The 121,896-nt window shown below is 42.2% G+C and overlaps 7 protein-coding genes across 16 annotated transcripts; 5 read left to right on the forward strand and 2 right to left on the reverse strand.

Annotated features, from left to right (window-relative positions):
• The first annotated feature begins 34 nt into the window (after positions 1-34).
• Positions 35-20,585, forward strand: LOC113014355 (Y+L amino acid transporter 2). The gene is made up of 12 exons (XM_026155813.2): positions 35-174; positions 10,355-10,716; positions 11,054-11,229; positions 11,418-11,560; positions 12,498-12,623; positions 12,979-13,123; positions 15,722-15,845; positions 16,898-17,001; positions 17,147-17,243; positions 17,365-17,514; positions 18,001-18,184; positions 18,892-20,585. Exons 2-12 carry the CDS (start codon positions 10,588-10,590, stop codon positions 18,984-18,986), a joined length of 1,473 nt encoding a protein of 490 aa, XP_026011598.1. The 5' UTR covers positions 35-174; positions 10,355-10,587; the 3' UTR covers positions 18,987-20,585.
• A 13,888-nt stretch (positions 20,586-34,473) lies between these two features.
• Positions 34,474-100,174, forward strand: ripor2 (RHO family interacting cell polarization regulator 2). 6 transcript variants are annotated; one of them, XM_026155601.2, is made up of 23 exons: positions 34,474-34,549; positions 78,470-78,590; positions 82,827-82,982; positions 83,715-83,793; positions 84,427-84,450; positions 84,666-84,719; positions 91,775-91,924; positions 92,365-92,428; positions 92,775-92,818; positions 93,113-93,238; positions 93,325-93,473; positions 94,072-94,201; positions 94,482-94,628; positions 95,040-95,798; positions 95,940-96,124; positions 96,370-96,532; positions 96,655-96,787; positions 97,010-97,171; positions 97,513-97,686; positions 98,354-98,556; positions 98,641-98,724; positions 98,825-98,915; positions 99,801-100,174. In XM_026155601.2, exons 1-23 carry the CDS (start codon positions 34,489-34,491, stop codon positions 99,899-99,901), a joined length of 3,360 nt encoding a protein of 1,119 aa, XP_026011386.2. In that variant the 5' UTR covers positions 34,474-34,488; the 3' UTR covers positions 99,902-100,174. The 6 variants fall into 6 exon arrangements, with proteins under 6 accessions (XP_026011386.2, XP_026011385.2, XP_026011390.2 ...); XM_026155600.2 differs by lacking the exon at positions 34,474-34,549 and adding an exon at positions 42,700-42,962; XM_026155599.2 differs by lacking the exon at positions 34,474-34,549 and adding an exon at positions 52,455-52,631.
• Positions 100,175-103,015: 2,841 nt separating this feature from the next.
• Positions 103,016-106,792, reverse strand: gmnn (geminin DNA replication inhibitor). Of its 3 annotated transcripts, XM_080296594.1 has the most exons (8): positions 106,571-106,615; positions 106,169-106,240; positions 105,822-105,885; positions 105,110-105,202; positions 104,842-104,995; positions 104,673-104,755; positions 104,251-104,361; positions 103,016-103,727 (listed from the first exon to the last, which is right to left on the reverse strand). In XM_080296594.1, exons 4-8 carry the CDS (start codon positions 105,173-105,175, stop codon positions 103,542-103,544), a joined length of 600 nt encoding a protein of 199 aa, XP_080152720.1. In that variant the 5' UTR covers positions 105,176-105,202; positions 105,822-105,885; positions 106,169-106,240; positions 106,571-106,615; the 3' UTR covers positions 103,016-103,541. The 3 variants fall into 3 exon arrangements, with proteins under 3 accessions (XP_080152720.1, XP_026011226.2, XP_026011227.2); XM_026155441.2 differs by lacking the exon at positions 105,822-105,885 and having other exon boundaries at positions 106,571-106,792; XM_026155442.2 differs by lacking the exon at positions 105,822-105,885 and having other exon boundaries at positions 106,561-106,612.
• A 236-nt stretch (positions 106,793-107,028) lies between these two features.
• On the forward strand, positions 107,029-110,757 carry c22h6orf62 (chromosome 22 C6orf62 homolog). Its single transcript, XM_026155440.2, has 5 exons — positions 107,029-108,387; positions 108,483-108,659; positions 108,742-108,867; positions 109,170-109,304; positions 109,416-110,757. The coding sequence occupies exons 1-5, from the start codon at positions 108,259-108,261 to the stop codon at positions 109,539-109,541; spliced, it is 693 nt and encodes a 230-aa protein (XP_026011225.1). The 5' UTR covers positions 107,029-108,258; the 3' UTR covers positions 109,542-110,757.
• Position 110,758: 1 nt separating this feature from the next.
• On the reverse strand, positions 110,759-113,050 carry acot13 (acyl-CoA thioesterase 13). The gene is made up of 3 exons (XM_026155444.2): positions 112,795-113,050; positions 112,500-112,684; positions 110,759-111,196 (listed from the first exon to the last, which is right to left on the reverse strand). Exons 1-3 carry the CDS (start codon positions 112,876-112,878, stop codon positions 111,037-111,039), a joined length of 429 nt encoding a protein of 142 aa, XP_026011229.1. The 5' UTR covers positions 112,879-113,050; the 3' UTR covers positions 110,759-111,036.
• Positions 112,894-116,063, forward strand: tdp2b (tyrosyl-DNA phosphodiesterase 2b). Of its 3 annotated transcripts, none has more exons than XM_080296592.1 (8): positions 112,894-113,016; positions 113,291-113,469; positions 113,703-113,827; positions 113,914-114,063; positions 114,209-114,300; positions 115,106-115,224; positions 115,315-115,485; positions 115,572-116,063. In XM_080296592.1, exons 2-8 carry the CDS (start codon positions 113,323-113,325, stop codon positions 115,851-115,853), a joined length of 1,086 nt encoding a protein of 361 aa, XP_080152718.1. In that variant the 5' UTR covers positions 112,894-113,016; positions 113,291-113,322; the 3' UTR covers positions 115,854-116,063. The 3 variants fall into 3 exon arrangements, with proteins under 3 accessions (XP_080152718.1, XP_080152719.1, XP_026011221.1); XM_080296593.1 differs by having other exon boundaries at positions 113,012-113,030; XM_026155436.2 differs by lacking the exon at positions 112,894-113,016 and having other exon boundaries at positions 113,205-113,469.
• Positions 116,064-118,292: 2,229 nt separating this feature from the next.
• On the forward strand, positions 118,293-121,159 carry LOC113014126 (tyrosyl-DNA phosphodiesterase 2-like). The gene is made up of 7 exons (XM_026155439.2): positions 118,293-118,340; positions 119,021-119,100; positions 119,189-119,362; positions 119,482-119,573; positions 120,232-120,350; positions 120,429-120,599; positions 120,686-121,159. Exons 2-7 carry the CDS (start codon positions 119,048-119,050, stop codon positions 120,965-120,967), a joined length of 891 nt encoding a protein of 296 aa, XP_026011224.2. The 5' UTR covers positions 118,293-118,340; positions 119,021-119,047; the 3' UTR covers positions 120,968-121,159.
• Positions 121,160-121,896: the final 737 nt, after the last annotated feature.

A 121,896-nucleotide genomic window follows, 5' to 3' on the forward strand; every position in this document is an offset into this window, starting at 1 on the left:
CTCTGCTGTTCACAGAAAGGCTTCTGCTTTTGAACGTATAGGGTCACGTATGGTGGGAGGTTGGCTAGGAGGAGCCAGCTACAGATGTTGCTTGCCTAAAATGTGGAGCGGCACAAGTTGGTGACTGGAAATCCCAAGGACGGTCCTTGAGTCACCGCTCGCTTCAGCTAAAAGGTAAATTGCCTGACTTCACAGTAGAGGTTTCACTACCTTTGTAGATGTAGAGACTAGGTGGGCACGCGGACAGGAGTCGTTTCAGTCGAAGTTAACCGTCGCTACGTGTCTTTCACGCGCACACTAATGCTAGCATGTACATCTGCAGCATCATACGTGTTCGTCGTCATTAGCTCTGTTGGCACACGTGGAGCCGCCCGGCAACTAGTTTAATGCGGACTCTTCTTACATGGTGACTGAGTGTTTCGTTTACATAACAGTGTGAGCTGGAGATTTAAAGTAGGCGAGACAAGACGCGCTTTTCACCCCTCTCCTCTTTCACTGAGTGTGTGTCGGGCCGGGGCTAACAGAGCTATCATTCCTAATCATTGGTAACAAAAACCGTTGCCTTTGCGTGTTAACAGGGCGCGAGCGCGTTTTGCGGTTGATGTGGTATAATTTGGTGGCTGAAACTAAACAATTGCGTGTTGAACATTCCCGCCTATGGCTAATATCGGAGATGAACCACTAATTAGTGACTACATTGCTTTTTGTGTGCCTTACAGAATGGTGGATGCCCCGTGCGGAAGCGCGCAGAGCTACACTGCTCAGAGTCGTAATGACACAAAAGGCAAAGAAGTCGGTCTAATCTTCTCTGCCGGCCTTTTTTAATAGCGGGAAGTTATCTGGATCATAGGCTAGAAGGGTTTACAATCACCACTACTTTTAAACTGAGTTGGGAGTACTAGTGGAAGTTGTACTTCCTTTAAAAGCTAGGTCTGAAATTTGCATTCGCCCTTTCTCACTTAACATGCGGAAAATGACGGAGTCGAGAGTGAAAGGAAATGTAAGTCGCTAGCAAGTTTGCGTCAGGATTCAATAAATGAATGCAGCGTAAAATCAGCGACAAAAACTCCTCCAACAGTTTAAACATGCGTTTAACGAGCCCGACGTGCCTCAAGTGCTATTATTAAAATCCGACGTGGTGTTCACTATGCACAGAGCAGATGCTGAGTATAAAACCTTTAACAATCAGCAAACTAAAAAAAAAATACATGCTGCACGGTCCACACAGCGTAAGCATTATTGCATAATAGCCAGTTCTGCGATACCGACAATAACTTGGGCAGCATCGTTATTTCCCAAACCTCTGTTAGAGTCCAACTCCACACTCACATTGCTACCTAACGTCAGACCTGCCTGACCACAAAACAGACTCTTGCAACATCCTGAGCATCATTTAGTAGATGTCTCAGAAAACGGACAACAGCTTTGGCCCTTATTTAGGCGGGTCTTCTGTGTCCACCCAGTTTCCTCTCAATGTGAACACATTCACTCACCTCCATTCCAATAGTTTCAGCAATCTGCTCCCAGGATTTGTGAATAAGAATGAATAATATTTGTGAGTCCTTATATTGATACTATGATTATTAACCCCTATATAGAGCCAGTTATTGTTATCATGTAGTTACATTTTCGGAGAGGCGCATGTTAAGTTATGCTGCATGTTATGTTGGTCGGTTTTTGTAGGGGCTTTGCTATAGCTACAACATAGATTCCCCCCTGAAGTATAAAGACTTAATAACAGAAAGAGGATCAGATTCTTGTTTTGAGTTCAGAGATGAGTGTGCAGTGGAGTGTTTTCTATGTTATCAGAATTATCTTAAAGTGTAAGTGGGGTAAATGTATTCACTTTGTACAGTTAAAAAACTAAAGTTGAGTAAGTGCAGCTTCACTTGAGTATGAAGGGAAAGAGATGGGAACACATAAAGAATGAACACTTTGCTATGTTAAACTTATTGGCGATATTTATGAGTTGCAGAAAGGTCTAGAATAGTGTTCAAAATGGATTTTAAACATGGCACAAGGCATTCATGCTGATGGTTTTATATTTCCTACTAGATGTCTAAGGAATGAACATTTCAGTAAAGCGATATCCAGACTTTAATAGCAGTAAGGTGTCAGTGTCAGGCATTGTGTGTCTTTGCTGTTATGAGGCCTACGTAATCATTTTGTGCATTTTGATTCATACATTACACTCACAGTAACTCCATATGGAGGTTGACTTGTACATCAGGTTTCTTCTACACGGTCTTGTTCTTGACACTGATAGTTTAATCGAGTTACTATTCTGTTGTTCTTATGAACATGGGATAAATTCACAGAAAATGTTATTTTGGTGAGCATAACCATTTCCCCTAGAGATGGGTTTTGAGGCTGTGGTATGGGGGGGGGAGCATCTGCATTACCTTAACGAACAGATGCTAGCATAATTTCATTGGACCAATAACGGGACACATGGCGCCAGACCTCCTCAGACCAGAAGGTCCAGTTGTGACATCCAAAAAAATTATTTTCTGAAAAGATGATTGCTCCTTACTTTCAGATGATTTCAGACTTATCATTTTAGGCAGTAATCAACTTTACTAATGAGCAATGCTCAACGTTGCTTGTTGGTTTCACCAAAAACACTGCATCCAATAGAGAAAAGCAATGAAATGTTTGTTATTAAATTGAGTAAATTTAAGATTAGGGCTGGGCCATATTATACCGTTCACGGTAATACCGGTATAATGTTAGGCAACGATAGGAAAATGAAATATCGCGATAGAATGGGAGTAAAACGCGCATGCGCAGTGCCTTTGTTTTCATACGCACATGGCCGATTGTTGAGTGAAACAGATGAACCAGAATTGGTTTGTAAAAATGGTGCAACTTCCGTGATGTGGAACTGGTTTGGTGTTTGTCCATCAGATACACAACAAAGCACATTTTTTTGCAGAACATGCAAGCGGCCGTCGTTATTGTCGTATTTGTCGGACTAAGATGCTCTTAAATCTGGGAGTAATCTGGGTCCTAAACTCCGTATTCTTCAGGTCAAACAACACTGCAGCATCACTTAGAGTTAAAAACTGTCTAAATTCTTTCATCTTTAATAAAACGATCAGCATTGCTGCTTTACCAGGTGTAACTATAAAGTTTAACTTCCAGGCATCCATGAAAACAAAAGTTATTACATTTAACGGAGTTAGAAGTTAGCAGGAAGCTAGCGGAAGTTAGCTCGCTAGTTTCGCTAGTTACCTAAGCATGATATTGCATGTTCTGACTGAGAGATTTCTGAAAAAAATCAAACGTACAGCTCTGCTATCACTTCCAACATAAATGAAGACAGGAAACTAAACAGCAGCGACGTTTGCAGGGTTACTGAAGTTGGGCTAGCTGGTATATAATGATGTGCTACGTGATCGCTAGCGACACAGCTACAGTGGGGAAAAAAAGTATTTAGTCAGCCACTGATTGTGCAAGTTCCCCCACTTAAAATGATGACAGAGGTCAGTAATTTGCACCAGAGGTACACTTCAACTGTGAGAGACAGAATGTGGAAAAAAAATCCATGAATCCACATGGTAGGATTTGTAAAGAATTTATCCGTAAATCAGGGTGGCAAATAAGTATTTGGTCACCTCAAACATGGAAAATCTCTGGCTCTCACAGACCTGTAACGTCTTCTGTAAGACGCTTTTCTGTCCCCCACTCGTTACCTGTATGAATGGCACCTGTTTGAACTCATCATCTGTATAAAAGACACCTGTCCACAGCCTCAAACAGTCAGACTCCAAACTCCGCCATGGCCAAGACCAAAGAGCTCTCGAAGGACACCAGGAAAAGTATTGTAGACCTGCACCAGACTGGGAAGAGTGAATCTACAATAGGCAAGCAGCTTGGTGTGAAAAAAATCAACTGTGGGAGCAATCATCAGAAAATGGAAGACATACAAGACCACTGATAATCTCCCTCGATCTGGGGCTCCACGCAAGATCTCATCCCGTGGGGTCAAAATGATCATGAGAACGGTGAGCAAAGATCCCAGAACCACACGGGGGGACCTGGTGAATGACCTGCAGAGAGCTGGGACCAAAGTAACAAAGGTCACCATCAGTAACACACTACAACGGCAGGGAATCAAATCCCGCAGTGCCAGATGTGTTCTGCTGCTGAAGCCAGTGCATGTCCAGGCCCGTCTGAAGTTTGCCAGAGAGCACATGGATGATACAGCAGAGGATTGGGAGAATGTCATGTGGTCAGATGAAACCAAAGTAGAACTTTTTGGTATAAACTCAACTCGTCGTGTTTGGAGGAAGAAGAATACTGAGTTGCATCCCAAGAACACCATACCTACTGTGAAGCATGGGGGTGGAAACATCATGCTATGGGGCTGTTTTTCTGCCAAGGGGACAGGACGACTGATCCGTGTTAAGGACAGAATGAATGGGGCCATGTATCGTGAGATTTTGAGCCAAAACCTCCTTCCATCAGTGAGAACTTTGAAGATGAAACGAGGCTGGGTCTTCCAACATGACAATGATCCAAAACACACCGCCCGGGCAACAAAGGAGTGGCTCCGTAAGAAGCATTTGAAAGTCCTGGAGTGGCCTAGCCAGTCTCCAGACCTCAACCCCATAGAAAATCTGTGGCGGGAGTTGAAAGTCCGTGTTGCTCGGCGACAGCCCCAAAACATCACTGCTCTCGAGAAGATCTGCATGGAGGAATGGGCCAAAATACCAGCTACTGTGTGTGCAAACCTGGTAAAGACCTATAGTAAACGTTTGACCTCTGTTATTGCCAACAAAGATTATGTTACAAAGTATTGAGTTGTATTTTTGTTATTGACCAAATACTTATTTGCCACCCTGATTTACGAATAAATTCTTTACAAATCCTACCATGTGGATTCATGGATTTTTTTTTCACATTCTGTCTCTCACAGTTGAAGTGTACCTCTGGTGCAAATTACTGACCTCTGTCATCATTTTAGGTGGGGGAACATGCACAATCGGTGGCTGACTAAATACTTTTTTGCCCCACTGTATGTTAGCATAACATAAACAGTGAAGCTGGAGGACGAACACTAACACTTTTCCACTTATAAAAGTTAACGTGAAGGTTCTTCATGGTTAGAGACAAATGCAATCGCATGGCAGGATGCTGTAAACGGACCAAACTTCAGTCAGGAGAACAACTGAGATAATCCATCCACAATACGAGGTTAGTCATTAATATACTGCAGCAACATGGGAATAGAGCAGCTGCCAGAGAATTCAACATTAATGAATCAATGGTACAGAAGTGGAGGAAGCAAGAAGAATGAGTTTAATAAAGTTTGATTTATCGGACTGCTTTGTTTCGCTTAATGTGCCTTATAATCCCGTGCACCTTATGGTCCGAAAAATACGTACTGCACACTGCAGTTTAATGTTGCAAAGCACCTCTTTTTAACTTCAGTGGATATTATACATGGTTATGCTCAGGATATGTCAGCCCATTTCTACTGGAAATGCCTTTTGGTTAAACTTTCAGCAAGGAATTTGCATTTGCACTGTTACATTTTTATAAAGCTTTAATGTACATAAAAACCAGCTTCTTGTTTAAGTGAAAATAAATGGAAGGTTGTCTTTTTGCGCTAGTAATGTTGTGGAGTTGTATTTTGTCTCGCATCAATTATATCGTCGGTTATATCGTTACCGCAAATTTTCAAATATATATCGTGATAAATATTTTTGGCCATATCGCCCTGCTCTATTTAAGATGAACAAAAAAAGGGATATTCAGGAGATTTAGCTTTGTCAAATTATGTAAGGTTGCTGCTGTTATTATAGTTGACCCAAAGTGGTTTCAAGTTATGGTAGTATTAACATTTGAGGTTTCAAAAGATGGAAAATCTGCACATAGGAACACCCATCCATCCATAAAGTCCATCCAAAATCCCAGAACTCCCTCTCCCCAGTCATCTCCTTAAGCTTCACTGGGTGAACACAGAGGCGTTCCCAGGCCAAGCAAGAGATATAATCTATTCAGTGTGTCCTGTTTCTGCCCCAGGGCCTCCTTCTGATGGATCATGCCCAGAACACCTCACCCAGGAGGCATCCTTGTTAGATGTCCAAACCACCTCATCTGGCTCCTTTTGATGCGGAGGAGCAGTGGCTCTACTCTGAGCCTATCCCAGATGGCCGAATTCCTCACTCTATCTCTAAGGGAGAGGCCAGCTACCCATCAGAGAAACCTCATTTCCGCTGCTTATGTCTAGGATCCCTTTCTTTCAGTCACTACCCAAAGCCCATGAGTATAAGTAGAGACATAGCTCAACTGGTAAATCAAGAGCTTTGCTTTTACACTCAGCTCGCTCCTTACCTTGACAGATCGGTACAGTTTCCGCATCACTGCAGCCGCAGCACTATTCCGTCTGTTGATCTCCCTCTCCTCTCACTCGCGAACAAGACCACTAGATACTTAACCTCTTCAACTTTGTGGAGTAACTCGCCCCTGACGCGGAGTGGGCATTCCACACTTTTCCAGCTGAGGACCATGGCCTCAGACTTGGGGGTGCATATCTCATTCTAACCACTTCACACTCTCACTGGAACAGCAATAGCTGGCAATATAAACAAACAACAAGATTAAAATGGAAAAAAAAAAGTTCACAGTGGACTTGACAAAAACCATGAAATACCTCAGACATGATTTAAAAGGGGAATATAGACCTACAGAGCTGATTCAAAATCCAAGGAGTTGTCAACAATTACACACATTTAATAAACACATTGCTTAAATTAATCTTTTTATCTACTTTTTTTTGACTGAAAGATTAAGGTAAAGTTGCACCAAAAGCTGATGGCTGAGAGTACAGCACGCTTCCAATCAGAATGTCATTTTAATTGGAAGGGCATCAAACATCTGTCTTCTATATTAGACACATAAAAACATTGGGATGGTGATGATGTTGGGAGCCACAAAGATTTAATGTGCATTGTTTCTGTGGTTCAGTTTCGAAACACATCGAAACCTATTTTTTTTCAGTTGTTACACCATTGGATACCCTCAGTGAACATATTTAAAGTTTTCTTCCATGTTATATATCTTCAGTGTAATATGAGTGTTGTTTCTTCCTGGGGATCCAACTCATGGAGCTCTTCATAGTGCTTTAATGTATTTGTGCATGTGCTTCCAAGAAAGATGTGTTTAGTTAGTAAAGGTGAAATTTGATTTGGCTCAGTGTTTCAGTCCAACGCTTGCTTTGAGTGCCTCTTCCCATGAACTGATCCAGGCTGAAGGAGGCGGGATGAGTAGTTTGCTTCACTTTTTAGTAACATAGCACCTGCTTATGAAGCACACGGTGTGCTACAGACAAAGCGGCAGGATTATGTAAGGTTAGATCTCTTTTTCTCTGTGAATACACACTGATGAGAGGAGAGAGTGAGCGAGGCACTGCTTTCCTGTATGGGAAGTTAGAATCTAAAATATGCAAATTAAGTTAAACTTTGCTCACATTCAGTGATGAATTATGAAGCCAGCGCTATCAGATGATATAAGAAAACAGATAATGGGTAAATGAGGTGCAATAAAAGTGGAACTTGCTCCATTTTGATTGCACCGTGTCGTCCGACCCTGCAGTTTAAAAACCAAAGTCGCGTGGGAATGAAAGGACCCGTGGCTGACAGCTGGTTATTCAAGATTTACTAGTTCGGGGAGCTGGATGCCTGTGAAATAAGCTGCTGTTGTTGTTTCCTTATTCATGGTTGATTTGAGGGTTGTTCCACTGGCAACAGCCCCAAAGGGATTTGTCTCCTCCTGGGATCAAACCAGGACTCTTTCACTTGTTAGACAAAGGTTTAAAACGATACACCATGGAGCCATTTGTTAAACAGTACTGACCAGAATGTGACTGACTGCTGAAGGCGAGCAAGCTAGATGTAATATTGCAACAGGGAAATATAAATCTTTAAGCCAGCGCATACAAGATGTAGTTATCACAGCCTGGCTGTTGGTTGGTTGTTTGTCCCTGATTTGGAAATGTTCTTGGATGCACTGACGAGCAGAGAGATAGGAATTATAAATGCAGCTAATCAAATATATGACATTCTTATTATCATTCTTATTATACAGAGTATTTCAAAAAGAATCATCCGATTTCAAAAGGCTAGAAGTTACATAGTTCTAGATGCGAGATTTTAAAATACATGGCTAAATATGAAGTTTTATAGCAACAGTTACAAAGTGCTCAGTAGGGCTGAACGATTAATCGTTAGAAAATCGCGATCTCGATTCATACTTATGTGCGATCTCATTTCCAAATGACAACGATTTAAAAAAAAAAAAAAAGGCAACGACGATTGTACCGCATTTTGATCCGGGACGTAATCTGCATGAAAACAAGCGCTCACTCTTCCTGCTCAACAAATGACAAGGGCGGAGCCTTATACCACGTGATACAGAAGCTGTGCCGTGTGATGCTAAAATTAGCAGGGAAAAAACAACGGAGAGCACGTCAGGGATGATGAGAAAGTGACAAGAGAACATCCGTCCCGGTCAACCACCCAAACATCAATAACGGGAACCTTATACAGCGCTTCCCTATACCCGTCGAACTCCCACAGGCACAAAGAAATTACGGAGGCTATCACTTATCACCTGACCAAAGATATGGCTCCCATCAACACTGTGCAAAAAGAGGGATTTAGGAAAATGATCAACACCCTAGACAAACGCTACACAGTGCCGTCCCGCAACTATTTTTCTATTGTTGCACTACCTGCTCTATACACGCAGCGTCGAGCAATGGTGGAGACGGAATTTCAAGCAGTACAACATTTTGCGGCAACCACAAAACGTGAGACATTTGTTTTTATGTTTATTTATTGTTTTTATGTTCAGTTTCAACTGTTACGAAGTTGATGTGCAGTTAATAAGTGCAATAAATATTTATATTGGAAAAGAAAATCGTGAGAGAATCGTGATCTCAATTCTAAGCCAAAAAACCGTGATTCTCATTTTATGCAACATCGTGCAGCCCTAGTGCTCAGTGTCCATATGTCAATTTGATAGTCATACTTGTCCTATACTTCTGCAAGCATGTCTGGACTCACTGCAGTCGTTGCTCTTGTCATGCTACCTTCCAGCAAGCACAGAAAAGTCATAAATTCCCTCTTTCTACAGTACACGTTTGAATTGAGTTAAAGCACTTTGAAATCTACTAAAAGTTGCTTGTTTCCTGGTGATTGTGTTGAATTTATTTTCACATTCTGCAATGGTGACTAAACGGTCGCCCACGCCCACAGGTTGGTTGGCAGTGTTTCAGACTCACCAAGTCTTTTGATCACAAGGTGATTGCACAGGTCACTTGATTGCATGTAATTGCCAACTTGACCCCATTCATTTGCATACTGATATCAGGCTAGTAGTAGACTGACTCCCTCTGATGGAAACATTTCTAGCAGGTTTTCTTGACAGTGTTGGTCTTCTTGACCATCTCATTTCATTATGATAATATTGTATTGTTGGGTGTCAGGTGACTCCCAACGATATGACCAAAAATATTTATCACGATATACATTTGAAAATTTGCGATAACAATATAACTGACGATATAATTGACACTAGACAAAATACTTTATAACTCCACAACTTTATTAGTGCAAAAAACAAACAAACATCAATGTATTTTCACTTAAACAAGCAGCTGTTTTTTATGTGCATTAAAGTTATATAAAAAATTAACAGTGCAAATGCAAATCCTTGCTGACAGTTTAACCAAAAGGCATCTCCAGTGGAAATTGGCCGACATATCTTCAGCATAACCATGTATAATATCCACAAAACTTAAAAAGAGGTTATACACACACAATACGGTAATATTATGATGAAGCACTGTACGTATCACTTCGTGAGGCTCCTGCCTACGATAACCGTAAAGCTCCGACAATCCATCAAGCAGTGCGGGTTCGTAGCTAAGCAAAGTCGTACTGACACATTTGACAGATACGCCGCCATGTGCGTATGTAAACAAAGGCACTGCGCATGCGCGTTTTACCCACATTCTATCGCAATATTTCATTTTCTTATCGTTGCCCAACATTACACCGGTATTACTGTGAACGGTATGATATAGCCCAGCCCTACTCCCACCTCTAGTTAATGTGTAATATCTATGGGAAAGAGCAGTGTGGGAAACATTTCACTCACAGTGCTATTTGAACCCAAAGCACTTCATATATAAAGAAAGGCATTCATTTATGGAAGATAACAGAGATGTGTGTATGATGACATACTGAACTGGGATCACTTAACTCATATCTGCTCAGCAAAACTGTTTACTATTATAATAACTTCCCTTCTGTGAGACAGTGTGTGCTTGTTTCTTTTACAGATTGTCCGAGAGAAGCACCTCTTGGATTTCAATGAGTGTTAGAGACATGCAATAGCTCGAGCCATTCAGTGACACTCAACACCTCAATCCCTCCTTTCTCGTGTGATAGGCCCGCACCTCTTTGTTCAGTTTTTCTACCTCTTATTTGTTCTAGTCTTTGACTACTTTGTCATTCCCATCATTTCCTTGTCAATCTCATCTGAGCTGAGGCCAAAGGCTGTAAATTCCTCAAAATGGTTGCTGATGTAGACACGGCGTCTCAGGGTAGTGGCATGCGGCTGAAGCAGGAGATTTCCCTCCTTCATGGTGTCTGTCTCATTGTGGGAAACATGATCGGCTCGGGCATCTTTGTCTCGCCTAAGGTAGGTCTCTCCCTTTTTTGGGGGGTGGGTGGTTGAGTTTTTATTGTGGTTTAAACGTTGCAGAGCAGTAAAATCTAAATGCTTTCTTTGTAAAATGCACCTTAATTACTAAAGAAATCTGAAATTGAAGGACTTCAGTTTTTGTTGATGACGTGTATTACAGCTGTCCAGTTTAGGGTTGAGCAGTCTTCTATATTTACATTAGATCTTAGATCACTAGGCACATTTGTTCAAATGACAGCTGGTTCACTGCCGTGTGTGTGTGTGTGTGTGTGTGTGTGTGTGTGTGTGTGTGTGTGTGTGTATTTAATATCTCCTCTCCTGTGTTACCCTGCAGGGAGTCCTTATGTACACTGGCTCATTTGGGATGTCCCTGGTCGTGTGGGCCATCGGAGGGGTATTCTCTGTGTTTGGAGCGTTATGCTATGCTGAGCTTGGTACCACCATCCGTAAATCTGGTGCCTCCTATGCCTATATCCTTGAAGCCTTTGGTGGTTTCTTGGCTTTTATTCGGTATGTTGTTTCAGCAGTGCACTGCTGAGCCCTTCTACTAACACAATAAACTACTCAGGCATGTGCTGTACTGGGATTAAATGGTAGACGGAAACAAAGGTTGACATTACTCAGTGTAAATAAACTAAACCTGCCTACTGTAAGCGTTACGTGAAGCGATAATTAAGATGAAAAAAATGTCTCTGTAGACTGTGGACATCCTTGATGATTGTAGAGCCGGCTTGTCAAGCTGTGATAGCCCTGACCTTCTCCAATTACCTGGTCCAGCCTTTCTACCCCACCTGTTTAGCCCCCTACGATGCCGTCCGTCTTATTGCTGCTGTCATCATATGTAAGCCTCTTTCACTATTAATCACTCACATCATTTATTTTACCTGCTATTTATGTTTGCATGGATGTTGTAAAGGTGTAAGTGTGTTATGTAGTTTTAAGCTTGTATCCATGCAGTGTTGGTTTAAATCTTTTTGGACATAATTAGGGAGAGATTTCTTCAACCCCAGCAAAAATAGTGTGCTGATAAAGCAGGTGAAAAATTGCACATCACCACATCCCATCTGTTTCTGTACCTCTGTGCTAATTTCTGTAGACAGCTCAGTTAAAGAGCTGGCAATAGAGCATTGTAACACACAAAAATTAGTTTTGTTTGTTTGTTTGGTTTTTTTTATAAACCAAAGCAATGGAAAGTTCATATACAGTTGTTTACTGTATTAGATTGTACTGTTTTACATCACGCCCCTGTAAATTGCAGTGCATACAGTGAGAGTCTTAATTAGGAGGAAGTCTTAAATGCATCTTTGTCTCCTGTGCAAGCAGGAGGATCAGTTGCAGACAGTTGAATCTTTCACGCAAAACAGCTAAAATGGATTTCCACGTGTAAATTCAGGAGAAAGGTGTTTAAAATGGTCTATTGGCTGCAGCACTACTGGAACACGCATGCTGCATTTGGAATAACTTGCATGGCGCCCATATGAAATGTGTCATTTGAAATGGGCTTCTTATGCATGTGGTTTGACTTGAACATCGAGTGATAGAGCAGATGATGGGACAGGTGATGGAATTAATAGAAGCACGCTGTGAGATTCATTTTTTACAGGGGTGTTCCTCACAGGGTCTGAATGAACCCGGTGGTATTTGGGTGGTGCCGTGTCAGTTCTATATGAGGAGGAGTGACTTGTACCCTTTAGCTACATTCTCTAGCTGCAAGCTTTTCTAGAGCTGTAGTTTTCTACTACTTTTGTAGTTTTATACTGCTTCTTTCTTTCCATCAGGTGTGCTCACATTTGTAAACTGCATGAAAGTGAAGTGGGGTGCCATTCTTCAGGTCATCTCTACTTTTGCAAAGGTCATTGCTCTAATTGTCATCATCATTGCCGGACTGGTTAGGCTGGGACAAGGTAGGATCCCTGAATAGTCTCTATTTAGAAAACAACTATTAAGGCTACCAATTGGTCCTTAGACAACATATGTTCTAAAGCTCAAAACATGGTGCTTATATAATATTGATGATAACAATAATAGTAATTACAAATACAGCTGGATGAAATCTGTTAAAATACATTTATCAAAGTCATTTAAAAGTTAAACTGTGGGCATGGTTAGGGTGTTGTGTGGCTAAATGAACTGTTCCTCTCTCCCTTAAGTGAGAAAAGTAAAAAAAAAAAAACACCATACAATTTGAATAATATATTTCTTTATTATGAAAATAAAAAAATGGGATATATTTATAATGTATACCTTGTGTTGTTGTAGGTTTTAACCAGAACTTTGAGGATTCTTTCAAAGACTCCAACCTGAATCCTGGTGATATGGCCCTGGCCCTTTATTCAGCACTCTACTCTTACTCTGGCTGGGATACGCTCAACTTCATTACAGAGGAGATCAAGGACCCAGAGAGGTACGCAATCTTGTATTTATAATGCTCGTTTTACAGTAATCATTAAAATCCTTTATTCCTGGTTGTGCTTTCGATTTGTATACATAAAGTGGTGTGAAAAAAGTGTTTGTGAAGTAAGTAAAGTTACATTTTATTTATATAGCACCTTTTAAGACCAAGATCGCAAAGTGCTTCACACAGAAATACAAGGCATTTGAATTTCTGTGCACTCTTTTTTTGTATGTTTTTCACACATTTTAGATCATCAAATAAATTTAAATATTAGACAAAGATAACACAAGTAAACACAAAATGCAGTTTCTAAATGAAGGTGTTTATTATTAAGTGGGGAAAAAATCCAAACCTACATGGGCCTGTGTGAAGAAGTGATTGTCCCCTGAACCTAATAACAGCTTGGACCACCTTTAGCAGCAACAACTGCAAGCTAGGGCTGCGATGATTCGAGTAATTCGATTATAAAAAAATTCTCGACACAAATTCTTTGCTTCAATGCTGTCGTCGTGGAAGTGGGAGCACTTCATCCACATTTGTGACTAAAATCACACCTGCAATGCAAACAAATTTAGGAGCAGCATGTGAATAAAAAAGCTGACAACATTGAGTCCACACAGCCCGCAAACATTGGTAACACAACAGCAGCAGTCATGTTGATGCTGGCACAGTTTAACGAGGAGCTGGAGTCTGTTTGCACACTGTGAAGAGCAAACGAAGCCATTAGCAAGACGTGAGCTCTGGTTAAGTGAAAGAAGATGTGTTTCTAGCAACCAAAACAGCAGCGCTGTTCCTGCAATCGCCAATAAAACCATTACTGGGAAAAAGTAATGACAAACTCTGACATGGAAAAAAAATCACATTTTATAGCTGCTCCATCCATCGCTGTTTGCTTTACACAGTGGAGAATCTGCAGTAAGCCTCAAGAAGTTGTATTAAGATATACAGGTGAATTGTTAATTGTTAATCTGATACCATGTTTAAATTATACAGCAAGCTGTATAATTTAACTAAGAGCAGCCATCCTATTGATGCTTGAAGCAGGGGTGAATCTAAAGGGGGGCATGGGGTGTACTAGACCTATCATGTTTCGGCTGTGTGCAGGCAGGAATTGGACCCAAACGCAAACTCACTAGTGTTGAGGTTTAAATTTATCATCTTAAATGTTTATATGCTGATTATATTGCTTTATATAAGAAACTAAACAGAATACAAGAAAGCCAAACTAAGATGCTAGACTATAGAATAAACTGGGGCAACAAAGAACTAAGAGCATAATACAAAAACTCAGAGACACAAGAAACTCAAAACACTGGGACACCAACCCAGGACCGTGACAAGACCAGATTGATTTCGAGGCTTTCATAACATTTTTCAGATTGAAAAGTTGCAATCAACAGTTCATTTTGAAAAAAACCTGTGTATATTTGTTATTGCTCAATAATAAGAGAAAAAATATTTCTTATCTAATTTCTTGATTGATTGATGGAATAACTGAGCGATTACTTGATTACTAAAATAATCGATAGCTGCAGTCCTAAATTAAGCGTTTGCGATAACTGGCAGTGAGTCTTTCACAGCGCTGTGGAGGAATTTTGGCCCACTCATCATTCTTTTGTGAAATCCCGGATGAGTCGTCAGCAGGAATATCTAAATGTCACAAAATTTGTTTTGGCTGTATCACGATACACATCGCGATATGTTTAAATAGCCTCCAAAAACAAAAAACACAGAAAGTCTCATTCCTTCACTCATCTGAAACTCCCACTGTCCTCATATCTTTCCCTATCTGGTAGTTTATAAACACACATGCTAAGGGCAGTGCGCCAGGTAGAAAATCTGGGAGGGGGTTATTAATGATGCATTCACAGTGTGTGGGAGAAAAACAAACTCACAGTGAATTGCATGCAGACAGCTTAATATTTCCATTGCAGTTCTTACTCGATGGTTGTGATAAAACCATTTTATCCGTCGTACGTGGAAACATCGAGCATATTTGCCCACCCCTACCGATTACTCCCAGTGGTGAAAGTTCTCCACTGTTCCAGGTTTTCTACATTTGTGTATAATGACTCTCAATGTGGTTCATTGGAGTCCCAAAGCGTTAGAAATGGCTTTGTAACCTTTCCAGACTGACGGATGTCAATGTTTGTTTGTCAGGCGTTTCTTTAGACCTAGCGTGCTGTGGCATAATTAGCCCTTGCCAGATAGGTTCTATTTAAGTGATTTCCTGATTCAACAGGTCTGCCAATAATCAGGCCTGAGTGTGTTTAGTGAAACTGAACTCAGCTTTCCAAAAAATGCAGTTAATCACAGTTAATTCATAATTTAACAAGATGGGCAATTACTTTTTCACACGAGACCAGAGAGGTTTGGATTGGATTGAACATTTGTCCCTTAATCAATGAAATCGTCATTTAAAAGCTGCATTTTGTATTTCATCAGGTTATCTTTGTCTAATATTAAACATCAAACATGTAAGTGTGACAAATATGCAAAACACTAGGAAATCTGGAAGGGGGCAAACACGTTTTCACACTGCTGTATTGCTAAGTAGTTTAAATCTAACAGTCTTAATGGATGCCACCTCCTATTTTTCCATTGCAGGAATCTCCCCTTGTCCATTGCCATTTCAATGCCCATCGTCACAGTGATCTATATCTTGACCAACATAGCTTACTATGTCGTCATGGACGCAGATACAGTGCTCAACAGTGAAGCTGTTGCTGTGGTGAGTCCAAAGCTCTGTACTAGAGTCACTTTGTGTACATATCTGCATACAAGCCCTATCACATACCAGTATTTACAGCCTCTGCTCACCCTCTTAGAGGTAGGAGGATGTGATCTGTCCCTCCTGTGTTTGACTGTCGTCTCTCTGAGTCCATCTAACAGCCACTGCCTCTCGCATCTAGCTTTGGTACTCCCTCTTGGTCATGCAAGACTGTAGGAGTCGAGATGACAGGAACCTCATTTAGCTAAAGAGGTTAGCGCGCCACACAGGAACAGGAGGAGAGCTCATGATGTGATTAGTGCAGGGAGAAGGAAGATTTGTACTTGTCAGTGGTATTTGCTAATCTCTTTTTTTTTATTTTAATGGTTTACTAATGTTCTGTCATTAAGCCAGGGGTTTTCTGCCCTGTTGTAATGAAACTGTGAGATGCAGCAAAATTTTTAGTCAGGTTTTGGAGATTAATGATGTCGAATCTCATTGTGCGCTGGTTGTACTTTGCAACTCAGCGCCACACTAAAACATGATGATGTTTGAACCTAAACTTGATTATATCACTAATATAATGCACCTCAGGCATGTTTGGGTTTTGAGTGGGTTAAAATGAGTGATGCCACATCGTTGTCGAGTCAAGCTTTTGGCAACAGCTCAGGTCACAATATGAACAAAGAAAATCCACTCAGAGGTTTTAAAGTGGCATCACAGTATAACATCTTTCTCAGTTCCTGCTGTTCTTCTCTTTCTAGCTGGTAACTTTTTCTTTCTCTCCTTTCTAACAAAGTGTCCTGTGAAACTGCTGTGATCTGTGTAGTTTTTTTTGTTGACAGTATTTGTACTCATTGATTATTTGTAACAGTGTGAGCTTTACACTTTCTTCCGCCCTTGAAAAGGAAACAAAGGGGAGTAGCAGGAAACATCAGGGGTTCCCGCAAGCAGATTAGCCAGTTTGTTGGATTAGTTCTCGTGTCTTTTAATTAGTGGCACACATCTGCACTGATGAGTCACATTTTTACTAAAGTGAAAAGGAGTTACAAGCACTTTGGCTGCTTCCTCAGACATTTGCAGATGAGGTGCTGGGCTGGGCTCGTTGGCTGATTCCTCTTTCTGTGGCGATTTCCTGTTACGGAGGCCTCAACTCATCAATCATTGCAGCCTCGAGGTAAACTCCTAAATCTAGTGGCCTCCATTTCTGTTTTTCCCAAAATGTATGGGTTTTTTGTTTTGTTTTGTTTGTCCTATTGCCAACTAACCAATCAGCAGCACAGTGACTTTAGTTCTTATTGAAATGTCATTTTCTCTCGCAGGTTGTTTTTCGTTGGTTCCAGAGAAGGCCACCTACCTAATGTGCTTTGTATGATCCATATTAAACGTTTCACCCCGATTCCTGCCCTACTTTTCAATGCAAGTATCCCCAATATGTTTTTTTTATTTTAATGTAAATCTTTGTGGTTCTTCATCTTTGTCATGAATGTATTTCTCTTGAACGTAATATTTGTGTCTGTTTTTGGTCGTCTTCTCACAGGGTGGCATGTCTCTGTTGTACTTGACTGTGCCAGATGTTTTCCGGTTAATCAACTACTTCAGTTTCAACTACTGGTTATTCATCGGCCTGTCGATAGCCAGCCAGATCTACCTTCGCATCAAAGATCCTGATCGACACCGACCCGTTAAGGTACCAAAAATGATGCAATGTTCTTAATAACCAAAGTGAGCTTGAAATACAAACAGGTGTAAAATTTAGCTCAGATGTGTTAGTGCAGTCAGCTCAGAGATAAAAATGAAAATAGAAATAAAGCATTAGGCAGGATGATGAGTGTAGATTGTGTGTATGAACGTCTTGTTTCTGAATGTGAGCCAATGTTTTTTATCTCATAATCTTCGACTGCACCTTGGTGCAGCCACCCAACCACATCATCCAGCTCACAGCCCCCATCAGATTGTGAACAGACAAATAAACCAATGAGCACAAGATGTAAATGGATACATTAAAGATAGTGTGTAAAGTGTTGTTCATGGTCTGTGAAGTTTTTTTCGTTTACCCATCAACAGTGAGTGTATTGTACTGTTTACCCTCTTTTGTTTTGAGTTGCGACAATGTTTAAAGTCATGTCAGTCTGATCCTTTTGTTTTGTCCATTTCTCCTCCTCCCTCTCGGTAGCTGTCTTTGTTCTTCCCAATAGTCTACTGCCTGTGCAGCTTATTCCTGGTGGTGGTGCCGCTCTACAGCGACACTGTCAACTCTCTAGTGGGGATTGGTGTGGCACTTTCAGGGGTACCGATCTACTACATTTGTGTCCATCTGCCTCGCAGCTCCAGACCAGCCTTCCTTGGAAAAATGCTCAGTAAGAGAAACACTGCACTGCCTATCATAGAAGAGGTTTTGTTTGCTTTGAGGGAACTCTGAAACTCACATTTGATAGCCTTCTTATTAAAGCACTTGTCTATTACTGCTTTATCCTTTAACATTTGTGGTCTAGCTCTGAGAAAGATCAGCAAGAGCTCAGTGTCATATTTTCATAGGCTAGAACAAGCTAGCCAAGCTGTCAGTCTAGCTTTTTATTCCCTTTGAGGGGAAATGCATCCTTTATCTTCCTTGCAAATTCCCAATTGGTTTATAAAGGAAGAATTTCCCCAAGAAACTTAAATCTAGGTACAAAGGTAGAGGATTGAAGCTAGCACGTGGTAATATGACAACAGCTATAGTATAAAGCTCTGTGAATGAATGTGGCTGTGTTAGGTTATTACTCACAACTCTTTAAAGTAGCATACCAGTCTCATATTTCCTATAGCTACCATAGAAATGTATGGAATTGCTATGGCTCTCTGTAAAGGGATTGGAATTAGTGTTTCATAGTTCAGTTTAGCATAAAACCCACCTACACTAAAGGCTTCTATAGTACAACATTTATAAAACTCTTACTGTTTAGAAATGCTACTTTTTTATAATATTAACACTGGACTAGTTTAAACAAGTAACACTTAAGGCAAATTTTTCTAATTAGCAACCCTTGAGCAGCCATCTGATTTTTCTTTTTCTCTCTTCACACAGATGCGATATCTCTATACACCCAGAAACTGTGCATGTGTTGCGTGGCATCGCCAGATATTGATCTGGACAACATAGACCCGGGGAAGATCGAATGATCGATGGACAGACAAACTCAGAGTAAAGTACTGTACGGGGAGATGAAGGAGGACGAACGAACACAATATGAAGCAATCTGGGAGCGGCAGACAATCGGGGCTGAGATGAGATGATCTCTGGACCTATTAAAGACGGATGGAGACGGTGCAGAGATGAGCACACCACGCTACTCGATCTCCTCCTCCTCCTCTTCTTCTCTCACACATGTGCCATAAAGAAGGAAGGAGCAGGATTTTACTCAGACTGTTTATTATAGGCAAGAGCACAAATGCAGTGTATTATTACAATTATACTAAGTGTATATCTTAGCAGAAAATTTAGTCCAAAAATCTTGATTTTTGAACTTGAGACCTCAAAGAAGAGCAAACGGTTTTTGCACATACATTTTTCATTTTGAAGGAGACGATATATAAAATGGTTTAAAAAAAAAAGAGTAATTAAGGAGCGGTCCTGCTGTATATTTATGATCACAAATCTGTCATGCTGCTTTCCATCCACCACAGCTGCATGTGGGAACTTTGACATCATCTTCAGGGCTCTTTTTAAGTTCAGGCGCCTCCTAGTGGTAGCTTAAAAAACTTCAGTTGATAAGTCATAAGACTTTCCAAAGTGTCATATAAGAGTCTGTCTCTGCTTCTGTGTGTTGTGTCTCATGTTTGTACTGTTACCTGTCACCTTGTTGCTTCATATACGTGCACACGATCCATTTAAAAGTAAAAAATCTCATGTTTTTTTTAGGTACACACCTCAGTTACACTTTAAAAAAAACCAAACATAAGGATTTCTATTGCAGATGAAATATTTAATATATTTTTTCAGTTTTTAATGTATCGCCAAGATGGGCGGTTGTCACAGAGCAGATCAATTGTTGGACCATCATGCAGTAAAGTGAAAATTCACAGCTGTAGTGTGTTTATATGGTGTTTTGTGGTGTACTTTTTGTGTTCCTAGACTGTACGTGCCTTCAGTGAGGTGGGTCTAATGATGTGATATCGCCACATTTGTTCTTGAGCACAGTCGCCGACATGTCGCTGTAAAGTTTGCCAAATGTGTTTCAAGTCGTCATCTTTCATTAGTTTCTTCAAATTGAAGCTGCCTATCACAAAAACACAGGCAGTAGTTGTTGGTTAGCTAGAAATAATCAGTCTTTAGATTTAAAAAAATAAAAATAAAAAATCTGCTTAGCCTCTGGACATGATTAGGAGCTAACGGGAGCACACGGTTTGTTGCTTCACGTGCTAATTTGCTTTTCGGGGATCAGTAGTCATCGGTTAAAACAAACTAGTGGGCCGTTTAAACACAAAAACAGCTGTATATGTATATTTCAGTATACTGTAATACAATGAACCTATTATTCTCAGAAAATGCAAAATAAGAATGTTATAACATATTTGTTGTTTCATTGGGTACCAAATGTGTGTTTTCTGGGTGTTTGAAAGCTTTTGTGCTGAATGTGTCTTAAGAACCTGCTTTTTTTCCCACTGTTCTGATTTATTTTGCCAGACGAGCTTCTCCAGTGGGCTGGAAATGTGTTTGCTCACTCCGAGGCAGAAAGTGAGCTGTGTGTTTTATCTGAATAAAGTTAGGTACAGACTTCAGTGACTGGCTGTTCTTATCGTTTGCTTTGTTTGACCTGAACACACTAAAGTCTCCTAGCACTCACTGCCACATGAGGTCATCCTCTCATAACCCCCTACATCTGTAGCTTTACCCTTTAGGTAAATGAGCAGCTTTGATAAAATCAAGGTTTTAAAAGTTTCCCAACTGATCAGTATGAAAATCCACATTTTTTTAATGGTATTTTAACTGGTCCTTTGCAGGCATTTCCTTATATCACATTGGACTGAGTATCCTGGGGTTATTCACTAGTGAAATTGTTAATGGTCTGGTCTGGAAAGGGAAGCAAATAACCTTTAAACACAAGATGATTGATTTGGGATTTAAATATTTGCGTCGGTTCACAGCTCTCCAGGTCATGGTCGCCAGAGAGTTTGAAAAAACAAGAGGGAACTGGATTAAGTTTGCAAAGGTATTTCGTCTCTAATCCTTGCTTCTGTTCTATAATCAAATGGTGTAGAGGTCTACATGGCAGGGGACCATTAGCACCCTTGAACGTGGTGCTAATGGTCGTTGACCCACTGTTGGTCACGTGAGTCAACACGTAAACCAGTCTGAAAAAAGGCGTGGGTATTTACCATCATTGAGGGGTTGTCCCACCCCATCTGAAATAAGGAAACCAACTAACCACAAAATTAAAGTCCTGTCATTTCCTTTTGCTAGCTCAGAAGGCTCTTGAGAGTCATGTAGCTTTAAACCAGAAGTTCTTGTGTTAGATTGTGTTTTGCTGATCAGCTTTTGATAAAGTTTAGGCAGTTAATTTTCAGCAGAAAATCTGAGAAAGATTTAATTTGAAAGAAGTAGTATTACATATAGTATATGTTTTATATAGTAGATTCCAACCTAAATACTATATAATCAAATATTTAAAAATAAATATCTGTAAAATAACACCATCATTGATTATCATTATTTTAGTAGCTCAGGCTATTCTCCCTTTTTTAAATTTAACTGTGGGTTTTAGTGCAGCTCATCTGTGGAAGCATCATTGATATAATATAAATGTATAACAAACATCTGATTGGCTTGCTGTTGCAAACAGCAGGCTTGAACCTTTAGGTGGGCGGGACTTAAAGGAATATAAGGATATCCTCTCCCGCTGAAATCGCAGAGAAGCATTGAGAGCAGCCTGAAGCCTGAGTATTTGGCTCACGGTGACACTTTGCCCATGTGTACATCAGCTGTAACACGGTAGACTCCCTACATAATAACTCACCTCCATATCTGCTTTGGGAAACAGGCTTGGATCGAGAGTGCTTTTGTGTGTTTCACAATTGCTGTGAGCGGGTGGGTTTAATTGTTATGTGTCATATGCTGCAGTTTGAAGACAGACTTAGCTTGTTGAGGCTGGGCTGATTGCAGGCCAACTACGTACAGGGTGGAGGGTCTGAGAGGACAACTGCTGTTCCCTGTTGAAGTTGTCAGCATGTGGAGTGTAGCTGATTTGTGGCATAACTGGCCTTGACCTTGGATTTAGTTTGTTTCTGTGTTCACAAATGGGATGCTACTGTTTTATTCCTTAACTGTTTGTAGCTCAAGAAGTTTCCTTCTGATCTCAGTAATTTTATTAAATAAATTATATTTTAAAATTTTATTGGTGTCACCTTTTGCCCACAGCTAAACTGTCATTCAGACCTAGAACCTGTTTTTATTAGAAAAGCACTAACAGCAATGAGGAAAAGCAGAATTGTTGGTCTTTCGCACTTGTTTTTGAATCTTTCTACGGACTGGAAACTGTTTCTTGGCATCTTTTCTGCTCTGTCTACCTTCCAGTCTCCTCAGGTGGCTGCTCAAGCCCCACCTCCTGTCCATCCAAACCACATCGCCTCCCTAGAGGCTCAGTGCAGAGGCATCACATTTCAACGGGGTGTGCGCTCTGTGCTTCAGATGCTGCCCGTCGATAGGTGCTCCTGGCTGGGGGGAAGAGGCCTGAGTGTTCCTCCCCAGAACCACGGGAATTGGGTTCCACTGACTCATGCATAAAAGATAAAGCAGTGGAGGGGAAATGTAGCCGAGCACCATGACGGCTACAGAAACTACTCTCTCTCCCGCTGAGTGGAGATCAGGCAGCAGCTGAAGTGAATTCTTGGTATTAAAAGCTCAAGGCTGCTAAGGTAGTACTCTGAACACCTGATGGTCTGGAGGGAGCATCTCACCTGGGAATGGGCAGAGGAACCAGGGTGCTGCTGTTTGATGGATGAGTGGCTGTTACACACTGGCACCAGTTTGGCATCATGGAACTGCCTCGACGTCTGAACTGGATGCGTAACCGAGCTTGGAGGCCTCATGGCTGCCGCAGGCACTTCAATCGTAAGTGCAACGTGTGTTTGGGCCAATCAGGGAATCAGTTTTAGTCTTGATTTCCATTGTTTATGTTGTCTTTGTATCCATGTCTTTTGTTCCTTTGTTTCTTCTTCTTCTTCTTCTTCTTTTTTACAAACATCTGCTTTCTGGACCTGCTTTGTAATTGTCTAAGTGCTGCTGTGAACCCGAGAAGCTCCCAGTGATGTCATCATGAGTTGTCAAGTGTAAGTTGTTGTGACTGTCACAGAGCTGCTGCTGTTCAGAGCATCATGAGGTGGACTGCAGACACATGTGTCTTGTGCGCCTAGTCATGCTTGATGATTTTAAACATGTCTACATGCTGCAAAGTTTTGTGTTTTTAAATTAGTCATGTGACTCAGTGAGCGGTTCTCAAACCTCTTCTGGCGTGCCCCGCGCTCATTTTCTAATCTGTCATTGAGGTGGGAAAAAAAGGTTAAGAGAAGTTTTAGTCAACTAAAAGTCAGCACCACAGCATCAGCAAATTATGTATATTTTAAATTTTCACACCATGGTTGCAGCAGCTCTCTGCCGCAACAACAACAAGCAGACTGCAGGTGTCAAATAAGATTAATGTTAAGCATCATGTGCTGAAAATGCACCAGGGTGAGAGAACATGCACTGAAGTGTATGAAGATTCATTCATATTAAAAGCATCTTCACTTGGCTGCAGGCTGAGATCGCTCCTGGTTTGTGTTGGTCTTATCTTAAAGGGCCAAACAACATCATTACACTTGTTATTCTTTGCTGATAGTTGATGCATTTGATGACAGATGGCTACGATTCACTTTCCCTCTAAAAATCTCATCAGAAGGAAAGCTTGTCTGACACAGTGAGCGACGGCTGTCTGCCAACGCTCTAGTCTGTTTGATCAGGCCTGATGGTGAATGTTTAATTGAAACAACATCTGTGTCGATTGTGTAAGATCAGATTGTAGGAATGAAAAGGATGCAATGCGACACCCTTGTGGCCAGGCTGAGCAGATTTGATGGCGTTTTATTCGGTTTGCATGTTGTTTGCAAAGCTGAACGTCTGCAGACTTTTCTGTGCCTTTGTAGAAAAAGTTGCTTGTTGTGCAATGGGTGTGTATAGTGTGACATGCATACATACCACTGAAATGGAGTGCATGCCCAGAGATGGCGATTGCACCTAAACTGGCTAATCATGCTCACTTCCAGCTACATTAATTTGATTCTTGGACTGTACTAAATAAGTAATTTATTTGAATTTCATGAGCGGGATCACTCTTTATACCCTCCTCTTCCAATTCTCTTGACTATATATGACCCCACATACTGTCTTTTTGTGCCCTCACTGTCCTTGCCTGTTTCAATGAATTCATCTCTCATTAGTACATGGGGATCTGTTCAGCCTGGAAGCCACCACCAGCACCCTCTGAGGCCCAAACCACAGCCTCAATTGATGCTTACTGCCATTATCTACTAGAAATGAACTCAAACCTCAATGAGGATGTGGTCCTAGCTAGTCAATAAGTATTTATGCAGCCCATCAGTTCCTTCTTTGTGGTGGGGCCAACCCCTGCAGGCAGTTTGAACAGCAGGTGGGTGGGGCCTCTGTGTGCATATTATGCATATCACGTGCTGACATCACATGGCGTATTGGAGTATTAAGAGCAGTCTGAAGCCTTAGCTTGAATCAGTGGTTGTGATGGAAAAGACTTTGAGATGATCATTGAGAGTTCATGTTGTATGGCATTTGTACATTTGTGTTTCAGAAAGCCACCAAAACCAATCATATTTTCACAGTTGACTTCTTATAACAGGTTTTATCAGTCTTCTTAGGATTCGTTTTATCAGGAAAATATTCTATAGCTCCATCTTAACAAGGAGTGCTCAGGCAGGCAGCGGTCTGGGTGAGGTGGGGGAAGCAAAGGGAGACCAAAGAGACAGCAAACAGCATAAGAACAAACACTTGATGGAACCAGCGACCCTAGATCAGCAACATTCAGCTCTGCGTGTCAGAGGGGAAATTGAAAAGTTAAAAAAGGAAAAGCACTGAACTGCTGCAGTGGATTATTATTATTAAAGATTTGCTCAAAATAAGCTGCCGAACTCGACTCTGCCCTTTCAGCCTTTTCCTGAAATGAAAAACCAAAGTCAGACTTATAAATATGAACAAAATCAACAAAGGTTTCCATCAAGGTCTCACCGTGGAGCTTGGAGTTGAGGAAGCATCGCCACATTTGTGGAGTTTGAAACTAAAGCAAACACGTGATTACATTTAGGTGTTACTGTTTGAGATAAACATGTATAGAAGTCAAAGTCAGCCTTAAAAATGATCATTACTACATTCAGGTTAGACAGAGCACCGATTCCTGCAGGTATTCACTCCCGTTTAACTTACTGAGAACACGTTAGTCGAGTTAAATGACATTCGGTATTTTCAGATGTCAAACAGGTAACGTCTCGCCTTTCTAACTGCTGAAGGAGCTGAAACTGAAATGTATCTCAAGTATTGAGCTGTAATTATGGGTCAGAATTTGCTTTGAAACCACACACTAAAAATCTTCTTTTCAAGTGGGACTTAAATTAGTTTTATCTTTTTTTCCTCCCGCATCTAAGGAAGCACTTGATCAGAACAACGACAGTCAGATCACTTTCTAAATATACTGCCTCTGTTTCTTGGAATAATCTACAGATGGAGCTGAAATTCTCAGACACTTTGAGTTTAAGTTAGTTGTAAAGAACAGCGATTGCTCTTAAAGTGGCACCAAACATGGCTTGAAACTGTTTTGTCTCTGATATTTTATTGCTTATAACCCATTGATAGTCGTGTTTGAGATTGTCTCCTGCTCCCAGGATTCAGCGACTCATGAAAGAGATTTTTAATCTGAATTAAACTTTTAGTTATAAGGCGGGGTGGTTTGTGATTATGTATACTGTTAAGATACTTGGAGCTTGCATTCCTTATATTTTGCTCTTAATCAGCTTTGCAGTTGTAACATATACTTTAAAAACAACCTGCATTGCATGAAGCGACCTAATGCAAAGAAACCTCAGCAAAATAATGTATTGAAAACTCATTCATGTCTTTTTTGTTTTTTAAATTTCTCTTTTAATGTGACTGCCTGCCAGCATCCCCTTTAAACCTGCACTTTAAAGATTATTTCTTACGAGAAGGCTGAGTGGATTTTGCACTGATTAGCTCAGAATTTGTTAACGAGAAGATCTAGAGCAGCGGCCTCGAATGCATGATGGCATTTTTACGCCTATGAGCCTTGAAATAGCTCCGTAAAGCAGAACAGAATTACTTCAAAGTATTGATAAAAATATACGACTTTCATCGGCCTTTTGACTGTGGCTCAGAAATTAAAATAGCAACAGAGGGAAAAGGGAAGTTTAAAAAAAAAAAGCTACAGCTAACAGGTCATAATGTTCGTACTGATAGTCGAAACGCAAATGTCGACTTCAACAGGCAGCTGGAAGAAATAATGTTCTCCCTGGTGGTTAAGAACTGCTGTCTCACAACAAGAGGTTATTGTTCATGAAGCCTTTTTGTTATTTTTGTTCGTGCAGCTGAACCACAGTTATAATGAATATGCAGATCATGATAATGCAGCTTTTCACTCTGTCACATTAGAAGTTGTTGTTTTTTTAGTCTCCCACACCTCGGAATTGATGGTAGTTGATTGCATGTAATTGTAGATGGCGATTGTTTACACATTTCTTTTACACAAAATGTTCTGGTACCACTTCCTTTGTTTTTGAGGGGTAGTTGTTCACTGGAGACGGAGTAGTGGGTACTAATGTCGCTGTTCACTGGTGGCTTTAAGTACTTATGAACACTTGTGGGATGACAGTGAATCAGACCTAGTCAGGAGTAAGAAATCTATGGACTGGTGATTTATACATGCACAGGTTACTTCTTCAATTTCAATTCAATTCAGTTCAATTCAATTTTATTTATATAGCGCCAAATCACAACAAAAGTCGCCTCAAGGCGCTTCATATAAATCTATCTTTAAAGCTCGATTCCATATAATGCACAATAATCCCATCTGGACTTCTCCGTCTTTCTAACACAAAAAGATAACTTATCACTTGTCAGTGTGATTAAATAAATAAACCTCTTGCTCATAAAGGAAGCAGAACATTGGGGGTGGCTGTAGCTCAGGAGGTAGAGCAGGTCATTTACTGATTGGAAGGTTGGTGGTTTGATCCCTGCCTGCTTCTGTCTGTCAAAGTGTCCTTGGGCAAGACACCGAACCGATGCAGCCATCAGTGTCAGACAGAGCGCAGTCAGAAACCCTTGTGTAAACGCTGTATGAAGCGCCTTTTGTCCTCAGATATAGTAGAAAAGTGTTATACAAGAACCAGTTTATTTTTTTGTTTTGTTTTTTTCCCTTTCACTGAACTGTTTCTAGTACTGAGCAGTAGGGGGCCTCCACAGTTAGAAAATACGCATGCTTCCCTTTAGCTCACCACAAACATACAGTAGGCCCATGCTGTATGTTCCTATCTTGAGCTTAGAAGGAAGTGAAGCAACAAAAAGGCTGCACCTCTTCTCCATTCAGCAGTGTGTTTCTATTGTCAAGGTTAAAATGCATTGTTCCCCTTTTCTGCCACTGCGCTGAGGTCAACAACGCATCAGCTGTTTGATTTTATGAGTATTGCAGAAGCTGGAAAAATTACTTTCCTCTGATGATGACACACACGCACATGCACACACACTGTGGCCAGTTTATCTGTCAGGCTGTAATTTGTTTTCCTCTAAATGGGCCTGAAGTCATGATGAAGATGATTAAAATAAACCACTTAAGCAGATTGTGTTATTCCGTGACCTGACTCATTCGTGCACTTTCCTCCTTCATTCTGTTGTTGCCACCTCCCCATTTTGCCCCTCTCTGCCCCTCACCTGTGCCCTGCTTGCATTTACTTTATTGCTTCCTTTCCTCCCATCCTCCCTCCTTTCACCGTCCTCATGCCCTGCGACCTCCTTCCCTCTCTTCCAGTTTTCCCCCTTCCTCCCTCCAGATATTCAACCCCCACTCCTCACCACTCCCCGCTCTCTTCTCTCCAATCAGATACATAATGGTGCTCACTCTCTAAAAATCTTCCCACTCCATAGCAACGCGCCTCCTCACCACTGTAACTCTGCTGCTACTGATGCGGGAAGGCGGTGTGATGCAAACTACATCAGAGGGGATTACATATTGCCTCGGCTCATTTTTCCAGCTGTAGCTAGACGTGATTCTCTCTCTTTCACTGCTTGCTCATATTTTATCCCAGTTTTCCTCTTTTTCTCCTCCTGTCACGCTTGTTTTTTCCCCTCTTTCTTCTTTCTTTCCCTCTCATCCATACATTTCTCTGCACTCTGCGCTATCTTTGCAGGAAAATAATTATTTCTACAGGTTACCAGGGAGCGTGTAAATGGAGTCATGTTGGCCCTCTCTCTGTAATTTCACACAATAAAGTCAACAAGCTGGGCTGCTGCGTGGGCTGCTCGTGAACACAGAGAGAAAGAGTTTTAGAAAGAAAGAGAGAGTGAGGGACAGAGAACAAAGTAAAATGTGTTTCCTAAAGAAGAAAATGTACAGGCAACACAGGCGCTCACATGAAGATTGTGTCCTATGCAATATAGTTCAGTATTTTGAGTTCTTGATAATGACGCCTGTAAGCTTAGACATGCAATGAGGCTACTGTTAACATGCAAGTTTTTGTCATCTATAAATCTTTAAAAAAAAAAACAGTAAAATGCATAAACTGTACTTAAAGGATGGACATAGATTCCGGGTAGAAAAAGTGAGACTTGTATTCTTTCTATTAGCCAGCAGGGGGCACCTTAACTGACTGTCTACAGGAAAACAACCCTGAGCTTGTTTGCTGTGTTATCTCACAAAATTGTTGCTTATGAGTTCATAGGCTGAACTGCTACTTTCAGGCAGTACTGGACACCAGTTTTTGTTTGGCTAATGGTGATTGCTAGGCAAAATGATGACATCATAACCTCCATGGGCCTAAGATGTACCTTTGTGCCAAACTTGTTCCTTCTATTCATGATTGTCTGGGAAGAGTTTGCAGACAAAGAAACAAACACACAGATAGAGATTAGAGACACATTGTAGTAAGAATAATTCATCCACCTGGAGGCTGGAGATGAGAGCAAGCCCACATTGACTGAAAGGTGTCCTGACAAAGGCTGCTGGAGCTCATCTATGCTTGCTAGGCCTTATCTCTAACTACGTAGTGTCACTGAGCTGACATCTGTTCACTGTTTGTGCTGTTGGATATTCTCTGACTATTATCGTGGCTTGTTGTTTCATTCAGACCATCCAAGAAGGTTGTGCTTCAGTTCTACTGAGTGAAATTCTAGTATTTCTTTAATCAGTTACTTAGTAACTGATTAAACCACTGAATTGTCAAAATGCTGCATTGAATGTATGACAGTCATGGCGACAATGTATCATCAAGAAGAATAAGCCCCCAGTTGCAAAGGCCTAGAGACCAGTTTCATCGATTTTATCCAGCAACAGCCAAAAAACCTCCTTGACTGCCAACCAGTCAGGGAATACATGAATATATATTTTATATCAGGTACAAAATAGGCAAACAACTATTGCAAACAACATGCGCGACATGAAGTCACACGAGACACGAGAAGCCTTGATTCTGGATCAACTCATCCCCAAGTGGCCATTCAAAGAACTGCAGATGGCTTTAACTTTGCGTCCTCCAGAAGTTGCCCCTTGGTATAAATACACCAACCTGTAAAAGTATTGAGTACAGCCACAGCTCAGGGTGAAGCTCAGCAAACACTCACTGCTGAGTGAGTAATATCAGCCAGTTCTCCAGGGCGTTGCACTCTGACCTCACTCTATAATGGAAAGAGCAAATCGATCAAATATCCTGTTGTTGCTGCTGCTGCTGTTATTATTTATTGTTCTTGTTGTCATTCAGAAGAAGTGAGAGAAAAGTTCACACTGACCTCGCCCTCTGCTTGTTGGACTCTTTTTGTTTCTGATGACTCACAAGGCATCATGTTTGGAAAAAATAGACAATGAAGCGACTTTATGGTTCAAAAATGTAATATCATGAATGTTCCGTTACAATAAAGAGATGTTGTCGTATTTTTCCACACATGCTTCGATTTTGATATTCAGGTGCGGCAAATAACCTTGTAGGAGTCACTTGCTGCATTAAAGAACTTCTTCTTTTCAGAGTTGATCAATGAGTAAACACACCACACACAGCAAACCGCCTCCTACCATATTATTATTTCTGCCTTTTCACTGAGACATGAATGAGAGGTTCTCACAGAAAAGCATCGGTCTGAGTAGTCAAACTTTGAGCCAGCTGAAGCATCTCAAGGCCAAAAACAGGAAGAGCTGGCATCCTCGTGAGCTCACGGTTCCCACGTCACCGGGCTTGGACGGCGCTGACAGTTTCTTCTTTGTGCTTCTCGGTGGAACTGCCGGGTTTCATGGTGGTCAGGATGTGGTGCTATTGAGTGTCCATTCCCCTCAGAAGGATGCCAGACTAACATCATTGTGTGTGTGTTCTTGCTTGCAAGAGACCGAGATGCCAGCGTTACTTAAACGCATGCTGGCTTCAATAATGAGAAGCAACATTCAAATGCTGATGAACCGGAAAGGAGGCATCGGTGTGACTCTGTATTGCTGTGAGAGAGTCTCCTTCTTTCTTTTCCTTAAAAAAAAAACAAATACAAAAAATGTGAAAAACCTAAAGTTATTGCAAATTAAAACTCATATGTGCAAACGGATATTTAATTTCCTTTTCTTTTTTTTATATGTCAGAAGGTCAAACAACCACTTCAGTTTGAAATAGTTCAGGCTTTGCAGGGTTAAATGTACTTACTGTGAATAACAAGGCTGGGTTATACTTTTGGAGTCCCAGCCTAGCTGTGATCTCAGTGCTTCAGTGCCAAGAACTCAGTTTGTTCAGATTAGTTTTGTTTACTTATATTTTGATCAAGCTGTGCTCAGATTAGCTTTGGGAGTGTTGTTGCCGCATTCAGCGTTTTTTGTAGCCAGTGTGTGAAGAATTGTGTATTAATAATGATACCATATATATTTACAACCCTAACCTATGGACTAGCCCATGTGTGATGACTTTAGATCATCTGGAATCTGAATAATGTGACTTTTAAGCTAACTCCTAAATTCAAGCGCCTCTCTTCCGCTCCTTTACAGTGCCTACGGTGAACACCTGAAGATTACAATCACATGATACCATTGTATATCTGCTATATATAGGGCTTTGATCAGAGTACATCAGTCATAACATTACAACCACCCTCATAATCCTGTGTAAGTCTCATTTACTTCTAAGGCTGCTCTCATGTACTGATGCATCAGCGTCACAAGACCTTTGAAGCTGATCCATGGCATCAGACAGCAAGATGTTAACATGAGATCCTGAGCTTTCTTGGGTGATGTCATATGCACATTGCCTGCCATTCTGCAATATTGGATGTGATGCAATCATTTGTCTCAAGGGATAAATGTGTATTTGGTGGACATGTTAGCATGATGGCAATACCTCAATAAGGGTGCTTTTAGTTTAGAAATGGAGTCCACTAAACACTAATGTCAACAAACACACCAACACATAAAATAGAAGCTGATCTGGATGCACAAGGTATTAATACATGTGTATTCTTACTGGACTTCCAGCTGCTATCTCCAGGAGCTAGCCACTCATCAGCTTTATTAGATAAGCCAATCTTACCCAGTAAAAAGTCAGGTTTATCCACTGAAGTCCATCTGGCCTAACTGCAGTCAGACTGCTGGGCGCGGCATCCCCGAGTGCTTGCTCATAGGGGGTCATATTGCTGGGTTTTTCTCTGTACGTATTATTGTAGGGTCTAACTTACAATGTAAAGCACCTTGAGGCGACTGCTGTTGTGATTTGGCGCTGTATAAATAAAGTTGGTATACTGGAGCTGATGTGTTTGAAAATGGCTTTCCAGTGCAGTGCAGGCAAGTTACAGCTTCCTCGTTCTGTGACTGCAGTACTATTTTCCAAATTTATGGGGAAAAAATGGTTTTGTAGAATTTTTTCTTAAAAGTGTTCAGTGGCAGGTATCATTCTGGTGTCTGGATCAATGTCAAATGACAACCAGCATTATTAACAAATCATTCTACCTTCACTGTGTAATTCGTTTCCTTGGCTAAGTTTGATCCATTAATAACACATGAGAAGAATTGCAGGAAATATGTGAAATGTCTTTATATTTAACAGGTAAAAAAACAGTGCCAGGATCATATTGTTTTGTAAGTAGGCCATGCGCGGTTGCTGTTATTAGTCCACGATCATACTTCAGGGAGAAGGACAGATGTGAAGTCAAGGCAGATGTCATCATTCTGGAGTGACCTGATGCAAAGCTAGACTCTGGGAAAGCATGCTTTCATACACATATGCTCACACACACATGCAGAGATTTTTAGTCTGTTTTTAAAAGGCTTTCACGCGTGATGATGTGCTGTCATCACAGTTTCCAGCTCTGCCCCCGTTCCCCTGACCATCAGGGCAGAAAGGCTACAAGTGTAAAACTGTGACCGCTTCTGTCATCCTCTGATTTGGTATACACCCTGAGCCCACTTCCTAATTGTGACACTTTTTATTAGTGCTGTGGTTTGTGTTCATTCTGTACTCTGAGAAATGCAGCTGCAACAGGGAGCTAATGTTATTTTACACACTATTGCCCAACCTTCCTTCCACGTCCCCACCCTAGTTCTCAGAAATTGTGTTACCATATTTTCAACTTGTTTAATCTATAAATCTGTTTGGGGGGTTTTCACCACTGACTTTTAAAATGTTTTATATTTACTGCATTTGTACCTTTTAACCACAGGACTAACACAACCAAAGGCCTCAAAAAGTGGATCTTATTACCGTGGGTAGCACGACCCATTTCGTTTGTCAGTGTCTTCTGTTTTCTCCACTTTTCGATTTTGAAAGTTGACTTCTCCTTTTTGTAGTCAGCAGGTGATGGCTGAAATGTAAACTAGAGGACACAGTGATGTACTGGGAGGCGTGGGAGAGGAAATTGTGGTTTTCAGAACTGTTGCCACCCTGTTACCCCGCCCTGTGGTAACTTTTTTCATTTAGCTTCTGAATCTCCCCAACAGGAAAATGTTTAATGATCTGTTTGAAGCTCGGGCATATCGAGTGTCAGAAATGTGCTAACACACTGAGTGGACTGATGACTGTAACACGTAAAATAAAAAGGCGGGGCTATGTATACATGTGCTGCCTACATGATATCATGCTGCACTGTTTCACTGATCACTTTAAAAGGGATTGGGTTAGACTCCCTTTTACCACTGAATTGATCTGTCTGACTGTAATACAGTCACAGAGGTGTTGCCTGACGGTCTGTTAGACAATCCCAGAAGATTTGTGACATACTGGCAGGCTACACCAAATGGTCACTTTATTAGGTACACCTTGTTAGTAGTATGTTGGCCACCTTTTCCCCCCCAGAATTACCTTAATTCTTCATGGCACAGATTCAACATGAGGTTGGAAACATTCCTCAGAGATTTTGGTCCTTGTTGACATGATGACATCACGCAGTTGCTGCAGATTTCTTGGCTGCACATCCATGATGCGAATCTCCTGTTCCACCTCATCCCAATTGTGCTGTGTTGGATTGAGATCTGGAGACTGTGGAAGCCATTTCAGCACAGTGAACTCATTGTGATGTTCAGGAAACCAGTTTGAGATGATCTGAGCTTGTGACAGACATTGTCCAGCTAGAAGATGGGAACATTGTGGTAATAAAGGGATGGACCTGGTCAGCAACAATACTAGGATACACTATAGTGTTTAAGCAGTGGTCAGTTGGTGCTGAGGGGCCCAAAATGTGCCAAGAAAATATCCCCCACTCCATTACACCACCAGCAGCCTGAGCTGTTGAAGCAAGGCAGGATGGATCCGTGCTTTCATGTTGTTTACACCCAAATTTTGACCCTATGTCACAGGAAAAACTGAGACTCATCAGACAAGGTCTTCTGTTATCCAATTTTGGTGAGTCTGTGTGAGCATTTGCACCTAGAGAACTGCCGCTTCCTGAATATGTTCTCTTTTTCAGACCACTCTCTGTACACCCTAGAAAACCCCACATAGATCAGCAGCATGAACGTGCACCGAGGACATCCGCGTAAATTAAGCACTCAGGGTCACAGACCAAATGCACAGACAGGGTCGAGGTCTGCTGATTCTTTTGCCTGAGCGCTTCAGCCGCCTGTTATCTCTTCCCTCCAGGTGTACCCGGGAGCAGCAGGCCACAGCATGAGTACCGCCATCTCTGCGGTGCCAGCCGGCACAGCCGGCGTGCAGCGGCTGTATTGCGGCCATTGTCTGATGCCCTCTTTGCACTCTGACAGGCACAGAAAGGCAAAGAGTGAATGAGAAAGAGAAGAGGATCCAATTGTGAAGCGGAAAGAATGACAAAATACAATAGCGGCAGGGAGAGACAGGGAGAGAGAGCACAAAAATAGAAAGTGGTGACAGCACAAAAGGAGTAGCAGGCTTCACACTGTTAAGAAGGCATCGCTTTGGATTATCCTCTGGCACAATGCATCGCAGAGTCAAGACATACAACTACATTACGATGAAAAGATATCGATATGCTTACAGTAGGTATCTACTAGTTGTTCTCTTGCAAAGTTACTTCTGTGTGTTTTCATTACCAGCCTCGGATGTTTTCTGCCATCTCACCGAGCTTTCCTGCACACTAAACCACGCAGCGCACTGACGCAATCACAGGCTGCAGGTTTGTCCCAGTGGAAGTCGCTTTATGTGGTTTCTCTTGAATAATGTGAGAGCGGATGATACTTGCAGGATTTCAAAACTCATTTGTTGTTTTAGAAGTTCATTCACTCACATGTTCTCCTGTTTGCAGGCTGATTCATGAAGGATGTAACTCAGCAGTCTGCACTGTTTACATTGTGTTTTATGCACGAGTCATTATATCCACTCTTAGATCCAAAATACGAGTTCTCCTTCTTGGATCTCTCAGATGATTACAACACTATGCCACTACCCTATGCTATAACATATAGATTTTCTCTATAGTTTGCATTCTTGTGGGTTTTAAAGATGTTTCAGGAAGCTGGAGCAGATGTTTTGGCCTGTGTACGTCTGCATGCATGAATATGTGCAGGCTTGGCGGCGGTTTGGTACATCATGGCCGTCTTCCCTTAGCCACATGAAGCCATAATGTGCAGGACACACACTAACTCACACACGTGCACCTCCAATGAGTCAGAAAGTGCCATGGCAAATTGGATTTGCCACGCAGTGCCCTCGTTATTGTTACCCGGGTAACCAGCCACCCATTCACAGTCATCCCATTTTTTCATCTTTCTTATAGAGAGAGAGAAAAGGCCGAGGCCTGGCTAAAGAGAAAAGGAGAAGGAATGAGAGAGGTCTCCTTCCCCCCCCCCCCCGTGTCTTCTTTTTCTCCTCCGCTCCTCATCCTGTCTGGCTCATGCTCACATTAGTCTGTGGGAATGATCAAACGTGAGTTGGCCTGAGGACACTTTTCCACCGTCCTCCAAAAATGATGTGATATTTTTTGCCTTCACCTCATTCCCACCACCTCAGATGAATACCCATCTGTCAGGGTGCAGCAGAGGAAGTCAGGCTGACATCAAGAACTTTTTGGAGGAAAGTTTTCCCATAAGTCTCCTCGTTAAAATGATCAGTCCTGGAGCAGCACAAACTTTACTGCAAAATGCACTTTGTGTATGGCAGTTTGTGTAGTGTCAGCTTATTGTGGGTTGGGCGTATCTTCCTCTTTATTCACATTCTTAGTATTACTGCTTGTTTGTTTATTGCTTTAAGTCGTTATTGCATTATTGAAGAGCTTCTCAGTTAGTGTTATATCAGCAGTTGTTATGCACTGACACCAGATCACAGTTTGGAAATCTTTCACGAGAAAAGCCTGCAAGATGTTTTATTAGCAGCATGTTTGTTCCCTTTAAAATATAGTCTAAAAGAAGAGCTTTCTATAATTTATTTATCCCAATTAGAGCTGCTTAACATTTCTTTTAGAAAGTAATTTTTACACTAATAATAGCAATAATTTGCTAAATTACAGCAATTACAGCACAACTCACGGCCACATCAAGTGTGTTGGGAAAAAATCGTCAGAAGGGAACTTGTTGTGTAACAAGCATTGCTATTTTGCAAAATATCTGTCCTCAAAAATGCCCAACGGAATAGATTGAGTCGACGTCAAGTAACGATGAGCTGGTCCTGATGTCCCTGAAACAGGAAAAAGAAGAAACTGAGATTCTGGGTTCATCTAATTCTCACTAGCAGAAAGCAGCAGGGAGAATTTCATGGTTTGATCCAGGAGTTGAAGCTGGATCACGACTGCTATCGTACATATTTCAGGACGTCAGTGAGGCAGTTTGAGCTCTCGTTGGCAGAGTTGGGACCACATCTGAGGAGGAGGAAAATAAATCATTTCAGGGAGGCGATTGACCTGAGTCAGCATCTAACTGTGTGTCTGAGGTAAAATAGTATCATTTTACTATTTGTATGTCACTGTATATTCAATACCTGTGCACATTTTGAGCAACAAGCTGTCACATTGCCAAATACAGTGATCTGATTGGTCAGATCTGTTTATGGTCGTACGTGAGAGTGAAAACTATTTTTGACTCATTAAATTTTCACTCAGATTTAACACATCTGGTGTGCAAAGGCCTTTTCTCTAGTGAGAAAAGTAACTCACAGAAGTAACTTTTTATTTAGCTGGCATGTTGGTTACATGTCCAGGCTTTAACTCATTGCATTTCCTTCATTACATAACCAGCAACAGGCTCGTCAGTTTCCCTCAGAGCAACAGCTAGAAGCTAGCCAAAACTGCTTCAGAGACACAGTCATTCTTGTATTTAACTATTACTGGATTCATTCGACTTGTATGCAGCCGTGTGGAATGTGAGTAACAGTAACAGACCAGTAACAGCTTTCTTGAACAGCAAAACAAACACGTTAAGCTTCTCGCTACAGAAAAAGTTGTTTGCGTATGTGGTGTGCAGTGTTGGTCAAGTTACTTGAAAAAAGTAATCAGTAACTAATTACTGATTACTTCCCCAAAAAAGTAAAATGGCCTGCATTTGTATAGCGCTTTACTCAGTCCCTAAGGACCCCAAAGCGCTTTACACTACATTCAGTCATTCACCCATTCACACGCACATTCACACACTGGCAATGGCAAGCTACATTGTAGCCACAGCTGCCCATTACTTTACTGATTACTTATTTTCAAAAGTAATTAATTACTTAGTTACTTAGTTACTTTTTCTAAACACAATTTACAACCTGAATAGGTGATAAATTGATAGATCTTTCAGCCCAATTCTACTTTTTCTGCATAATCCATCATACAAAATGTAATCAAATGGAAAAGTCTCTTTTTAAAACTTGTTTTATTAGTTTTAATCTTTTAACTTTATCCATCAAGCAAAAATTTAATTATATGCAACATTCGCTGACTGGAAGAAATTTGTTTAATATTTAAACCTATTTTCTGCACATTCCAGCACATAAAAAAATTTTTTTGTGTGTATGTTTACACTCTTTCAAATAGATGCAAGTAAAACACAGCAGAAAATAAATAAAGTCAAAGACTAGCGGTCCTTTTGCTCTATTTTTAGGGTAGGCGGAGGTTTACCTTGGTGCAGGTGTGCTGCGGCGGTCAGTGGAAGAATCCGCGAGTTTCTCTGTGAGTTTCCCATTACATGGTAGCGCACTCGGTGCTTGCTTGGAAGTTTAGGGGTTTTTTTCGCTGTAAAAAGAAGTTTTCTTCCCACGCACAACGGACGCTAATGTTTTTGTCACTTTTTATGGAATCAAACTCAAAGTAAGGTCGGTACTTCCACGCTTTAAACGCTGCACGCTCATACTCTCTCCCGCACTCTATATTAGCCATTGTTGATCTGCACACAGCTGTTGTCACAAACATTGCACTCGTTTACTCACTGTCATGAGACATTCTCGCAAAAAAATCATGGTTTTAGTAACGCGGTATCGCAGCGTTCCTACGGGAAAGTAACAGTAATCTTATTACCATTTTTGCAATAGTAATCCCTTACTTTACTCGTTACTTGAAAAAAGTAATCGGATTACCCATCTCTGGTGGTGTATGCATCAATGGTCCTAACCAGGCTGAACAAAATACCAGAATCTCCAGAAGGAAAGTAAAACTGACCTAAATGCTAACTAAAGGTCTGCAATATAAAGGAAAAAATTTCAATAACAACACTGACTATTTTTGTGAGTATATATGTGTAAGGGGTAGGAATTAGTGCAGTGAATGTATAAGTGGACACTTTCTTTTTTTCTTGTTTTTAATTTAAAACATTAATGTTATCATCTTTGCCAGAGAAGCGTTTAAATGACTGAAACTGGTATAAAAAGACAAAAAAATGGGGTGCATCCATTAAATCTGTCAGTGCAAGCCTCTCAGTGGCCTTTTAAACTTGTGGCCACAGAGACCAGTCACAGCTTTTAATGCTAGCTCAGGGACAATAACAATATAGAAACACACACTCAGTGATGTGCTCTGTTGGAGTCTCCCCACCAGTCCATAAACGTTATTGGTGCAGTTTGTCTTTAATGCAAGAGCTCAGTTGTCAAGCGCCACAGAATTAGCATGGATGCTAAAGAGCTGCTGCTTTCATGCTAATAACTGATATTTTAAGCCGTGGTAACAGGCAACATACTGATGCATATTTTCAGGGCCAGCAGAGCGGCTGTGTAGGAGGCTGAAGCCGCCTATTCAGCCTCCTGGGATACTCATCATCTGGCTCGATTCAGATGCCAAAGAGCTCCATTGTTTGACCCCATTCAAACGGCACCATTGTACAGAGCCGGTCTGATTGTGCGACAGTTACAACTGTGTATGCGTGTTTTTGTGTTCACTTGTCTGTTTGTGTTTTGTTTTGGTGGTATTGTGTGTGTGTGTTCAGTTGTATCATATGTGTGTAAGAGTAATTTGTGCGTATGCGTGGTGTTGTGTATTTGCATTTCCTGAAGCAGGGGCTTTTTCTCTGGTGGTCAGAACAAATAGCCGGCCATTGAAATGCAGCAGGGCAAACGCTGACCCCATTTTCTGGCGCTGCAGGCCGGCAACAGTTCACGGTTACAGAAAGAGAGAGAAGAGAAGCTCCTATATTTTCCGACATCTGCATGTACCATTTTTGCATTGAATAAAGTGAGCCTCGGTTTAAGGGAAAAACAACAACAACAATGTTTTGCACATAATGATGACACAGTCAACAGCAGAACCAGCTCGTTATAGGAGTGCACAGATGGGAGTGGGATGAGTCTGCATAAGACAGTGGGCTTTGCTTTGCATGTGTCACTGTGTTTTCTGTTTACTTGCCTGCCTGACCAGTGACTCTAGCTCCCTGCGACACAGAGCAGCGAGTCAAAATGTCACTGCTGTTAGCCGTGAAGCAGCAGTCTGGTTGGCGAGCATTAATTATGATCCGTCACTTAGTCCGACACTCGAGTTTAACTTGCAGTGTGGTTCTTGTCGCGTTAATCAAAGAGAAAGATCTTTGCAGGGCTGCGTGATTACAAGACAGCATTCAGAAGAAGCCTTTCAGATTGCTCTCATGCACAGTTTTCATCAACATACAGTTACTTAAAATTCTTACTCTTCATTTTATTTGTTTACCGTTTCTCTGAGCATTGCACACTCTGACCTTGGGTGAATTTGCAGGGAAGACTGTGGCACCTGAATGTTGCAGACCTACAAACTATGAAAACATCCACTTTTAAAGAGGTGCTGATATTTACTGGTGCTCAACCTGGATGCTTCCTTACGTCTTAATTCCTATGGAAGCAGCTGACTGCTCTGCATGGAAACGTGGACCCTCAATAAATATAAAGCAATAATTCTGAGTAAAATACAACTAAAATATATCAAATCAAAGGCTTATTTATTCAAATAATTAATTGTAAAGGAAAACATGTTTGGTATGAACTGAATGTATACTAAGTAAAATTCATTTGACATTTAATTTACATTGTATTTACTTAATACAATTACATGCAAAATTTAATGTAATTGAATTGGTTAAAATCAGAATTTGGGGCCAGATTTCTTTGTTTCTCTTTTTTGAATGACTTCATCTTTGGGTTTTGAGTTGCAGCGGCCAGTTTTAGCCATCTTCACAGATTCTGTGTTGCTTCAGATTGGCAGATAAGATTTGAACACATTTCTAACAAACACGACACACTCTGTTCCTCTTATCGACCTCACACAAACAGGAAATACTCTCATAAAGCGAGCCTTTCTCTCAACCCAAAGACGTTCTTAAAACAACTCTTTGGTCTCACATTCTTTGCGCGTCCTTTTGCGATGTGTCCGGATTGTCTGGACTTGCCCCAGTGAAAATGAGTTTATTCCCTCAAGCTTTGGCCTTGAAGGGAGCCAGCGGCTGGGGAGAGGAAGTCTGAAGGAAAAGTGATAATGAACTGACTTTAGGCCTACTTTCTATTTTGGTTTGAAATTGGTTTGTCTAAATGGGGTGAGTCAGAGAAACTGCTTTCTGGCAGATGTAGGCACAGAGTGAGAAAGAGGAAGAAAGTTCTGTCTGCCTGCTATTAAAAAAACAAACCGTTTCCATCTAAGAATAAATTAAAGGTCAAAAAGACACAAAGCCCTGCATGTTAACAGTAATTTAGGAGTGGACATGAAATGCTTGAAAGAGGCTGTTAAAGGGCCTCCTGGGGATGGACCAAAGCTTTTTAAAAAGCTGGAAAACTACTTCAGACTTATAAAGTGCGCTAGAGAGTTTGTCATTATGCAACACAACATGACAGGACTCCAAAAATATATCCAAGCCGTTCTACATGCTTTTGTTTTTCTCTAAAACAGCACAACACATGAGTTCAGTGCCAGTCTGTGCTGTTTAACCCCCTTTATTTCTATTTAGGTCAAGCTGCTAAACATTAGACTACCTGACAAGATTTCTTACAGTTTTAAACAGTTTTTGGGCTTTACTTTGTTAATCTCTTTAAATGATTTGTTTCTTGCATTCTTAATTACTGGATTTAAAGGTATTACATGCTGATACCTGCAGATAAAGACTGAGGATGTCCAGTTGAGGTCAGATGCTCATTTTGGGGTTTGGGGCTTTTAGTGATTTCTTCTGCTTATACCGGAAGTTTGTTGATGGTCACCATAAGCATTTATCTTATATTTCTACTGTATTTCTCATCTGCTGTTTTTACTATTTGTTTTTAATTGTTTTTTGTATTATAATTTATTTTGTTTCTTTAGTTCATATTTAGATTTTTTTTTGTCCTGCAGGGAAACATGTTTCTAACCAATTAAACTTTGAAACTTGAAACTTTTCCACCCAATTATTTTTTTAAAGTCCATTGAAGACGTATGCTGTTTATTCATCTTATCCTGGAAAAACAACAGCTCAAGGAAAACATTAAAAGCCCAAAATTACCACTACATTCATACCTGTGATGAGTGGAGGTGAACGCACAGCTGTATGGTCAATAAGTACCACAGACTTGGAGAGGTGCTAGTATCACTGTAGACTCTAATTCTTGTTCCACCGGAGACATTTACAATGACCATTACATTTGTTTCTGTTCTCTGCGATTTATAGAAAGACCTTAAAACCTTGGCAGTCAGCAAGATTTATCAGATTGTCGTGTATTCAGGTGAAATGAAAAAAATATTCATTTATAAAGGACAAAGAGCTGGAGGCGACATCTCTTTATTCACACGTGCGAACGCCCTGTCTATAAATGCATGATTATATGGAACAGATGACAGAGACCAGGATTAATATCCAGTCCAAAGATAAATTAGTCACTTTTTAGATGCATCACTCAAGTCAAGCATTGCTTCTAAAGAGAAATCTTGTACTAAACAATTGTGTACTGTACTAAAAGTTGACTGAATACTTTAACACTGAGAATGAAAGAATCCGGAGGCTTTACGCTGTTTTAAAGCATATTTGTAAAGGCCAGAAATCTCTGTTTGCGCTTCCTAAACACAGATTTCAAGTGTGTGACTCAGTGTAGTCTTGAGCAAAAGACTGAAATGTAAAAACTACTATTCTGCGAGAGGTTCTCCCACTCTGTCTGAATCTAAATCTGTCTCTTTCAGAGCAGGTGAGTGTGCTTATTTGCTGCATGAGCAGCTCTGTGGAGGCTTTCAGCAACAGCAGATGACAACAGACTTTACCGGCTCTGCCAAGGCCTCCTCACAGCGGGTCACAAAAAAGAAAAAGAAAAAAATAGAGGGAGAGATCAGTGTGGTCCCATGATTCCTAGTGAGCTGTGAAGGAATGACAAGCAGAGCCAGCTTCATGTCTCACACACCATGTCAAACACACACACGCACACGCACACACACACACACAGGGTGTGTTTTCACACCCTCTTTGCATGTCCTTGCTGGCTTAAAATAAAGAATCTAATTATTCTGGTTAAATCACCAGGCGCTTGAGCTGACTCATTGTGGAGAGCCATAATGTGCATATGGACACACACGCACACACATGAAGAAACACATGTACACACTACTGATCCTCCCCGTGCTGTACGCTCGCACACATGCGCACAGTTACTCATACAAGTGCTCTCCAACCGGCACGCTCTCACTTCAGCCTTGCACAGGATGTTATGAAATCAGCACTGTTGCTGAAACTTGGTGAAGGTCGCTGGGAGTCCTCTCTCTCACCCACACACACACACTTCACCTGGCACTTACGCACTCGTTCTCGTGCGGAGAGCTGAAGCTCAGCTCAGTCCCTGTCCCCTCCTGCTTGTGCGAGGAGCCTGCCGGCGATCGGACTGTCGCCTGTAGCGAAGAGGCCGGGCCGGCGTCGATTCAATTTTTACAGCCCAGTCGCTCTCTCTCTCTGAGGCTGAAGGAAGACAAGAGGGTGAGAAGAAGAGAAAGAAGAGGAGGAATAGTGATGGCCGTGACCGACATTGCAGAGGACGACCTGGATGAGAGGATGCGCGAAGAAGCGGAGGACGTCTTCTACGAGGACGGTAGGATTGCCAAGAGTCAAATGTGAAGTGTTTTAAAGCGGGCGTGGGTTTGACAGGTGGGCTGCAGGGCCGAGACAGCTGCCCCAGCGCTGCGGCAAGGTCAGACTGGTTGGTTTGTGAGTTGTGGTTATGATCAGGGTTAAAGAAAGGGTAAAAATGATGGTTGAAGGGCGCCCCAGAGGGCTCTCCCTAGCTGTGTAGGTGGCGTTGTCAACGGCACGGTTGAGTAGCCTTTCCTAAACACAGAGATGGAAAATGAGTAACCTCAAGATAAATAGATTTGTCTCAGTGAAATGAAAAAATCACGGTCAGTGTAATGAATGCTTCAGCTGTGTCTCGAGTTTCCCTTCATCACAGGCGCTCTGTGCAGTTTTTTTTTTAATCGATTTCAAACTTTTACCCTTTTTAGAAAGCCGAGAGGAGCAGTGCCCTCTGCAGCGTGTGGGGGCGTTCTTGTATAACAAGCAGATGTTTTTAACAAGCATTATTCTCCACAAGAAAATCTCTTGTTTGTTTTTGGGTGGGGGTGTTTGCTATTTTAAAACAAAGTGTAATCATAACCTGAGGTGAGCTGGATGCTGGAAGAGTGATGAGCAACAGCAGAACTTTACTGATGATCATTCATGAGAAGGTGAGAAACGTGTCAGCTCGGGTAGTAACTGTTGGAAAAGTAATCTCCAGTATCAGGACTGAGACGACACAATACCAGATATTGATGCTTTATAGTTTCATGTGCATCTCATGACACTTTTTGTCTTTAATGTGCCCCCGTCTATTTAAAGGAACAGCTCGGTATTTTGCAAAAAGCTATTTTTCTGTTTTTCGCATGAAGAAAAATGTTAGTTTTTTAAAAACATATGCTTCATTCCCACGAATGCTGTGATGGTTCTGGTGCAGAATCCTGAACTAGTTTTCAGGCCCTGTAGCTCAGGAGATGGAGTGGGTGGTCCACTAAATGGGAGGAAACACCAACCTTCACATCCTGTAGTCTGAACACAGACGTAACCACGGGCAAGATTCTACACTCTGCTCCGATTCATCCATCAAAGCTTGACTGTGTGAGTTTTAGGTTGAAAGCACTTAGGCGGGAAAAAAATGGCTTGTGTGAATGTGACGGATTGAGGCGTGCAGGAAGAAAGTGTTTCGAGTGCTCAAATAGAGTTTGAAAAGCACTATAAGAACAAGTCCATTTATCATTTCCATCACAAAAAGGCTGGGTCCAGAGCAGGAACCAGTGATGTCAGCGGTTATGGGAAGCGGCTACTGCAAAAATTTAAATGATGCAGAACCTGCAGATTTTGTTGGCCATGAATGCAACTTCTGCTACGTAACATCAGGTTCTCAAACCTGTTGCAATGCAGGCTGGCCAAGGCAGAAGTGGCTCTGCAACATTATCTGCACCGACAGCGGGAAAAAACAGTGTACTTTTGACAGTCTTTACGCTAAGATAAGCTCATCAGACGATGGTGTTTCTTCAAATCTAGATCCTGGCAAGAAAACAAAACACATACTTCCCAAAAACTGTCCCTTTAATTCCAATGAAACTGTTTCCCTTCCTCGTTTTGATAAGCACATCCCTGCATCAGTGGCAAAATGGTCGATTACTCTCATTCACAGAGGCAAACGCCTCACATCAGAGCTTTACAAGTGCTCTCCCATGTTTTGTGTTTACACTGGCTTTTCTTAGCAGTTAAATTACACACTAACTGATTGGATTACACACACTAACACCAGCCCTTTGATACATTAATACATTTATCTTTAGGGTCCGTGCAGGCTTAAAAAGGCTCTTCTGCAGCTTGTCAGATGGCGAGTGGACGGGGCGGAGGAGGATATTCCGAGTTATTTCGTCATTTGGTGTGCGACGTATGCCTCCACTGACCCACTTCTGACTGATACTCACCGATGGTAATGTGACGTTCCCTTTGAACAGCGCTGCCAGGAGGTACACATGACTCTGTGCAACAAAGCAGCCAATCACAGCACACGGATTCATGTGCCGCTTGGCCAGCAGGCATGAGTGTGTTTATTCATAGACTCAGAGGAAGGTTGCACAATACGGATCACTAATATTTTCTGTTCTAATTAGCTCTTTGGATTAGCGATGGGCTTATTCTGTTGTTTTGTGTGTGTGTGTGTGTGTGTGTGTGTGTGTGTGTGTGTGTGTGTGTGTGTGTGTGTGTGTGTGTGTTTCATTTTTATTGGTGCCAAATGCAAATTTATTACAATTGTCCTATTTCCCTTCTCAGTCAAATCACAGTTAGTGAACCATTTGCATATCTTTCACATCTTTCCTATGCACACATCAGCGTTGTGTTGAATGCGCTCAGCGTAAAGTGTGTGACATTGTTCTGCAGGCTTGTAACGGCCCTCGACACCACAAGGGGTCAAACGGCGAATTCAGGGGGAAAGTAGGAGTTACACTTCTCAAAGCATGAGAAAGACCTTTTTCCTCCTGTAACGTTAAACCTTAATCCTAACCACAACGCAGGAAATAAGATTCGAAGAAGAAATCTGACAAAACACTGGCAAAATTCTTCTTTCTTGGCTCCAGATATGAAGCCTGCTTTCATTCTGCTTCTGTCTAAAAATAAGTGTCCATTCATTTAGAAATAGCTGAGAATTACAAGCATGAAACTCATCACTGTCATCGCTTTGTAGAGTCTAATGAAAAGCATGGTGTGGTGTCTTAAACGCACAGATAAAAGCCAGATGAAGGAAGTAACAGACATCACAGCCCTCGCTACAACAGCTATAACAATACCCCAATGTGGCACTGAACTCAGAATTGCCGTTATAAAAAAGGGAGTGTATGTGAAGTTTTGTTAGCTCTGCGCTTCACAGACGTTTCTGCCTCTGTGCTGAGCTGAATTATGACTAAAGGAGTGCTACTTTTAGCCTGGCAGCAGAAATGTCAGAGTGCCTGAACATAGCAGATACACAGCGACACACACGCACACACTCTCTCTCCTCCTTTTCCTGCCTCTCCTCCCCACTCACACACACTCTGTGACTCCAGTTCACGTCGTATGAATTAACAAAAAGCCTCGGTTAGCTTTGCTCACAGGAACAATGTGTTTCAAAGTACTCTGCCAAAAAGCAGCTGCTTTGTAGGGACGTGATAAGTGTGCTCACAGTGTGCAGATCAGCACATGTTGACCAGATTATACCCACTGTATTCATGAATGTTTGTCTTCTGTAAATCACTTTGTGATAGCTGTCTGTGAAAGATGCTACATAAAGTATGCAAAACTAAATTCTGTGTTTCTGAGTCGGAACACGTGAGAAAGTGTCATGTGGAGGTCTCTTGGCAGATGTTTACAGTGAGATTAAACCTTTGGACTAACTTCACATATATTATCATTGCCACCTATTTTATGTGTTACCCCCCTGTGTTTATTTGTGATACAGTGGCTGAAATGTGCAATCACAAAAATCAACATTAGGAGTTTTAGAGGCGTTTTTTTCACTTCTGTTTAATGTGTCGCAGTATTAGTAGAGAGAAATTTCTCAATCGCCCATTTAAAGAAAGCAGCTACTGCATGAACAGCTATCGCACATGCGTATTTATGTATAATGATTCAAACAGAGTCACGCTCATGAGTCCATGCATAATCACCTCTGCATGAACTCCCACCGGACCTGAGCGTTTCTGCTTAAAGCTCAAAGAAACTACAGTGAAACATCTTAAGTGGTTTTACACAGAGGCTAAGAAACAGTGGGTCCACTTTATACCCTTATCACCTTTTTCTATACATACATTCACACACACATGCGCAATCTACCTTTTTGAAGCCTCTCTGAAAAACAGAAAATTAGATTGCATCAGTAAAAGTGAACAGTAGCTTCTTTGAGACCAGAATAAACTCTTTAACTCCTTCTTTTCCTGTCATGTGAAGTCCAGAGAGTGATTATTGGTCTACTTCTGTGGCTGTGTGCAAAAACAAAGTAGAACAGAGCGGCACGTCTCAAACGGGAGCAGGCATAGCAGGACAGTAAAAATACAGTTGAGCGCTGGATCGATGGCGCCATGGATGGAGTAATGTGTTGGTGTTTGGTATTTAAATAAACCAGTGTTTGACTAACTGGGTCAGCTCAGAAAGCATGAAGAGAGGCTTTCAGTCACAAGTGAGGAGGGTTGTCGGTATCAGGGAGGCCTCAGAGCACCTTGAGTTAAAGTTTAGAGAACCACAAAGGAAGTAAGTCCTTCAAAATATCTAAATCTGTGAAAAAGTTCTTGCTCTCGTGCAGGAATGTTTTTGCATTGTTCCTGCTTCTTGCACAACAGGATTCATCCCTACCCTGACTGCAGACTGCTAATTACATGACAAAACCACTAATTGCTGACCTCACCAGCTATTGTTTGTTTGTTTGTTTTAATGCAGTGCAGTTTTTGAAAGCTGCCCGAAGCACAGTGGATTCTGCAGAATTTCACCGAGGTGAAAGGCAGGTGGAGCTTTGAGCGATAGCGTGAAGTGGCACTACCCCTGAAACCGTTTACGCCTTTGATGTAGTGTTTAAGCCTCCACTCTTTTAAGCCTTTGCCAGGGGGGCTTTTCTTTAAGGTTTGCAGCTAATCAACACCTGAGATTTTAAGGATGAACAAATAAATAGGAGCATGACTCGACACGCAGGCTTCTCTTAAAGGAACAATGTCTCAAGCCCCAGAATTGGGGACTCATTTCCATTGTACAGGAATTTCTCCTGCAACAGGAGGCAGCAGTGGAGGAACTGCATTTCTTTGGTAATAAGGACACAGGGAAAAGACAGCTGGACTGAGGTGAAAACACTTTTATCCACTGTAAAAGTTGAGGGTTGTGTGTTTTATGCAGCATTAGCTGAATGCACCTCATTGTAATGCGGTTAAGCAACAATATGAGAGTCAGAGGTTTATATATTACCACACAGCCACATGCTTAATTTCATTTCACAAAGTCATAATCAAATCACAGCTTCACATATGAGTACTGATGAGCTCTTATTATGTTATCATTCTGATGACATGAAATCTATCTCGCTTCCACGGTACAAGCTTTTATCTCTTTGCCCTGAGGGTGAGATGAGTGATGCACCCCCACAACACGAGCGCGCACACTTAACACGAGCCATTAGCATAACATACAGAGCTCCAGGAGAAGGCTGTAAGACTAGAAGCCTGGTCGGATTTCATAAATCCATTTTTCCCCTCTTAGCCTCTTGTCTGTACTTGCCTTGTGCAGCAGAGGAAACCAAATCCTTCCCTGCTGACATTGTGCCCGATGACAGTGGATCACGACCAATGAGTGGGGAGCAAAGAGGATATCGAGCCATGATAGCGCAGTGCCTAAAGCTGACTTCAGTTTTAGATAGTTAGCAAATTTTACGTCATTTAAACCAGCACTAGTGCATCAAGTGTTTTTATGATCTACCCCACTTTGTAGAAAGAATAAGATGCCGATAAAATACTGGTGGTTCCAGGTGAGACTGAAGTGCTTGTGCGATGAGAGAGAACGAGACTGCAGAGAACAAGACCGAAAACTTCTGCAACATATAGTGCGCTGCACTTAGAGTCTGAGCTCTTTGTTGCATTGGAAATCCTTTAAGCCCATTTTAGATCTGAAAAACAGCTGTGCAGTCAAACCTGACTCAGTTAATGACTAGCTTTGTTTGTCAGAACTTGCTCAACTGCTTGTTAATGCAAATGTCTTATCAGCCGATCACATGGTGGCAGCTGAGTGCATTTAGGCATATAGGCATGTTCAAGAGGAGCTGCTAAAATTCAAACTGAGTATCAGACTGGGGCAGAAATTTAAATGCAAAACAGATGGCTGCATCTCCCTGAGCATCCTTTTCAAAGGGAGTTTTTCCTTCCCACTGTCACCAAGTGCGTGCTCCTATGAGACTCATGTCATTCCTGGAGTTTTACCAATCATTTTTCTAGCGATTAGCATCAACCCTTAGCAACCACAAACCAACTGGTCAGGAAACACTCATGTTCCATCATGAAAGGCGGTTTTGGAGCTAACATTAGCTGCTCTCTTTAAATGCCCTCCTTTGCCCTGCTTGTGGCAGGTCTGAGTGAATCACTGCACCTTAGTGCTCTGGTTTAGCTGTACAAACTGAACACTTGATATGTAAGTAACATTTGTTCAGGCCTGTTTAGATAGATTTTTATCATTTGCCTCATGTAAGACAATAATACATATTTTTTAGGTCCAGTCTTTTCGGATGTTCTGATTTCCTCTATGGTTGTTGTTGTTGGCGCTCTTACGTTATGGCTTTGGCATTTACTATTTTGTTATGCTAGTTAAAGTCACCACTACCGTGGAAGTTGAGAATGATTTTGACTTAAAGCACTTTTTTCAAAATGTTTACACACAATATTATCATTTTATCACGGCACCATAATCGCGTAGTGCAAAATCTGATATCTGGGCTAAAGCTTGTCTTGCCAGAGCTTGTTTAAGGCAGTATTTCTGGAGAAATTACACAAGGAATCTCAGTATTTGGTATGATTGTTGCTTATATCGTCTGGCACTAAAATTATATTTGTTTTTGCTTCCCTTTTACTCTTCTTTATAGCATCAGAATCTGTGGCACTGGGGTCTAGCAGACAATACTGTCTTAATAATGAAAACCCTCATACCTGTGACTCACTTCACTGTTAAAGTGTGTAAGCTGCAATTGAAATTCACACCATGATTATATCAGACTTAGATGAAGAGCTTTCCCCGCAGCAAAAACAGAGAGTTCAGTCGGGCAGCACGGTGGTCAGACCAGGCAGTAATTTGGCCGATGTTTGTTGCTGTCTGTCAGCTTGAGCTGAACTTTTATGGGACATAAAGAGACACTCGACCCTCCCATGACTGCCAATCACAAACTGGTTTGTCAGGGATGCTATCAATGGAAATGCATATCTGTTATCAGAGCGAGTACGACAGGGGGAGCGGGCTGAGCTCGAGACTGATGTGAACTAACTCGCCCCGCCGTCAGACACACACATGCACTGAGCCATTCCTGTTTGAAAACTGCCTTGAAAATTCACACACTGGCAGTCCACCCACACACAAAACCTCCAGTGTGTGGCCACAGATGTCGTCTCTGTCCACGGGGATGCAACACGCTAACAGACTAACGTGACAGTCCTGCAGTTCATGCGTCAGCGGCCGCTCTGTGTTGGGGAAAGCTCTGACCTGAGGGGACCTAGTGTAGCTGGCATATTACTGCTCCGCTCTACATCTCCCCTCTTCCTGCTTCTGACAGTTGGCTTCACTGACCTACTTTAGCCAGAAGCCTACAACTATTATTACTACTATTATTTTCTGCAGCTCTCACTGAATGAGAGGCGAGAGAAAAATTAAAAGAGCAACAAAAACAAAGGGGACGTTTGATGGTGCAACATTCAGTAAGCCAGATGATGGAAGAGCAGAAATCTTTCTCTCTCTGCAGACATATCTCAGCCCTTTTGTTGCTCACTGATATTTGCACGTGGTTTATATGAAAGGCGGCAGTTTCACCTTTCGGTTTACAGTTCTCATGCGGTTACCATGGCAGTGTGTGCTGTGGTCAGCACTGGGCGTGCGAGATTTACACTTAGTGGTTTGGAACTACTCTCACAGTGAGGTAACTCTGTTTAGAGCATGGAGCGTAGCAGGCCACCCATGGCTCTTCACAGAGCAGATTAGCGCCTGTTATTTGGCACTGAGTCAGAGTGCATGTAATTTAAATGGACAAGGCACCAGTGAGGGTTAAGCACAAGCATAAATCCTGAGAAAGTTACCTGGATCTTGCAGAGTTCTCTTTCCAGGTATGCCACCCATCAGGAAGAAGTAGTACAAGCTCACATCCACACCTAAGGCCCATTTAGACTCACTAGCTGACCTAACATGAACATCGGCTGGACTGTGGAGGTGGGGGGATCAGGAGCACCTGCAGAAAATCCATGCAGCTGCAGGAAGCACCTGCAATCATCCAAAAAGGCTCCAGAGGACAAGGAGGTTTGAAACTAGAAACTTCTTGCTGTTAGGCGACAATGTTAACCGAAGTGGTATCATTCCACAGCAACATTTCACTATAAATAACAAATTCCAAACTAAAACAGTTCAAAATGTATTTTAATGAAATGAATTCACCACTTACAGACGTGTTTTAAAACCAGTCAGTCACATTTCTTAACCATTTCTAAAGATGGTTATGTGGTAGTGTCTGCTAAAACCAGTAAGAAGCCTCGCTGCTGAATTCCTTTTCATTTGTGGAGCTTTTTAAATCTATACAGAGTCAGAAACATGCTCTATAACACACATCCACGCCTTGTCGGTTACTCTGACTGTGAGTTGGATGATATTGTTGACACACACATGCATGGGATGCCTCCAAGCCCCAGGGGGGCCAGGAGTCTACCTGCAACAGCCAAGCTGTCATTACAGACCAAAGCAGACAGGAGCCATGCCTGTACACGGCCTGTAATTGATTCACCTCTGTACAGTACGTCTGACTCAGAGAGACGTACTGAATAATAGGCAGCTTTGTACAAACTTATAGCAGCTTTAAATAAACTTTATTCACAGTAGTGATAATACTTGTCAAAAATAAAGAACAAGATTGTGTTTTAAATAGATTTTATGATATATTTATGTGTGTGTAGAAGACATTGAAAATGAGGTATGGGTCCCTCTGATGGGATGCAACCAGTTGCCAAGCCACCCTTGGCCGAGCATATCCCCAGCATGTCGTACAGTGGAACAGATCCAGAAAGACGTGCACTACTGTGGCAGCGCAGAGCTGTGCACAAGAACTGCACAGGAACAGGTTGCAGCACCTCGTTTTGGTGCCTTTGTCCACTTGGATTTCCACCGAGATTCAGACCAGAGATAATTCTCTCATTCACATGCATGCCAGCATCCAGTGTGTCAATACCCTAATGATAGTCTATACACAGAGGGGTTTTTTTGTGCAGTAAACTGAACCAATTCTGAGGTTTATGAGTGTTGCTGATTGTTCCAATCAACCGGAACTGAAAACTAGCCACAGAACATGTTTGATGTACTGAGAAATGGATTTGAAACAAAGACTGAAACATATTTCACAACACAAAGCTTGAGTTTCCCTTTTATATAACTTGCAAAGAGCAGAAGCTTCAGTAATGTTGTGAGTTACACTCGTGGTTACCTATTAAATCTGTGCATTGTTTGGGCAGCAGTAAAAGCAGCTGCATATTTAGAGCACATAAATAAATAGCAAATAATAAAGCGTGGTTTTAATGAAAGTAGAGCTGCTGATGTCGTAATGGGTGTTGGATTCAGAGGAGAAAAATTCAACAATGATTCGACCTAAACGAGGCAAGTAATCTGAGCATAGGCGGCACTCAGCCTTTCAGTCACACACATATCATCATCAGCTGTGCCTGTACATCCTTTAGCCTTGACCTCCTGGCTCTTCAGTCATGTGGTCTTTTGAAATCATCGTGGCTTTAGCAGTCAAATGCCGTTAAGCAGAGATGAGGGAATATGGGAAAAGGATCAAGAAAAGAGTAAAATGTAAAATAAAAAAGTTTGAATGAAGTAGAATCTGAGCTACAGAGAGAGACAAGAGTTTCAATGCTGCGCTACAGGCCGAGCAGGAGACTGAAGGTGGTGAACAGCAGCAGCGGCGGAGGTTGGTATGGAAGGAAAGGAGCTGTGCTGCTGGGAGGTCAGTGGAAGTTCTTCCATTCATAGTTTGTGTATATGAAAGGGTGTGTAGGTTTATGTGAACAGGGTATGCACCCACGTACGCTTGGCAGCTATACCCACACAGAAACAAGGTTTTAAAGTCAAAGAAGTCAGGAGACGCTGGCAGCCACCATAACAAGTGTGGAACAAGTATGTTTTAAGTGCAGTTTAAATCAGGGAGGGACTGACAGAGCTGGAGCACACCAGAGAAGGAAGGAGAAAGGAAAAAGCACTTCTTTTTTTAAACCTTGATTGAGGGCGTTATGTAACTGTTCCAGCTCATTTGTTTGCTTGTCTGCCTGTTTGTTAGCAAGATGACTCATTAAGTTCTGGACAGGTGCGCACGAGCATTTTACCTGAGGTGTTTTGCTTGGCAGAACTTCGAAGGGACAAACTTTTTAGAGCAAGTTGATTCATTAGCAATATAGGATAATATATTGGACAAAAACTGATTCAGATCCAGATTTTCCTTGATTGTGTAACTCAATTCGCACATGTGGAGGAAATCTTTAGCCTTAGTTTAGGTATGCAGGCTTTTTTTAAAAACATATTGCTAGATGTGTGGTTTTGTTTGTATGTAACTGGTCTGCCTGGTCTATATGTTGTTCTCTTTGTGGTGTGCATGTACACGGAGGTAAATATAGCTGCTGGTCAGGGGCTGTTGATGACAGCCATAATTACAGGCTGGGCTGTCCAACAGCTGAGAGGAAGAGAGAGAGTGTGTGTGTGTTAGTGCTAATCGAGGAGCTCATGGAAACCAACTCTCTGGCTCTACTGGACCTGAGATTTAACAGCAAAATGCACAACACAAAGTACGAGCAAATAAAAATGTACTTGCTGAAAAGATGATTAAAAAATAGGGATGAACCGCTCGGCCACAGTTAGTGTGAAAGACGAAGGCTGAGTAATGATCGTGTTTGAGGTGAGTGGCTGCATTTATCTGGCAGGCTCAGGTGGGGAAAGTTCGCTGACAGCAGAACATATGGAGCTGCTAATGAGGAAGAGATGCCTTAGGGTGATAAAAACAATTCAGAAAGTTAGCATTATGTCGTTAAGCCAAATGGTGGCTTTATGGCTTCCCTTCAGACATAAACACTTTAAATCATCATCTGACTTTTAGCAAGAAATACAATAAGGACATTTCCTCCAAGTCGTTCCTCTAAACCTTTATCCGTCTTTCATTCATCCCTCCTCTCTGTCTGTATCTGTCATCATCGTTATGCAGCCTAATGGCCGGCGTATGCATTTCCCATCAAGTAGAAATTAAATCAAGAATGACTTTGACGATTTGAGTCACTTTGTCAGCTCACTTTACAGATTCACAGTCATCTCATTTCTTCTGTTTACCTAAAGCTAAGTTACATTCGTGTCATGTCGAAATCACGCTCCACAAAAGCTGTCCGTAAGGTCGATGGCTCAACAGGCTTTGATTTATGACTAAGCTAGCCTACTTTTGTCAGATTATGAGTTCTGTGGATTTCTCTGCCTTTTTATCGATGTTTTAACAAGGAACTAATACACTCGGTGAATCACAGCTGAGCAGTCTGTGGTCACAAGTGAAAGGGTTCCCCTTCCTGCTGTAACTACTGCAGGACGCTGGTGAAATCAGCGATCCGTTCAGTTTAAAATTCTGCTCATAAAGATTGATTTGGGCATGTGTTACACTTTATTGCACACTTATCCAGGAAAGGATTAAAGGACAGCAAACCCAGCTTTCCCTCCAATGCACTGTACAGCTGGCCGATCAGCAGTCCTGAAGACGGAAAGATGTGTTTTAAAGGTGTTTCTAACAATGTTTAACCACCTTATGCATCTCTGTAGCCTCTTCTTGATTCTTTTAGACCTTGTGCCACTTATATCTGATCACAGCTTCTCACCCTAAAGAGCACCTTTGGCCTTTTTTTAAGAAAAGACAATTAATTTAACACAAAATTAAAGAAACTGACCAATTTCCAACCTGCATGAAAACCTCATGAACCCACCCTCTAAGATTAATCATATCGGTGAGTCTTTTTAAAAGTCCCTCTCTCTACTAAAAACCAAGCTGATGGATTAAAAGGGACAAGCCATTTTCTGCTCCCTTTGCTTCTTGGAAGGGTGAGCTGAATTGGATTTGTATGGACTCAGCGGAACAATGTATCCACTTATGGAGGGCAATTATGTTGGCAGGAGCACTTCACGACGAGTCGCTCTTCATAAGTCGTGCCACAGAAATGTATTTTCCCTCGGCCTCAAATAGCAGCACCTGCGCTTCATGCTGTTTGTAGCTTCTAAAGATGGAAGCGTTTGTCTTCTTCATGGTTCCCTCGCATGTAATTCGGTTAGTTTGCAGCTTGCTTTCCAAGGAAAAGACCTCCCAGCAAACCCCTATTGAGGCAAACAGGCTGATGAGGTGATTTGGAATAATCTGTTGGTGCTAAGATGTACATTCACGGGTAATTATATAATCAGTCGTACAACCTGACAATAAGAGAAATGAAACAGCGAGGCACTGGTGAAATGTTGCAGAATGAGGCATGAAATTATTTTAATTCCTTAAAGCTATGAAAGCTTCCTAAACATGATCCCACTGCTGTCCAGAGCGCACATGGAGATAATTCATAATCTAACTCAATACATTGTTCTATATTTTCTCTAATGTGAGTGTGCATGAACGCATCCCTATTAGTGAATGGTTTATGAAGTGCAGATCATATCCTGTAGCTGATAAACCTTTACAAACAGCATGTTTATGAAGGTCTTTCCTTTTAATTGCACATCACTAGCTTGGCACATGTTTATTACACATATTTATATATAGAAATAATAAAAATGGTCATTTGGACTATTTATAGATCAAAATAAAAGAGAGACACTCCAAATAATTCCTCAGAGAGGGAAAAATGTTTCCTATTGGCTCCCAGTCTCCCCTTATTATCTGTGCCAAGTTTTTATTATCTACACTGTACACAGCAGATAAAACAGGGCAGCTTCACAGCATGCTGAGACATCAACCAATGCGCGTACAGTGCAGTAACCCTGTCTGATGTCTGTATGAGTGTTAGCTTGTAGATTATAGCCAATAAAAAGCACCAAAAGAAGTCTGCAAAATTGTGCAATAATATGATCTCAGCTGATATTGGCCACCTTTTGCAGGGTTATCAAGGTGAGATATTAAATAACAGAAGTATTCAGTCTTTGAAACTCACGATAATACAGCTCGTTCATTTTCGGAGATGGAGACAAAGGGAGAGACGCGTAAATGAATGCACGTACGGGCACCCCCACCGCCACACGATGGAGTTGGGGGTCATTCTTCAGCCGTGGTTAGGGTACAGAAAAGATCGACCCCGCCCTCCCCGTGACATCCTCCGCCTCTGATTGGCCGTCGCTGTTCAGGAGGAGCGCTGCAAACACAAACTGGAATGTGTGAGTGGGCTCAGTGTTTGCTCTGGTCGGAGCCGCGACGACTGTTCGTCGAGGTGGGGGGGGGTGAAAAATAAAGCGACGATCATCCATCACTCAACCGGGCAGCTGGTCCGTCTCTCTGGGAATGAGATTTTCTGAACTGTCACTGAATCGGTGCTAAAACCCTCCGCGCAGAAAGCGAGAAATCACTTTTGTGTTTTTTATATATATATTTTTCTTACGCATGGATGGAGAGGCGCAGGTAGACGGTCGGAGACGCCGCTGAGGAGCCGCTGTCGTGAAGTTTTTCCAGAGGTGGGTTGAAGCATTGTTCGGTGCTACTTCACAGAGGGTTAAACCGGGAACAAAATAGGCTCGTGGTTTGGTGTGGTGCGCTCATTCAGGGGAACTCCTCTTTCCCCACTGTGGAGGAAGGCTGATTCCCCCGGGCACTGGGTTAGTGGATCAAGGCAACGCGTGAATTGATTTCACTGAGGATGGAGCTTAGTGGAGGATAAACGTACGGAAGCCTATAATAATTTCATTTTCAACCCCTTACATAAATCTCTTAGATCACATAATTAAACTTATAGAATAATAATTTGTTTTGGGGGCTTCACGCTTTTCTGAAAATAAACAACTTCAGGAAATTGAACTCCGACACTGTAAAACGGAGAGTATATTTAGCCTCGAACATGTGCGTGCGCGGCTCTTTGTGTCATGTGTCACTCTGTTCTTCTGACAGATGATCCGCTGTGATCAGTGTTGATTGGAAGCATGCAAACTAGGTTTAAAATTGTATTATCGCAGCATCCACACGTGTTGGGACTCAGTGCAAGTGAAATGCCAGAATCAGGCCAGTGATTTTTACAAATGCATCTCCGGGTTTGTTGGGGATGAGGCAGGGTCATAGGGCATCCATTGTCCACTGAAACCACCCACGGTGGATCTTCCAGCTGAACCAGAGCAGATAAATGGAACAGCAGCAGCGCTGAGGAGGAACTGTCTGTGAAGTGAGCCCTGACTGTTCTGTCAGAAGACATTGCCAGTAGTTAGCAGGTTTCTACCTGCCAGATTGCTGCTTCCTGGGCCCTCTAACCCAGAGGGATGCATGAATTTCCTCGAATTTTAAAAATCTAGCCCTGTTTAAAGGCTTTCCAACTGAGCTGACGTTATCTCTTCAGCTGCGTGTCCTCCAAGTTGATCAAAAGGTTCTTCAGGCAATCAGAAGTCTTCAGTTCAAAGCCATCTCCAGCACACATATAAATAACAACAAAACAACATGAAAATCGGCTGCCTATAAAACCACGCAGACGTCCATCCTGGCTGCTCATGCCGTTTCTGAGGAATAGGGCTTTCTTTTTTTTTCCAGGGCTAAATGCTCTTTCAGTGCAGCACCAGGCTGACTTTGATATGGTTAAGTGGAAGTGCTTTGCTTCGCTGCCAGGCTGTTTGGGCCGTGGTTAAGCTGTTTGAAGGGGGCTGGAGACGAGGGGTAGGGTGTTTGTGCCAAGCTGAGATGGGCTGCGGGGATGCAGGACCAGCGTCTGTTCCCAGACTCTCACACATGCTCCCCCCCTCACCTTCTCTCCACTTTACCACAACCAGCTTTTCATTCCCCGCATCTGCTGCCTCAACCGTCCCTCCTTTTTCTCCCCCCTCTCTCTCTCCAGCTTTCACTTTCTGAGTCTCACACATGCAGGGGCAAGCACACCCACACGCACTCATTTCCTTCTCTTTCTCTCCAAAAGCCTCATTAAAGGAATTATGACTGTGTGGTTTGGAGGAAATTCAGAGGCTCTGTCATTTTGTTGGGTTTTCCCCTCAACTACCAAAACACAACACTGCAGCGTTGGTGTCAACTAAGTGGGACAGCTGCCAGTTTCACAGAGCCCAGAGATTTATTAGATGTCACTCTTCTTTAAATCTGACCAGAAGTTCAAAACCCAAAGATATTCAGTTCACTATCAGATAAAACAAGGAAGTATGTTTATGGTTTTGAAGCCGTTTCCAAAGAAAGTTTGGCATTGTTGCTTGGAAAAAAATCTAACCATCTCAAGTTAGTGTCGATCATCAACATTATTTTTTTATTGAGCAGCAGCCCTCTAACACCATTTCAAAAATCGAAACCAAGCCCAAACTCTTGGCAAAGTTTTTAATTTAATTGCTGTTAATTTTAGTAAACTGTAATTATCTTGTCAACTTATCAAACCATTCAAATAAGGTTTTGAAGTTTTGTTTGTAGTGCTGCAGAGAATATTTCTTTGTGATGATTTTTTTGTATCGTTATGAAGATACTAAAGAAATATTAGTCATAAAAACCAATAAATCTGATAATAGGTTGTATTTCAAAACCAAAAGAGAGAGCTAGTTTACTACATAGACTGTATATAGATGATGTAACTAACATGACATCACCCATTTGTTTAGAAATACTGTTTTGAAGCTTCAAATTTGAAAATCTGGACGACTCAAACTTGTATTGGTTTGTTTGTTTGTTTTTATGAGTGTCTGTAAGTGAATGAGAGGCTAAACCTGGCAAGTTATCAGCAACCACTAGCTAGCTGGGCTAACAAAGTCTGCGTGTTACTTACTGTGATCTAAAATAAGAAGTTAGTTTCACTGAGACAACAGCAAACACAGGCTACCCTAAGCATCCACGTTCTGGATAATGCCAAACTTTAAGCTTTATGCAGTAAAAAATAGTCACCCCTGTACAGTTATTAACAAAAGTGATCATTCAAGTGGTCATTTAAGGAACTACATGTTTCGACACTTGTTCATTGGCTTCTTTTTCAGCTCTGGGATCACTTTCATACTTCAGGGCTAAAAGCAAATCTTCTTTAAATCAACGTATTGGTCACTATGCTGATTTTTCTACCATGGTGTGACCTCACTGACCGCCTCATGTAGATACTTCAACAGAAGCGCATTATGAAGGTTATGCAAATGCCAAAACAGGATAAGCATGACCTGGTAGTCCATTGTGAACACAGTATTTTAGTGCTTTTAAGTCTATCAGCGTCTCACACATGGCGCACTTGACCTTTTTCTTCCTAAGTAGACCCACTTGTACTTCTCAGGAATATTGCTTGTGTGTGTGGGTGTGTGTGTGTGTGTGTGTGTGTGTGGGTGGGTGCTTGTATTCACTGCATGCACCTACATATGTTTTTCCATCTGTGCGCATATATGTGGGTTTTTTGGGGGAAACGAAGGCCTTGCATTCTTACAGGAGGAGTGCCTCCTTGAAGTTTTCACAGCTGATAGTTATTTCTTAAGGACCGTAGGCTGCAGAAAGTTAAAGCTCTCCAAGTCCCAGTGGAAGGAAATGAATCCAATTGGAGTCTTTTGACGCTCCGAACGCTCTGAAGAAGTTTGATATTGAGGACGACTTGAAGAATAAAGTCTCAAAACTCCTGCTGAGTTCATCCTGACTTCCATTTTTAACCTGCGTCTGGGAAGCTGCTGTGATACAAACCGTGACTTGCAAGAGGCAGATTTTTTTTTCCGGTCCTTTGATGAAACTTGAATGCTCCCTGTGGAGAAAATGGGTCATTCTGATCACTGGTATACTGTAGATGACAGTTGTTTTCAGAGTACATCCAGTCTAGTGTTATTTTAGTAACAGAGTCTCTTTGTAACTTTCCAAAGTTTAGCAGAAATGTCTGTTTGTGTAAAGAGCTTCATCACATGCTGAGCTAACTGAGATAAACCTCCATTTAGGATGTGGAGTGAGATAAAGCTGCCAGCTGTAAGTCAGAGGTTATCTCAGGATGATAGTCTTATTAGGCTGTTCCAACATGCCTGGCCCTACAATCACTGCCTCCTCAGAGGGGGTGTGTGGGAGGTTTTTCATGTTAGCTGGGAACTCTGGTGTCAAGAAGGTGGGTCATAAGCTGTTACACTGGGGTTAAGTGGTATGTGGAGGGAGTGGAGGGTTGACTGAGGCAGAGGGAAGGGATCAGCTGGAAGGAATGAGGAGTGGTGGAGGGTGATGGTATCCTCGGGGAAGGTGGGGGGGGTGGGGCGGGGTCAGATGAGATAAGAGAGGAACTTTAAGTTGGACAGGAAGAGTCACTACTGGAGGTCACTTTGATGGTGGTTACACCACGATTAGCAGATAGACTTTTTTTTGAAAAGTCGCTCAGTTATTGATGTCGTATCGCTTTACGTTTATATTTACAATTTCATTTTTGACTAATTATTTATTTTGCAGAACTTAAATACTCACCAGCCTCAGCTGGACGTCCTGCCAGATCAAACATCGTGAGGTAATGATGCCTAAAATGTCACTGACGTCTAGGTCACTCCCTGACAGCTTTGATGGGTGTCCATCCTGGGCTTTCTAGGAAGGGAGAGCTTGTTTAGAAGAATTTCATGTACCACAAGGTGGGATTGTATACTTTCACCTTAAAATGGACCTGCTATACTTTTTCTTTCTTCTGTCATATAAAAGGATGGGTGTCCTTAAGGTTTTGATGGTACTAGTGCTCGGTAGTGTTGGGCGGATCGATCCAAATATCGATTGTATTGATACCAAGTCGGTATCGGTATCAGATTGATACTAGCCTGGTGAGATCGATTTTTTACTTTAGGTTCCGCTCCTGTTTGCAATTCTGTGGTTTCGGCAAAGACTAAACAGCCAGGTCACCGGACTCGCCGCTCCTGTGTCAGCGCAGAGCAGCCACACCCCCCCCCCTCCTCACGTGACGTGACTTAGACGCACAAAGCAAACAAACAAGCAAGTTGCTCGCTCAGGTTCATCAGCACAGAGAAAATGCAACAGAAGAAAGAAGAAGAGTAGCGCCCTGTGGCTGTATTTTCAAGTCGAAAATGAGACAGCAGCAAAATGTGGGATTTGTAGAAAGCTTGTCAGGTAAACACTACCAATTTATATAAACATAAAAAAACATATAAAATTATTTATGGAAAAGTATTGGTATCGGCGATACTGGCCCATATTTACTTGGTATCGCACCGATACCAAAATATGCAGTATCGCACACCACTACTTATCAGTAGTAAGAAATTAAGAAATTCGTAATTTCTCCAATACCAAATGCCATAAATGGGGGTTAATACTTATACCCATTTAATTCCGCTTTTCGCAACCATAGATGACTTTAAGAAAATCTGATCACAGAGCCGCATTTGTTTGATTTAAAGCACAAGAAGATGATTGTTGGACACCGTGACGGTCTGGAAGCTCATAAAAATATGGAATATAACATCAATATAGTAAAACCTTAATCTTGTGTAGCTTTTAGTCAACTGTATTAAAAGCAGACATGCTGCATTAACCTTTTTATATAAATAATACGATCAGCGTTCATTGGTTTGTGTCTGAGGGCCTGATGGGAGTTTGAGGTGGACACCACGGCCCCTCTGACAGTCTGCTTCATTACAGCGACTCAGTTTTTGCCTCCTGTGACCATTTTCAGTCACAGTGTCACAGCAGCGTTTGTCTTTTCTTTCACTCTGCTTCACTCGTCCCTCTAAGAGAGACACTGAAACCAGTGCTGGCTTATTAATGAGCGGAGCTACAATAAGATTAGCCTATAGAATCGCTACAGAGGACTGAGCTGCCTAAAGACACATCAGAGCTCTTTAGGCCAGTGTTGAGAACAGTGCAGCTTAAACACAATGACTGTGGATAATAGTGCAGAAGCGCCAACCTGTTATATCCCATTAAAGTCACAACACACACACAAACACACAGGCTTGTGTGTACTTTTCTTTGTATGTTTTTGTTTTTGTTTTTCTCCTGACCACACGAGTAAGAAGTGGTGATGTATGAAAAATGGAAAACCGGAACAATTATGTGCCGCTAATGGACCTAATAAGTGTCCAGCTCTGTGTGTGTGTGTGTGTGTGTGTGTGTGTATGTGGGGGGGCATCAATCAGGCTGAGTGCTTGCTCGGCATCCCTTTGGGTTTTCCATCTATATTATTGTGTTTTTCTATCAGTTTCCCTCCATCCCTCCTTTCTCTGGCACTTTCTCCACCCTCCTCCACCACATCTATTTACCCCCCTGTCCTTTCTGTGCCCTCCTGCGTAGATGCAGATGAGGAATTTATGGTAGGGTGTTTGAACCCATTCTCACCCCCTCCTCCTGTTGTTTCTGAGCAGATCAGCTTGGCGTGTGTCTGTCTGAGGTAATCCTCCCCCACATCTGCGTTACTGTTCTGTGAGGTGTGCACCACATGCTGCATGCTCTGCACGACACGTCATGGGAGATCCATGATATCAGACACACTGGCACACACACACACACGCACACACCTCTGGCCGCAGCAGTTGGTAGTAGCAGCGTTATGATTGTCATAAGCGTTTTAGCGTCCTAAGCTGATAATCTGTCTGTTTTGGTGTTTGATGTGCTTCCTCTGCAGCAGTCCAGCAGCTGGATGACACTCTGTTGGTTCACGTCTGTGTGTGTGTCGTGATCTTTTCATGTCTGGGTCTTTGTTTTGACAGCATGACAACATGAGGCTAACAGATTGGTGGCACATCCGGTGCCAGCAGTCCTGACAGTTTTCTTCATAGTTACTGATAGAAAGTCGTGCATGAGCTGTCAGCGTTTCTGGCCTACCAGGGTGATGAATCTCTCAGCTGCACTTGTCTTCTCTGCCTCCTGCCTCCAGTCTTTGCTCGTTGGTGAGCTATCTCGCACCCTTTTTTTCCCGCATGCGTGTGATTACATCTTGTCACAGACATCTTTGCAACTTAAGGCATCCTGAAGTGGGCGTTTCCATTACTCAGCTGCTTGAGGGCATCTGTGACACACAGCTGTGCGGTGACAGATGACTTAAGAAGGTGAAGAAGGGGTTGGAATGTGTAACTCCTTCGTCCTGAGGGGAATCGTTGTAAGGATGACTGAAACCTGCTACTCAAAATACGTTCAGTGTGGTAATGATGTTTTTTTGACATTACAACAGCTGAGAATGCAGTTATCTTTGAACTGATTGTTAAAAATCTATTCAGCATTTTAGGAGAACTGAACTGCACACATGGGGAGGATAGCTATGGTTTTAGGAAGAAAACCAGGCTGGAAGCTGAGGGAAATCAAGTTGGATTATGGGAATTGTGGGATCTGATAATCCCGTGGATGTAAGAAAATACTGGCATTACATACAATATCTTTCTCTGCAATATATATTAGGAGATTTTTTTAACTCTTGCTGCAATAGGACAGGAAAGACGTGCTGTAAATGGCCTCGGGGTGCATTCAAGCCCAAGGCCTCTGCATTAGCTTTATCCATGGCTTTATCACCCGCTCTACCCAGTGAGCTAAACCAGCGCTCCTGCTTTTAGTTTACTTAAAATCATGACTTGCTTTATAGATTTAAAAAATCAATCAGCCTTCAGAGTGTTTCATCTATGCTCATGATTCTTACAAGTCTTTCAGACTGCGATTGTTGCAACTCTAGCTCAGGAGGTTCAGCAGGTTGTCCTCCAGTCTGGTGACTGATCCTCGGCTCCTCCGCTCTGCATGTCTAAGTAGTGTAAAAGTTCTTTAAGTGGTCAGTGGCACCATTTACCATCAATAAATAATCAGCAGCTGAGAAAGGTCAGAGAGTTTTTCCTTCCCTCGTAAATGTTTTGCCTTCTAACTGCGTTGGCTAAAGTGCTAATGTATCAAAGACATAAAATTCGGCGCTGTTGACCTTTAGCGCACGCGCTCACCTCTCTCCTGCTCATCCTCTGCTTCAGGCTGCAGATAAAAGCTGCCGCACTATAATAAAAAAGAAGAAATCATAAAATAAATGTCAGTTATCCGTACAGGAGATCACAGCTGGACCAGATGTGGGCTTTGTGAAACATCTGTGCGTGGAGAGGCTTGGGTGTGAGCAGGTGAGCGAGTTCATGCGATGCCTGGTGCGATGGATGGTGATGCAGCGTCTCTGCTGCCTGTCTGTAGCATCTGCAGCACCATCCACGCGCTTCTCTGTGAGCGTCTGAGTCATCTTTTCGCTTTTGTTGTCATACAGCGACTCTCTGAGCTACACCCAGTACCAAAACTTTAACACGTCACACATCAGCACATAAACGGACCCATGTATTATAGCGTTCACTGGTTGTAAAAGCTGCCCTGCTCCTTACTGAATCTCCTTTATAAGCAGTGCAGAAATCTCCACGTTAACTTGAAGTATCCAACTGTGAAATAACACTTTAGAGGGAAAGGAAAGTTCTCCTCTTCAGTGTGTTTCTGCACCAGAGAAAGTTGCTTTCAGGGACATGATGTTCTTTTTCTGTCATTTTCCATTAGCCTTTTTTTTTTTTTTTTTTTTTTAAATCCCGCACAGTGTGATTTTTCTCTTTCATTCAGCCGCTGAGTAAGTTTTTGTGTCGTTAACATTATAGTAATGGCTAACTCAAGGCAACAGGAGGAATGAATGGAACAGAAATCCACCATGACTTCTGTTTGTGAAATACACCCACAGATTTGAATGCATTGCTGGTAAGAGAGAGAGAGGGAGAGTATGGGCATATGGTTGTATTATGAAACAAATATAGCCAGAAAGCATGTGCTTTATGGATGTAGGTCATGTTTTGCTTGTTTTCTTAGAGAAAATGTGGTCAGATGTTGCATAAATTTCTTTTTTCTCCTAAGCAATATATCACTGTGTGCAGTTTTTTACCCTATTAAACATTAATAAGCGGTGATAACTCGGGTCAGCAGGCCTGATCTCGGCCCGTTGTTAGTAATAAGTCCAGAGAAATGTTGCACCTCACAGCTGACACAGTGGCAAACCCTGTCGCTGACTGGCTGATTCACACATGGCTGTGCGATACTCTTAGATCGTGTTACCACAGCAGCTGCCAGCGGTGAAAACATTGTTGTCTTTTCCCACTGAAAATAACAAATGGAGCTGAAATAAGCTGAATAATCCTGTTTTGTATGGTAACTGCATTCCAGCGCTGCGGCATAGGTGGCCACTTTCAGTCGGAGCCATCGCATGACGGACAAATCAAAGGACCAGAGGAAGCAGGGAACGGGTTCTCATGCTGACACACATTCAGAGCGCACTGATATGTTAATCAAGCGTACCTTTTTATTTACATGTAGAAGAAGACAACGTGGGGCTTAATCTTCTGCGCTGCTCCCCTTTTTTGATTTCGAGGAAAATGTTTTCGCTCTCTTGCTGTGCCGATAGATCAGTCGGCGTCATGAAGAACAAACACCTGGTTAAAACATATGTAGCCTTTTTTTTCCTTTGTCAGAGCGTAGGGTGATGTTGTTAAGACGCAGCGTTTCCTGTCCGTGCCATCTGTGTCATTTCTGACTAAGCATCACAGATGGGTGGGTTTATTAATACTCTGCAATCAAGTTAGGTGAGCTTGTATGAGCTCAGCAGCAAACGCACTGTGGCTGTGCTGTTGAGGTACTTCATTTTGTTGCAGCATTCAGTGATTTTTGACTGAATCTTCTAGATCATTAATCTGGATGCATTCACTGTTAAGGCTTACAGTGATTGCAGCACGACCCTCCTGCTGAAATGCCTGAATGTAACCTCAGGCCCCACACGCCTCAGTTAATCTGGTCAAATTCCACTTCATATCCTGCTCTTAATTTTTCCCGTGCGCCGTGAGGACCCTGATGACTTATAATTGGAGTGGAGTGACCAAATTCGCATCTTACTGATTTTTTTTGGGCAGATTTTGGCGCACACACTGGTGTCTGAAGCGGCGCAGGTGTCTTTAAATGTTGTGAAAAGGTGGAGAGAAATGATCTTTGACTTTTCTGACAGATATAAATAAATCTATTAATAACTGATTAGTTCACACATCGATAAATCGGGAATAGATCGGGTCGATATGGACTTAAAATACCTGCCAGTGCTGTGTTTCCGTGGTGAGTTTGTGATAGAGCTGACATTGGCCTCCCCCCTCTCTCGCTCTAAAACTCTCTCTCTCTCACACACACACACACACACACACACACACACACACACACACACACACACACACACAGGCCACCACAGTACCGTCACGTCCCGTCTGCACTGCATCCAGTTCCCAGTCTTTCCCACAATAAAGCGTTTGACTGCATCAGATGACTGAGTCGACTCTCAGCTGATTCTTTTTATTATTTATAGGGTCCAGATCAGTTCAGTGATGACCTGGTAAAGCTTTTTTCTTTTTTTCCCTTTTTTTTTTAAGTAAATCTGTCACCAATTACTAATTAGGTCAGGATTTCAGGCAGAGAGACTATTTTTGGCCAGAAGAAGTGATACGAGTAAAGAGAAGTCAGTCTTTCTTATTGAGAAGGGAAGCATCAGTTTATCATCAGCCATGTTAGCACTGGCTGAAATTCTGTGTGTGTGTGTGTGTGTGTGTGTGTGTGTGTGTGTGTGTGTGTGTGTGTGTGTGTGTGTGTGTGTGTGTGTGTGTGTGTGTGTGTGTGTGTGTGTGTGTGTGTGTGTGTGTGACGCTGCAGATAAGATAACATCCACAATTATCAGTGATATCTGTTTTATAACATCAGGTTTACGTTGGCTAAATCTTTAAAAATAGTTTGATGAAGAATCGCTGCACTTTAACATTTTCCTTTAACAAAATAAGGAATAAACAGCAAGAAAAACATGTTGTTATCGTTCCAGCATCCGTAAAAACGGCTTATTTGTTGTTGTCCTGGTATAATTTTGATTTTAAAAGAATCAGTGCGAGCTATCTCCCTAATTGGAGCTCTTGTGGAAGCTTCCTGTTGAATAGTCTCACTGCTCGCTCCAAACAGAAATCGATTCCCTGAACAAACTGAGTTAGTCTGTGTTGTTTTACATGTGTGTTTGGGTGTCATGTTGAACATTTATGTTCTTTCTGGAATTTCCACCATTGTGGCTGTTCAAAGAGATAGCTGAGGGGGGAAAAAGAGCCCTGTGAGCACATGTGGAGACGACTCACCAGGTACCAGCATCACACATGAAGTTTTTGTTTCTTTTCTTTTCTCTGTGTGACGGATTCCTGGACTCACAGGCTGGTGACTCTGAAATGGTGTTTATGATCCTGCACATGATGGTCAGTCATAACAGCGTCAATCTCTCGTTTCAGGTTCAAAGCTTTTTACAAATTCCCATTTGTCCCACAGTCGTGTTATTTACTACACCTTCCTCCTTCTTTCTGGATGTGAGGGTTCGTATAACATGCTGGTAAGATTGGATTACACAAACTAGAGATTTATACCTGTCGTCTACAAGTTTAAATTTCTCTATTATCTCTATATATTTATCATCAGAAAATAAAATAATTGAATATATAAATATTCGTCTTAAGTAAACATTAACATAAAACTTTATAGGGGACCTAATATGTTAATTTCTAGGTAGCAGAATGAGTTCAGATGACTGAATATGAAAACCATATTTATTTTGCTGGCCATATATAAATTACCTCCTCTGCTCTTTTAATCAAAGTTTCTTCTGATTGGCTGCCCCTCTTTTACTTCTTAGTTTTATACATATTGGGCTTTAAATATGTTTTTTTTTGTGTTCATTATGGTAACACCTGGTTTTGGACCCCTTTCACTTTAAGGACATGGACCCTTTAACCAGCTTTCTTGTGATTGGCTGCACTTTGCAAACAAAAGGTCTCAGAAGCGAGTGGTCGGGGCTGCTCTGCTAAAACGGACATATTGGGGACTTGCCTCTATTTGACTGACACCTTGCAGGGCCAAGACAAGAAAAAAAGACTGTCTGAATCAGTGTGAATCCTGAGCTGTGGCTCACACTGATTGCGTGCACAAACACTGGTGGTCTTAACAAAATATATATGGCAGAAAGTAAAGAAAAGCATAAAATATCCTTCTTTTTAAATCTGTAATAACTGTTTTTAGCCACTTAAGGGCACTTGACTGAATGCATTTGCAGCACTTTCCCTTTAACATCACTTTCCCCTCTTCTATGGGAAATTTCTGGCTTTTATGTTGCTGAGTGCTCAACTGTGTTCACCAGTGAGTCTGTATGGAACTCTTTCTCCTGTTTCAGAGCAGACAGCTGTTTTGTGAGATCTTGATTAGCTAAAACATGAGACTGAGAGACTGAGCCGAAACTAAAACTTTAGATTTTGGAATCTAAACAGTGAGCTGGAGGATGTTGAAGTTCAGTGGAGTGGATTCTTACAACCAGACAGTAGTTTAACCCATTGTTTCTTGCTGGTGGGGAAAACTGAAGTGAGAGTCATGCTTAGTAAAAGTGTTTCATCGGCACCTCAAAAGATGACATTTTTCTACTCCACAATGTCATCTTAAAGCACTTTCCTCCCAGCTTTATAGTGAGCTTTGAGAAGCCTTTTCAGTAAAGATGAATAAAACCTTCCTCCTCGGGAGCAACGCACACTCTTTTGCAGCACTGTGGATAATAAGGCTCCCTGTTCCTGAAGTCATTTTTCCTTGTAAAAGTAGCTGTAAATGTGTAAATCCTGAATCGGGTTAAGAAGCAATATCGTGAGATTTGTGCTGTGTAGTAATGTAGATTCACATCTGCATGTGCACCCCGCTCAGGTTCGTAAACATGGCTGTTCTTGTGATTATGCATCGGTGTGTTAAGCACATTTGTCAGTGTCACATATTTTACCTGCAGGGAGTTTTGGATTTAAAACCTGTTCTTTCCGGGACATTCAGTGATAAATGTTCCCTTTCATCATGAAATTAATCTTAACTAACTAATACATGCATGGAATGTACCATATTACTTATAAAGACGTGTCCACGTAGGAAGCGAGCGGCAGCAACGCCGCTGAGATTCAGCGACTGTGAGCAGCGACAGAAGACGAGCATTTGAATTGACTGCCATTGATATGTGGCCTGATTGTAACCGATTGGTCCCTGGCAGATATTCCAGGCTCCGGTTGCCTAGGTAACCCTTGAGCGTAGTTACAAAGTTATTTATTAGATGCAGAAAAGTTTTAGTTTTGTGATAAAGGCTCGATTTAAAAAGATGGGGAGCACTGTTTTTAATCTGCAGTGTGTAGCATTTTGGGAAGTTAATGGCTCATGGTACAAACATGTTAGCTAGCAAGCACGGGTAGCAAGGTGAACTTAAAATCTGTTGTTTTTCATGTCTCATTTAATATAACAGTGATTTACAAATGACCAGTGACAGATGAAGAACTTGGACATCTTGGATCAAATCCTTAATAACTCCACCATTTGCTCAAAGAGTCTTTAAGGTGTAACATCAAGCCTTAATAATTAATCAATAATATCATGATGGGAAGGCGAAGCAAAACTTAAATGTGGTAAACTGTTTATTTGTTCCAGGCTGTAAACACCTCTGCACCTCTGAGATGGCTAAATGTTTCAGCAGCAAAGGTTACTGCTTCATGGATGATTCAGCTGGGCTGAAGGGACACACGTGTACAATTTTGTCACATTTTACTTCCATTTCAGTGATACATCAGGACAGAGACACAGAGAGTCCCAAATTATACAAGGAAAGATGCTGCAACAGCTTGAAATATGGATAAAATATGAACATTTCTTTGTTAAATCATCTCTAAAGATCAAGTTTTTTCTCAGAAGTTTGAGTCATTAAGTTGAAATTTTGAGATTCCTGACCTGAGAGTTTTACTCATTGATGGCAAAAAATGTTGGTGGAATTGATCTTCCGTATTGAAAAAGCTCATTCTTTCTGGAGAAAAATCTGATTGCTTTACTTCCCGTTTTGACTTCTTTCACTCACTGCAATGGAGAACATTGCAGTTTGTCTGGTGCACACTCAGTACTGGAACAAGCACTCAAAATTAGCCAAAACACAGCTAACCCTGAACCTTTTTACCTGTTCTCGATGGGCTGACATGCTCTCGCATATGTGACACACCTGGTTTTTCATTGTGAACAGGAAAAGAAAATCATAGATGGAAACAACATGTTTATTTTTTGGCTCTGGGTTTGCAGCCTGCAGCAAGTTTAGCCCGGCTTGGAGCTAGACCAGCAGTTACCCTCCTCACTGAACCAGTTTATACAAACCTGGACTCATGGATAACTGCGCAGCTTTCAGGCACACGCTTGCAGCCTGCAGGCTGTGTTGGAACATGTTACTTCACTTCCAGTCATCGCCGATCGCTTCAGTTGGTTTTGTTTTATCACAAACTTGACTGTTTCAGCCGGACTGCTGCATCATCTTACATATTTCTGCCTTTCTGCATTGTTATCAGCACCTGCCTTTCTTGTTTTTCTAATATCTTTCTGTTTTTGTACGCACAATGAGATAAAAGAAAAGAAGGAAATAATGACAAGCAGCACAGTCACTTTTAATGATGTATTTATGTGTTGAATGACATTGAAAACAGCATCTTTAAAAGCTCAGGATATACCAAAAAAACAACAGCTTTTTTTCTCCAAATGCAGGTTTGGTGCTTTAAAAGCTTCGGCCCTGTAACACGAGGGTGTGTGTGTGTGTATGTGTGTGTGTCCTACTTCTTGGCAGTTGGCTCATAACTGTTGTTTTACGTAACACACTTCATCCCATTTTGTCTGCTGTTGCCATGGTGAGGCTAATTTATACAGGCATTAAGAATTAGCCCTCTCTCATTAACATGCACTGTGGTTCTGATACTGGTTTTTGCACGTAAATACACACTCGTACACGCTCTCACACTCTGAGGGTTATTCAGAAGTTAAATGTTGATGTTTGTGAGTTTGGGTGAGACTGTTGTATAAGAGAGGACGGGGAACGGAGAACAGCGAGCACAGTGAGGGTGCGTTTTGTGCAGTTTACAGCAAACGAGCACAGCGCGAGCAAGTGCTGTGATTATTATTCAGCAACGTTTTAGATGCACAGCAGAGTTTGTTTACATGTACGATTACACCAAATATTAGTTGGTTTTTTTTCTTGATGAATTGCTGCTTATTTTTGCAGTGCCATATTTTAACACCTTGTCTCCCTTTATTTATGGTTTTACCTCATTCATGCTCTTCATGGGGAGAGAAAAGTGCCCCCTCATGCTTCACCATTGACAGATTTGGCTGCACAGACTGAGGATGAGGGAGTCAGAGCAGAGTGAGATGAATATAAAGGGAGCAAAACAAGAGAAAGAAGAGTCACACTGTCAGTGAAGAAAAGACCATTCTGGGTGAAATCACTTCAGATATCTGAGTCACTCGAGTGAAACCTCACAAACATGAATGAAGGGTGGGGGGGTAAATGATTAAGAGGAACAGCTGCCTCACATGTTCCTGTGGGGGATGTTAGAAAACTGCTGATGCTGAAATGCAGAGGAAGGAAAGGATGACATTGTGAAATGGTTGCATTAAGTGTTCTTTTGTTGACTCTCGGTGGAAGACTACTACATCAAAGGCAAGGATGGATTTAAAGCCAAGTGTTTCGAAGCTAGCGCTCATTTTATTGAAAATTGATAGACTGTATATAAAAGAAGGCCTTAACCATTAGTTTCCAAAGTTCCATTTTGAAGCTTCATTGTTGCTTCCTTTCAGTGCTTTCTAATGAAATTCCGAATTCATTTTTTAAATTAATATGTACTAATTACATGCAAAGCACAACATGAACAGGCTAAAGTTTATACAGCAGAGCTGCTGAGACCTTATATCTTCAGCTGGCCTGTCCGATCATCTGATCAGGTGTTCCACACTCTTATTTTGAAAGCAGAGGTGATCATGCTTTTGAGGTTGTATCATATGCATATATGAATCTTTTTAACCTCCTAAGACTCGAACTCTTTCATGGCATGCATTTTTAATTTCTCTTTGCTATTTGGGCTGATTGGGACCTGGTGAATGTAAAAACAAAGAATAACCTGATTTTTGTTTTTGACAAAAATAAGATTTTGATTTTAAATTTCGATAGAACAGTGGCAGCATAATGTCCTCGTAAGTGGATATCAGGCCCTTGTAGAGCAAAATGCAGTATTTTGGTCTAGACAACTGTGGACGCCAGGTCCTAGGAGGTTAATGTGTTTTTATCCAAACTGTGAAGCACTTTATAACTTTAAAAAGTGCTTGTGGTGGAATTAAGGCACGACGGGACCACAAATCCGTGTTATGAGCCATCTTTATTTAACATTTGCATCACACCACCACAACAAACCCCAACCCCTGAGTCCCTGTGTTTATAACTCGGCAGGCGTGATTAAGGATGCCGTGCAGATGCGTCCACCCTCCCTGCACGGGACCGCAGACCACGCCCCACCACAGTGCTAGACAAAGTTTTGAAAGTAGATAAGCGACATGGAGATCTGACTGAGAAACCAAGAGCTCTGAGTGCTAATGGTGGCATTTCCTCCTAATCATATCCTGCTTGAGCATCTGTTTTGTTCTATTAGTGACCATAAGTCATAAAATCAACATCATGCTGTGTTAAATAAGACTTTAAACGAGCTGTTAAGATCAGAAATTTGTCAGGAAAGTGTTTACTGAGGTTAAAGATAAAGAAAGCAGTAGGTTTGTCCTCGTATCCGTGTCTATGTGGTCTGGTGGTTTATAAACACCTATTAGTGAGCTGGAAAGGCACATGCTGGAAAATGACCATGCTAGCAATCATACTAGCAATCATGCTAGCTCAGCTGATGATGTCAACCACGTGACTCTTGCCAAAACATATCCCACTTTGCTTGAAGAAGCTCTTTTGTATTTGCAGTTGGCTCTCACTATTAGTTTTGAGGCTCTCTCGACCCTCATTAACTCAGTAGGGCTGTCTCTCTCCCTCACACAGAATCACTCAGTGATGGTGCTAATACGCTAATGTACGTGAACATTGCAGAGCTAACAGCAACTGCTCTCTCCAGCCACCTCTCCTTTGCTAATTGCATATTTGTAATTTGTCCAGTCTTGCCAAGGCGCAGCTAAGAGTACTGATTAATGTGATGCTTACAAGACCCTCCAAAAAAAAAACCACAGTCACACAAACACACTCATGAGGGTGTTTAAGGCTGCGATGAAAGACCATTGAATGGCCTGACTGGCAGCTGTATTCAGCATGGGTAACGCCTGGCACCAAACCAGGACGCACTGCAAGTGGGTATTGTTGTTCTCGCTCTGAAAGGCTCTTTAGACGAGATGAGCGGTGACACTAAGAGGTGCGGAGGAAAGGTTTTCATGATTCAGTGGTTGAACTCAGCCCTGTGTGTGTGTGTGTGTGTGTGTGTGTGTGTGTGTGTGTGTGTGTGTGTGTGTGAGAGAGAGAGAAAGAAACATCTATTTAAATGTTGTGGTTTTTTAAGGGGCTTGCTAATACTTTAGAAAAGTTTAGAAAATCCCAAAGCTTGGACTATAGTGTGAACATTTATCACACTACTCACACCAGCTGTCCCCTACAAGAGAGTAAAAGCTTGATAGATTTCCTATTGCTTTGACTAATTAGCCTTTAAACCATTATTAGAGAGGAATTTAAACTGGAATATATTTAATTTGCTTAAGCTTTAACTAAAGAGTTGGATCTCTTTTGTCTTCAGAGGTGCTTTTTTCTTAATGGCATCGATCCAATAACATTCTGGAGACATTCCTCAGAGATTTCCATATTGACATGAGAGCATTACACAGCTGCTGCACATTTGTCGGCTGCACATCCATGATGTGAATCTCCCGTTCCAGCACATCTCAAAGATCTCTGGAGCCCATTCACACTGAGACTTCAATAGAAACCAGTGTGGATGATCTGAGCTTTGAGTACACTCTGGTCATAAAGGGATGGACAAGGTCATCAAGAGTTCTCAGGTAGGCTGTGGTATTTAAATGATACTCGGTTGGTACTAATGTGCCGAAAATGTGCCAAGAAAATATCCACACACATTAACCACCAGCAGCAACCTGAACTTGTCGATACAAGGCTGGGTAGAGCCACGTTCTCAAGTTGTTTACTCCAAATTTTGACCCTATCCTGCTAATGTTACCGTAGAAATCGAGACAAATCAGACCAGGGAACGTTTTACAAATCTTCTATTCTCCAGTTCTGGTGAGTTGTAGCCTCGGTTTCGTGTTCATAGCTGACATGGGTGGCATCAAGTGTGGCCTTCTGCTGCTGTAGCCCATGAGCTTTGAGGTTCAACACACTGTACATTCAGAGATGCTCTTCTGGATACCTTGATTGTTATTTGAGTTATTGTTGCCTTCCTGTCAGCTCAAACCTGTCTGGGTATTCTCCTCTGAACTCTGACATCACGAAGGTATTTTCAACCAGATAATTCTCTATAAACCCCAGAGATGGTTTTGTGGGACAATCACAGCATATCAGGAGTTTGTGAAGTATTCAGACCAACCATGCAATGTTCCACATCACTTAAATCACCTTTTTTTCCCCCATTCTGATGCTCAGTTTGAACTTCAGCGGGTGATTTTGACCGTGTCTCCATGACTGGACTGAATTGATGCCAATTTCTTTGCCAATTAGATACTTGTATTAATGAGCAATTGAACCACTGTACCTAATGAGTGTATATACAGTTTCCAATCATAACATATTAAAAAGAGTTAGTTTCTCAAATTCAAGAAACTGTAAATGGCTGATCAAATAATGGTGTTGATCAGCAAATCGATTATTTGGCTCATCATCTCATCATGTAACAAACCGCTGATCTTCATTCAGCCTGTTTGTAGCAGCTGGAGAAACTCACAGTCTAGATATAGGTGCAGATAATTTGCTTGATAATTAAAAGTGAGGTATTTACTTTGTTTCTGAGTTCTGAGAGCACGCAGAGACAAGGTGATTACCTTTTATAAAGCACCACATTTATCCAGCAATGTGTGGGCGAGTCCCTGAAAATGAATGTAGGACAAACACTCTTTGAGTTTCATACAGCCTCTGCCTGACAGGCAGTGCCAGAGTTTTAGTGTGCACGCCGTTGTGAAGCTGTTCTGTGTTTGAATCGTGTGAGTACTCTTATTTTACAGCAGTTTTCTCTGATGGCAGGGAGAAGTACTCCGTGTTATTCCCTTGCGTCCTCACCGTAGGCTGTGTGTACATCAGGATACTCGGGGGATAATCTGGTACCATTGTGTATGGAGTTTAGTGAGCACATCTTCTCGTTCTCCATCTTTGTTTGTCTAAATACAGTAGATTTTTCTGAAAGTGCTGTAAACAGTGTCCGGCCTGTTCTGTTATTATCCAGAGAGCATTAGGTAACTGGATGTACCATCATTTCCCTCCCACTGCTCCTCTTTTAGGAGAGTGAGTCAGAAAGTCCGCGAGACATGTACAGAAAGGCAGAAAAGTGTGTTTGTTGAACATCCAGACACCAAAATGGACCAAAAAGCTTCAGAGAATTACAGCAAATTGCAGCTCTCGTGTAACGTCTCTTCCTTTGCTGTGTTTTGGCTAGTAATGGTGATTACCGCCTCTCAGGAGAATCATATCCCGATAATGTGACCACATCACATTATCTAACAAATCTGCTTTCCAATTGTATATTTTAGACCAGAAGCATTACTCTGGGTTTTGTTTTGCACATATCAGTGCGAGTAACAGTAATGAAGTGCAGGTAAGTGGTTCTAATATCACAGATTTTTAGTACTCTTAGCTACATCAAAGTTGAGGTGTGGAGTGTCCTTGTGTCGTGACCATAGACTGTATATATAAGATGGATGTGCTGCCAGCTTCCAAGTCTGAAAAGCGATGCTGCATTCTTTTAACGGCCAGCAGGGGGCAAGTCATCTGGTTTGAAAAAAAAAAAAAGACTTCAAGTTGTAAAGAAGTCTATGGGGAAAAATGTCTTTTCTCGGCTCAGTCACTGAATAAAACATTTTATAAATTATGGTCGACGGTATCGTTACAGTCAGAAAGGAGGACTATCCAGGTTTTGTTTACTGGCTAATGAGTTGTAATTGACAAGTCATTATTTAAGCGCTCGCTTGTCACTTCAGGGTTCAAAACACCAAAATGACATCGAGTCTTCACACTGAGACTTCGCTGACCATCTTTAACACCATTTGTGCTCTTGAGAGAAATAAAACTCTTTTGGATCTGTTTTTTTTTTTTTCATTGATACAGATGAAAGTGTATGTGGATTCATTCTTGTTCATTTATATATGTAGCAGCAAATAGAGAGGTGAAGATCCAGTGTCGCTTAAGGCAGAGAGAGCAACACTCGTTTTTAGTAAATGTCTTCAGTGAGGCAATGCTGTTGTTCTATGTTGCAAGAAAAGTGCCACAAATAGTTGGGTAACAAATGAAAACAGAGAACCGAAGACTGCAACGCCCTCTTTGTTCTCCGCGCAGCTATACAGTGGTGGTGCAATACGAGCGAAGGGGGTATCTGATGTTCAGACATAGTTTCGACACCAAGACCTGAGTCATGCTCGAAATGATAGTGCAGGGCGGAAGTATAGAGTCAGTTTATCACTGCTGTACTTATTCTTTAAAAGTTTCTGGAGGGTTCTCAGGCTCAAACTTCAAAGCAGTGAGCAAAAAAAGTCTGCAGATCATTGGTTGGAGGAGAACTGCAAAGGCGTGCAATAGGAGTAGCAAGTTTTACATTACGCAGTAATTTGATCGGCTGGTAATGTAAAAATATTGATTTATACACCTTTTAGTACAATTGTGAAAATGGCTTTAGCCACTTTTAAAATATAAAAATAAACATAAAATATTGGGTCTTCTGTCTGTAAAGATATATATTTTAAATATATTTTATATTTTCTAACTAATCCTGACAAAACTAGGATTGTAACGCCTGTCTATGCAATGGTCCGAATCGCCTATTTACTCGGTCACAGCCACCAGGGTCTTCTGTGTTCTAGGCAGCTAGCTGCTATTAATAGTCGCAGCCGTATCAGTCTCGCTACATTATTGTTGCTTCTCTGCAAAACAAGGATCTAGTCTTTCCTCAGACCGCGTGCTGGTTCTTTGTGTGGTCCTCAGTCCAAAGGAGCTGATATCAGGTTGCTAGTTTGGCCGCCTGTAGTACCACAGACAGAGGCTTAATGTGTGTGCTGCCCTGCTCCACCACCCCACACAGACGTCCTCTGGAGAAATAAAGATGGATCCTGTAGGACAAAAGTGGGGTATGATTACAAGCAGCAGCACAAATCCAGAGTTTTCTTTCATTTGGCAAAGTTGTTTTAACTCGTACGCCTGGGGGATGGTTTGTGTCGCTTGTGAGAGGAGGGGAAGCAGACGCAGAGGAGAGCTGAATACTGAGACAAGCTCCTCTGCTTGTTAGTAAAGTTTAATTTGATGTGACAAATGTGTCTCTCTGTTCTTCTCCTTCAGGCATTTCTGTATTAGGCGAGAAGCAATACAGATTAACAAGACAGATCGAGCCTCCTCTGACTCACACAAAGTTTACAGTTATCATGTTATTGTCACCAACGTTGAGATGTTGTTTGTTACTCGGGCATGTTCCAGGTTGCCGTTTGTCTTGTGATGTTGCAGAGGGAGTTGACATTAAAGCAAGGAATAGCAGCGTGTGCAGGAAAGTTCAGGAAAGCGTTGTAGTATGTGAAGATATGTTTGCACACCTGTGGAGATGGCGGGGTATTGCTCGAGTAACACGGTGCTTTCATCTCAGTATATGAATAGAATTTAACAAGCATGTCCTGGTATTTAAAGGACCTGATTTCAGTCTCTTCTCTCATCCTATCACGGTGTCTTTCTGCAACATCTATAACCTTTTCCAGCTGTTCTGACCCATGCTGACCTCTGACGCACCAAAACAAAAGATTTCACTCTATAAAGACTTTCCTCTATTTTCCTTTCTTTTGCTTTTTCGTGAGGTATGAGGAAGCTTTCCTTGGTTAATTCTTTGAACTTTTTCTAAACTGCGCTTTGAGGTTAAATGTCAGCCTGCTGCCACCGAAGCACAGCGATCTGGACAAATTCTCACACTGCTGTTTGAAACTGTGATCCAGTTATCTCAGTGGATTCCTCCTTTGGGCGCTTGATCTCTGCTACATCATTATCTGACCGCTAAATTTGGCTGTTTCACCATCTATTTTCAGCTTGCTCCCCAAGTGCCCACGTGAATCATGTTGCACTCCACATCTCCGGCTTAAGGAGAGGCTAAAAGCTGACAGACTGCTGCTGGTAAATATAGGCACAGTGATTTTAAAAAAGGAAGAAAAAGCCTTAACTACAGAAGTGGAAGACAAGACACGCCAAACACTGGGCTGTCTGTGGAATTAATCAGTCAAATGTGGTGATTAGAAGGCAAAAATGGCCCATTGAAGCAGATGTGTGGCGTATGTAGTGACTTCTGCGTGACGTTAAACAGCTGTCAGTCTGATGAATTGCTTATTGTCACATAGTTGATTTGAAGTGACAGACGTCATGATTTGTGACACACACCTGAGGAATAACAGTAACAGTTGAGGTATGTGACAAATAAGTCAGAGGAGTTGAGGCATGTTAGCACAGGCTCCGAGTGCTAAGCATCACCAAGTGTGCCTTCTTTGTGCTCGCGGCACTCCAGGTAACCTCACTGTTGACGATGTTTCATGCATTACTGACCCCGATCCTAAATCCTGCACATGTTGTGCCTTTTCTGCAGGAGTGTCGTCACGAGTCCCGGAGATCATGGCGACCGGAACCCACTCCCCCGGCGGGCCAAATGGCATAATCCGGAGCCAGTCGTTTGCGGGTTTCAGCACACTACAGGAACGGCGCTCACGGTAAGCGGAACTCTGCTAAGCTGTTCAGCAATGATCAGCTGGAGTTACTTATTTCTAAAACTGTAATCTGGGTCACACGGTGAATAAAAGACTGGTTTGAAAATGACACATCATGGTGCTACTTCTTTACTTCTATGTCAGCATTTAATAAATAGGTTATAAACAGTACAAAAGTAAGTACCTCAATACTTCTAAAGCAGGGGTCCCCAACTCCAGGCCTCGAGGGCCAGTGTCCTGCAGTTTTTAGATGTGTCCTCGATCCAACACAGCTGATTCAAATGGCTAAATTACCTCAACATGTCTTGAAGTTCTGCAGAGGCCTGGTAATGAACTAATCATTTGATTCTGGTGTGTAGACCCAGGGTGAGATCAAAAACCTGCAGGACACCGGCCCTCGAGGCCTGGAGTTGGAGACCCCTGTTCTAAAGCATCACCTGGATGTTGTTGTTAGATGTTCTAGTAAAGGAAAGTTTGAGTTTTACTGTTTATAAATTACAATAAAACAAAATAAATGAATGAAAAGATTAAGACAAACTTTACTGAGCTAAAGGATTACACATGCAGATGGCACCATTCAAGAGTCTGTGATGCCAGCATCATCGACGGAGAGGGGATAACAAGGGGAATTTGACAAGTGGAAACAGAAATGGTGAAAGGGAGATTAGACCCACAAAAACAAAACTCTCTATACAGTCTCCATACTAGTGTCTATACACGGAGAAGACGTGTACATCTGTTCGCATCCATGTACGAATCATATTAGTTATCTCTTCTAAAAGACAAAACAAAAGAGCTCATTCAACAAAAGGAATTCAATGACTCAGGGATATGGAGCCAGTCTTCATGGTGATCCACGAGCCAAAGCAAGTCTTGAGACCTGTGAAAGAAGCGAATTCTTAAGCAGTGATCGTCACTCTGTCACATGATGTATTCTCGTTCATAGCCCGGGGTTGGTTTCGAAAAGTTAGAGATGGATAAAGTTCTCGAGAGATAAGAGTTTCTTCTGTGTGCTTTCCTGTTTGACTCATCTATGACGGCGCTCTCCATCATCATCACAAGACAAAGCCTGCTCACAGTCTCAGATATACCATATCTCTTATAATCTCACACTTCTGATTGTCGGTGTCTGGGCTTCTTCAGCAGTCCTGGTCCTGCAGAGAGAAGTGGCTCCTTTCTCTCTGCTCAGACAGTGAATGGAGTAATTGGTTCTAATGAGTCGCTGTGTGGGCGACTGACAGCAACAGACAAGTTATCATCCTGATAATGAGCGAGGTGGAAAGCTGCACAGATATAGCTCCTGAAGCCGCTGGAGTGTGCCAGCATCTGTGCACGCTCCTCTGTTACTGTAATTGAGAAGGGACTTTCCATGTGTGTGTCCATGCGTGAGTTTTGTGTGCACTTCTGCGCGTTTGCATGATGGAGAATTTGCACTTTGTGCGCGCACAAGGATAAATTCATCATTATGCATGATTTCCTGTATGGAAGTGTTGACATGTATGCTTCTGTATATGTCCCTGCCAAGAAACCCTACTGCACCAGAGCTCGCATGACCCCACGGCTATGCAGCGCTCTCGTTCGGTGTTGCCCTACATTTGTGGCAGCTATAAGCTTCACTTGTGCCGCTGCTGGCACACAGCAAAACGCGGCACGTTCCAGCTCGTCTAGTGCTGGAATTGGTTGTCGCTGCGTCCCTGGAATGACTCTCAGATCATTTCATTAAGACTGGGAAAATGTCATTTGTCAGCTAAATCTGTAATGGTTTTAAAAGCTGAGATGTGCATGCGTGGGAGAGATGAGTGTGACCTAAAATGGATTAATGTGAGGAGAAAGAGACTCGTGAGGTGGTTCTGCCACTTAGAAAACTCTGCCCCCTTTTTTTCAGCCGCAGATTTGAGACTTAGAAATGGTAAAGTCTTACCCATGAAGACTAACTGAAAACACATTCAGCTTATCAGTTTGTTCCCAAAAGCTTGTTTCAAATCGAACGGAGGCAGTTGAGGTGGTTCGGGCATCTGGGATTCCTCCTGGATGCCACTGTGAGTGAGGTGTTCTGGTCTAATCCAAGACCCAGGAGACCCCTGAGAGATTACATGTCATACAGCTGATTTGGGAACACCTTGGTGTCACCCTTGGAAAATCTGGATGATGTAACCATGGAAAGGGAGATCTGGGCATCTTTGCTTTGACTCCTGACCTCAATACTTGGACTTGGATAAGCGACAGATGGATGTGTGGATGGGAGAAACCTTCCTTGGTTGCTGGAAAAATCTTTCTTAAAGGCTTCAACCTGAATGCATACAGAGGGTTGTACCTACAACCTGTCGTATACGGTTATGTCCCCTATGGCAAAGGTCAGTCAATGAAAAACCATACAGACTTTTCAGCCAATCAGGGCTAAGCTCTCTATCTCTAATATAATAACATCTGCCCCAGCACTCCTTTCACTCTGCTTGGTTGCAGTGAATTATCACGAAACACAAAAGGCTACCATTTGTGGCACAGTCAGTCATTTGTATATTCATCTGTTATCCCTAATATAATAACAACTTGCAGTTAAGCACAATAATTACTGAGAAATAATACTAATGGGCCTCTTCTTCATCATCAGTTTAAATGAGCGAAGAAGCTTCACATGAAGCTTCGTCTGTGTGGTTTCTCTGGCTGATGGAGGGCAGCTGCCTGTGAAGCTTTTACTGGTGATTATTTGTCTAGTTATTTATTGTTATTAGTGGATCTAAAATGCTCACGCTCAAAGCATCGCGCTTTAACATGAAAGTCAGCAAAACATCCACACAACTTGGGTTGCTGATTATTTTTACGTACGGTGGCCCTGAGAGGTCAAATGCAAAGCAACTTAAGAAAAGCAGCAAATACAAAAATGCCGCAGAAGCACACAAAACATGTTGGAAGGGTTTCTGGGGACATGATAAAATGATAGACGGCGTGTGGAAGTGACAGAAACAAAAACATGCGACCGATCTGTGTTTTTAGGGAGAAACAGACGCAGGCAATGTGTGTTTAAGTCACATGATTAAATAAAACTGTAGACACACGTCTGCTGTTAGCCGTTTGCCGTTTGTCACTTCCTGCAGCTGGGCTGTCACGTTATTGTCCGTTTGGCCTCTCGGGGGCCACCGTGGATGGGACATGAAAACCTTTTCGAAATTCGCATTCAAAGACGTCACACGAACACTTCTGACATCTCTGATATATCAGTTAGCTTCAAGTCCACAAAATGCAGACATTTATAGCTTTAAACCAGGCCTTCTCCATTAGATTCGGTGCATCCAAAGTAGGAATGTTTTGAAAATGCCTCCCTTTTCAAAGATGGTCTTTTACTGCTGGATTAATCCTGGAAGGCTGCTAATATCTCAAGTTCCTCCTTATGTCAGTAATGACTGCGATTGTCTGATCAGGGAAAATTAAATTGAATAAGAGCATATCTACATAATAATCCACCAATGGACCCCTACTGGTGGTTTACAGAAAACTGTTCCTCCAAATGATTACCTTTAAAAAAATGATGTGTGGTGGTAAAAAAATGAAAGAAAGCTGAAGCTCCACACAAAGTGTCTGAGCCCATTTCACTGCCTTTTATACAAATATGACAACTCTCTGTAACTGGATCACATTTGTTCAATTCTCCCACTTGAGTCGGTCACACATTTGGTCATTTGAGGGAAGAGACTGAAGATCACTTGAATGTCGTTAATCGCCGGGAGGATAAATCTGCTTGTTTGTTTGTAAGTTCACTCCAGCAGAGGATAAACGGCAGCTAGGAGTCGGGGAAGCACATGTTTGCATGTGATTGCACGCCCGCGTTAAATGCTCAGAATGTATGATTGTATTTGTGTCTGAATGTCTGAATAATATGTAGGCTAAATGCGTCGGTCACATCTAAATGTGTATGCGTGCGTGTATGTACGAGTTATTTTGGTGTGAGCAGAGTCAACAAGGTCAATGCATCTGACAGATGAGATGAACTCATGCTGTAACTGGCCCAAGGACGTGTTCAGGATGGTGTAAATAATCTAGAAATATAACTCCTTGCTTTTATTGGCAGCTGGTGGCCTGACACTTGAAGTGCTGCAGAGATCCTGTGATAAATATTAGATAAATATAATATGGAAGGTGGCGCCTTTGGGCCTGTGTGATGAGATTTAGGAAATTCTTGTGAGGCACAATCAGCAAATGGTAACTTATCCCGTGTTTGTGTGTTTGTCTGTGTGTGTGCAGATGTAACTCATTCATGGGGAACTCTGCAGTGCAGAAGAAGCCTCAGTCCAAGCCTAAGAAGCCCCACCTGTCAGGCCACAAGGGAGGCAGCAGCTCCAGAGAGCCGCAGCCCAAGAGACTGGAGGAGGTTTACACAGCACTCAAACAAGGCCTGGAGTGAGTAACTCATCCACTTGTTCTATGCACACAATTAAGTAGTTAATATGAAGCAAATTCACTTACAGTACACACTATGAAGTCTTCCAGAGTACCTTGAAACCTTGAAATGCTCCATTCTTTTTCGACTTGGAAATATAAAAAGAAAAAAAAAAGCCTCTAGACTAGATACTTGACACAAATTCTGAAACACAAGAAGCCTTTCTATGTTTAATGCCAGACCTTTTAAAGTTAGTAGATATATAGAAGCCATATAGCAGATAGTCAGTAAGTACAATAAGCACTGTGTTGTTCTTGACTACAGATTGATTAAACAGATAGTATTACAGAAGTGCTGCTTACATTTCCCACACGGTGCATGTGTCACTCTTTCTGGCCTTAAAAAAATGTTGATGGTTGTGTTTTTATAATGGATGGAGTCTGGTCTTGTCATGAACTGTATATAAAGAATGTTTATGCAGTGAGTTTTCCTGGTATAGGGGCTTACTGAGTAATTACCAGAAGCTTTAGTTTGTGCATTTACAGCCTGTTTGAGCTTGTTGACGTTTGCCTCTGAATGCATTAACAGACCTCTGTGGATGTTTATGTTCCACATGTATTCTTTGGTGTCATTAAGTGAATTTGTAGCGGTGAACGTAACGTTAGTGAGCGTCTGAACTTCTGCAGTCGTGTTTTAATTTAATTCATTGTATTATGCAAAGACTGAAGTGTTTCTCTGTTTCCCCTGTGAAGTGAATATCTGGAGGTTCATCAGACAGAGCTGGACAAACTCACAGGTCTGATGAAGGACATGAAGAGAAACTCCCGCCTGGTGAGAAGTTACTCTGCATTAACTTACATCGTTCCTCGTAATGTTTACAGCCTGTGAGACTCACAGCTTAAGCCGAAAATGCTTTATAAAGAAAATGAAAAATTCACATATATTACATCAATTTTTAAACTAATGAATAATAATAATAATAATAATAATAATGGATTGGATTTATATAGCGCTTTTCAAGGCACCCAAAGCGCTTTACAATGCCACTATTCATCTCACATTCACACACTGGTGGAGGCAGCTACGGTTGTAGCCACAGCTGCCCTGGGGCAGACTGACAGAAGCGAGGCTGCCATGTCGCGCCATCGGCCCCTCTGGCCAACACCAGTAGGCGATAGGGTAAAGTGTCTTGCCCAAGGACACAACGACCAGGACAGAGAGCCCGGGGATCGAACCGGCGACCTTCCAGTTACAGATACGCTTCCCAACCCCCTGAGCCACGGTCACCCTGAACGCACACATGGAAATATTTTTCATTGTTTATGCCATCGTGGCTGCCTGATGTGTGCACACAGGAAAAACAGTTTCTTCCTGATGGCAGATAAATGTGATCTTGGATAAGCTGCCCTACCTTTTAGTAACTCTGTAATTTCACGTGTGTGTCTGCGTGTGTTTTCTCTCCAGGGAGTGCTGTATGATCTTGACAAGGTAAGATGATGGGAGCGGAGGGGCTACTGTAACACACGCTCAAGTTTGGAGTTTATCGTGTGAATCGTATAATAACATATTTGTACAGAACATTGTATTTTCTGCACATTTTGCTGTATAATATGTAAGTATTACCTTGTTATAATCTGTGGTGCAAACAAAAAACAGATGAAGCCAAATTCTGACCTGTAAATTTTTGCGCTGTCTTTCTACAGCAAATCAAAACTATCGAGAGGTACATGAGACGTCTGGAGTTTCATATTAGCAAGGTAAGGCTGTTCGGATTTCTTTACAGCCATATTTATTGTTTTGTCAGTCTCTAAACCAAAGAAAGTATTTGAGGCGATCTATATGGGAGTCTTCGGTTGGACTTTTTAATGCAAGTCCGTGGGGCATTTGATTAAGAGCTTATTTTAAGGCCTCATCCCATCCAAGCATTCACCCAGGAAACAGAGTGCTGATGCATATTTTTACCTGTTTCTAAGTAAATGTTTGATAGTTTTAAATGCATCTATTTTATTGGTTTGAAACCGTATCGGTGCGGTATTAACTGTAGCACTCAGCGAGTTGGCTGTTCAAAGGTAACACCTACCTACCATCACATGAAAAGCTCAGAAAAATGACATCTTGCGTTGTTTTGTTTTGTTTTGTTTTTTGAGCTGTGCAAAGACTAAAGTGTGAAAGTAGCTGTTGATCATGACAGAAAGCCAGCTACCTGCACAGCACTAGCATAAACACAGAAATCAGAAACTATTAAGGGCCCATTTTTACTATGGATTTACACACAAGAGAGAGTTTGATACATGTTTAGATGTTGATTCTAGGTGGAAATTGTTATCTATGGACAAAGTTTGGTTGTCATGGTCGCAGACAGTTTGCGTGCACTTGGTAAATCTAGTAAAAAAAAAAAGTGATGCAAACTGGAAACGGAGAATGTTTGCCTTCAGAATGAAAGCTGTGCTTCACCACTACAGCTAAAATGTTTCAAAGTTTTACTTTGAAGGCTATTGTTGTCACATTTTTCCTGTTTTCAGCACCACTCGGAAAGTAGTTTGTTTGCATGCAAGTTCAATGCAAACTATGAGTGACCACAGCAATCTGCTGTCAACCAAAGCAATTGCAAAGAGATTTTTGGTGCAACACTATGTCGAGGTTTCTCATGCACACATTGCTCAAGAGCAGCCTGCCATATTGGGTGCTTTGGTTGCTAGCTACAGTTGCCTGTAGTTTGCCTTATGACCAAGGATTGCATAATGGTCGCAGACCAGTTTCTAGGGCTTGGTAAATGGTGCCTTTTTCAATACTTCCTGTATTGTCACAGTGAGCGTGATGTTAATGACACACAGTTAGTGGTGTTGCATCTACAAAATCTCAGCAGCTCTTTGTGACCAATTTCACCCAGCAACCTCCAGCAACGACTCGCCAACCGATTAGAGAATACACCGCTTTTTATCAACCTTTGGCTCCCAGCATGTGACTGATATTTCTCAGGCCTTTGTGACTGAAGCGTAACTCTTAACAAAAACAGACAGACAGACACATTTCTTAAAATGTTTGTTGTTCTCACAACTTTTCTTTCCACCGGTTTCACGTTGAGTTTATTGAGTGAAGCTGCAGTTTTAGGCGTAACTTCACCTGCTTTTTTGCTGCCAGGCATTAGCTTAGCATTCCTGCTCTTCTAATCTGTTTATATATTAGGGAAGTTTCCAGCTGTTTCCATGGTTGAGGTAAAAACATCCTTTCTGAGGTTGCCAGGTAGGGATTTTTGGCCCCCTGCATCCTCTTTGTAGTCACCTCACAGGTTGCCATTTGGGGACATTAATCCCCTACAAGGTTTTGACTTTTCTTCCACATCGCCTTTTGTAGAGCTTTAATGGTCTTCCTCGCTGTGCGTCAAATCAGATGTGACAGCAGGCAATCAGAGCACACACGCCCAAACAACAGCGCAGCTCCAAAGGTAACCATGGTTACCCGGAGACAGAGCCTTTGAAGTCCCGATGAGCTCGATGGGGCCGTCTGTTGGGTGGCGTTAACCCTTTATGTTCACATGCATCTCGACTACAAAACCCACCTTCAGAACATTTGTCCCAAAAGCATACACAGGTAAACAACAACACAGCAGCATGACTGCGATTCTGCGGGGATGAAGGCGACAGGGAATCTGGGTCAGGGCAGTTTGCAGCGAGGAGCGATTGACACGGCCCTCAAAGATGGGGGGAAAAAATGAGAGGGAACTCAGGAAGTGTATCTGCAGCTTGCTCCACTTTGACTTTGATAAGAGAGATAAAAGAAGTCGGCGCTTGTTCTGTCTTGTGACGGATGATGTTAAGCAAACACGTACTGCTTAGCGTTATTCTTAAGCTCTTCTGTTCTTTCAGGCTTCATGCAAAAATAGATTTGAATGAAAGGGTAAATATTTGAAATAGCAGTGAAGTGTCTGATTTATTGTGCCATGTAAAAAAACTCAAAAGCTGAAGCGTAACTAAAATTAAGCCTAATACTCAATCAGTTTTTATTTATACTCACTATCTGACTTTGTGTAGCTTATCAGAGATAAAATAGTTTAAAGAAAAGACTCAAACTTGTGACTTGACAAATGGTTTGTCTTTATTTTTAAATTAATCAGATGCTAGTTTCTCTTCTAATTAAAAGTAATACAGTTGGTATTAAAGGGCCCAAAGTGTCCAGAGAAAACATCCTCTTGATCCATGTGATTGGCTGATTAGATACTTGCATCAACAAGCAGCTGACCAGGTGTTTCTAATGGAGTGGCCGGTGAGTTTGGAAAAGAAAAGTCATTTTCAGCCCAAACTTTCTTTAATCATCACTCACTTTCACAGAGGTGCATGTGAGAGCACAAATATCTGGTTCACTGGGCGCCATGTGTGCTGCTACCCACTGTAACCAGACTAACAGACATGTCTGCAGGGGACTGTCACCTGCTGTGTGCTACATGTGTTCAAGGGCATCTTTGGCCAATGTCCCGACCTGATTTTTCCTGACACTGGGCAGAATGTGTGAAAATATAATGTAGAAACAACTTCAGCATCACACAGACTGACTTAAACTACGCATCAGTAACCATAAGTAGCTGTAGTGGTAAGGACATAAAGTCTAAGGGACGTGTGACTTGTATGATTGCATTAGAAGGCTTATAACACGCTGGTTATGGTCCAAACAAATCAACAGTATGTAGGACAGGGCAAACAGGAAGTATGCATTTTTTATCAGGCAGCTGATGCTGATTAGTTTTTGTTTTTTTTCTATTTTTTTGCACCAAAAGGGACAGATGAGGACTTCAGAACTAAAAGCAACATATAGGATGGGGAACAATAAACTCATCTGGACTACTCCGCATGTCTTAAACACATGTACGTGATTGGTCAGTGCATGTGTAAACAAAACATTGTTCAGCAAAGACACTGCGAGTGGAAAAAAAGCGAAAGAAATGGCGTTTCAGCAGCTGAGCTACAGTAAGCGTGAACATGTTTGTCAGTGTTTTTGCTCAGGCTCAGGCGTGTCTCTTTGTGTAGGACAGCTGCCGTGAGGGATGACTTAACAATCATCCATCAGCAAGTTGTTAGTTTGTGAGTCACATCAGCTCTGCTCTTTTGTTCCTGCGCTGCCTGCAGATGTCTGAGTAGTAATTGGCACACATGGAGGAAGCAGGTGGCACGATACAACCCGTATGATGTCCTGCATGGGACAGAGACTATATATATCTGTGTGTGGGGGTGGGGGGTGTTTGGGGGAGTGGGTGTTGACCGCTGGTATCAGCAGGGCATCATTAAATAGACTGAAGGTGAGACGATCGTCTGCCAGACGTCTCCTCTTCCCCTGAGAGAGCGCGTGTGTGTTAAACACGTGCCAAATTCAATCCAGAATGAGTGTGCATGCTTTACATGTGATTATTTGTAATATAGGGCATTTTCTGCTTTCCCCACTTCCCTTGAATGCTAATCTTGCCACTGGCACGCGCGCACACACACACCCACAGCTCCCCAGAGAGCTTCATGTGTGTTTGAAGCTGTTTGGTGTGGCCCGCCTGTTTTAATCTGCTTATAATCACTGGTCCCCCGGCACAAAGTGTGTGCACGTGCGCGAGGCGCCATCTATGATCCAGAATAATGGCCATATCTTAAGAGGATTGCTGCCATATCTGAAAGATTCACTGCTAATATCTAAAACCCCACGTTTTTAAATCATACGCACTGATGATAGTGAGATAATCCTTTAAAACGTTCAGCAATTCTTAATCACAGCTGCCTTTCAAACTACCAAGAAAATGTTATTAGGAGTGTTTTAGGAAGGGATGCATTCAAAATGGTTTCAAAATGCAAAATTTTTTTTATTTTACACCAAATACATAAATATGCAATATCGTGCTCACTCTGAGCATAACTGATTCCCCAGTAATTCCAATAATCCCTCGGTCTCTGAGCCGTGCAGGTTATTTGTCATCGCAGCGAGCTGCAATTAGCACAGTCCAATAGAGGACTTAATTTAGAATACATTTCCATTTAATGTCTCTATAGAGAGGTGATTTAAAAAGGTTCAGATGGTCTTTACGGGCGGCCTGTTAAACAGTACTCTTCCTGTGATTAAAGAAGTGCTTTAAATGTTCATATTTTATATTTTTATTTTAATTAATGTTAAAATTACTGTTATTAGCATTGGTGTAACATTTCCAAAAGATTATTTTTATTCCTGAGAAATCTGCAGATTGTTTTTCTTTGTTGATCCACAGTGGGGAAAAAATTGATTTTTACTATTTAGGGAAGCTTCCATTAAAAGAAAATTGATGTAGTGTTTTGTTTTGATTTTTTTTTTTTTTTTTTACAATTTTTTGTATATTTTCTGCCTTTGTCAAAATTACAACCATGTAATGTTTCAGATGTATTCTTTTTTTAATTTATTTTTTATTTTAGTTATTTATTTTACGGTTCTTGAATGATACATAACCGATGGAGACAAAGGGCAGAAAGGCGGGGAGATCTCCACAGGAGCTGCTATCAGGATGTATAACACATGTCCGTCTGTCTGTGTGTATGCGCGTCCAAAAGAGCATCAGCGCTTCTGCCGGGTGCAGTCCTCTCCTTCCTCCTGTGCTGAGGTTACTCTTGTTTCTTTGTGTTTTGCCTTTCATGTTTCTTTGGTTTTTTTCCTCTGGGCTGAAATGTGCCCAAGGCTCAGCAATATGCTGACGGCCACCCTCTGGAGTGGAGGAGCCTGGCTGACCTTCAAAAGGACGTTTCCTCGAAGGCAGCAAAGGGCTTTTTTGTAATTGGGGACAAAAATTGGCACCATTAAGCTGATAATATGATACGGCTGCTGATTGCCTCTAAAGAATGATGGCTTTTCATTAGGCAATGAATACCTCGTTGTAGTCGTGTCTTTATTTATGTGAGGTGTAAAAAGTTTCCTTGGATCATGCACAAAAACACGTTTTGTGTTTTTCCCCTTCATCGTAAACAAAACCCGTTATTTTCTCCAAGTGCTGAGAATAACAGTTGAGGTTTGAAATTGTTTTCCAGCCGGCTCAGCTCAGCTGCTGCCTCCCCGCCACATACATCACATACCACAGACAGACAGACAGACGGGCTGGGTCCCGGTTGAGGGTGGGGGGTGGTGAAGGCTTAGTTGGTATAAGGTGGAGTGGGTGGGTTTATGCGTATGTGTGTGTCAAAAAGAGTTACACACTCTAATATCCATCCCACCGCAAACCACTTTCACTCTTTTTTATTAGAAGCACTCCTTTGCCCACCCACCGCTTGCAAAAACTCGCTCTCCATGCACATGTCAGCACGTCGGCGCGTGCAAAAAGTCTGCACTCACAAACAGGCTGGCAGCGTTCGGCTGATGCACAAAAGATACACAAACAAACAGTTAGATAAGCTGTTGGGACGACAGGAGCCAGAATAGCCCATTTTCTCCTGCTTCTCCCTAATGAGTGCCATAAAGAGCGCGAGGCATCAATATTTCAGCGCTCTCGTCAGGCGGCCGGAGATATTTCCCTTTGATGAGGCTCACCAGAGGTGTTTTGTTTTTTGCTCGCCTGCCGCTTCATCACATGTGAATTTTAGTTCAAAATAAGCCAAAAGATTCAAAGGACAGGACGCTAAAAATCTGGACCGCTGCTAAATGTTGTTGTTGGTACAATGGCTCTGAGTGAGTCAACCGCATCCTCAAAAAGTGCTGGGATTACAGCTCAGTGTTGTTTCATAATGACTCGTGTCTGTTTTTGGAGCCTTTTAAATGTTTGAATTTTAATGAAGTATGTGAAAAATTTAGGAAATACAAATATTGATGAGGAGAACTTGATTTTTATAGAGTAGGGTTGGTTAAGGAGCACTTGTGTTTGTGAAACAATTAAAAACGTTTGAAACAGCGTTATTATAAAGAATTATAATGACTTCATTACCAAAGCTTTGCTCATAATAAAATCATCTAAATCTGCTGTGCCTGTGGCTTCACGGTGGAGTGAATCTGTTGAGCTGAGCTTTTTGCTTCAGCATCATCGTGATTTGATTTCAGCTGAAACGCTGACATTTTAGCTCACACTGAGACAGCAGGATGTTGATGGAGTCGTTCCCTCTCCCTGCGGGTTTGGGTTAGGTCAGGCTAGTGCTGCAAACTGCAGTCGGGCAGACAAATGAGCTCTAAACCCCGTCTGCTGCTGCCTCGCCGTGGGAGTGTCCCACTGGGCTCGCAGACTGGGACAGTGCAGGCGTCGGGTTAGAGTTACACAGATATACAGCAGCTGCATGTGCCAGCTTACTTCAGGACATTTTTATCCATTCTTAGTTTATCCATTTGTCTCTCCTGTCGGTCTTGATGACTGTCTTTCTGTCTGTGTGTGCAATGTCAGCCTTTTTACTGTGTTTACTTCTGCAGGCCTTTTCTGTTTTGGACTTCCTGTACAGTCTTATTGACCATGTGACCAGATGTGTATCTGAAATAAAGTGTAAAGCAAAAGTTAATCATGTCTGTGCTTATTTCTGCTCTCATTGCACAAGCCTGAAGCTGTGCCATCCGTGAATGAAACCCAGTGGGAAGCAAACACAGAAAAATTCACATGGCAGTTGGAAGTTTTTGGGAATTTGCTCCTTGCCCGGGGATGTTTTCATGTATATGGAAGTTTATAACTTTATTTCATAACTGCACAAGTTTCTGTCTCGTGTGTGTTACCCCGCCTACAAATTCGTGAGGGCCGATTAAAGATGGAGGGGACTGTGTGTGTGTGTGTGTGTGTGTGTGTGTGTGTGTGTGTGTGTGTGTGTGTGTGTGTGTGTGTGTGTGTGTGTGTGTGTGTGTGTGTGCGCAGGTTGATGAGCTATACGAGGCCTTCTGCATCCAGAGCCGTCTCAGAGAGGGTGCCATCCGGATGAAGCAGGCCTTTTCGTCCTCGCCCTCCACCAAAGGCACCAAAGAGAGTATCGCGGAGGTTAATCGTCGGTACAAGGAATACACCGAGGTACTCAGAGCTGTCAGCTGCAGACTCTTAGTCCTGTAAAGCGAATGGAGCTGTAAAAAGTAACTGTAATTGTAGGGTTACAATAATTATTATGACATTTAAACAGAGATATTTGCAGATTATATATAAACGCAGAACAGGGCGCATTAAACGTAGTCACGTCTGACAGCACCCACTCTAAGTATATGATACAGATTACTGCTTACAGGGATTTGTAAACACTAACCTGCAAAGCCAGATACTTACCTTTAAATCCCAATAACAAGCGCACCTGTCGCCACCTGTGCCGAGGGCTTAGACCCGCCCTCCCGTCTCCTCTGTAGTTTGGTGTTGACCGGCTTTGTCAGAGCCTGCAGAGATAACTTGATTACTGTTGTTGTTCTCGTTTTTGTGAGGGCCGTTTGTGTGATGAGTCTTATCTCTCTCGTTCCGTCCTCCAGAACATGAGCGCATTTGAGAGCGAACTGGAGAACCTGCTCGGGGAGTTTCATATCAAAATGAAAGGTGGGACGTGAATGATTTACATGAGAAGTTAATGCAAGTTTAGTCATTTACACACTGGGATTATTTAGAATCCAGATGTTTTGGTGATGATTTTATATTCATTGGAGCAAAAATCCTAAGATTTCTCACTCATGGACCAAGTTAGAAACCCTGAATCCCTGAAAAGTCATGACAAAAATATGCTTGACAGTTAAAAGCAGCTTGTTTCATTGTGCAATAATTCATTCTGAATAAGAAAGTGAGCTAACGTTGCTTAACTCATTGTAAACCCCCCCCCCCAAAATGATGTTTTTTTTTTCTCTCCTCTTTGTGCATAATATAAATATCTGTCACTTCTATCTGACAGGTTTGGCAGGATTTGCTCGACTCTGTCCTGGAGACCAATATGAGGCAAGTTTATTTTCTTTGCCCTAACTGCTGACTCTTGGGTCTACTTTTAACAGGATTGAGACAGATAGACACAAGTGACTCTTTCAGCTGGAAACCGCTGTAATGATATTTATGTAGCAACAGCTTTGGCCATCTTTCAGTGAAACACCACTGTACACTCCACCCAGCTCCAAAGTTAGCACTTAGCTGGTTGGTTTAGTGAGACAAACAGTGAGCAGTTAAAAAAAATTAGCTTATTAGTTCAGCCATTATAAAGTTATGTGGTTAAATTTTTTTTTTTGCTCCTTCCTTTAGATCTTCATGCGTTACGGTCGCCAGCGGTGGAAGCTGAAGGGGAGGATTGAAGTAAACTCCAGGCAAAGCTGGGATGGAGACGAGATGGTCTTCATGCCCCTCATTACTGACCTTATTAACATCAAGGTCTGTACAAACCCAGATAGCCTCGTGTCTAACACGTTGCGCTGTGGCACTGAAATGAGAAACAAACATAAGTTTGTGCCCATCAGGTGACGGAGCTGAAGGGTTTGGCCACACACATGCTGGTGGGCAGCGTCATCTGTGAGACCAAGGAGCTATTCACTGCCGTGCCTCAGGTGGTGGCTGTGGACGTCAACGACCTCGGGACCATCAAACTCAACCTGGAAGTCACATGGTAGTAAGTAGAAGCTCGCTGAATCTAACCGGTGTTGCACGAATTAGGGTACATAATGAGTTGGCAGCTGCCAGATGGTATCACTGCTGGGTAGCAGGATTGTTCAGAGGTAGTCCAGAACTATTTTAGTCTTGTTGCTGGACCGGCCATATGTTTGGAGCATCTACAACGGTTGTTAGTGTCACAGCATTAAAGTCGGGGTCTGCATGCCTTGTGGGGTCCTGCCATCTGCTGGTGAAACATCATAGTAACACCCACTTCATACTTTGTTTTTACACAACCGAGATGCCTTGCTGTGCACACCTGTGGTCAGAGGTCTCCAAACACAGCTCCAGTGCCAGCACCAAATGTTTCAGTACTGATTTTCAAAAAGGAGCACCTCATCAATGATGTTTTTACCAGCCCATGTTGAAAACCCATCATGAAATATTGTTGTTTACACTGCAACAGACCACCTCAGGAAGTGGCTTGAGTGACTGCATCACAGTGAATCTTTGTGGTTGTTTACACCACATTTTTAGGGCTGCCCATTTGTAGGTTTTTGAAACCAAATGTAAGCAGTGTCATTAAGAGCTTTGTCTTTTTTTATCCTCCTCTCCAGCCCCTTCGACGTGGAGGACCTGACTCTGTCGTCTGGCAATGTGAGCAAAGCTGCAGCTCTCCAGAGACGAGTGTCCGTCTACAGCCAGGGCACACCGGAGACCCCCACCTTCCAGGACACCTCCTTTTTTGTGAGTCAAGCAAGTTGTTAGCATATTCTGTGATCCATAACACACTAACCCATGCACTGTCTGCACCGTGATGTAAATCATGCCCCATGTTATTTTTTCCAGTTGATGCTTAAGCCGTGCAGGCACCACCCTTAAACTAACCCTCGCCCGTTTCCCTCCTTTTCTTTGTATATTCCCATTATACCCACACTCTGCCCCCATCTTGTATATCCTACATTTCACCCACCTGCCCTCAAATACCCAACACCCTGTCTTATTTCCCTGCCTTTACTGTGTAAAGAAGTGGCAGCCCTACCCCGTGGAGCGCCAGCGCTTCTCCTTCCTGCACATGCTCCGAGACACCCTGCTAGAGAAGCTAAGGCGCAGTCGTTCGTTTGGTGACCTGGCCTCACTGCGGCCAAGGCCCAAATCCAGTCTGGAGGTTTATGTGAGTGTGTTGTGGCCCCTGTGACCCTCCTAACCCGACTCTGTGTGCCCTCTTACCCCCACTGACATGATGGGGATGTAGTTCTCTGCTCTTGTGGACACACTTGGGTTCACCTTGTCCCTTTGTTTAAGGACTACAGAACGCCATGTGTGGCTCTTTGCACGTCTGTTTGCATGTTCGTTAAGCTGTTCCTATGTTTTCTGTTTATATTTACCTCACTGTTCGATTCAATTTGGGTTCAGATCTGATCACAAGTATAGTATCAGTATAGTGTGCCGTCGCTTTTTCTATCTTGGAAAACAAGAGGAGCTTTCTTCTGAACTTTTCTGTCCTTCATTCACTGATTTCAGCCAGATCTCAGTCCTTTATCTTGTTTGCAGCACAGATTTATTCTCCTGTCTCTATTTTCAGTCCACACTGCCCGACGATGTCTTCGAGAACGGCGGCTGCGGTGTGGCTGAGTGCAAGCGTCTGTCCTTCACCTTCTCTGATACGTCTGGTTCTACGCCCAGCCCCAGCCCTGCCCTGAGCTCCTACTCCCCGGGCCAGTCCAACCCTGAGATTACTGTAACTCCTCCGGAAACAGAACCATTACCTACGCAAATCTTCCCAACTAGGGAGGACTCCATCGCAGAGGAGCATTTAGTGGAGGAAGAGGAGGAGGAAGAGTATGAGGAGGATGGGGAGACGGGCAGTAGAGGAAGCAGGGGCAGCAGGAACAGTGCCAGCATTGCCAGCGATGAAGCCGAAGCGGCCGAAGACTCTGAGTGGGAGCGCACAGAGTCTCAGCGTAATTCTAGCTCCAACTGTGGTTCAGCTGCCCCGTCCTTGTGTTCAGATGGACAGCTGTCCGCAGTGGCTCCCGAGGATGTCTTCCTGGATCACGCCGATGAGCTGAAACCTGTGGAACTGGACACAGAGGAGGCGGGCAGCCTGACGAAGCAGCTCGTGAAGAGGCTGACTTCCTCAGAAATGATGCCGCCCAGTGGGAGCGCTGCTGAGGGTGAGGGAAGTCTGAGCTGGGCAGGAGAGGGAAGCAGGGCTTTCCTGGAGAGCAGCCTGGAGGAGGCCATCCACAGCCTGCTGACCAGATTAGAGTCGCTGACTCATCGCTGCAGAGAGCTGCAGGACCTGGAGCAGGAAGTGATGCGTCTGGAAGACCTACTGAAGGTAAACTCCATCTCATTAACATCTACAGAACCTCTTGTGCACTAAAATTTTCAGAGAAACTGCCATCCTAGGGTTCATTTAAACTTTATTGTCTTGTTTTTATACTCTTTGGATGCCCATCATCCTGTCTTTTCCCCCCAGTGCCGTCTCCCGGGTCACAGGAGTCGATCCTCTAGCCTCAGTCTGACTGTGGAGAGTGCCCTGGAGAGCTTTGACTTCCTCAACACCTCTGACTTTGACGACGATGATACCGGAGACGATAACGCCGTCATCAGCATTCCCCCACAGAGGTCTCCGATCTTTGATGCAGATGGAGAGAGGATCGGGTGAGTGTAATATTTTGCATTGGCTAAAACATTACAGTTTCATTTATTTATATATACACGTGCAGGTTTTTTTAAGGTCCCATACCAAAACTTTTGTGAGAACTTTGAAGTGCTTGGCAGCAAATGAAGAGTTTAATTCTTAGGATTCTTAGGATGACTGGACTCTTTAAAAACAAACTCACTACACGTACAGTCGGTGTGTTACCGCTGCCCCTCGGTGGTGACTCTTGTATGTTGCTGCTCAGGGCTCAGCATCCAGAAGCCAGAGGACACCTGAGCGAAGCCCTGACAGAGGACACCGGGGTGGGCAACAGTGTGGCAGGAAGCCCCCTCCCACTTACCACTGGAAATGAGAATCTGGACGTGGCTATTGTCATCCACCTTCAGTACTGCATTCACCTCATACAGGTAGAGCTCCTTCTGATAGTTGATATCATAATTACCATTCATCCTGCTTAAGTAAAACACCAGCTACCTTCTGGAAATTTTAGCATCTGACATGTTTTCATTTTTTCTTGGTAACATGGCAGATGTTGACCAGTGGGGTCAGTGTCTGGCAGCGTCGCAGTGTCCTCCTTAAATTGTCAGGACAGACCCAGCTGCTAGAGGAGTTAGCAGAGATCAGCGTGGACAAACTGGGAGCAATAACATCTGCTGCTGATGGTGGGTATCTAAACACGTAGACCAGATTTCCTCCATTTTTCCTTTCTTTTCTCATGCTTCACCCCTCCAAGGTTGGCTCTGTAGTTTTTGCATAATCTGGAAACTTATCCCAAACAGCAACATACATCTTATACTTTAAAGCAGAAAAACAAATCGTTACGGTGCATGAAGGAGGTTTGAGGGTTTGTGGTCTGACCTCGTGCTCTGCCCTGTTTTCCTCAGTCCTCCCGGGCCTCGTGGAGCGCCCCCGGCTGATGACTCTGTGGTCAGAGTGCAGCGGCTCTGAGGGACTTTTCCACACCACGCTGGACAGAGTGTTCAAACACATGAATCAGCGCTACACGGCGGTGCTGCAGGAGAACCGCCCACACGGCGCCGATACAGGTTCGCTCGTCCCTTCTTTGTTTCTGCAAACAGACCACGGGTTATACTTAAAATTTCATCTTCAGTCAGGGCTTCAACTGACTCACGTATTCAGGGTGTAAACAGGTTTTAATGTGCTCCTGAGGGGGAAACGAGACATCTGCATTTAACTGAGAATATAATGCAGCTGATGAAAATGGATAGAAACAAACTGCTTTATGTTATGAGGTAAACTGTGACTGCAGGCTGTGTGAACACGGCATTGTGATTTTGTTTTCTTTGGTTTTTGTTGTATAGCTGAAACTAAATAATGTTATGCCGTTATCTTGGAACAATACACCGATCTCTTCTCTCCTCTCCAGCGATTAGCATGGTAGTGGGTGAGATGGTGGACAGGAGCGACTTGCTGGCGGCACAGAGTGCTCCCGCTGCTGCGCTCTCTCAGGACGTCCTGACTGTGTTTCAGTTCTACAGCTACATCTTACAACATGAAGTCCAGGACATGGAGACGCACCTGCTGCACCTGGCCAGAGAGGGTGCGCAAAAGCTGTGATGCTTACATCATGACACGAATTCCTCTGTTGTTGGCTGCGTCCTGTAATAATCGAATTATTTTCTTAACCTAAGTCGCAAAATTAGGATATTTTGTGCTACGTGGCATATACGGCCACCTGTGCAAGTCCAAGATTTCTCCAAGTTAATCCAAATATTAGAGCTAACATTTTGATGCTTTATCCACAACTTGGGGAAGAGCAGCGTTTCATGATTTATGAGATGAATCATCAGCAATTTGCAAATTCTGAGCTAAATCACTGTGACCTTTGCTTTCCACAATAATTAGTTAACACAGAAAAACGCAGCTTTCAGCTTTTCGTGTGTTTTGAAGCTGTGTGTTTTTTTTCCTTTTGTTTTTTTTAATGTAATGTAAATGTGCCAGTCTCTAAAGCACTCTGGGTCAGTTTCTGTTGTTTAAATGTGCTATAGGCTATAAATAAAATTGACGTGACTGCCAACAGTATTGATGCTATCATGCTAGTATCAATCCAATAGTAATACCAGCGTTTGCATCGATGTATCTGGATCGATCACCTCACCTCTAATCAGGATTTAGTAGAAGTTTGTGTGTAGATGAGGCCTGTGAGTGTTACAGCTGGCCCTATCCTTGGTTTAATCTGCGTGTGTCTGCGTTGGCTTCCTCCTCAGAGGTGTTTGCAGAGGTCCTGTGCAGCGGAGACTATCCTCGCTGTCTCGCAGAACTGGAGGAGGTGCCTTTGTCATCTCTCTGGCCTGGAAGCAGAACCCTAAGGGCCCTGGCATCCCTCCTCACTGCAGAGGACCCTCAGGTCAACAAGGCAGCCGCCGACTACCTCTCTTCTGGAGCGTCAAACAAGCACTTCAGGACCAGGGTGAGTAATGCTCAAGAGAAAACGGTAGGCGCACCATTTCTGCTTTTTGAGCCACATTTTTAATGGTTGTTTGTGTGTCTGCAGGCAGTGGAGTGCTACACCCAGGCACTGTCGGAGGCTGGAGTGCAGAGTCAGAGGGCAGCCTGCTCAGCTCTCAGCTGTCTGGAGGTCAGTAGTTGTTTACTAAACTGTGCAAACAGCAGTTTTATGCAATAAAGAGAAACATGTCCTTTGGATTTTTACATTTTTATCTTGTTTGTGTGCGCAGGCAGTCGAGAGCATCAGAGCAGTGGTAGCGCTGTGCGATTCAGCCGACGAAGAGCTGCGTCACGTGGCCATAGAAACCCTGCTCACGTTCGGTGCGTAACAAATCCACTGCATTTTATACACAACTGCCATGAGGTCATTTACACACTATAGTGCTATTAAGATGTGTTTAATTGCAGTGTTGACGGTAAATTCCAAGAAAAACACGTTTTCTCTTGCTTGTTTTCTGGGGCAGATGTTTGAGCTTCAACACTTTCTCTGCAGACGCTTTAAAATCTTACATTGAAGGCAACTTTTCTCAAACGCCGAGGGTTTTAACTCAGCATGCAGATTCTTATATTTTCTTTTGTCAATTTGTTACGTCCTTCCGTTGCCTTCTTTCTGCCATAATCTTGATTGTGGGGATACGAATACTGCCATCTGAGAAGTAGGTGGTCATTACTAACAGAAGCTACTTTTAGCTGCTCCTTCACCACAAGAGATCGCCTCAGCAGGCAACGCTGCACGTTTGGTTTGGCAAAGCCCTTCCTGACGCAAATTCAAACCAGCGACCTTTCATTTGCCAAGTGATTTATTCTCACTAATATTTTTAGAAGATTCTGTTGCTCCTTCTGGCCTTCGTCCAAAGTTTCATTCTTAACCCTTGTCAACCAGTTTTACCCGATTCCCAGCAAAATATGCAGGCATCTTGCTGGAGACACCAGTAAGTTCAGCGCCGAGTTTGATGCCATTTCAGTGAACATTGTGTGAAACAGTCTTTGTGAAAGTTAGACAATCTGTGACAGTCCCACACACACTTAATGAATGTATCTGTAAAGCTGTCCTCTCTGCAAAACATTCACTTTTTAACTAACTGCGCATGAGGCGTTTGTGTACCATCAGTAAATTGTAGCTTTTCCCCGTTCTCCCCTTCAGTAGTTATGTGAAAGGTGACTATGGACACATTATTTCTAATAATCTCTTTTTGCTGCTTGCAGGTGAGGAGGGGCGCCTGGCGTACGAGCAGCTGGACACTGTGCCGGGGGAGATGATCCGTCTGGGCACACGGCGAGGAAACACCGTCACCACTGCCTTCTGAGCCATCACTGAAAAGATAAAAGGACTGCACCCGGACCTCCGAGGACAGCACTTGCCTCCTTAGCTCAACCCACACAGCACACCTCACAGGGCCGTTAACGACTAATCTGTTCATCGATCTGCTTTCTAGCAACAACAAACGTTTTCACTTAAACTGCAGTTAATCACTGTTACTCACTGCCTCCTGAAAGGAAGTAACACCAAACAAGTTGTCTTAACCACGAGGACACACAACCTAGACCCCTCCTGACGCACGCTTACACTCCTCCTCCTCATCCTGCTGTCTGAGCCAGGCACACACCGGTCACGTTAAGTTGAATTGAAAAGCACAAATTTTGACTGGACACAAAGCGGCTGAGAGCTGCTCCAAAGACTGTGGAAATCAAGCACCGGGTCTTCACCCTCCTGTCAAAAAGGCTTCCGAGAACACCCGTCTCACGCACTCTCTGAATAATCTCAAGTTTTACAGATTTATTGTACCACGCAATATACTATGATCTTTGTATAATCACTGTTAACATGCGTTCACCTAGATTAGAAGTGCTTTCTGACGCTTTCGGAAGACCTGCACTGTTGTAAGGCGTGTAAATATGGCTTAGTTTACACGTGATACACGTGGTTGTGTTCAAGACGTAATTTTCAGGGATCCTCGTGTGGTTGAAAGACCTGTGTGTTTTTTGGCAGGGAGGAACATTAATAAGATGAGGTCACAGCGGTCCAGGGGAGACGGGGGTTTAGCACAGTGCCCAGTGTTCACTCACGCAGCAGTTTGCGTCTGAGATTTCTCCTACTTGCAGTTTAACAAGTGCAATTTTTTCTGTACATATGTGATTTTTTTTTTTTCCTTTTTTTTGCACCTGGCTGACACGTGAAGCCCATTTGATATCGTCAGCTTTTGACCTTTTGAGCCTCGTTGTGGCTGAGCTGGCACATTACACAAATACTCTTTGTAAATGTATGTTTTGTTTGTTTTTCCTACAAGGTCAGGAGCCAGTCGAGGGCAATAAACTAGGCAGAGGACCTCATGAGAATGCACTTTCTTGGCAGTTGTGCAGAGAGGATCAGTTGAGGCAGCACGCGAGCTGATAGCAGGATAAGACATTAAGCTTTTGGCCTGCTCCATGCGAACGGTTTAATGGGAACACTGACCCAGGGCAGGCATCTATCTCCAGCTTTTCTCATTGTAACTGTACTACTGAGTCTGGTGCTGCTGCACAGTGACAAAACTTAGAAGCTCACATGTCATATATTTATTATTTACTCCTTGTTATTCTAATATTCTGTCAAGTTATTTTGTATTAGAGCAGACCACATTGTTATGTAAATGATTGTATATTTATGCTCTACTTTCAGGTCTGGTATTTGAATTAATGTCTTTTGTTTAAAAAGGCCTCTGTGTTTTTACCATACGACTCGTGTTTGATTATAATTGGAGTTTATTTTCAATTTAATTATATTAGATTGTTATTTTGGAGAATATTAAGATTTGCTAATAGTAATTATAGATTTTGTTTTCCCTAAAAGGTCCCCAAACTAACGGGGCATTTATATGATAGAGATGTTACTTTATTAAGTAGATTTACTATAACCAAAGGAAAAATCTTGGGATTTTAAAACGGTCTTTTAATAAGAGCTCATCCAGGAGAATGTATTTTCAATACAGCGTGTACATTTGGACCAGAACCCTCAGACTTATCTTTGGAAGCACAAAAAGGAAAAAAAGGCAAACCCGTAATATGAGGATCTCGTTACATCTGGTTGTAACTGCACAATCCAAAAGCCATATTAAAAAGCAAGCGGTTAGTATTTTTATGAAAGGTATTCTTTTTGTAATATAATCTGTAAATGCGTGAAGTTGATACTAAAAGTTGTTTCTTTTTTACTTTCATGCAGCCTTTTGCAAAACGTGGTCCAAATTTAAATTCCTTTTTGAGATGTGAACAGCATTACAGTATTTTGGTCCAGTAACTCACTGTGTTTAATTCTCTCTCTTCACAAACTCGCTGTTGACCTGTTTAACAAGTTAATTGGTGGACTGTTCAGTTCCTTAGCACCGTATATAATACAAGGTGGCGAAATGTGCACGTTTAATTTAGGTTTTAATAATAACTGCTGAAACTGAACTTCATCCATCTTCTTGGTCAATAGCTTCAGTACTGATTCATGTGGTTGCACACTGCTCTTCTCCGTCGTGGTTCCTCTGCTCATCAAGAAGTTGCAATAAAGTTTATTTTTGCATAATTAAAAACTGGATTTCTCTTTCCCCACACGGAGTCCATCCATTCTCTTCTGCTTATCCTTGTCAGGGTCGTGAGGGGGCTGGAGCCCATTCAGTCTTAAATAGAATGTTTTGTTTTTTTTAAGTCCTACTGCTGTTTTAAATTAATACTAATGAGTATATGCAAATCCATACGTAATCGGACTGTTACAACTACACAGCAGCTAGATTTTATACGGAAAAGTGGGCATACAAGCTTAACACACCAAAAAAAAAAAAAATAGTTTTAGTTGTGTAGATTTGACACCCCATATGGAAAAGATATATAAATCTTATAAAGTTTGTATCTGTCTTGTGTGAAACTTGTATGAAAAGCATGAGTGAAAACATAAGATCCCTTGAAAAATTATATAATGAAACTTGTATGTTTTGGATACTTACTAAAACAATGAAAGTAATGAGAACGTGGCCACTTTCATGAGTAATCACATAAGTTTACCATTTCTTTTCCATATGGGACAGCCTAAGCCAGCGATGTCAAACTCATTTTACATTGTGAGCCACATACAGCATATTCTGATCCTAAATGGGCCGGAGCACCAGTGCAAGTCAGTTTTTCCTTCCATAGCACAGTAACAAAGACATCTCTAGTTGAGGTCAGTTGTGTGTCACTTTGCTGTAGTATGACAGGCTATCGAGGAGGTCTTTATCAGTGAGAAAAGCTGCAACGCTTCTCAAAATACAGATAAAAGAATCAAGATTTATCCCAACACCACCAAGTGGACCGACTGGAGTCTTCACCCCCCCCAAGTCCCTAGCATACCCATTTATAATTTTCTCATTTCTGTAGCAACTTCACCCTTTAGGTTCAGCAAGAACTACAAGCTTCAATAAGTGTCAAGATTTAAAATATAAAGTTTATTTACACCAACTTCAAAATTTTACAGTGAGGCAACATTTCAGGGCCATGCTCTTTGCCACATCTGGCAGTAAATAACTGACCAACAGTGCACATTTAACTTATCACAACAGGGAAAAACAGGTGTTCAAGTAAAATTTGTAAACACTGTCGCTCAACAGGAGCCACAAGACAAATCAAGTGCCAAAAGAAGCACGTTGGACAAGCATTTTAGTTTCACCTGGCCAAGGTAAACTTCTTTTAGACTAATGGTTGTGGACACCCTGACATGGAAGTCTTTCAGGTTCCAGCAGCTTAGTTCACATCTGTACTTTTCTTACTATGACACATCAAGGGGTCTTCTGTTAAAGGAAACCTTCACTGGCTTAGTTTCTTAAGACCCTTAAACTTGAGCAATGATGAAAAATATATTTAAAAAAAAATAAAAATTGCAGGCTGAATTTAGAGCTCATCTCCTTCAAACGAAGTACTCGTTGCAGTCAAAGCTTACTCAGTCATGCAGTATTAGTTCTGGAGTCCTGAGGGTCCTGGTTCTTCATCATCCGATAGCTCTTCTGCAGAGCCGTAACTGTAGTCTGGATAGTTTTCACTCTGATCTGCCAAGTCGTCGCCTTCATGTTCAGCCTCATCTTCATCAAAGGCAATCCCTCTGAGCTCCTCCAGATTGTCAGGAGATTTCCCAGTCAGTCTCTAAAAAGAGAGTACACCAAGTTTAATTTACCAACAGACCCATCTGTGCAGTCCTGTCCAGTTTATCCATGCAGCTCTCCACCTGGTTAAGTACTCTGCTCAGGGAATTTGGGTTTAGCTCAAAAGGCTGAAATTTTTACCACCAAGTTACTACTTTGTGCCCACTGATTAAACAGAATGAGTCCAAAATTGTAATTGCAATGTTGCAGCAAGTAGCCAGATTTGTAAAACTTGATCAGACGCATATAGTGTTAAGATTTAATTATGCAAAGCATCTCTAGACAGGATGGGCAGTTTATTTTCCCCCGAGTGGAAAAAAGAAGACACTGAAACGGTTGAGGCTGCACCAATAAACTGAACTCCAATCTGTTTAAAGTTTGTTTAGCCATACATTTTAAGCTTCCTGGTGCATCCCTCCAGTTCCACTTTCTCAAAACTGTCCACAGTAATGTTGGTACACAACTGATAAGATTAACATAGTTTTTCGCCACAACTCAATGTGCAGTCAAATTTTAATACTTACCTCAATCATGTCAGCCATGTACTGGACATGTTGAGCGAGCTCCTGCAGCTCTTCATTTTCACTCTGAAGCTTCGTTAGCTGCTCATCTCTGGCCTCTATGCTTTTGTGGAGCTGAAACAACAAATGCAAACACAAAGTTAAGACAACCTCCTACACATGGAAGGTCTAAACCAGAAAACTGCTTCACGTTAATACACTGTACAGGCAATCTAGCCAAACAATTTAGGAGTTACAGGAATCGTGAAGTAGTGAATGCAGAAAAATGCCAGCATCAGCACCTTTTATATAGAGGAGAATTCAGTGAGCTTCAGAGCTACTCAAGTGCCAGCTGGTCAGTAGCCAAAGGTCAAGTGTGTCAGTGGGAGCGTGGGAACAGCTCAGTTTGCAGCTAAACATTAGCAGAATCTCAGTGATTAACTCACCTTCTCATTCTCCTGTAGAACATTGTACAGTGCTTTCCGTCGCTCCTCTGCTACCTCTTTCCAGTAGGTGGAAGGTGGAGTTTCTACAACAGCAGCAGAGGGTTTAGATCAGAGTTTGAGATAAAGTGAAAATTTGTGACCATCTAGCGCACCGTGCTGCCTTCTCTACCTTTGACCATGAGCTCATATGCTTCTTTGGACATGCCATCTATTAACCCATCAGCTGCTTCTGTTTGAGTGGATTTGACTTCCACCTTGACCCTCTTTGATCCTCTGATTTGCTCAGCTGTCCAATTCTTCCGCTTTGGACCAACCTTTCCGGCCTAAAAAAACAAATCATTTCCAAAATTTAGGCTTGAAAGATGCAATTTTCATGAGTGATTCAACATCTACAAGTCTTAATCTTATGCAAGCCAATTTGGACAGCTACTACAAACCTTAGCTGACCTCCCCAGGTCTGAGTTAACCTGACGAACTTGCAGGGTTTGCCTGGCAGGTCCCATAGTCTTTTGAGAAGGTGTGAGAAGGCTCTGAAAGGCATCCAACACAAGTAACCGTTACTGTATATCTGATTAGATTACAACATGCTAACAAAACAGAAGGTAGACTCCCCCTCCCCCTGATTAGCCTTTAGAAACTAAAGATTGAATCACATGGGAAAGTAGCAGAACCCATGTTCTCATTCTCAAAGCTTCTATTCAGCAAGGATTAGCATCACTTCACAAGCTTTACTTTAGTTACACTGTCACCAGGAGAAAGGGCATAAGTGAGGTGCCACAACAGCAATGCCATGTGCAACAGACCTACAGGTGTGCAAAGCGCGGGTAGGGCACAAATTCTTAACAGCCGTGGGAAAGTCTCTCCAATGATCGTTACAGAGCAGCCAGAAAACATAATTTGTTAATGTTTGGCCACAGCTTCACAAGACTGCTGGGGTGTTTTGTATAATGGGTGATTAAGTTGTGAGTGGGCCTTTTCCTTAAGGAACAGCAAAGTAGAAACCAAAACAAATGTAATTTTGTTTAAGTGTAAGCAATAAGACACCGAGCTGCTCAGCAATATGACGAATTTAAATACCACTTTACAGGAAATACCACATTTAAGTGCCTTTCCACACAACCCAACCCTGAAGTGTCCTTTAGGACTGACCTTCAAGCCACTTACAGTAGATGGCTTTGTTCTGTTGAGACTACATGTCCAGAGACTGCTGCAGCTGGATTATACATGTTAATATAAAAGAATTAAGACAACAATAAATGGAAGAGGCAATCTTGGCCTTCTATATTTACATGGAAGTTTTTGGTTTGAGTTTAAATAAAAATACTGACCCTCACCCGAAAAAAATAAGAATTTCATGAGAAGCTCTCTAAAATGATACCAGTCACCCAAGAAAGGTAGTATAGGAGATATTTGAGCACTACTAGGGAAATAATTACCACCAATGTTTACACTTGAAAGACAAAATGACGAAACAACTTAAAAGTCTTTGTACTTACCTTTATGTTCTCATTGGACTTCTGGTGGCTCTGCTTTACTTTTCCACTGACGTTCATTTTTTTTCTCGAAACCTGAGCCAGGACAAGTAGTAGACAAAGAACTTGATTTTTAATTAGCAAAAATTATATTTAAAAAAAAATTAAACCTCTAGCTGTCTAGCTTACCATTGACTAGTGATTCTACCCACTTAGAAACGCTACTCTATAAGGAAAGGATCATATGGTCTAAGTTTCCCCACTTTTAAAATAAGCCATGGTAAGAAGGCCTCGAGTCAGCTGGATCTTAAGGAAAACCAATCAGCCACGTTTAAAGAAGGCAAATTAGCCGACGTGAACTATACTTAATGTGATATAACTGTAGATAAAAAAAATTAATTAATTAAAAACATTACCAGAACTTACCCTGCCTGCTTTTTCTTAACCTCGGTTTCCCGTTCGCTCGACTCTTCTCCGATACTCCCGCGCCAGAGGCTTAAATACGCCCACTCCGTCACGTGAGCAAGAGGCCAGTGAGGCGCATGCTCACAAAGAATTATTTTTTTTGCACCGTTGTTTTTTTCCCCTCGTGCGGTCACATGTCAAGGCACGTCATATCTTTGTAGTTGACTGTGCAGCCATTTTGGGGGAGGCTGTAGACCGTCTAGCTTGTATGTGCCATTATTAGCTACCTAAAAAAAACACGCAAACAAAGAAACCAAACGGAAAAAACGTTGGACGACACGTCGTTAAATATGGGCCCGCCGGGAGACAGAAAACTCCACATGTCGACTGAAAGAACGGAGGACTTGAGCTGGATTGTCGATTTATCTTGACATGGCATGCGGCAGGGCGAGCCGGAGGTTGTGACGACTGAAGAAAAGGAGAGAAAGAAAACAAGCGCAGCAAACACCTCGAAACTTCAGACGTGGAAAGCGGGGGGTTGATTTTTTTTGTTTAGCTAACAATTATTTCGCCATTCAACTGCTGTCGTTGATTGGCTATAATTGATTCCCCTGGGCTGATTCTGTTTTTTTGTCGATGAAGTAGTTAACAAGGCACGACTGAAGCGCATTACATTTAGCGAAAATGGTGTAAACGGTTAGTGAGTGAAGCCCGCTGGTTTCTTAGCCTCAAACAGCACTGGCAGTCACATTGAGCCGAGGAGGTGGGGGAAATGTAAACGCGTTTAAAGATGACTGTACGCTAAGCTAGGTGATCACACATAGGCCTCAATTAAGCCAATCAGTCAGATGATAAGATGTAGCTATATCGCTGGCTCACTACTAGTTAGTGTCGGAAGTGAATGCCTAGATTAGCCTGCTAGCTCACCTTAGCTAGTGTGCTAAAAATACGCCCACATCATGACTATCGGCAGTGGCAGCAACGACACAGGCTCTGGGCCAAATGAGTGGCAGTAAAAGTCACGGAAATGTCAAGTTACTTTCGCAGTAGTCTTCGATGTTACCCGGTGCCAATATCTCCTGGCATCTGTGTTTACCTGCCATCTTCGTCTGTATCCCCAGTCCGTCTATAACACGCACATAACAGTGTCTGCACGGAAGCAAAAAGACAGCCATGGATGAGGGACTTTGAAATGACCCAAACGATAGAATATTTGTCTGCTTGCTGTAGTCCACAATCTCAATTGCAGAAAACTAGCGATATGGGTTTTTGCAGCAGCGCTTTCTGCTGATTTCAGTACCATCTATAGGAGGGAAAAGTTGAGTCATTTGAGTTGCTGTTTTAATTTAAATCTTTGTTGTAATCCCTCCATGGCAGGTTGAAAAACGAAGCTCACGGTCCTTGAAAGTCATGTCTTAAAACATGGATTTCTGATCAAGCATAAAGGAGATGTAGTCTTAGCTTGTCGACCATTCCCCCCCTCCTCAACACTGCCCTTTTTTTAACAAAACAATCGAAATGACTTAGTTTTGTTTAAGATTTTTATGACCTTTTAAGTTCGTAGTTGGTATACTGAGGATTTAGCCTAGAGTTTTGATGCGTTGTTTCTGCAAAGGGTAGCCAGCTCCATCCTTTATCAAACAGAAAGTAGAGAGTTTAGCCAAAATATACTGCAGAAGAGGAGAAGACACTACCATCGAATTCCAACCATGGGGGACCCAACTTCACGCAGAAATCAAACACGAAATCGACTTCGAGCTCAACTTCGGAAGAAAAGGGAATCTTTGGCTGATCAGTTTGACTTCAAGATTTATATAGCCTTCGTTTTCAAAGAAAAGGTTTGCCAGCACTACAGATCCACTCATGTTTGTTCCTCATTGTACAACCAAAGCAATGCCTTAAAATATCCCCCCTCCAATTTTTTTCATTACAGAAGAAGAAGTCAGCACTTTTTGAGGTAGCCGAAGTTGTGCCAGTGATGACCAACAACTATGAAGAAAATATCCTACGAGGTGTGCGCGATTCCAGCTACTCTCTCGAGAGTTCAATAGAGCTCCTGCAAAAAGACGTTGTGCAACTACACGCACCCCGATACCAGTCAATGCGAAGGGTGAGACACAATACCATTTGAAAGGGGGAGTGTATGGAAAAGTAAACATTTTGTGTCATGTTAGCTGTCTGTGTTTTTACAGGATGTGATAGGCTGCACTCAGGAAATGGATTTTATCCTATGGCCACGCAACGATATTGAGAAGATCGTCTGTCTGCTGTTCTCCAGATGGAAGGGGGCCGATGATGAACCCTTTAGGCCTGTTCAGGTCAGTCCTTATCACCTTAGGTTTGGTCAGAACTATAGAAAGTTAAAAATATCATCTTTGTGTACACTCTATTTTTTTAAATCATCTTCACAGTGTAGCAATTTTAAATAGTAAAAAAAAAGCATCTTATCAGCAAATTCAATTTTGCAGCCAGTTTCCCAGATATGTATGAAGTTCAGTCCTCAACTAACACGAAACACTGCGAGTTTGTAGCCTGAGACTAGGCTTAATCTGTGTCTGGGAAACTGAGACTTTACATAACAAAACTTTGTCCTTAGTTCTTAAGTCTGTCTTATTTACAGGCCAAGTTTGAATTTCATCATGGAGACTACGAGAAGCAGTGCATGCATGCTTTGGGTCGTAAAGACAAGGCTGGAATGGTCATGAACAACCCAACTCAGTCTGTATTTCTCTTCATGGATAGACAGCACTTACAGGTATGTCGCATCGCTGAAAATAAAATGTAATTCTCCTAAAAAGAGGAGGAAAAAACCCTGAAATGGTCTTGTTAACACACTTTATCACAAATGTTGTCCACATTCTTTCAGACTCCTAAAACCAAGGCCACAGTTTTCAAGTTGTGCAGCCTCTGCCTGTACTTGCCCCAGGACCAGCTGACCTGCTGGGGTGTGGGAGACATCGAGGATCACCTCCGCCCTTATATGCCTGATTAAGGCTTCTTGCTCCACCCAGCCACACGGAGGGGGAATGAAAAAGAAAAAAAAAAAGCCTTTTTCCCTTCCTCTTGCCTAAGCCTTCAGAAGCAAATTGATGTACTCATCTCCATCCTTTTTTCCCTTTAAGATGTGAACTTATGCTTGGATCTCCTTTTTTGTTTCTACTCGTTCTACCTTCCCTGACCTGAATCTGATTGAGTTCCCATCCTTCATTTTTTTTCTGCCTCATGCTCCCAGTGTGCCCCCACCCCTCTTCTCCCTACCATTTTTGGATTTATCCCTCACCTTTTTTTCCACTTCCTCCTCATTCCCTGCTTCTCACTCACCTATTTTTGTTCATTTGAACCTGCACGAACATTGATTTTGAGTGGTTGGTTGTTCTCTTGGAGCTGCACTGTCAACAGCACCGGTCATTGAAGGAACTCTTTATGTTGCATCAGAACAGGAACAAACAATACACAGGTCATCATGGTGGTTCTCACATGGACGCGTTTTATATCCTTGTTGTCATAAGAAATGATTGTTAAAGTTTGTAATGTCACGCAGGTGTCTAGAACAACTTTACGCAGTCTTGTGACCGAGGACAGGTGTGGAGAGGTGTTTAAACACCCGTGTAAGCAAAGAGATAATGAGATGAACAGTATCTGTCAAATCATATGGTGTAGGTATCGCTTCTTTTAAACAGCCTTAGTTATTTTGCTGGACTTTCAAAGATGGTTTGGTGTCATTTGCTTTCCTCTGAAACATGCTAGGCAAGCCTTCGCTAAAACCTTGAGTGACTTGAAAGGTGTTATACACACAAAGTTGGTTAGACGTTGAGGGTCATGTTCACTGTTCAAGCACTATTCCATTGAGCTACTGAAATGATGTTTTTATGTTTGTTTTATTGGGGATGTGGGTTGGTGAGTAACTGAAATGGCGACATTTATTGTTTAACATACCTAACAAAAGTTGCTGAAAGCTAATTCTCTTATTTTTATTTGACCTACTAAAAGTTAGATGATTTGCCACCATGCTCATCAAATTAAATTGGGTTTTGCAGGCTTGCTTGTCAAAGAATATTACGCACATATAATTTTGCTCCTTGTTGATTCAGTGTGTTCACTTTAAAAGGATGTAAGGCGTGTAACTTCTGGAGTTTTTTTTTCTCTGTTGGTTCTCAAATCAATACTGCTGAGCATATCCCAATACAGTGCAAATTCTGAAAGCATCACTCTTTGTCCATTTTCTTTTATTGCATGCGCACAAATCATTGATACAGTCTTTCAATGACAAGGGGCTCTGATCATACAATAACCACTGGTGTCAATTTAAGTTATTGGCAAATATTTAACAGCAGGAAATAAGCATCAAGTAACCACCAGCTCGTAGCCCAAGCGTTGTGACACCCACCACTGAAGTACTGATTACAAACTTATTTACAGACAGAGAGAAGCTGTTTACATCGTCACTCTTGCTTTGACACTACAGACAGATACAGAGTGGAGAAGCTTCAGCTGCTGCCAAGATGTTTGGTGTGTCTTCCTTGTGCGATGATCTTCCCTGTAACCTTGTTGGTGAGGTCCACTGTGGCAAACGCCAGACTCCGTCCCTGTTTCAGAACCTGAGCGGTGATGAGAACATCTTCTCCCATCTTGGCAGCGTTCATGTACCTATGACACAGTGACAGCTTTTGTAGTTTATCGGGGAAATTATCAGCCAGATTAGGAAAGCCTGCAGGAGGTTAAATTTAATCCTGTGAGGTGTAACTTAACCCTCAGTGCGCTAAGCTGAGTATGTTATTTCTGACTTTCAACATTTATCCTTTAGTCTTGGCAATAAGTGAATAAAGCTACTTTCGGCTGCTCCCTGCCCTGCATTAACACATCGGATGAAACCCCAAAGGGATTTGTCTCCTGGGATCAAGCCAGGGACCATTTTCTTACTGGGCAATTCTGTAAACCAAAGCAAATAAAAATTCTAATCAACAAGGGGGAAAAAAACTACCGGTGTATATATATTTTAAAGTACTTTTCTCTCAAATGTGGGGTCATGACTCATCACTCTTCATGACTTTGACCTCACAGAGAGGCCGAACACTACAGTTTAAGTGGTATTAAATATCCTCATTTCTGAGTGCAAAGCTCTTCCTATTCTGGCTGCTCCCTTCAGGAGTTGCCATCTTTCTCCATGTCATCCTATCCCTAGCATCACACCAACCCTCTGCATCATCCCCTTTATGCTTGTTCCTCTTCTGCAGTTCTAAGCTAGATGCTGAAATACAGTGACCACAGCTTATTAAGAAAAAACACAGTTCTGAATGTCACCTTAACCCCCTGAGTATAGTGCTATAAATGATACGCAGGTAATTTTTTTTTTCCTTTTTCATCTTGTGTGCGATAAGCCCAGCTGATGGATACACCAGTAGGACTGTCTTGTATGTGTTACTATTCCTTTAATTTAGGTTCAAATTGGTTTGCTGTTTGAAGGTGCACAGCGATGAGAAATAAAAACTTAATGTGTTAAACATAAAGGAACAAGCCTGTTATATTTGTGTGAAAATGCTAAAACCATCTCAGCCTCTCCAAACCACTCAACCTGACCTGTCCCTAGCCCTGGTCACTCCACAAACTGGTGTCTATCCTGAGCACAGATAAATAGAATAAAGATAGTAAAGTAATTTTGGACTAAGTGTTCACATTTACCCATTTATGAGGAAAACAAAAATAGTATAATGTACAAAAGGTGACAGATAAAAGTAAAAATATTTAGTTTTTGCATGAAAATAACCCTACACGAGCACAAGTCTGGTTGGTGGCTGGGTCCGTGTTGTAGGACCCTGTGAAGGTTCATTTTACATATTTCAATTGAACCTTGAACCCTGCTTGCTACTTTTTACAGGCAGATCTGCCTTATGCCAGAGTTTTGAGGGGTAGAACCTGTTCCCAGAAAGGCTTACAATAGTTATGGACTCACGTTATATTCATATCCACGCTGACCCCCGGTGCCCCCCTCTCACTGTGCATGATAGCTATGGTGGAGACGATATCAACCAGTGTGGCTGTTAGCCCACCGTGCAGCGTCCCTCCCCGGTTTGTGTGCTCTTCTTCTACCCGCATCTCACACACCACTTTACCGGGGCTGGCAGACAAAATGTCCACCTGAAGAAAACACAGAGTTGTTTTTATGTCAGCGCAACAATACAGACACGATCCGGCTTTTTTCTGCGCTTAAACCAAAAAACTAATTTGCACAAACTGTCCATATTTACCTTGCTAAGTACCCTGTCGAAGCCTGGGCTATCCACCATAGCTCTCATTACATGTTTTAAGGAATTTAAAGTAAGCGAAGCCATTGTTAACGACAAGGTGTGTGTATTTAACACCTTTTCATGCAGCCAATGTCAAACTTCTGTTTATCTTACACCGCCGGAAACTGGCGTGCCGCAAAACGGTCCGGGTGAAACTTTAACTGGCCAGCCACAGTAAAGAAGGTAAACAGCGCCGCGTGCGTATAAAATTTTAATGCTAATAGTTTTTTTCCAAGCCTTCTTTTAGTTAAATATTTTTTATAATAAAAAGTATATTTTAATGGTATGGAGTCTTATGAAATGGTATATCAACCCTAAAAAGTCTTATTTAAAGCTTCAATTTATCCGAATTAGAAACTGTTTAGCAAGTTCACCCGGACGTATTTCATGGGTACACCTTAGAGAACTTGCAGAGAGCAAAGATGGGCTAATGTTTGGTTTTAATTCTTTATTTCAGATGTACTTGTGCAAAACTGGTGTCTAATAAAGATGGCTTCTACCTCGGAGTCGGACACACCGTCAGTTTCTAACTTGGAGGAAAAAAGAAGCCGCCTCTGTGACGAGTTTGCAGCCATAGCGGGAACTGAAAGCGCCGTGGCTCAGTGCTACCTGGCTGAGAATGACTGGGAGATGGAGGTACATACACCAGCTGAGTGTAACTCTGGTGTTGTAGCCGGAGTCCAAATGGGCACTTTTAATTGCACTCAGCACAGCTGCGGGTTATTTTACTGATTAAATGAGAGCCTGTAGCTAAAAACATTACATTGATGCTGATGCTGGAATACGGATGTATATACAGCCAAGTCCTGATATTTATTTTATTTTTTAGTCCTGTGATAAGCAGCACATTCCTGTCTCTTTTCCTTCAGAGAGCCTTGAACTCATTCTTTGAGGCAGACATGGAGAGAGTGTTTGATGTTGAGGAGCTTCCAGAGAAAGACACCACCCCCAAAGCTAAGAGGCAGAAGGTTGAAGATGCCCCTGCTGCAAACTGGTGAGTCTGCTGTCTTTTCTGTGTATGGTGACGTTTACTTATGACTCTGTTCATTTTAGCCAAACTGTCTGTGGAAACATTTGCAGCATAGATTTGACTGCAGACAGTCCTGCTACCACACGGAAACCTTCAGAAGAAGATGATGGTAAACTGTCCATGATCACCTGGAACGTGGACGGACTTGATACGGACAACATTGCAGAGCGTGCCAGAGGCCTGTGTTCATATTTAGTCTTGTAAGCATGTGCTACAGTTGTTGCACAGTTTTAGGCATCATTTGGAGGAAATTTTACATTTTGCTCAAAGTTCTATATATTTGATAGTTAATGTAAGTAAAGTAATTGTTTTTACTTTAATTGTTTTATTTTTTTTGTTTCATAGATACACTCCTGACGTGGTGTTCCTGCAGGAGCTCATTCCCCCGTATGTCCAGTACTTGAAGAAACGGGCTGTCAGCTACCTGATGATTGAAGGTACAGTATGTTAGATACAGTTAGGCAAAGCACTCATGTGAACGATAAAATGGTCATTAATGGCTGAATGCAGTTGAACTGCTTTGGTTTCCCTCAGTGTCGCATTAGCAGAGCCATTAGAGACATTTGTAGATATTAGTGACATCTGTGTTCTTCTTTCACTGCGTTTATAAATTCTGACTGTTGTACTAATATGGGGATTATACTTCTGCGGGAACTGTGACAGGAAGCTCATTTTAAGCCCACGAGGTAACCGTCTGCATAACCTAACGTGGACCTCCAGAGAAATGTAACTGCACATCGGGTCAACACTGACTTGAATAGGCATGGAAGGTTGCAGAGTAGGAGTAAAAGGGGTGTCTCATGGTAATTTTAGGGCTTTTATTGACTTGTACAGTTAAGACATTTTAGTCTTCAGCACCACTTATTAAAACATTCAAGTCAGAGTGTATATGTTTATTTGAGTCTGTAAGCATACTTTTGACTCTGTGTGGATTAGAGAAAATCTCAAATGAATTCAGACTTTCAATTTTTTTTCACTCATTGAAGATGTAAGCTTTACAATCATTGCACACTGGAAATAGGACAGTTCAAAGTAGTCATTAAAAGCGCCCATATTACCACGACATTGATACATACAATGACTAAATGTAAACTGACCACAACCGTTAAGTATCTCTGTACACATACAGTTTGCACATGATATTGATACTTATGTGTATCAGCATACCTTGACTAAAGATTTGATGTGAAGGGGAACCAAAGCTTAAAAGTCTCCATCTTCCTCTTGACTTGTGTTGACCAGGTGGTGAGGAAGGTTACTTCACAGGGATGTTGCTGAAAAAGTCACGAGTCAAATTTGTGGAGCGTGAGATAGTAGCTTATCCCACCACTCAGATGATGAGGAACCTGCTTGTTGCTCAGGTGTGTGCAAAATCATCTCTGATATTTTCTTCATGTGCATAAGTTCTGCGGAACGGGATACTTAGGACCATTTTCCTTTCCAAAAATCAGGTGATCGTCAACAGCCAGAAGCTGTGCCTGATGACATCCCACTTTGAGAGCTGTAAGGGATATGCTGCAGAGCGGATGAAACAGCTGCATGTGGTGATGCAGAGGATGTCAGAGGCACCTGATGATGTCACCGTTGTGTTTGGGGGAGACACAAACCTGAGGGATGCGGAGGTCAGACGCTGCTCCTTCCACTCACATACAGCCAGTAAACTTGTAACAAGTAATCACAGTAATTCTTTTCTCTGGACCCGTCTCAGGTGACCAAGGTGGGCCTGCCTGCAACTGTCTGTGATGTGTGGGAGCGACTGGGCAAACAGGAGCACTGCCGCTACACATGGGATACTAAAGCCAACAACAACAAAACTGTTCCGTATGTCAGTCGCTGCCGCTTTGACAGAATCTACTTCCGCTCGGCTACCAAGGATGGAGTCCCTCGTCTGGCCCCTGATCACATGGCCTTGGTGGGGCTGGAGAAGCTGGACTGTGGCCGCTACACTAGTGATCACTGGGGAATCTACTCCACCTTCACAGCTGAATAGAACTACACAAAACAACCAAAAACATGACAGTTAAGCATTTTATTTTAGATCAGCCGCTCTTTAAATGACAGTAATGCTATGCAGGAAGATGTTCTTATTGCCGGTAAACGATTCACCTTAATTTAATCAGTTTTATACTCTAATGTGTGTCTGCTTAAGTGTTTTATGTGGTTAAAATGACAAATTAAAAAAATGAAAAGTACCAATAAATTACAATGTCTTTGTTTTATTATACACTTGCACTGATTGGGGGGGAGAGTCCATTAACAGAAGTCTGACAGCTCTTCAGCTTTTAACCTTGTTACATGATCTTCCTCAGTGGATGGAGTTGGGACTGAAAAACACCACACACAGCATGAGAAACCCTACTGTGATGTCACTCTGTATGTAATACACACATCAGGCCACTAGAGGGCAGTACACAGTTGAGTAGCAACTGTTCAAACACTGACTTACAGGACTGAGAGTAGTGTTATGGGAAGTCCTAACTTTTAAGCACTACATGCATATGACTGAAGCTGTTGAGCCACTGTTTCAACAGCTAGATGCAGTACTATCCATCCACTCTCTTCTGTGTATCCAATTCAGGGGCTGGAGCCTGTTCCAGCTGTTCTAGGGCAGTGATTTTGTGTTTATTATGTAAGTCTTTACTTACTTACCTCCAGCCCAAGAACACGGAATACGGGGGCTCCCCAAGGATGTGTGTTGAGCTCCCTTCTCTTCACTCTGCTGACCCACGACGAGATCTACTACAGGGGTGAAGTTAACCATCTGCCAGAGTGGTACAGCAACAACAACCTGTCCCTGAATGTGGAGAAGACCAACAGTGACTCTACTTCCTCTGCAAACTGAGAAGCACAAGAGATTCAACCCCCATTATGAGCACCTTTTACAGAGGCACAGTTGAGAGTATCGTCACCAGCTGCATCACTGTGTGGTATGACTCCTGCATTGGGTTCTGCAGGAAAAAATGACAACGGGTAGTGAGAGCAGCCGAGAGCATTGTGGGGACCTCTCTTGCCTCCCTCCCCAGGAGATCTACTGCACCTGCCTCATCTGGAAGGTCGTCTCCATTACAGGTGACTCCACTCATCCCTTCAACAGCGTCTTCAGTTTGCTGCCATCAGGAAGGATACTGAAGAGCCTCCGGGCCAGAACCAGCAGACTGAGAGACAGCTTCGTCCATCGGGCTGTCAGGATGCTGACCATCTCTGGATCGAGAAGGGGGGCCCAAGGGTACATCTTTCGCCATCCTACAATGCTGTGATTGTAGCCATTCCCCACTTTCTGTGAATGGTACTCATGGCCATTGATCAATAGGCTTTGATTAGTTGTCATTGATCAATGGTCATAAGAATTTGCATACTAACAATCATGGAATTAACCCCCCGGCACATTGTTCATTCAGTGGCGCTAGTTTCCTTCACTATGCAAATGTACTGTTTATATGGTTGGGGAAACCTACAGTCAGCTGAGACTGAAGAAGTCACTTGGATGAGTGACGAAACGTTTCTCCAACTGAAAATGTCCAGATGAACAGAATCAACCTTTTGGGATTTACTTACCTGGATGATTAAGCACGCATCAAGACGTTATTTTATTAAACATTTTAAAATGTTAGCAGCACAAACAAACATTTTTGCAGCACAAACCAGCACAAACGTTTGACATCCATTTTGTTTGATTCCATTAATATGGGGGGGCTGGTTGACCTCTAGAAATTTTTGTTAATATCTTTAAAATAATAACGGCACAAACAAAAATTTCTGCAGCACAAACCAGCACAAACGTTTGATACCACTTTTGTTGGATTTGGGTAATGTGGGGGGGCTGGTTGACCTTTTGACCTTTACATTTTCATTAATATCTTTAAAACAGAAGCAGCACAAACGAAAATTTTAGCAGCACAAACCAGCACAAACGTAGCACAGTTGATTGACACCCATTTTGTTTGATTTAATTAATGTGGGGGGACTGGTTGACCTCTGATGACCTCTAGAAATTGTTATTAATATCTTTAAAATGATAGCAGCACAAACGAAAATCTTTGCAGCACAAACCAGCACAAACGTAGCACAAACGTTTGATACCACTTTTGTTGGATTTGGGTAATATGGGGGGGCTGGTTGACCTTTCCATTTTCATTAATATCTTTAAAACAGAAGCAGCACAAACGCTAATTTTACCTGCACAAACCAGCACAAACGTAGCACTAAAAAAGTAGACCATTTTGGCCCGTTTTGGAGCAGTCTGGGGGGATGGTGACCTTTGAATGACCTATAAAATAAAGTTTAATATCTCGGAAACCGTAGCAGCACAAACGCTAATTTTACCTGCACAAATCTGCACAAACGTAGCACTAACCGCTCCGCCTATTTGCCTTTACGTTTCAAGTGGGTGGGGGGTCAGCTTCACTCTGCTCGTCAAGCGAGGTGTACTGGCAGTCGCGTGACACACACAGATCGAACACATATTTCTGTGTTGCAGGTATGGAGATGTTCTTATGTTTTGGAGATGCAGTCTTTCATTTATTGTTCTTATAAGTTGTTTTGATGTTTTTTCAGTGACATATTATTTATTTTGTGCTTTTTGTTTTTGAGAGCTTAAGTTAATGTTTTAAAACAATTTGTTGTATTTGATTCGTTATATTAATGTAGTATTAATGAAGCTGCAGGCACAGCTCCTTTCAGCATGGCCGGAGGAGAGGTGTACTGGCAGTCGCATGACACACACAGATCGAACACATATTTCTGTGTTGCAGAACACAACGCAGAACAACAGGCGTAACACATGAACGGGTTACACTTACATTTACATATCGTGATACTTTCTGAACCTCTGTTGTTGCTTTCATTGCTTTGTCTGCTCACTGGCCTTTCTCTGTACGTATGTTTATTTAAGGTTGGTATAAAAAATATTAAACCTTGATAGAATGGGTGGAGCTAGAACATGTAAACATACTTTACCAAGGACACGAAAAAAGTTATATACACATACTGGGAAACTGCCTGGGTATATTGAAACCAAACCTGTGTGTGTGTGTGTGTGTGTGTGTGTGTGTGTGTGTGTGTGTGTGTGTGTGTGTGTGTGTGTGTGTGTGTGTGTGTGTGTGTGTGTGTGTTTTATGACTTAAACAGTGCATAATCTTCCTGTCACCTTTATTTCAGAGAGAGAACTAACTTGTTGAAGCAGACATGGAGAGTGACTCTGAAACACACAGTGGTGAAGATACTACTCCAGATGACTGGTAAGTCTGCTGTCTGTTCTCCTATGTATGGTGAAGGTTACCTATGACTCTTTGTATTTTAGCTGACTGACTGTGGAAAAACTTCCAGGATGGATTTGGCTGTAGACAGTCCAGATGGAAGTCCTGCTGCCAGTCCTGCTGCTACACAGAAACCCTCAGAAGAAGAGGATTTTAAACTGTCCCTGATCACCTGGAATGTGGACGGGTTTGATTTGGAAAAACGTCCAGAGCGTTCCAGAGGCCTGGTTAAATATTTAAACTTGTAAGTACCTGTTACACTTTTCACACTTTTAGGCATTGTTTGGAGAAAATGCAACATTTTCCTAAAAGCTGTACATATGTGACATTTAATATTATTAAAGTAAATCTCTGTAAATACAGACACAACCCTGATGTGGTGTTCCTGCAGGAGCTCGTTCCCCCTTATGTCCAGTTCTTGAAGGAACAGCTCGTCAACTACCTGATGATTGAAGGTACAGTATGTCAGATAGATACAGGTAGGAAAGGCACAGGTATGAATGATCAAATGGTGATTAATGGCTGAATGCAGCTGAGCTGCTTTGCTTTGACTTCATGTAACACATGAAGAGAGCTGTTAAGGACTTTAGTCAATATTAGTAACATCTGTGTTCTTCCTTCACTGTTTTTATAAAACCTGACTATAAAACTTTGTACTGAGACTACATGCTTATTACTGTTGTGGGACAGCTGTGTGGCAAACGGTTCGTGCACCCAAATTAAGGACTTGCCAGACAAACTAAACTCAAAGCAGAGCTTTATTAGCTGGCAAAAGGCAACCTTTACAAAAGATAAGGCAGAGTAAAACTTGAACAAACTCTAAGGGCTTAAGTGCACATGAGGTAATCAAGGAGATAGGACACACCAGGGAACAAGGGTGAACAAAATCTGACTAACGAGACAGACTGAACAACACACACAAGACAAAAAATCCAGGAAGTAACACAAACACTGAGACACAGATAAGATCAACCAGGGAACAGAACTAGAAACATGGAAGAAGAGCTAGGAACTAATACTCAAAGAATAAACAAATCATTGACTAAAGATTTGATTTGAAGGGGAACCAAAGCTTAAAAGTCTCCATCTTTCTCTTCCTTTTGTGTTGATCAGGTGGTCGGAACGGTTGCTTCACAGGGATGTTGCTGAAAAAGTCACGAGTCAAACTTGTGGAGAGCGAGATGGTAGCTTATCCCACCACTAAGATGAGGAGGAACCTGCTGGTCGCTCAGGTGTGTGCAAAATCATCTCTGATATTTTTTTCGTCTCCATAAGTGATGCTCAGGAACATTTTCGTTTCCAAAGCTCAGGTGATCGTCAACGGTCAGAAGCTGTGCCTGATGACATCCCACTTTGAGAGCTGTAAGGAAAATACTGCAGAGCGTCTGAATCAGCTGCATGTGGTGAAGCGGAGGTTGAAACACGCACCTGATGATGTCACCGTTGTGTTTGGGGGAGACACAAACCTGAGGGATGCGGAGGTCAGACGCTGCTCCTTCCACTCAGATACAGCCAGTAAACTTATAACAAGTAATCACAGTAATTCTTTTCTCTGGACCCGTCTCAGGTGACCAAGGTGGGCCTGCCTGCAACTGTCTGTGATGTGTGGGAGCGACTGGGCAAACAGGAGCACTGCCGCTACACGTGGGACACCTCTGCCAACAACAACAAAACTTTTCCCTTTGTCGCTCGCTGCCGCTTTGATAGAATCTACTTCCGCCCGGCCATCAGACGTGGAATCCCACGTCTGGCTCCTGATCACATGGCCTTGGTGGGGCTGGAGAAGCTGGACTGTGGCCGCTACTCTAGTGATCACTGGGGAATCTACTGCACCTTCTCAGCTGAATAGAACTACACAAAACAACCAAAAACATGACAGTTAAGCATTTTATTTTAGATCAGCCACTCTTTAAATGACTGTAACACTATGCAGGAAGATGTTCCTCACTTTATTTTAATCAGTTTTATCCTCTAATGTGTGTCTGCTTAAGTGTTTTATGTGGTTAAAATGACAAATTAAAATATGAAAAGTACCAATGAATTATAATGTCTTTGTTTTGATGTACACTTACATTGATGGATGAAAAGTCCAAACAGAAGTCTGACAGCTCTTCAGCTTTTAACCTTATTACATGATCTTCCTCGGTGGATGGAGTTGGGACTGAAAAACACCACACACAGCATGAGAAACCCTACTGTGAAGTCACTCTGTGTGTAATACAAACATTAGACCACTAGAGAGCAGTACACAGTTTAATCGCAACTGTTCAAACACTGACAAACACAAGAAGCAGTGTTATGGGAAGTCGTAATGGTGAGTAGTGATGTGCGATACTACTGATTTCCTTTCCGATCCGATACCAAGTAAAATTCAGGGTGGTATCGGCGATACTGATCCGATACCGATACTCTGTACAAAAACGTAATGTTTCATTGCATTTCATAATACAATATATAATTGTATTATGTAATTGTAATAATAACATAACCATATTGCTTCATAATGATTAGAGGACAGACAACTTGTTTTTATTGTTTAATAATGCAGAATAATCATATAGAAATAAAAAAACTGACGTGCGCTATTTGAGCATGTTGCCTGCCTGCAGCACTAAAGGACTCTGCAAGAGACGTCTGTCTCGCCCTAGCAGCACCTGTCCCTGTCCTCCTCTTCTGTTCACCTCAACATAAGCTTATCATATTCTGTGATGTGATTTACTCTGAGGTGTTTGACGAGGTCAGTGGTGTTGCCACAACAACGTGTCCACACAGGACTCT

Source organism: Astatotilapia calliptera, chromosome 22 (assembly GCF_964374335.1).
Source record: "Astatotilapia calliptera chromosome 22, fAstCal68.1, whole genome shotgun sequence".
NCBI classification, from domain to species: Eukaryota; Metazoa; Chordata; class Actinopteri; order Cichliformes; family Cichlidae; genus Astatotilapia; species Astatotilapia calliptera.

Bases quoted from the DNA above. Each gene is read 5' to 3' on its own strand.
- LOC113014355 (XM_026155813.2), top strand. From the start codon at position 10,588: ATGGTTGCTGATGTAGACACGGCGTCTCAGGGTAGTGGCATGCGGCTG. The intron at 10,717-11,053 runs GTAGGTCTCTCC...GTTACCCTGCAG, and splicing joins GCATCTTTGTCTCGCCTAAG to GGAGTCCTTATGTACACTGG. The intron at 18,185-18,891 runs GTAAGAGAAACA...CTCTTCACACAG, and splicing joins CTTCCTTGGAAAAATGCTCA to ATGCGATATCTCTATACACC.
- ripor2 (XM_026155599.2), top strand. From the start codon at position 52,538: ATGCTGCGCTACAGGCCGAGCAGGAGACTGAAGGTGGTGAACAGCAGC. The intron at 84,720-91,774 runs GTAAGGCTGTTC...GTGTGTGCGCAG, and splicing joins TGGAGTTTCATATTAGCAAG to GTTGATGAGCTATACGAGGC. The intron at 98,916-99,800 runs GTGCGTAACAAA...TGCTGCTTGCAG, and splicing joins AGAAACCCTGCTCACGTTCG to GTGAGGAGGGGCGCCTGGCG.
- gmnn (XM_026155441.2), bottom strand. From the start codon at position 106,225: ATGAACGTCAGTGGAAAAGTAAAGCAGAGCCACCAGAAGTCCAATGAG. The intron at 104,996-105,109 runs GTTTGTAGTAGC...TTGTTTTTTTAG, and splicing joins ACCTGGGGAGGTCAGCTAAG to GCCGGAAAGGTTGGTCCAAA. The intron at 103,728-104,250 runs GTAAGTATTAAA...CTCTCTTTTTAG, and splicing joins ACATGGCTGACATGATTGAG to AGACTGACTGGGAAATCTCC.
- c22h6orf62 (XM_026155440.2), top strand. From the start codon at position 108,259: ATGGGGGACCCAACTTCACGCAGAAATCAAACACGAAATCGACTTCGA. The intron at 108,388-108,482 runs GTTTGCCAGCAC...TTTTCATTACAG, and splicing joins CCTTCGTTTTCAAAGAAAAG to AAGAAGAAGTCAGCACTTTT. The intron at 109,305-109,415 runs GTATGTCGCATC...ACATTCTTTCAG, and splicing joins TGGATAGACAGCACTTACAG to ACTCCTAAAACCAAGGCCAC.
- acot13 (XM_026155444.2), bottom strand. From the start codon at position 112,878: ATGGCTTCGCTTACTTTAAATTCCTTAAAACATGTAATGAGAGCTATG. The intron at 112,685-112,794 runs GTAAATATGGAC...TGTTTTCTTCAG, and splicing joins TCGACAGGGTACTTAGCAAG to GTGGACATTTTGTCTGCCAG. The intron at 111,197-112,499 runs GTGAGTCCATAA...ACTGTGTCATAG, and splicing joins AGCGTGGATATGAATATAAC to GTACATGAACGCTGCCAAGA.
- tdp2b (XM_080296592.1), top strand. From the start codon at position 113,323: ATGGCTTCTACCTCGGAGTCGGACACACCGTCAGTTTCTAACTTGGAG. The intron at 113,470-113,702 runs GTACATACACCA...CTTTTCCTTCAG, and splicing joins AGAATGACTGGGAGATGGAG to AGAGCCTTGAACTCATTCTT. The intron at 115,225-115,314 runs GTGTGTGCAAAA...TCCAAAAATCAG, and splicing joins GGAACCTGCTTGTTGCTCAG to GTGATCGTCAACAGCCAGAA.
- LOC113014126 (XM_026155439.2), top strand. From the start codon at position 119,048: ATGGAGAGTGACTCTGAAACACACAGTGGTGAAGATACTACTCCAGAT. The intron at 119,101-119,188 runs GTAAGTCTGCTG...AAAAACTTCCAG, and splicing joins GATACTACTCCAGATGACTG to GATGGATTTGGCTGTAGACA. The intron at 119,363-119,481 runs GTAAGTACCTGT...CTGTAAATACAG, and splicing joins CTGGTTAAATATTTAAACTT to ACACAACCCTGATGTGGTGT.